The sequence below is a fragment of the Manacus vitellinus genome, unplaced genomic scaffold (genome assembly GCF_001715985.3).
Source record: "Manacus vitellinus isolate BGI_N305 unplaced genomic scaffold, ASM171598v3 scaffold_16_pilon, whole genome shotgun sequence".
In the NCBI taxonomy this organism is placed as follows: Eukaryota; Metazoa; Chordata; class Aves; order Passeriformes; family Pipridae; genus Manacus; species Manacus vitellinus.
The window spans coordinates 5781223-5925401 of NW_021939189.1; the positions used below are offsets into that span (position 1 = coordinate 5781223).

The 144179-nt window shown below is 40.3% G+C and overlaps 1 protein-coding gene across 2 annotated transcripts; it reads right to left on the reverse strand.

Annotated features, from left to right (window-relative positions):
- Positions 1-9243: 9243 nt before the first annotated feature.
- Positions 9244-110876, reverse strand: MCTP2 (multiple C2 and transmembrane domain containing 2). Of its 2 annotated transcripts, XM_018069540.1 has the most exons (22): positions 110388-110876; positions 105120-105182; positions 103906-104014; positions 92161-92303; positions 91292-91368; positions 90034-90145; positions 88141-88176; positions 79585-79749; positions 77661-77791; positions 70468-70654; positions 69647-69740; positions 65795-65897; positions 64018-64120; positions 54909-55010; positions 53879-53953; positions 52976-53095; positions 29834-29956; positions 26961-27002; positions 16643-16752; positions 14165-14274; positions 11658-11755; positions 9244-9424 (listed from the first exon to the last, which is right to left on the reverse strand). In XM_018069540.1, the coding sequence occupies exons 1-22, from the start codon at positions 110859-110861 to the stop codon at positions 9356-9358; spliced, it is 2646 nt and encodes an 881-aa protein (XP_017925029.1). In that variant the 5' UTR covers positions 110862-110876; the 3' UTR covers positions 9244-9355. The 2 variants fall into 2 exon arrangements, with proteins under 2 accessions (XP_017925029.1, XP_017925030.1); XM_018069541.1 differs by lacking the exons at positions 88141-88176; positions 90034-90145; positions 91292-91368; ... (2 more) ...; positions 105120-105182; positions 110388-110876 and having other exon boundaries at positions 77661-77726; positions 79585-79603.
- Between the last annotated feature and the right edge of the window lie 33303 nt (positions 110877-144179).

Consider the following 144179-nt stretch of genomic DNA (forward strand, 5'->3'; position numbering starts at 1 on the left):
TGTTTCTTAGTCATCGCTCAGTGCTCGAGCCTTGCTGCTGCCAGCTGCTCCATAAACAGAAATCAGTTTTGTGCAAGTGAAGGATGGGTCTGGGCAGCAGTGATTGCAGTGGGATGGGAGGAGGAGGAAGGGGAAGCGGAAAGGGAAGAGGAGATGGGCTGTTTGCAAGGACTCTGCTGAACAAAACTATTCAGGATGCAGGCAACCAGGCTGAACCCAAAATGCCTTCTGGAAGGGACAGCGCCAAGATTTATTTAAGCGTGCAGGGACACGGGCTCTGTTTGGGAAGATAGGTAAAATAATTGTGCACACATCTGCATATTCAGACGGGAAATCCTTCTGATGAATTAGCTGCTATGGGTCACGCTGCTGCCAGCCAGTTCTTAGACTTTCACTGTGAGATAGGGACTTCTCACAGTGATGAGTTATGCCATCGGACCTCTGACCCACCCATCACCTCCCTTTGACCATTCATCCATCTCCCAGAGCCTTATGCTAAGAGTTCAAACCCTTCCAAATGGCCAGGTATTTTTCTTTTTCACATCAGTTCAACAAAACTGTTCCGCCCTCCTCTACACTAGGATTTCCTTTCCGACCACCCCAAAATAAACTCGGCCGGAACACAGGACTGATAATGTCCAGCCACGTCCTGTAGCCCTGAACAAGGTTTTTGTAACACCCATGCACGAACTAGATAAATTTCTTTTGGGGAGTGGAGGGGTTATATCTACAGAAATATTTCTGATGCCTTCCCCATCGTTGTCATCTGGCAAATTCTGGCCTGGCTGGAGATCTCTAAACGCATGTGAAAGGGAGGCTGAGCCCATTCCTCAGATATCCCCGACATGCTGCACAGAAATCAAACCTCTACACTGGTTGCTGGGCACTGCTGACACTCCCCCCAAGCAGAATGTTGGATTCATGTACCCAGACCTTGCCAGTAAATTAGCACCATACCAAACACATTTGTACATATGGTTCATGGGTAATTTGCAGATTATCTATGAGAAGACCGTGCAACTGCCACAGAGGTCACCACCCAGCAAGGCTGTCCAGGGCTAATTTCAGAACAATGGGAGAGTTGCACTGACTTCAGCAGGACTGGGATGGTGCTCGCTGGATTTAGGACAGCTGCCCACTGAAAATCTCAGTATACTTCCCCCTTTGGTTAAGTAATCCAGTTTTCCATAACACTGAGCATTTTGATGTAGCATGGATGCCAACCATCCCCCAAAAATCTGCAGTCAACCAAAATTTATGGCAATGTTAAATTCATCTCATACATTTGAGCTCTAATAATACTACTTAAAAAATGGGAAGGCTGGTGGCAAGCAAACTGACCTTGTGAGCTGGCAATAGAAGAATTATTTCTTGTAAAAATTTCTGAGGCAAACATACCTTTCATAGGAGTCTCCTGCTCTGAATTACCTTAATCCAAGTCACACTGTGATGATGGAAATGACTGAACACACGAGAAAACAGAAAATAACTTTAGAAAGAGATTCCCTGTAAAGAAGCCTAACACTATGCATATGCAGTAGAAGAGTTGCCAAAAGCCCACTATGCAGACCCCTGCCTGTGGTGAGCAGCAGCCCTGCAGAGTTTCAGGGGAGAAACAAAATCCCCCAGAGCCCCTTCCCAGGAAGGAGTGAGCTGGTAAGTGGAAAAGAGGCAAGCTTGAATTCTCTGTTGCACAGGGTAAACCAGAAGCAAGTGCTGAAATCATCAGGGCTCTGCTGGCACAAGCAAGAATGATGGTGTCCTTTCCTCTATTAGTGCACAGTGCTGCAGTGGAGGACAGAACAAGCCACTGCTGCAGAATGTGGTCTGTGCAGGAGCTCCCTCCTGACTGCTCATTTGAGAAGAGGCTTGCTCAGAGGGTTTTCACCAAGCTTTTAAGCCTGCCAGCTCTTCTCCTGTGCTGCCCTATGCCAATCCTGGGCAGGTGGGTTCTGGCTGCCTGACAGGAGTTGCATCACATCATATTCTGGGCACAGGTACCTTCTGCTGGTTTGTGATCCAGTAAGTTCATGTGGCCTTGAATCCTGATGGAATCCTCTCTGCATTAAGTGCATCCCACTTATCAATGGCAAATTTGGCCACTGTTTATCCCTTCCATAGAAGTACCCAGACTGATCCAAAGCCTCTTTTGCTCCACACGCATTTGATTTCAGTGCACTTCAGGTGCAGCTCATGAAGAACAACACTTTTGTACAGTAATGCAAGTGCAAAACACTCAACTGTTCATTGCTTTTTCATGGAGAGAAGTGATTATTCTTCCCTACAGGAATCCTGACACTGTTTCTATTCCCTAAAAGGAATTTACTTTTTCCCTGTGCTTTCAAGAGGGCAAACGCTCTCTCACCAGTACAGCTGAAAAAGCCACTTCCATTTTTGATGATGCTGGATCAGAAGGATGAGGTACTCAGCTGTTTGGCTTAAGGGTAGTGAAAATCAAGACTTTCAACTTCCCTATGCCTCATCCATTCAGGGACATTCCCAGTCTGTTTTTAGAAACTCTCCAGAAACTTCTGCCCCACCATACAGTGTCTTACATAGACAGCCCACAGCTTCTATGGACCATGGCCCAGGGAGGATGATAAAATCACCTTGGCACACAAGCAGAAGAAAATGTAAAAACAATGCAAAGGGAAGTGGATAGCTGAGACTAGGAAAGTCTAAACCAAAGTAATCCAGGGTGCTACTTCTCTTTCTGCCACAGACTTGCTCTGTGACCTTGGGCAAATGCCTCCTCAGGAAATGGCTCAAGTTTCTCCACTTGCCCTCTGGTCTTCTGATCAAAATGCCAAAATCTTCAGCGTAGCACCTGAAGGTTAACCACTGTGTTTGGATCTCCAATCGTTTATAAACCAATTTAACTGTAATCTCAAGTGCAAAGCCTGAGATGCAAATATATCATTCAAAAACATATTTTGAAGCAACAGTCACACATGGCTATGGAAAGATGATGATAATAGTGACTGCTCACAGCAATTTGGTATTGCCCAAACTGATATCATATCATACTCAAAAGGTCTGAGCAAGCCCATCGAAAATGGATAAACAATTAAAAATGTATTGAAAGAAGAAAGAAAAAGAGAAATCATTCCTAATTAATTCTAGTGCCCTGTACAACCCCAGACTATTTGTAATCCTACAGGGAACATCTTTATTGATCTGGGGGACGCTGCAGCAGACTTCTGATGCTTATCTCAGCATAAAAATAGGCTCTTGTGATGAGCAGTGATTTAATTACATGACAATCACTGCTAACAATGCATGGCGAATACCAAAAATATGCAGAGCAAGAGTGGCAGTGATAAATGCAAGGGAATGGCATTGACTTTCAGTAAAGTCGTCTATTGCCAGAGCTGGAGGGAGACTTCACCCCCCTGCTGCCCCTTCTTCTGAGGTTGTAGCTGCTGTGTGGCTCTGGATACTCACTCTGTGGAATGAGCCGACCACAGGCAGACAGAAGATGGAGGGAGAAAGCAGACAGCCATGATGAAAGCAAAATTTAGCACACAAGACACTGCATCTAACAGTCTTTTTTTGTCTGTAGGAACATATGCTCTTTCCACTGTGCATCTCCACTTGAAAATGAAGATATTTTCTTTACTTTGGGAGGTGGCAGTACTGAGCAAGAGAAAAATAAATGGTTTAACTGCACATAGACTCAGGCCCTTAGAATCAGCTGCTCTAGGTGATAGTGAGAGATCAAAAACTAGTCAAAGCCCATATTCCACACACAGTAGGTAGAAGTAGCAGCAAGTGTTTGCTCAAGAAATAATGTGGTTTTTTTCTTTTCATGTGACCTCATTAAAAAAAAAAATCTATAGTAGGAATAAAAAGTAGTGTCGTTAAGATAATTCCCCCTTTTATTCACTTACCATTCTGAAGGTGAAGCTGAAGTACTGACCAGCATCTTTGAAGTCACTGGAACATCACCGGTGAACAGACTTTGCACTGCCCTGAAGGCATTTGGATCCAGAATCATTTTATCCCCACATCCCTTTGGGCCTCAAGGAGAATCTGGGCTAACCATACCTCTGGAAGTATCAGGCCTAAGCCTTTAGGATTTGTCATCTTCAGTTTGTAGATGACAGTTAAGCATTTAATAATAACTTACCAAAATGCAGAGATGAAGAGCAAAAAAATTATTCCTTCATCTGCCAGAAATCTACTCACAACAAATGGAGGAGAAATCCCTAATTAAACAGCCCCTAGGTCCCCTGAGGAAGCACTCCCTAGCACAGGTTCCATACCCATACCTACCCATCTACCCTCCCAATCTCTGAAGACCAGTGCCTTATTTTTCCTTTATGGACTGAAAGCCACTCTTTAAATGTGCTTGCTAAGCCATTCTAGCAGCCAGTAGTTAAGAGTCAGAGGTATAATCTGTTGACTATCTAAATTTGACCATGGTTGGTCCTGTAATGTCCAGAACTAGATATATGTGCCCAGACCATAAGCCTGTCCCACCTTCCTTCTGCAAGGAAGTCCTCAAGTGTTTAGAAGGCTGGTTGCACTACGACATCAGCACAAATGAAGTTTACACCAGTATGTCTTCCAGCTCTTACTTTCTTCCCTGCAAGAGGTACATCATCTTGTTCAGCCAAGAGGGAATTTGCAGGTGTTCAATCCAACACATGGGAACCGACTGGCAAATGTTCATTCACGTAAAATTTAACAAGAATCACCAGCCCTCAGGTGAAAGCCACGCTGAGAGTTTGAACTTGTGCCCACCCAGGTGCTGCTGCTGCAAATACTGAGACCTGAATGCCACCTCCTGCTTCTTTGTGCTCAGTTTCATGATTTATGTTAGAAGAGAACGTCTCTTATTCAAAACAAAATGACCTTCTAAATTCTCTTGAAATGCTGCATTGTTTTCAGTCAAAGTATCACAGAGAAAAGTAGATTAAAAATGCTATAATCTCAAGAGGCTGTTTTTTCATTCCAACACTATTTCTAAATGCTTGTGAATATTTACTTTAATCATAAACATATCCTTTGCTCACAAGTTCCTTGAACAATATAATTACTGTGGCTGCTGAGGGTCTTCCCTACTGTCAGGCAGATACTTTGTCCCAAAATTGTATTTCGCCTGTTTTAGTCAAATTTAGAATGATTATAACAGTCCAACAGATTAACCATCATTTGTAGTACCTCAGCTTCCTTCTGAGTTGGTAACTTTTAGGATGCTGAGGAGCACATATTCTTATCATGCCTCCATGTGATTTGAAGGGGGAGATGCACCAGGGCTGTTACTAATGTAGTTTTACAGATAAACTGCAAGTACAACATTAAGTAAGAACAGGATTCACTACTAACACATGCCATAGTCTCTAAAGCCAAAGTTAACATTTCCAAAACAGTCTATCAGCTTAGTAAAAGGATGGAAAATCTAAAGGTTAAGGTTTGGTTAGAATGTATTTTTTTAATTTTTTTCTTAAGGTTCAGAGACGCCAAATTTCCTTCTTGATGTGAACCTACTGGTCTGATGAGAAAATAACTCCAGTTCCCCTTGCGGTAACGCCTGCAGGATCAGGCCCTCCAAATTAAAAATATAAAATAAAACCCAGCCCCATGTAGAGTTCAGGAAATTAAATGGCAAGTCTCTGTGTTCAAGTGGGACAGCCCAATTCAGGGAGTTGTTAGCACTCTTACCCCAGGCAGGGAATTAGCAGCAGCCAGTCTAATTTCTATGGGAGCAGCAGTTTCCCCTTCCCACGCACACGGGTGTCAGTTCTGGTCTGCTGGGCAGGGCTCTCCACTGGGATCCCTGGGCTGCAGGGCAAAGCCTGGGCTCTCCACAGCTTTGTCAGGCCTCAGGAGGGGACTGTGGGGGGGAAGCAGAACCAGGGTTGAAGGTTAAAACTGGAGCTTTGCAAGCAGATGAAAAGGAAAGGTGTGTGACATTTCCACCAGCTGTGCTTTATTCAGTTGTTTGCTTGCCTCCCACAAGGTGCATTTCAGTGACTGAGTTTCACTGACAGTGCTCCATAGGGCAGCCGAGTCCTCAGTCCTATTCATGATTATTCAAGAAACCAACTTTCAGCAGAAGCTTTTGTTTGGGCAAACATGAGTACACACTGCATTTGGACATACATATCAAACCCAGGCATTTACACACTGTACAGTTAGTGGACATGCTTCATATTCCCATATCTCCATGATTCTAAAATCCAAAAGACACATAGTTAGATTTAAATTTCCAAATGGCTTCTGGTCTCAGAGACTTTAGACTGCAAATGCACTGAAACGTCTTTTTAATCCTTAAATTAAAAATATAAGTTTATAATTTCTATGCTGTACATTGAACAGATTAGCAATGTAAATGCTGATAATCTGCACAGGCAAATGGACACACAGAGATATCAACTAATATTCTTGTTTTAAGATCCAAATGAAAAATCTGAATATAGAGTTTGATGACTGTAGAGTGCAGTAAGTGCACATAACCCTCTTCTCCTTTAGGCAGGGCCTAGGAAATCCCACTGAAGAGTTTTATGTAGGTGGGGTAAGGCTTTACCTCATCTCCTGCTGCAGCACAGATATACTTATGCTCCTTACTCCACTTCAAGTAAATTCCAGTGTTAGTTGTTACACTGCTCTACCAAGGGATGTACTTGCTTACCTAGTCAGATAGTAAATATTATAGCACAGTATTTTGCAAAGAATGGGAAACATATGTCCTAAACCAGATAAATTAAAAGCATCAGCTTAACCTCAGATGTTTATTGCATTTCAAACAGCAGTTATCAAAAAAAGGGCTCATTACAACATATATAGGTACTGGACCATCCAAACCCCTTCATTTGGTATGTCCCCAGTGCAACAATTAACACAAATTATTCTGAAACCCAACATATCTACATCAAAAAAAAAAGAAAAATTAAAAATAAAATTAAAAAAAAAAAGTGACCCTGTCTCCTGAACAGAAATAAGCTCCACGTGGAAAAATCTTAGGAAAAAACTCAACAAATCTATTAAAGTATGAATCCCACTTTCTGAATAAATAAGCAATTTTTCCTGCAGTTGAATGTTTTCACTCAAATAAACCATCAGATCTCACATGCCTGCTTAAATATGTCTGACTTTGGTCCTTACAAAATGACAAGACTTCAGTTTGATAAACCAGATGATAGTTTTAAGCGAGACAATGAGGCATTGTTTACAGAGAAGATTGAGAAACTGGTTTAACAAAAGGGTTCCGTGGACATCTATTGTATGTACAAGAAGGAGATTTACTGGAGATTTTGTAATTTCTACAAGGCTCTTTCCAACCAGCTTCATTAAGTTGAAGTAAATCAAATCATGCAGAGATCTGGCTCAGCCAGAGAGACATGCCGGGAAAGATACAAAATGAAGAAGAACAGACGCAGATGATAAGCTTTAGAATCTTTGGCATTTTTCATAAACATTTTCAAGGTTTTTCAATCTGTATATTCACCCATTTTCCCACACACACTCTCCTATAAATACATTATACATGTACTCTTTATACACAACTCTGTATACACATGGGTACACAAGCACACGTGCAAACAAAGAGGCATTTTTGTGGCTTTTTAAACCAGGATAATCTTTCTTCTATCCTTCCATTTGCAGCTACACACACTTTGCATGAGCAAAATACATTCTTTATCCAATCAAGTATATGAAAATGTGCCTGTCCTTATTCAAAGGCACAGTGGGACTTTGAAAAATAAACTTACGAAAAATTACTGAATCTGGTAAATAATCCAGTGGAAGATACTCTGCTGTTAGTTTTCCTTCTTCAAATTCATGCAACAGGCCCACAGAAGCACACACAACTCCATTTGGATCACCCACCCATTTATTAGGTGACTTCCAAATTAATTTTTTGGTAAAAAGAAACCTGTCTCTAAGGTTTCTTTATTTCTTTGTTCTGTGAACTACCACAGGGGATGCTGGTGGTAGCCCCTGGCTAGGAATAAGAAGAAAACTCCAGCTCTTGTGCTAGCAGTGACTTCTTGCAGTGGCAAGTCACTCCCACAATGTCCTACAGCACCTAAAGGACCAAGGGCTACAATATCACCAAAATTAAGCAGGTTTACATATGATTCTGTGTTTTAGTTACCCCAGTCAAACAATCTGAATAATGCTGGTTATGTGAAATATATAAAGCAAAAGCACAATAGTTAAAAGACTGGTAAGCAAGCAAGAAATCACATTCTCCTCAGAACAGAATAAGGGGTCCTTTCTTCTGTCTTTGCTCAGTTTCCATATGACTTCACTTTCTGGTCCTCTCCTTGTGAACCACCAGGAAAGACTACAAGAAGACATCAGTGGTTGACCAAAGCCTGCAGACTATTGCACAACCACATCTTTGGGCACAGGGTTCTCTTTCTGCACAAGTACTTATTTCTTTAAGGCTATAAAGTGTTTTTTTCTCTTGGATCTGTAGTGTTGACCCCTCTGGATTTAGACAGGAAAACAACAGCAATGCTGAAATTATCTGATGAGATGGAATTATAAAAGGCAAGTCAACAGAGTCTTTTCAGGTCAGTGAGTTAGCCTTTTCCACAGTCTCTTAATCCTTTCACGGCATAAGGTTTTCATGCATCCATTGCCAGCAATGGATCTCTGATGATTCCAGTATCCAAACAGTTAACCACAGGGTGGGCTTTAAAAGAAAAAAAAAAAAAAAAAAGAGGGGAAAAAAAAAGGAAAATGAAAAACCCACAAGTGCTGGATGAAATATTGAGATACTGTTGGAGCTCCTAGCTCTTTCTGCTAATTATGATAAAAAACTTTCTAAAATGTACACTGCTTGAACAGAAGATGGGTATCAAAGACTCGTTAATTCAGAGCTTAAACCTTTCTAGGCACAGTGATTTAACTCAGAAAAGAATAGCTTTCATATCTTAATGTAAATCTGTTGGATATGTTAAAAACTGGTTCAGAGCATCTCCTCACATCAGCTCAGCTGATCTGCTACACTAAGCGGAATTATCTCTTCCTACATAAAACAGGGAGTGCTGCCACATCCAGCCTTGTCTCTGCAATCAAAGGGAAAAAGAAAAAAGAAAAATAAAAGGTGCAGTTGCACCATCCTCTCCCATTCTCCTCCTCCCCACCCCACAAGCTAATTTATACACTCCACCTTGCTCTTTTTCGGGTTATGACTCCATGCCAAAAAGACATCCCATAAAAGAAACCCAGCATAGGTGTTTATCAAAAAACACATCTTCAAAAAAAAAAAAAAAAAAAGCCTGTGGCAGTGATTCTAGTATTATTGTTCTGAAGCTAGAAGGAGGGGAGGGCTGCAGCTTGTGTGCACATGCGTGTGGATGGAGGGAGATGCTGCATTCCGAAATCCCGCTGCATCCTAGAGCGCACTCCGCTTCCTCCTAATGGGACTGGAGCTGCTGTATGGTTTCAATTCAGCATGCTGCACCTGTAAAAACAAATAGACATGACGTTTGCAGTTAGGTAACTCTAGCTCACTACAGTGTGTGTTAATGGCTCCCTGAGGACAAACCAAGGGAAACTAAGGAAGGTTCAAAAGTAATGAATCATTTTCTAAACACAGGAACATGGGGGATTAATTGCAGGAAGGATTTGAGAAGTCATGCATCATTTCTTGAAACAAAAATATTAAAAGCAGATTTTTCTAATGAGATACATGGGGTTCTACCTGATTTCAGCAACTTAGGGTAGATCTTTTGGGTTTGTTTTGGTTTGGGAGTTGTTTTTCTTATCTCTCTGGCATTAACCTATAAGTTTAATAAACTTCTCTCAGGAGTTTCAATTCAAGTGGATCCCAATAGACAGTAAGATGACAGTTTTCAAAACCATACACAGACCTTGGGAGGTTGATGTACTTAATCATTTCCAAAAAAGGAAAGTATTCTCCCAAATAGAACCTGGGCAAAGCTACCTCCACCTTCCAAAACAAATTCATATACAATATAATGGTTAAAACACATGTGATAAACTGCAAAGGATTGTGTAATCTCCAAATTGTCTGTTGTGGTAGAGAAAAGTATTCCCATTGAAATCATGGGGAAACTTTGGTTGAACATGCCATCTTTTTTACCCCTTTTCTGTCTTTTGTCCAACACATGTGGGTTGTAAATGGCAAATGTACAGACAGAAGTACTTTCTAACTCATTGCAGTACCCCAGTGAAATGCTGATGCATTGATAGCATGTAAAACAAAGCAGGGGCTTTGGAGCTTCCATGGATGACTTTTCACTAGAGTGTGGCTGTCACTTGGCCTCACTATTTTTAGCACTAGTAGAAAACTCCAAGGTTTGTCCTATCTGAGGAACTTTCATCATTCCTCCCATAGAAAGTGGTTATCATTTTCCTTGGAGAGCTCAAAGGATCCCAAAATGATAGAAACCACTCAAGGAAATGTTATAAATGTAAATGTTAAATAAAGCATAAATAGAAAAGTAGCTTATCTTTAAACATAAACACTTAAAGGGCATATGCAAACCATCACTGCAAATCCAGTGGCCTCTACAAGAGCAATGACAAAAAACAAAACTACACTGAAGCCTAATGTCTCCATGATTGTTCCTGTTTAGCATTTTTCCTCCCACCAACCTATGGTGAGATTTCTTTCCAGTTATTAGTGCTGCCACCAACCAATCTGGTGGCCTCTTGAGATAAATGTCACCAGAAGCTTTTCCCAACCTTGTTTCTACCAGATGCCTTGACACTGCATGTGAGCAATTATATTTCTGTCTCCAACAGCATAAAGTCACCATACATGAGATTATGATTCCCTTATTCCCACCGAGGAGCATCTCACAGGGAAAGTGCCACAATTCACAGAGAAAAGTACAATGTCAGTGGGATCCAGGGCATCAGGATCAGGGCCTGAGGACACAGACTCCAGTTGATTAAAACAAAAGAAAGAATCCTTTATATCGTGTGGCTTCATTACCCAGCAAGACTATTTTCCCTCCTCCAAGAGAAATAAACAGATCTTGACATTCTAAAGGACTTATTGTTCAAATAATTTCTAGGAAGACAGGCGAGATTACTGAAGACACTGTTGCTGTTTCAAAGAATAGGAGAAGAGACAAGACTTGACTGAAATTCAGGGAGGATAGATTCTGGTTAGATTAAAACTTATAATTCCATAATGGCAGAAGATTGATCTGATCAACTGCAGAGAATTTTATACACATTTCAAGGTTTTCTTTAAAGAAAAAGATGAGCAGGGCATTGTCCAAAGGAGGCTTGGAGCTCAAGCACAAAGTCACAGAAATAATTCCCCCCATTCTTCCCCCTACCTTGAGAAAAGGGAGAATTCAGCAAATCCTTTTGGATGGTTATCTCTATCAAAGAGACTATTTTTCTCCTCCCTCCATACCAATACCGGAGCAGAAAGGTGACGAAAACCATAGTTCAGTAACCACGCTGAGTGATTTTCCAGATCATTTTTTAAGTAGGTCTTTTCAGGATAATTTTTCTGCAATCATTTTATCCTTCTGACAAAGGATTTTGGCTCTCCTCTCTTCTAACGCCCTCTCTCCCCCCTCCCTTTGTGGATTTTCCCCCATTCCTTATCTCCCTTATTCAAAAGTGCATTGCCATTGTATTCCCAAGCGGAGCGCTCGGCCGCTCTCAGTGTCACTCGTGGCCTCCGTTGGCAGTGGCCATTCATTACTTACCTTTTGAACATCAGATGGTACCCTGGAGAGGAAATCTAGTAGCTCATTATTGTCGATGGCGTAGGGATTTCTAAGCTTCTTAGTAAATTTATTTATGCCTAGGAAGAAAAGGGAAAAAAAATACAGGCAAACAAAATAATGCAACCCCTCTGTACTCTCCCCCTCTAAGTTGTTCAGGCAAGGTGAAAAAGGGAAGAGGGATTCACAAGTAAAAATTAGTGTGAAAACAGTGCCTTAAAGTCACACAACATGTTCCCTGTCACATGGAATCATCTGCAAGTGCCTCCTGGAGGACGGAGAGGGCATTATTGATAAAGGTATTTCTCTGCTTTGGGCATCATCTGTTGCCAACAAGGTGGTGAAAAGAGATTGCAGCATGAATTCTTTCTGGGGGATATTCTGGGAGAGAATACACACGTTTACAAACAAGACTGCTGTTAAATCTGCTGTCCTAGATGACCAAATATATCGCCTCTCCTCTTGCCCAGGCAACTGGAGGACTCTGAAAATAACTAGGCAGGGAAAGGTCTTTTTTTCCTTCCATTTCTACTCAAAATGAAAGCTTCCTTTCCCCATCATGTCTCAGAGCTTATCCCCTCTTTGCAGAGCCACATTTGACAAGTTGGCCATATTATGATGCTGTGGGAAACTCTAAAAACTTTTCACAAGGTTTACTTTATTTTGATCATTGTGTGAATAATTTGGCTTGCTAACTGCAGCAACTGTGCTCCCCATCTCCATGGACTTAGTTAAGCTTCAGCTGTCGGAGGTGATCCCTAGTCTGGACAGTAGATCTATGGGAGTCTAATGTTCATATTATTGTGGAGTTCATGAGCTCTTCTCTTGCCTTGCATGAGGTCTTCTTCTAGGTGAAGAAAATCAGCTAATCCATTTTAAAGAATAGAAAAAAATTCAAATGTTGGTTGTCTCTGAGGATCATAATACAGCATGCAATTCCATCATGCCCCTGTCCAAAATCTCATAGTGGTTTCCCTGCAAGTGATTTTGAATGTGGAGGCTGCTCCAGCCTTCTCCTCTCCCTGAAATGTACCTGCTTCACATCCAAGATTCAGCTTTTAAGCCACATACTTGTAGCAAAATGACAACACAATTTTCTGTGTACCTGATTTTTAAAAAACAGAAAATACCATAAGGTCTTTTGAGGCCTTGCCACAGGGTAGTTGTTTAACATGTATCATATTTGAAGGCCCTGTCACTCTAGATGATGTTGAACGGATGTATAGTTTTCATGTACCCACCATGTCTTCCACACAAGAACAGCAATATTTTGTTACTGAACTTTTTACTCCCAGCAATTTCTCTCCTTTCCTTTTGCCCTTTCTTTTGTTTGATTTAATGCTTTATTTGTTTTTTGTTGGCTGCTGTTGCTGCCCAGGAGTGGCTTTTTTTACTGCCACCTTCTCATTCCCTCCCTTTTCTACATCCAGGAGAGCCAAGACAGTTGCAGATGGCTCAGCCCTGGAGGGGTGACAGGAGGTCCCTACAACCCAGAGCCACACTAGGGCCAAGCTTCCACAGGTCAGTGAGGGTTACCTGCACAATATTCTCAACCATTTTACCTCAAGGCTGAGATAAAAGTCACTACCCTAAATAAGACAGGAGGCCATTTGGAGATGTAGAAAGTCTTCAAGCAGCTGGAATCACAGAATGGTTTGGGTTGGAAGGGATCTTAAAGACCTACTCAATCCAACATCCCTGCCATGGGCACGGATACCTTCTACTAGACCGGGTTCATCCAAGCCCCATCCAACCTGGCCTTGAACACTTCCAGGGACTGTGCATCCACCCCTTATACTAGTGACTCATCACCATCATAGTTTTTTCCTAATATCTAATCTAAACCCACCCTCTTTCAGTTTAAAGCCATTCCCCCTTGTCCTGTGACTACATGCCCTTGAATGCCACCTCCTTTAGCAAAAGATGATCTTATACTTCTTCATAACACCATTGAGAAAGTTTTAATTTTTAAAAGCTCCTCTTTTACTTCATGGTGTATCTTCATACAAATGCTTTCTGACCCATGACAAAAGGAGATGCTCAGGGTCTCCCACTGGGTTCTGGGCACACTGCCTGTTCTGATTGCAGGGATATTCAGACCCAAAAGGCTCCTGGGGTCCAGGTCTACGTGGTCCAGCTCTGAAAACACTTCTTGTCCACTTCCTACCATTTCCCAGCTGGGGGGTTACAGCACCAGGAAGCTAATTACTTTCTTGCAGAAGAATAATAACACTGAAAGTAGCTTATCTAGGCTAATGCTCTTCTTGCAGTGCTGTTGGAAACTTATAAAGAACCCTAAGAAAAGCAAATTATCGGATAACCAAGGGGGGAGAAATGGTAATTTTAAGAAGTTCGTAACATCTTTATTCACCTCTAAGCAACAGCACTTGTTTGTCTGTGTAACAGGTTGTTTAAAGCTTGTTTGATTTCATCCTGTAGACATATATTGTATTTAATCTCATATAAATGCGACACAGTGGAGTACTTACCCCAGATTAAAATTATGTACCTCAGTGGTATAAAATACAAAATAACTGTTGCTGCTGCCAGGACCAAGCAGGCCAGGACAGAGAGGAAAGGCACCGTCCAGTTGAATGTGCTGTAAGGAAAAAAACAAACAATCCTTCTCAACATTTCTGTTCTTGGACACTGTTTGTACTCTGCTACCCAATAATAATTTAATGACCTCTTTGCAGTGGTTGGCACAGTCAGATATGCCATAAATTGCAGACACTTTGGAAGGTGGATAAGCAGATTCCTACATCTGGATGTTATAATGGATTAAGGGAGATATCTGAGAGGCAGATATCACGATAAGGAAAGAGAAAAGGAGCCCAGGGGAGCTCAGTGAAGTTGTTAGGCATGTAAGTGAGTTGTTTTTGTTTTTTCTCCTACGTGTCGCACTTGTTTCACATCTCTGCTCACCAGTCAGCTCTTCATTATTCATGGGTGGATTATCTGATCTGCAGACAGAGCCATCAGAGCTGGCTCCACCGGGCCACAGTGGAGATGACATGAGATGTGTGTCAGTGCACGACTCAAACGTGGCAGGTAGCCAGAGTCAACCCTGATGGTAACTTGGAATGGATTAATTAGGATGCTAAACTTTGAAAGAGCAGTTAGAGTAATTCCTCTGTATAGCATTAGGGAATAATGTTTTATATAAATCTCTCTTTGTATACATAAATTTGCTTCTATTTCTTTAAATTTTCAACAATTCCTTACTACACTGTATACAGGAGGCTGGTCTGAGTAAGCTGTAATATTCTAGCAGCAGTCCAAGCTTCTGCATTCCAACAATCTGCATCAGATTTCTCCCAAGGGAAGTACTCTTGAGCGGCTCAGTTACTAAAGTATTTCAGACTTTTACAACATTGTAGTGAAAAACAGGACTTTATTTCACTCTGACCTCTCATTTGTAAGTCAATGACGGACTTAAGGTGAGCAGCTACTGCTAACATACCTTTGAAGTTACTTTGTCCCTCCATGCCCTTATAAGACATAACCCTATGGCATACAACAAATATTGAGATACCTGGACTACAATAATGCCAGTTATTCCACAGTTACATGGATTTTAGTCCAGTTAGATGGATTTACAGATCTGGGCATCTCTGTTTCTCACAATCTGCCTGCTAACTTCATCATATCACAATGACGGGGAGTAGGAAGAAGAGAGAATGAACGTGGACCACTGATCAGGCTATAAAATAAGACAAACTTCCCTTGACAGATAAAATTAATAGGACGCTATAAGAATTACTTTTAAGCTTCAACAGACGTATTAAATATTAAGTAAAGATAGGTGGGAGAGGACCCATCATCATCAATCAAGTAGCTTAAGCAAAAAAAAAAAAATAGCAAAATAGCTCAATTCAGAGAAAACTCCCTATGATTGTGTAACTGGAGTGACAGACGGAAACTGCAGCACAATTCAGTCTGTCACTTACAAAAAAACTTTGATAGCAATTTTTTAATGGTACATCACTGTTGAGTTACAACAGAATTCTTCTGAAATTACATCGGGCCTCCACATTAATACCCAATGTGTTCTTTAAGACCATTGTTACCAAAATGAATACAAGAATTAATAGTGTTTAAGTGCTCTGAGCCTTCCTGCCATGCAGCTGGGCAGAACAGTGCCCTGTTCATAGACTGGAATACATCTTTGGGCCATTTCCACCCCAGCTGGGGTGTCAGGCATGGAACCACAGCACATGCGTTTGCTGTATTTTTAGCTTGAACCCAGCTCCTCATTAAAGTGTGGCTCGATCACAAACCATCACTTTGTGTTCAAAACAGAAAACAATGTGGGTCAATTAAGCTCCAGTAGATTGAGTTATAAAAGTTTGTGTGTGTTTGTGTGTGGGATTTTTTCTCTTTTTTTAGGCTCTTCGCCTCCCTCCGTTTTAAGGTCAGTAATACACTGTGTGCCTCCCCTTGCAACGAGACCCTGAAAACCCCCTTTGGGTTTCCCTGTGGCACCAGCAGGAAGCAGACAGCTCAAAATGGCAAAGAGAAAAGAACATCAACGCATTGGCCAGAGACATAAGTGACTGGTAACCCCTGCAGCCAGGTCTGGACACGGAGGGCGTGGGAAAAGCAACCATCAGTTCCTACCTACTTTCTGTGATGAGAGTGAAAAGAAATGCCTGATGCTTCTGTGCCCACATCTTCAAGAAGTATCTGTGTCATTCATGACTCCCTACTCCATCACAAACAAATAAGACCAGAAATTTAGGCAATTGTGGAAGGTATCAGTAAAGCACTTGGCTTCACCTCTTCTCTAGGCTTTGAAAAGGTTTTTGGAATAAATGACTGTAAGAGAAGCAGCAGTGGTGGGACTGGTGAGGATAACCTGCTGCACCTTGAAGTCATTTTTGGAGCAAGGCATTCGCTCCACCTTAGTCCTCCTGGTTCTGCTTCACTGCAAATCACAGTTAAGCAATAAAAAATTTATTACTTACTTTTTAATCCTCTCTCCAAACGATGCTATTTCTTCTAGGATGCTTTGAACAGCTATGATGATCTCTTGGACCATGTGGATTCTGTCAATTAGCCCCTTTTTCTCAGATTCCTAACACACAAAAAATAAAACAGAAAACCAAAACTTTTTTTTAATATATTCAGTATTTGCGCGGATGTTCAAAGATATGTGAACAAAGAAAGATTCCCAGAACTGCTGTTGTATCCATGAACTCAAGTATGTCACTGAAGGAAGGAAAGAACACACACTCAGGGTTTATCACATACAATTAACATTATTTTTTAATCGTATGTAATATAGATGGAAAATATAGATCCCTATTTTCTTCCTTTTCCTCAACACATGGGTAGAGGTTTCTTCACCTTCCAATGCAAATCAACTGCAGAATCTCAACCAGGACTTCCCTGAAGAACTTCAGTTTCACCCCAAAGCAGAAGAGGTGTTGAGCACTCCCAATGTGCAGTGCTGGCTGCTCAGTGCTCCTCAAGAACAAGAATATTCTTGTGCAGAACTTCTGAATATCACTTTTCTGGGCTTTCTGGGCTCCCCACAGCCATGCTGTTTTGTGTATATAAATTAGCAGCAAGATAGTGAATGCAATATTTTTTGAACATTCTGTATACAGAGACTTATTCTTTTACTGGAAAAAAAAAAAGAATCAAAGGAAGAAATGTCCTTTTCCCTTCACAGTGGCCATCTCACAACTTTGTTTCTTACTGCTTATTTTAGGCAACAACATTACAGGACATTACTACCCAACTGCAGAAATAAAAAGGAAGCACAGAATGAATTAAAAATCAAAATGACTTAAATCAGGCTTGAAAATCAGTATACAATTATCAGCATTCAGCATTTCTTTGCCAGCAATCTAACACACATACAGGCATGCAAATTGGTGTGGTTGCAGATATTCTAGTGAGAAATCAGCAAAACATTCACTTATTACAAAACGCAGAGTCCTGGACACTGATTTTACATCACTTTTAGACACTCAAAAATCAGGCCAATTTAGCAAAAATAAGACATTTTAAGCTGTGCTTTAACCAACTGGTTCCCAGAGAGGGGAGGTGATGGTAAAAAGCATTTTGTATCCATGTTCTCCATGGTCCTTACCAGTCAGGGTAGCGGAAAGGGTGGGTGGGGACGAGCGAGGGCCAGAGACGTGTGGATCAACACGGCTGCAATTCTGCCTCTGTGTTGTCATCCACATTATATCTCCATGCAGGAGAAGGTCAGAGGCTACTTAGAGTCACACAGCACCACAGAGGTGATGGCTCTTGCTCCAGCCTTTTGGCACTACCGTGATGGGAGAAGGTTTGTGTGTGCCTGACACAGAGCACCACACTCCAGCATGTGCTGGAATAACCTCTGACCCATCCTTGGATGCTGAGAAAGAGAGGCATGGGAGTATAGCTCTTATAACACTTGGAATTACTTACTGCCCATTTCTCTCCCCAGTAATTTCTGATTTTAAAAAGCCAGCCAAAACCACCATGGAGTTATCAAGCTCCAGACATTTGAATATTTGCCTTTAGGTTGCAAGTGAGTGCACAATGAATAGAAGCAGCTTTTTAAATAATCACACATTTGGGTGTGAAAATGAGTATTTTTACATTAATAAAACAACCAACAAAAATGAAACCCTTGGGGTGTGAAATAACCCCAGAACAAAATAAATAAATAAATAGTCAGTTTATGTGAAAATAGCACAAAAAAGTCATTTTCACACAGCTCCAGTTATAACCTCGTTAGGCTCAAATGTAAATGACACATTGGAATTATATTTAACTATTCACTCACTGGAGTGGTACAGTGGTCCCTCTGCCACAGTTGGTTTTTTTTTCCACCAAACTTGGAAGTAAAAGTTGGAGAACAGTTCATGGAAAACCAGACAGTGGGAATTTCATTCTGTCCAAATTCAGACAGAGGGGTAAAGAAACCACTTAAATAAAGTGATATTGCAGGGCAAGCCTACTCTTGCTACCCCGAGCTGCAAGGCAGATCATCTGTCAGCTCTATCTGCATCATGCTGACTTCATTTACACATCTTCGATTGAGCTTAGAGATGTGGTGATAACGCAGTTTAACCAACACAACACAACTTCTGCTGCAGCCATGAAGCAGAGTAGGAAAATAAAACATGAACTACCAGCTCCAAAGATTATAATGACAACTACATGCCTGTGCTTACCTGGCGTGCAAGTTAAAATCACCCCTAGACAGTGATGGTTTCAACTTCTAATATAAAATGTGACCAACCAATGTAAAGGCAGAGACAAACTGAGATTAGAAAGCCTTGTAAATAAAATCAGTTATTAAGAGTAAAATAGGCTGCAACTGTCCTTGCAGTATGTACTACAGTGTATGTGCATAATCATTTAAAAATCCTGGGAATTTGTCAATGTTTCTTTGTTATTATTGTTTTGTTCTAGAAACCTGCAGACTAAATACATCTACAGGATTATTAGGTCACTGATTAAGCAAGAGAGAGCAGACAAATGAAGTACAGCAAATGGGATTTTTCAAATTATTTAGATTTTGGAGTGTTGTTTATGCTTTCTGAAGGCAGCACCTCACAAAGCACTGTCGGAAGTAGTAGGAGTCCATCAGGATGACAGTCACTGGCCCCTATTTATTAGGAAATGGGCAACTGTCACAGAGAAAGCTATATTTGGACACTACCATATTTGTGGAAGATGAAAAAAGTAATCCTAAATACATCTTCCATTAAATGGACTTTCCCATCTGTGCAAGATCCCACCACTCAGATAATTTTTCTCCAGCCTCTTCAAGTATCATTCCTTTCTGCTTTCTTTTGAACTCAATATATTGTGCTGCTTGAAAACAGGATTTGGATATCCATGGTTCAAAATCACAGCTCAGAAGCTTATGTTTGAATTGAAAACAAAATATCCTTTCCGTTTCTGGCAATTTTTCCCTAAAACCAGTCGCAAAAATTCCATTCCTTCAAGGCCTTTTTCTTCTTTATTTCTTAGCTGATTACAGCACTGTGGGTGGACCAAAACTAGTCTTCGGCCTTTGGGAAAGAATTAACTCCATCAAAATGAATTTACAACTGAGAATTAATTATATAATCAGTGTGCTGCTTCAAATCTTCCTTGCATATCCTGATTTAAAAAACCTTCATTTCTACATTAATTGCCTGAACAAAACCACAAAAGGGGGTTTACAAAAGATTAAGCATGTCAGGGGAAGAAAAATAAAACAACACCAACCAAGACCCAGCAATTTCATAAATTAAGTCTTTTGTGTCCAGCTAATGCACATCAACTTAAACTCATAAATGAAGACACCAAACCTCTGCCATACTGGAAGTGGTTTCTAGATTTTCCTGTTTCTGAAATACGTAACACTTTAAGAGGGGCATGTAAACACACTCAAAGGGTAACCACAGCTCTGTGATCTTCCCTCCAGGGAAGTTCCATTCAGGGACAGTTGCAAAAGAAACCTTCATGCGACCTCAACACTGAGGTACTTCCAATGCTGAAGAGTTTTAAAGAGTGGGAATATGGGGCAGGCCAGGAGAGGACAACCCCAGCACAAGAGCAGCAGTTCACGATTGGGGAGCTACAATGGTCAGAGCTGGGCTTGCAAGGGAAAATCATACAACTTGTGGAGGAAGAGACTGAAGGAAAAATTCTTCAATCGTCTGCTCTGGAACAAAGACCAAATACTGCCCATTACTGCTTCTTCTGCAGCCAAGCATCCATTACAGAGTTGAAAGCTTCGATGGTGGAGATCCCCTAACTTCTTTTGATCATTTGTTTCAATGATTAATAGCTTTCATCTTTACAGAAAGCTGCTTCCTATTTTTTAAATCTATCCTGCAGATATTTTTCCTCTGGATACATCCAAACCAGTAAGCAGTGCTCCAAACACATAGACAATTTTTACTCTCTAAGGGTATTTCTGATGTATACTGCAAATATCATATGCACACAACTAAAAGTTAGGCTTGAAGCCACGAGTAAGTTCTAAATTCTTGCTCACTTGGATTTCATATAAAACACTCGTAGAAAAATCTTGCATGCAACTTTCAAACAAGTGGTATTCATCAGCAGATTTTTGGCGTGCCAAGGGAAACTCAATATATAAAGCTGAGGAACATTTGGGGGCAAAGATGAGGAAAAGGGGAGGAGAAAACATAAATAGGGATTAATGCAAAAGGAAGAAGAAAACAGGATACAGCCAACTGAGTCAGGAATGAAAATCATGAATATCTTCAGAGATTGAAAGAATTACTCTGCCAAGCCCTGGGCTGGCCTAACTTTTGGGATTAGCTTTCTTACAGTAGCTGTCTCATTATGCTACTGCTGCAAGCACATTACGGCAATGTTTTACCGGGATTTATCTGACATACCAGTTATTAATTCCTCATTGTATTAGCAACGAACAGGATTGATGGAAAGTGAAAAGAAAGGAAAACAGCTCAGACATGCATTGCTTTTTGCTCCACTATTATTCTGCTTTAAAAAAAAACAACAAAAAACCAAACCAAAACAAAAAACAACAAAACAAAACATGCTGTATTTATTTAGAGAAAAGCAGAGTTAGCCAAAGTTGGATTTAATTTGCAACTTGCTCTGTGCTAGACTACAAAACTCTGACCTTACCGGTGTCCAGAAAAACCTGTGCCAAACAACAGCTTAAGGCCAAAATACTCGTCCATGAAGAACTTCTGAAACCAGAAAGATTTTATTGGGTATAAACAGCAGACCACTGGCCTCTATTGTCTGCAGGGAACACTCCACTAACAGCTCCAGTCTAGCAGCAGAATGAAGCTCTTGTGGGAGGTGGTAGCCATGGAGTGACAGACAGTCTCTTGGTAGCTAAAATGAATTCCAGGCAGAGCTTTGAAAACAGTCACCACAGCAACCTTGAACTGGATCCTGCCTTCGGTGGGAGCCAAAGGCGGCTGAAATGAACCCAGCAATCTGCCTTGCTGAGTCACTGTCTTGCCCTGTGCTGCAATGTCTGCTGCGTGTCGAGGGGAGCTGCTCGGCACTTCCAGGAGGACGGGTACCCGGAGAGGATGGTTGCCAAACTCTGAGCAATTGCCTCGTGCAGTCCTGAAACTGTGCATCACAGGATCTTTTTGTTTATTAACACCATGCTGCAAATGTGCCTGCCTGTGGAAATTTAGCGAATCTGAGTGTACTTGAAATAATTACCAAATAGAGGAAATGCAACACATACAGGTCAATTTATGCTCTCAGTTAAAAAGGTGTGAAATCTGGAATAATTCCACCAGAGCCAATAGAATCACTTCAGACTGGTATGAAGGAAAGCAGCATTGGTCTTAAAAGGACACATTTTAAAAGCAATAGCACATGATCCTACAGCTAAGGCTGGGCAACACTGCCTGTAGGGCAGAAGATGACCACTTCATGTCTCGCTTAGCCATGCTTACACTTTCTTTGTTTACATTAGATGAATTTCATCTGTGCACAGGAGACCAGCAAAAAGTCTCCTAAGCCAAACCCAAGAAAAATGTTATGTGAAAAGCCTTAGATCATAACTCTGTTGCTTTCTCTTTGCACAGGCGTGAAATGCAGGGGCTTTAAGAAGCATTATCTGTACTTGCTCACGTTTTCAGAGACATGTAAAGTAACTCACAGTCCAGTGGCATTGCTACAAGTTTTAAAGCAATACTGGCATTCACAACAGAATAAAACACCATTCAGGTGAGGAACATGTGCGTGGGAAGCAAAGGGAATCAATCCTGAATGGAGATAAAAAGTCATCAGTCACCTTTGATTTAAAAAAGGGAAGGGGAAAGAAAACAAGTTCTGTCAAAATAAGTGCTTTCTCCTGGAAATACATGAGACTTAAGAACAATCACATGGTGATTTGACTTAAACTACTGGATCATCATCTATAATCTAGGTAATGACCTTTAGCAATTTGGGGTACAGGGGAAAGACAGATCTATTCATACATCTGGCCTATTCAAAATAAAATTTAAAATTTTAAATAGTTGGAATTTTTAAGGGACAAGGACTCCCTGAGGTTTATGTGCTCAGTCCAGTGACCTGTCTACTGCTAACTTAATATTTCTCCAGAGAGTCAGAGAAGTTACAATGTTGGCTCACCTACCTCTAGGTAGGTAATGCTCCCTAAGAGGGAGAATTTTAGACTGCCACAGGGCTGTTAAGGCTTCTTTCTGAGGAGAGACATACCACAGTGCCCAGGATGTCTAAAAGTCCTCTGCAAGCTCTTCCTTTCCACTCTGCTACCCCATCACCTGTGAGTGAGTGGGTCATGATGCTGATACAAGAACCGTGCCAATTTATGGGATGCCTGTGGATAAGAACAGTCCTAGACAATGATGCAGTGCAAATAAGGTATAACAAGAGACCATTTATCTTCCAGAGACCATTTATCTTCCAGTTTCTTGAACACAGGAGGCTCCCAAGGAAAGACAAAGCACAGTCCGAGCAACCCCTGCACTGGGTCTTTTTAGGACACGATCTTGCCCAAAATTTTGTGGAGAAGGTGGATGATCCTTGTCAGTCTGAACATACCCTGTGTATCACAGGGTATTTTCAAGTCCTTACAATCATTTCTCTTCAGCAATTTTAATGGGAGATGTTGAAATATTATATTGCGATTGTTGCATTGAAGAGAAAAAGAAAAACTAATGAAATTATTTATACTTCCAGGGAAGAAAACAATGAGATGATATTGTCTTGAATGACCTTTCCTAAGTATGGGGATATAGCATCTTACACAATAGAGTCTTGGTTCATGTTTCAATTACTGACCTTTACTGTGGAGAAAATTAATGCAATTTTCATCGTAATCCACCCGTACAAATAAGATCCATACGGAAGGTTTCCACATGCTGAATCTAACTCAAATGGAAAATGTCAGCTGTTTGCTACTGGATGAATTTGACTTTAATTTGTTCGGCTGGAGTCCTTTTGAATTCTGTTCATAAAACTTTGTATATCTTTGGTACCTATTTTTGACAGAGAATTTCCTACATTATAAAATTGGATTTTTATTCTTTGGTTATTTTACCCACTTCTGTTTGTTTCCAACACATAAGATACTAAACCTTCCTTGGAAGTTGCCAAATAACTTGGCTTAACGCCACGGTATCATTTGATCCTTCCCTGTTACACCCCACTAGCCAAGCAGGGCTACATTGGTTCACCACAGGATACAAACCCTCCAAAAAAAAAAAAGCCCACACAGGAACTGTGGTTGATTTAGTTTTGCCTCTGATTTTCTTTTGAATTAGTTACCAGACCTGGAAATAGTAGCAATTTAAGTTTTGTCTGTTGTGGAGGAGATGCAAACTTTTATTCACACTACTGAGAAGACTCCAAGACTTTTTCCAGTCAAGTGCTATGACACACTCATTCACAGCAGAACTGTCTGCTCTTGAAGCTCTACAGTCATTATCAAAACCAGAAAATAAAATAAAATAAATAGAAATGGTCAACAATTAGACGACTTACTGCATGTAAGCTGTATGTAATTTGTCTATACCTTCTTACTGGCAGGCAACAAATGTTTCAGTGATGTAATTTTAAAACAATCCTTACTCAGGCAGCCTGACAGAGCCCAGAGTCAACAGGACACAGCCTGAACTCTGTGTCCAAGATGGCACAAATCCGAGAAGGCATTTATCCACCGAAGAGCTGTGCCAAAGGGACAGAGCTCTCCTATCTTTTACAGTCCTCCATGCTGGTATGTGGGGAGGGCAAAGGGAGAAAGGACGGGGGAGTTGGCAATTAAGCCCTATCATTTAAGACAGATAGTTTAGGTACAGGGAGTTAATCTGCTCTTGGGTTTTTGAACTAAGTGTCTGTGTATTTTTAATTTGTAAACAGTTCATCTCTTAGAGGGTGTGTTACAATTCCCAGAAGCACGGTCTGTTATGTCTAACAGGCAGCAGAACCCAGAAGGGCTCTGTGTGTGCGTATTTTGATACAGCACGATGATAGGAAACAGAAACAGTGACCTCCTATACCACAACCCAACTAGCAGATTTCAACTCTGGGAGCTCTTGTATTAGGGAGGGAAAAAAAATATACAGACTTCTTTTTAAAGTATAGTTGTCTGTTTAAATGTTGACATTGCCATGAGATAATGTCATGAAATTACATTTTTCTTACACTCCCCAAAGAGCACTGGCCACCCTCAGACTTGGAAAAGTCACTTAGAATAACCTAATGTACTTAAAGATGCAAGTCATCAGAGTGCAAGCATGGTCCACCACTGCTGCACAGGGGATACACACAGGGCAGAATGAAAGCATGGGACATATGCAGTGGCTGGAAATTGTCTCTTCTGGCAACTCTGTGTCAGAATTCCATAGACCTGTAACACTAGTACAACAATTAATATGAATTATGAATTATGAATTATTATTACTGAAATGTTGGGATGTAAAGGGTTACCTTGATGAGAAAGCCTGCTGGCGTCTACTGTGAGTAGTTTAAGCCAGTGCTACCAGCTCAAGAGCCTCATGAAATGGAGACAGAGGCAACACTGATTACAAAATGGCAGGGCCAAATCATCAACAGCTCAGCACTGACTCTCAGGAGTTTCCCCAAACCTACCTACTTAGTTAGAAGAAACCAAGAAAGAGAATTACAGTGAAGTTGTTTGGGGGGAGGCAAAACTGTAAAGTCATTAAATCCATATTTAAGCAACCCAACTGTATATATAGAGAGAACCAAAGTCACGGGAGTTAAATCTAGGGTAAACATAACCTAGAATATTTTATCATTGCAGCAATGAATCTCTTGCACAGCACAGGAAACAGAGGATTATACACCTACTTAATACATTTTTACTTCTCTATTCCCACCTCAGCACTTCCAAGTGAAAAAGAGGAATATTAAAATAGAAGAAAGTAAATGGGATTGTTCCAGCGAATAAGTTACACCTTTAGGCATCACACAAATAATATGCAGAGGGTCAATATTTACAGGTGTCTAGCACTGTATAGAAATTACACCCACTAAATAGAAATTATTGACTTTTAGAGATACACACTATTCCTTTGAAAAAGAGGCAGCTTTCATTTAGCAACTTCTGATGAGTTCCAGATATTGGTCCATTCAGTTGACGAATTTTACGACGCAAAGAGTAAATTATAAATGAGAACATTTAGACAATTATTGTGTGTTGCAAGAAACCTGTAATTCAACTAGATTGCCTAAAGTTCACTTTATAACTTTGACGGATTTCTGGTTGCTCATTAAAATATAACCACCACAGAGGATCAAGTTAAATTTAAATAACTATTCCCATCAATTAGTCTGCTGAGCTTCAATTCTAGGGTCTGTGACTGAGAAGAGTTAAGGTGCACTTGCCTGCTGTGGTATTGATTTACTTCTCAATGATCAACAATTTCACTGTAACACTTTTAAAATACAGAATATTCAAGAAGAGTCTTATTAACTTTGTATGCAATTTTAAAGTTTCACATCGCCTTGTGAACATTTTCTTCCTAACAGCTAATGTTCCTTTGCATGCTGTTGCTCGTTAAATAATTCCTCACCTTTTAGCTTTAAAGTATTTATAGATTATCAGATCCTCCTTCACTTACTTACGTTTTTTCAAGCTGTATACATTAAGTTCTCTTAATCTTTCTTCATATGTCATGCCCTCTAATCCTTTTATCATTTGTCACTGTGGTTTGATAAACTTGGAAAAAAATCCAATGAATTTTTCACAGTGAGAAGAATGAGTAAGTACGTTCCAATAAAATAAAAAACAGGCCTTGCCAATTCCAATTCTTTCCACATTTCAGCCGATGAACTAAAACTGTTTTTTTCCCAGGCTCTGAAAGAAACGTTGAGAAAATTCTAACCAGTCCCCCACAAATCACACTAATTCTGGCCTACTGGAGTGGAAATGCCAAATCATTTTGGGAAAGCCACTAGCACAGAATGTCATCCAACACTCGGAGGCAATGGGGGATTTTACACACTCGTGTATGTCTTTGCACCTCGAGCACCCATACACACACCTCTTGGTGCACATACATGAACATGTGCCCATTACAAGGTCAAGTACAAACTGGAGCTGCTCAGATTCAATTAATGTTCAGAGGTCTCATGGAGGTAATACCACTATGGAAGGTTACACAAACCAGTCTTCTCCTACTTTCAAATTTGCCAAACAGCAAACTGCTGACAACTGTCTTCCCACTTAATACAGATAATAAATGAAGATCTCATGGAGACAAGATGGTGGGTTTGTGCTCTCCCACGTTCCTTCTGATACTACCCAACATAATCATGAGATATGCTTACCTTATCATCTTCATCCTCATCTTCATCCAAGCCCATAAGCTCCTGCAGAAGCAGATGTCCATATTACAAAACATTACATTTATTTTTCAGCAACAGGCAATGTTCAAAAAGCTTATGATACTCCCACAACATTTCATTATACAATTTTCTCCCACTTCTACTGAAAGTCATTTAAAAAACCCACCACTTTCACCTTTCAGAAATAATGTTTTGTATTCAAGGACCTTTTTTTTTGTGTGTGTGTGATATTGTGAACAAAGCATGCAATACCCTATACAAATTTTAAGCCTAAATAAAGCACTCGTGGCTGTGTCCAGTAATTCGAAGGCAACAGGCTTTCAAATTCATTGCCAACTTTTACTGTCTGTAAACAGCTTTGTACTTAAGTCTTGCAAATGAACCAGAAGGTATGTCAAGGCTGAGGACTCTATACTCAACTTGTTCCATCCTCTCTGCTACAATGACTGCTCCCTCCCTTTAAGGCCATTACTGAAACATTAGACTTTAGAAAACACATCAGTATGAACATAATCAATCTCACGAATCACAGTCAGATTTCTATGCAGCATCATTTCCTCCCTTTAACTTCTATGCTGACAGGTAGGGGAGAAAACAAAAGACTTGGCTAAGGCTTGGAATTAGGAGCACTTGGCTTTCAATTCAGGTATTTAATAAACTGAGTCTTTAACAGGATCCTCCAGGTTTTTCTTGGTTATTTAATAGCTACATTTGAATCTGTGTACTACAAGTTTAAATACAGCAAACATGCAAAGAATGTGAGGAATCACAATAAAAAAGATGTTTTGAATTTGGGTTTTCTTGGGGGGTTGGGTGTTTCTGTTTGGGTTTTTTTTTCTTTCTTTTTTTCCCCCTGAAAAGCAGTTTCATCTAGTATGTAGAAGTACTGGGAGCTGAGATACCCAGATGTACTCTTTGGCTCTCTGGAATACCCTGAGCAGCCGAATTAACACTGATCATGGTTTAAATTTCTATAGAAGCTCCCCATCTGTAAATCATAAATCATTTTTACCAATAATCACAAATTTAGTCTCTTGGCAACTGGATCAGGAGTACAAGGTTAATACTGTTATTCACATTTTATAGCACAGAAATCAGAGAGAATTTAAGGTTCACTTTTGCAAAGACTGTTGCTTGCATTCCTCTATATACACAAAAAGTGTGTGCTAGCACACAAAAACCAAGGGCAGTGAACATGCAGCCAAGGGCTTAAGAAGCAAAAGATAAATAAATGGCTATGTAAAAATCATTGGTATTTTGAAGAAAACCTTATCTCATCTGCACGACAGATGTGACCGGGGGTAGCACCTGATTGTCTATTTTTGACCTACAGATGGTTAGAATCATAGACACACATAAAAAAGAAATCAGGTAATATTAAAGGCACTTTGACTACTTGTTCCATATGATCTCAATCCTGCAAAGCACTTTGGCAGATGTGTGATTTTGCTTATGCAAAATGCACCCCTGAATTTCACAGCACTGCATTGCTTACAGAGTGTGTGACAGGAAGAGAGCCAAATTTCTGATGGACCTTCCTTGAGTACTATTAAAATTAGCTGTATTTTTAGAGATAACCTTTTTGTAGTATCCACCTAAATGATCCTCTGCTCAATTTTTCTATTTTCTGTGAGACTGACCTCACCTGAACATGCAACAAACTCACTACAGGATGAGTGAGGGGGCTGGAAGGCATTCTCTGTGTATTTTTTTCTGGGTAAGTTATTATTGTTATTTTTTTATTGGTTTTTGTATTAAAACCAAAACCAGCTGTTTGCCTGGGATTCTACCACATGGGAAGTTATTTTCTTGATGAAATCAAGTAGTCACTGAAGACACACAGTATCTTTTTGTGTTATTCTGGACGTGGCTGAAACTGGAGAAAAGAATTTCTTTTACCATGTTTTCAAATTAAACGTCTCCCGGTCTGGATAATGCAACTTCCCCTATTTTCTAAGAATCTTTCCACTAGGGAATGGATGAAAACTGAACTAGGAGCAACTTTTCTCACTAAAACTAATAGAGCAGCTACTGACTTTTTAAATTCTACAATATTATGTCTTTGTATAAAATCCACTTGACTTGTTCAGGTAAAGGTACCAATGTCAATCATCTTTTTATCAAAAGTTGGAAGCTACACTTTGGCCTCCATTTCATTACTGTATTTATTTCACTTTTAAAAACAGAACATTATGGACATTCATGAATTTAGGCTCATTCCTAGCTGTAATTACCATTGTTGTATGAGTAAAGACAATGGTCAACATCAAACAGCATTTCATACCCCAAGAGTAGCACTTTGTTACTTTGTGATTATTTTCTGCATTTAAATTCTTTTTTCTCCCAAGTTAAAAAAACGAAGGCTAAATTTCTGGGGGAAAAAAACCACTTGTCATTTAAGGGTGGGGGGGGTGGGAAGGAGGAACAAAGGTTTTTTAAAGCCTCAGATCACAGGACAACAAAATAACTGTAAAAATAACTATATTCTCTTCTGGCTTCTACTGACTTTGCTCTTCTGTGAATCATGAATCATTAGTGTGATGCAAAGTGTAATGGCAGGAGAGGCATGGCACTTGTCGCTTTGGAAGCCTTTCTTAATTCAACTTAAAAATGTTTGTAGTTACTTAGTAAGTGAAATCCTCCTCCTACACACTCTCGTTGTCTTCTCCTACTAGTCTGAATGGTTTATTGCTTTAATCAAATAATGAAAATCGAGAGGGTTGAGGTTTCTTTTCACTAACTTTGAAATAAAACTACTGTTTAGATACACAACCAGCTTAACACCATTAAAACATGTGACACTTCGCTCAAGGGCAAACTGGGGCTGCCAGAAATGTTACTGCCACTTTACTTGCCTGGGCATCTTGGGCATTATTGACCTTCCCTGTCGTGACGAGGGAGAAATTGTAGGCAAAGAGCACCAGCAAAGCCAGGGGCACCATGTACAGCTCCACGTTCCAGACGGTGACCACAAATACCTGGGAGAAATAAAGCAGCAGAAGGGAATACACACAAGTGTTTAAAGAGAAAGACATGTAAGAAAGCCTTTCAGTCATTATCACTCCGTACATTCATCCTTGAATGTCTGTTAACCTCAAACCTCATTCATATTATTATTTTGGCAAAGAAATCAGCTCGCAAAGCGTGTGCTTTCGCTCCATTCTGTTTGAGATCATTAGGTTGCTGTTTGTTAGGTCCTCCTCCCCTGTATCTGGGGAAGTATAAGGCCATGAACATAAGGTTACTCCAAAGGCTTTATTCACTCCTTCCTGGGACCCCCTCAAGCCTGAAAGCCTTTTGTCCTTAGTGCTAGTGCAGAACAGATGCACTTATAGAGGTAAACCTGCTCCACTACATCAAACCCTAATTGCCAGGGGGTCTTTCACAGGCTAGAGAGGGTTTTTTCCTCTTGTGCAACAGGAACCATAGAGATCCCTTGTCACTCCACAGCGGATAATCAGCACATACATCTTCACCATTAATCCACCTATATTCTTGGCACAACAGCACAGAGAAAGGACTGTTATCATCCAGGAGGCAAGGCTTCAGGTTGCACATGATGTATTATTTTGGAAAGGGATCCAGTCAGCCTAGTCTCCATTCTCATACTCTTGCCATTTTTCAGCACAGCATATTCTAATTTCACTGGTTGCTTGGACTCTCTTAACCCCAAACCAGTATGAGTCTGTGTATTTGGAGTGGTATCTGACAAAACTCACTAACAGCAAAACATGAAGCCAAATTTTGATGTTTTGTCCTGCAAATTGGAACAGCAAAACACACAACTAATGTGATGGGGATTTAAAAAGCACATAGGTTTTTTTTCAAAAAAAATGTACCAAGCCAAACTGCAATCGTATCTTAAAAGTACCAACAATACCTGAACAGACTGCAAACTTGGAGGGGTTGGCAATGCAAAGTTAATAAACTAAATCCAGAACTGCCATAAAATGCATGTTGTGATCCCATTTCCTTTTCTACTCATACATAGTGTTTCCAGAAGAACTGCCTAATGCTGGTAGCAACTTGAAGCTATTTTAAGCAATCTCCTTTAAAGACAAGGCACAAACACATTTTTCTCATTTTTCTTCCCCCAAAAGAACCTGGAATGATCAGAAACAACAATCACATCTTTAGAATAACACAGGTAAGTGAAAATGAGTCAGATCCAGTAAATATATCTCAAACCACAACAAAGGAAAACTCTATGTGTGATGAGAAATCTAAATCTCTACCTCCCCTCATCCTTGGCCCATCAGATATTACACATAAAGACAATGCTGGCAGTTGTAGAATGGGATATTTATGGCAATGTATTTTGTGTTATGGACTTGAAAGCATAACCACACTGTACCAGAGAAATACTTCCCATTGCATTCAGCAGTGTGAGAATTTATACTCCTACAGAACAGCAGCTGTTGTAACTTTTAAACAAAAAGACCTGTCTGACATCAGACAAATGATCAGTTAATATCTACCACGGGCCAAACCTAAACCGAGAAACAATGCCTGTATCCGTAACCTTGCCCAAACAGCATTGCATTTTCTAAAGTGAACCTGATTTTATGTTAGCTGTTGCTATGCAAGGAATTAGACTGTCATCCTGTTCTTGGCATTTGTAGGCCAGTAAAACAATCTTTGAGATATATTCATTTATAAAATGGGCTGACATCCAGGCAATATATCCCCATGCTATTGATTTGCAGCGCAGGAATGTAGAAGAGGATTTGGTTTCCCTTTTTTTTTTTTTTTTCCTTTTTGATCCTGCTTTTCAACATACTAAAAAATTAGAAGTGATAATGATTCACACAGCCACATTTCATATGTAAGCAAGGCAACAGAAACACATGAATCTGGGCCAAGAAGGCACAGTGCTTGATCTGTCTTACAGGAGTCTTGCATGACTATAGCTAATAAAGACTTCCAAAATTGTTATATTCCCAGCTGAAAAGTCTCCCATAAATGAAAAGTTCTAACCCGAACAAGTTCATCTGGAACTACTACAACTACAACTCCCTCGGATGAATCTCTGCTTGTTTTGGTAAAGTAAAGGTGATACCAGCTCCTGTCCTACCTCAAATGTCACTCCAAAGAACAAGGATCTCTTCTTGTACATCTCTACACAGATATCTTTCTCACGTACATATAGACAGATAAAAACAGACACACACATATAAATATACATCTGATCCTTATGTAAACCCTTTCACGGAAATTCGTGTTGCCAGGTTATTAATTCAAAACATTTGCTCCAGCCTATTGGAGGGGGTTGCATTTACACCATCTCCCTGGGGCACGAGCAAACTCAGTCTTCCCTTAATGCAGCAAAAAGGTTCCACCAGCACCCAGCCAGGCAAAGTCCTTCCTACAAGGAGTCAATGAAGCTCTTGAAGAACCTTTCTTCATTCACTCAATTGCAGGACTTGACCCAATTTTAGTGCATCTGTCACCATCCTGTGTGAACATCACTCTGCTCTGCTGCAAGTGCAACACAACCTTGCAATCACAGGTCATTTAGGCAGGCTACGAAATCAAGACCTTGGTGATTTTAGATCTTACAGTACATTTTGTGTATTATTAAGTTTCAGACCTTAAATAAAACTTCAAACTTCATTACAAAATCTCACTGTAGGCTCAGTGGATAGCTCAGGCATACTGTCTCTTCCTTTCTAATGCTGACTGGTTAATCAGCTGTTGAGTTGTAACTCAGACAGTGACGCTTTGATAGAGCCCCCACATCTCCTTAACAAGAGTTGCTTTACTGCTACTGCCACAGTACAGGGAACTTTCATTACTGTGACACAACACAGACACAAGACAAATTGATTTAGCTATTCAGAAATTATTTAGCCTCGGAGGTATGGGAAATGATTGCTGTGAACATACAGTACATAATAAAAGTTCAGAGCGTGTTTATAAAGCGAATAGAAATATTTCTGCAATTTAACAGCCTTTTGAGTAGTTCTGCAGCATCAGTTTTCAAAGCAGATCCCAAGCAGGCCCATGTCCTATTTTATCAGCTCTCAGGCAGCTCCCTGACACTGACCACAGCATCAGCAGCCCTGTGACACAGACACCCACTCCCCAAATGACAAGGTTCTCAATCATGCATGTTTTTACTTTCTCCTCAATCATACCTTATGCCTCGGAGAAGGTCCTGCATTATGCTCCCTAAATTATTTTCTTTTCAATATTTTTTTGCCAAAACTCAAGAATGCTTTGTCTGCTGATGTAAATGATGGCTAATGCAAGGAACAGTATCATCTTGATTTCTTGTCATCCCCAGTCTGCCTTTTGCCTAATACACAGACCAGTAAGGGAATCCATTAACAGGTTCAGGTCACTTTCTCAATACCCCAGAAGCCAGGGACACAAACCAAGGCCCTGTTTCAAATGATCCAGTTTCAACAAACCATTTCTTTTTTCGATGTTTCACATCATTGTTAGAACAAGTTGTGTCAGACACAATCCATTACATCATTGACACCTTTTCTTCTGGGCTTCACACTGTGCATGGGAGAAGTTAAAAGGACAACAGCCGATTTCTAAACTAAGAGTCAAAAAAGTGGAAGCGAGTTTTCTGCGTTACTTCCTTTAATGCCATTTGAGAGTATAAAAGCCTATTATAGGAGCGAACAATTTAATTCACAGCATTCTAAAACACTGATCCAAACAGAAACAGAAACGGGACAGACGTATCTAGAGGGAAAGAAAAAGAAAAAGAGCTCTTGAAACTAATATTTAGACTAGAGCTCTACGTAGAAGAGAACAGCAATATCACAGCCTTGGAGAAAGGACCACTTGATTTCAGCTGATTAATGTGTTGCTATTTCAAAGGGCCTAATAACTACAAGTTAAAGCTCTGGAGGTTTGGAAGCCGTTTCATCTGAAAATCATTGAAGAGGGGTCCAACTGTTCCTGTCAAGAAGCATGGAGTTTGAACAACCATGAGAGTGGCCCTTTTGACAGCAGTACAAAAGATGAGAGAAGGCAGCCTCAACTGAAAGTAAAAACAAACCCTTAGAAACACGTTTCAAATCTGGTTTTTCTGCCCCTCTGGTTCCAATTTAGGATCTGACTATTAAGACCAGATTTTAGACGGGTGTCTACTAAAATATGCCCATAAAACATTTGTCACCAGCAAACCCACAGTCAGAGGATAGAAGAGTTTTAAGAGGTTTAGAAACCTAGCATAAGATAGTATCCTCCATGTGATTTTTTTTTCTATGCAGCAATTATAATTTTTCTAACTGTAAAAAACAGGCTTTCTTTGACCTGGTAAGCTTTTGTGGAAAAGTGAAAGATGCTGTGTTATGTGACAGAGTAATTCTTGGAAAACAACAGTGATGGGAGGAGAGCGATACATTCCATCAGATGGAAGAAATAAAAGTGAAAGGAGATTAAATGCATGCGAGGAACCCATGGTAAAAAGTTCTTTTCTCAGCCAGTGTAGGCTCCAATGTTAATGAAATGCCTCATCAACAGAGCTGTGAAAAATATTATTTGGAACTCAAAGTCTCAAAACCCACAATTCAACTGAACTCCAAACAGCTTCATGCAATTTATAAACACGATCTGTGTAATTCATGAAGGCAGGGGAAAAACTTGAGCTGACACTGCTGTGAATGTCCAAGTCAAGTTTTGAACTAAGCCAAATCACTGATTCTGATTTGAGACACAAAGATTTGCACCCCTTTTATTTACAGGGGAGAGGGATTCTGTATTTCTTACTTATCTCAGAGTTATGTAGTTTCAAGTTGCCACGTATGCACAAATGAACTCTAGAAAAAAGGAAAAAATTCTGAAAATAAGTATGCAGGGACAAACTCTCTGGACTTTTGGGGTTTTTTTTAAGTTTTCAGTACAAAACAAAATAGAGGATATTAGCCAATAATGTAAGATACTGGCTCCCCAAAAGGGCACTCAAATCCCTTGGAGGCAATAAGCCTGTCGACAACAAATTATTTCTGACAGATACTTATTCCTGCCCTTAGAAAGGGAGAGTACAAGAGTAGAGGAGAGAATGAACACACTCACAAAGAGCAGTACATTTGTGTATATGTATATATATAGCTGTGTATACAGAGGCATCTCTCCCAGATAAGGACAATCTAGATGCAGGAACAGAGTAGTGCTGAGCCCACACTAACAAAAATCAGGGTACCCAGTGTAGGCTCAGCCTGATGTGGGTGCACTAATGAGGCTTGTGCTCTTGGGCTGGCTTGTTCATGGGACTAATGAGAATATTTAAAGAAGAAGCCATTAAAAATAACGGAAATTAGCCTAACACAGCCCCACCTCAGGGCATGGCAAAAAAGGCTGAGGCAACCACGTAGCATGTATTTCCCACTAAAGGTCCTCCTTCCAAGAATGCATTCCAGGATTGCTCATACCAACACTCTCATTCCCACATCCATATGATGCTCCCTCACTGCTGATGCCACTTCATGGCCACTAAACCAGAGCTCGAGGAGGGGTCAGTTATGAGTGGAGTCGCTCCCTTGTTGCAATGCAATAATGGAGAATGTGGCAGGAAGAGAAATTATACTTAAATAAACCAGCACTGGCAGGAGAAACCTATTTACTTTAGATTCAATTTGCTTTTTGTGTCCCCAGCAGAAGAACACAGAGCGTCTCAACGGCAGTGGGAAACGTGCGCTGTATTGAACAGCAATGACCAAAATCAAAAATGACCTGAAGGAATAGAGGTCTTTAAATATTAATGCCACATTACAAATTATCTCTGCATTGCTCCACACATCAGCCTACAACTTACTAATTTTTTAAGGGTGTACTACGAGCAAAAAGCTCTTTGATGCAAGTGCAAACACAAATGGAATCTAAAAACAAAGACAAGGCACAAAACATCCACTTAAACATTCCAAAGTCAAACCAAATTATGCCTCAAAAACTCTCAATCTGCATCACATATGTGACTGCACAGAACTGAGAAGTAGAAATAAAGGATATGTAACAGCTTTTTACCATGTAGATCTACCTAATTTGTTTTTTTTCCTCAGAAGATGCTTTGGGTAACAAACAACATGGCTACATTTGCCCACTTCAGTTGTCTGCAAAGACTAAATGACACAGAAGCAAAGCCATGTCCTGTTGCCAGAGCCGTATGTCCCATCTCTTCTTGTCCCAACTGCACCTTGTTGGCCCAGGATGAGCTTAAGGGGGAACCTGAGAAACCCAACTTGTGCTTAACAATTTACATCATATGTGAGGATACAATAAGGAAGAGGAGTGACAGAATAAAGCCTGTGAAGGATGAGAACTCTGGTCAGCATGATCACAATTTTACTGAACATTCAAAAAGAAAAGAAAAAATCCCAATGTATCTCACTCCCAACAAAAAAAGACATAAAGCAACCAACAAAAATAGTCCCAAAAACCATGCGAAAAAACTTACACTGTTTAAGTCAATATGTGTTAGGGCCTTTTTTGTCACTGCCTGATTTAGACTCTTCAGGGGGATCTCATTTTCTTTGCTGCTGGTAGGAAGTAGAGACTCATTTGTGTTTTAAATGAAAGCTGTGATTCATGTGCAATCACAGGACTCTTCAGAAATGGTGCTTTAAGAAGAAGCATGTTCTTCTGCAAAAGTCACAGCGAAATCAGAAGAGCTGACAATGTTACAATCTGTTCTCCACCATCCTCTTGGGACACTGCGGTGCAGAACTCCATCAGGGAGGGTTGGGATGCTACACTTAAGACTGCAAACACTTACAAAATGTCCCCACTCTGAGCCTGAATTACTCTTGCCATTAACACGTTCAACGGATTTGTTCTTTATTCATAACAATGCCTGGAATCAGAAAGTGATAAACAACACAAAATAAACCCACACTAATTAAAAATGACGGTCTTCTTTTATTCTGATTATTTTGGTTACATTAATGATGTTAGCCAGCCTAGAAAACTGGAAACAAGACCCTTAGTTAGATGTATTTGTTTAATGAGGAGGTCAGGGAAGAGGCAGTTGGTTCAAGTTTATTCCACTGAACTTATCACCTGTTAAGACTACATGTAAGTTAAGATTTCTATATTGCATTCCAGCTATTTGACAACTCTGGCAAATTGGTCAGGGTGGATGACAATTTCCAACACAAAAGGGTTTATGTCTGGGGGTGTCACCTTTGTCCTCTAGGACACATACATTTAAACCCCAAAGCCTTATGCCCACCACAAGTCTAGTGGGTGCCTCTATCCAATTTTGTTGTGGCTGCTACTTTATCCCTAATCTCAAAAGAGGTTAAAACAAAATCAACTACATCACAAGTTTTGGGTTCTATATTTATGTATGTACAACAGCTTTAGAGTAAAAGATTTCAAATCCTTTTAGGCAGCAGACACGAAGAAATAGCGGTTTGCCAACATGCTGACTGGTCTAATTTTTCCCTCATGCTTTTATCTAACGTATTTTACATTTCCTGTGCCAAGTAAAATACAGTTAAGACCCTCAAGCAGTAAAGCTTAAAATTGAAAAAAAAAAAAAAACAGAAGAAAAAAAATATTACAAGTTTTCTATCTTTTGGGGTAATCTGCTGGGAATGGGCCGGGGAATAAATCTGCATGTTATTTCTCAAAGGGGGAACTATCACAGACCAAGGCAATGGGGGAAGATCACAAAATAAAGATGGGGTGGCATGCAAGAGAAAAAAAAATCTGTTGTTTTATATCACAGATAAATTAAATTCTCATTTTTAACTCTAATGTTTTGGTTTATCAAAAGGGTGACAATTTTGGAATTATTCTCATACAGAAAGTTATAATCTATTTGCAGGGAAGACAGGCATTATGCCAGTTAAAAGCCTGGTCCCATAGTAAATAATTCTTCCAAAATGTGTCAGAAAAAAATATCTGTGCTATTTAAAAGGAGGCAAAAATGTAGGCTGATTTTATTTATCTGCATAAGGTGAACACCTTAAAAGGGTCATGAAAAAAACTATCATTAGCTGAGTTGATAAATGTCCACTTATTTGGAGACATATTTGTTAGCATTGTGAGAAACATTAGCAGACAGGGTCAGATAGTGACATAATTGTACAGGAATGGAAGGAGTGTTGGTGGAAGTGTTCTTAAATTTGGGCTCTTAATTGGGTTCCAATTGGTAGCAAATGGGAGTCTGAAATGATACATTTAAACTACTTTAATGACCTCCTCCTTCATGTTCATGGTGTATATTAGAGCTGAATGAGTAAAGAAAAAAGAGCTTTCTAATAAAGCAAACGTTAAATTTAGTCCAGTGGCAGGAGAATTGCACCCAAGGTTACTTCCCTGGCAGTCTCCAGTTATGGCATGGGGGAAAAAAAATAAAATCAAAACACAGATTACAGTAAACCCACTTAAATAAGAAATATATGATTGTACACACTATTGCTGCAAAACTGCCTGGTACCCTCTTTTCCAAAACCTCCAGTCCTAAAAAAAATGTTTTCAGATTGAAACAGAGCAGAAGGAACAAAAAACTAATTAAAAAAAAAAAAAAAAACAAACCAAAAACGAACCAGTAAACCCAGAGATCTATTTCCCGAAGTCAAGGGAAGAACTGCAGTTCATAACTGGAGCCCAGCCCTCCCCACACCTGACACACACCCAGGAACAGACCCAGAGTGATTACACTACACTTAACTATTTCAGCAGGTTCTTCATCTGCAGTGTGACAAAACTGCTGCATTACAGAACAAATGCATGAAGATGACTGGGAGACTCACTGTAATTATACCCTGGATATGTTACCATTGTAATCTAGCAGCAGTGACACACACACACACACACAAAAATCCAATATATTGACAGCATGACTATGTAATAGAGATTTTCCACTAGCAGACCTATAGCATTTTGCTTTCCAAAATCCAAAATAATCTTAAAAAAAAAAAAAAAGTTGCAAGACTCCCGCAATTTCAGGCAGCTGTTCAGGTAAAACTAAAGCCAGAAGATTGTTTATTTTAATAAAGCTATTATATGTGCAGCTCCAAATTAGGAATGGCAGCAGACTGGGGGATGCCTAAACCATCACCACCTGTTTGCCCTGAAAATCAATTAAAGTCACACTATCACAGCAATCCCTTCCTAGCTAATAAAAGTTATACAGCTTCAACATGCAGCTTTAGGTGCTTTGTGGGAATGTGCCTGAAATCTAAATCCTGAGTCTCACGTTACTTTGATACTAAACACAACTCTGAACCACTGTAAAACTTGCCTTTTTGGGGTTAGAGAAGGTGTTAAGAGAAAAGAGATCCTGAATCGCTGTTTTGATGCAGTGGATTGAACTGTTAATCAGTAAATTCTAACGATTCAGCCAAGAACATTATATGGAGTTTGAAGTAGGAGAAAACTGAAGTCCTTTATGACACATGCCTGTTCAACATATTCTGTGCTGCAGAACAGATCCAACTTTACAAGTTGAAAGCAAGGGCAGTAGAGACATCCCAAGTGTTTTAGTAATTAAACGAATATGCATAATGAACCATATGCCCAAAGGGCCTGTTCTTCATGTGGGCCAGATTTTTGTTTGAATTTTTAATTTTTATATACAGATGAAACATTTCATGTAATATAGCAACAGTGCAAAGGAACATGCTATGCAGGAAGGGAAGGAGGAACTACCCATGTGAGAACGATCAGAATACACTTGATGAATTCTGCTCCTCAATTTCCGATTCAGAGCCAAGAGGGCTTTGAAAAAAAAAAAAAAAAAGAAAAAAAAATCCCTTTCTCCTTTGAACAGCTGTATTAGTCATCTGCTCAGAGTCTAGAAAAGAGGCATTAAATATATGTATATTTATATAGGTCATATTTATACATTTATGTGTGAAATGGATTAGAAACACCAACACATTTAGATGCTGCAAGACTAGCAAAAACACAGACACTATCAAACTGAGAGGCTTCTGATGCACCAGAAGAAATAACTACAGGATGGCTCTCTGGTCTGCAGGACCCGTCATGTCGTGTGAGCTGCAGTGAAACAGGACACATCCACATCTGTCTGTGAAACAGGAATGGACATTTTTAAAAAGATGGGTCAAACTGCACTCTTGTTACAATAAATGTTACCCTACCGTGAACCTGAGGATAGCAGGGCCTTGTTGCATAAATATATTAAATTTCCCAAAATCTCCTGGGGTGGAGTTATGTTCCTCCTTTCTCACTAACATTCATCTTTTTTTGCATCCCTTGCTTTTAAAGTACTTTCCAAGTAAAAGCAGCATCCTTTGCAAATGTAAGCCATTTCAAATATCTAGGCTGCAAAATAACAAACTGGTTCTTTTATGTGGTTCTGATTCATTGGACAAATTTCTATTTTGCTTCACAAAATTAGTGACAGGGGTCAGGTACTTGTAGACACTCTGGTTCAGCAGCAGAAAAACTTTCCTGCATGAGCTTTACCAGATTTCTGAGCAAATTTTTTTATATGTGTTTCAGGCTTTATGAACCAAGAGAACTCAAATCCTTATCAGATTTAGTGAGGGAGAGGAAAATTTGGTATTAAATAGCAGAGTGCCTCACAGTAGCTCAGCTGTAGGACTGCACTTGGATAAACAAGCAGTGGCTGTGCCATGACTGACTTGGTACCACAGAGATGTGCTAAAGAAGCATCAGCCAAGCTCTAAGGGATGCAGACCATAATATGACTCACTCTCAGAATTAACAGGGTGACTTTTCATCAAACTAGGGAGTTAAAGTTTTCGTGGGACTTCGGGAGTTCCCGGCACCAAAAGTAAATGGCACAGCACGAAGGAGCAATCCTGGACACAGCCCTTCAAGTATTTAAAAACAGAAATAATGGATTTGTCTTGCAGCATCTAAATAGTGGCATTCATTGCTCTGAGTCCTAATTCAGGGTCTGTGCTTTTGCCACTGCTTGGTTTGCGTGATCTAGTGGTCTCCGTGGAAAGACAGATAAACTTCAACAGCTGTCAGAAGACAAAAATTGACAAGGAGCATCACCTTTCCTGACTGTTTAAATCCTTTAAGGAAGTGCTGGAGCAATTAGAGGGGGAGTCTAATCTTTGCAGAGTGCATTAACACTCTCCGACCTCCCAGACAATAGATCAGACCTCAGACACATAATGCTTCCCTAAGGCTTTTTAACCAGAGCATTTGATCTCATCGCCACTCTGTGTGTGTTACTATAGGTATCAGTGTGTAAGACAGGACTCACTGGGCACTGAAGGACCACTGTCTCTGCCAGTATTCACATAACTTTTAAAACAGCAAGCAGGAATTGCCTTCATTGCAATGCAGGCTGCTGCAGAAGTACTACTTCCCAGAAAAAGAAAAAAAAAAAACAAGATTAAAACAACCCAGAATAGCTCTGCAAAACGTCTTCATTTTTATTAATCTCATATTTCCTTTCTACTGCCACTGTTTATTTCCCGGCTTTGGAATATAAATCTATTTTTAAAAAAAGCTTAGATTAGTTTTTTATTCATAGAAACAGTTATCTGGTAATAATTTCAAAATACTTCATTTCTTAACCCCTGCGGAGGGACTTAAGGGAAAGGGAATTAGGAAGACAGGTCTAGTTTATTAAGGAAATTGAAATATATCATTGCAAATAATTTTCCCAAATGTGTACATGGAAGTATCTGGGGAAGTTTTCTTAACTGCAAGAACAAGTCATCATCTAATTCCTGATGGGCATGTTCGGTTAAAAAAAAAAGCTAATATCGCTGTATCAATTATGCATTTCCCATTTAATATTCTAAACATTTTAAGAAAATTTGCTTAGTGCAATTTTTTAATGAAATTAGACTTTCTTGCCATCGTGTTCTGACAGAGGCCACATCTCATATGGCCAGCACATAATGGGATGATAAAACCAGCTGACTGGATTCCCACCCACTGCTAAATATTGGGTGCTGCAATTTCACTGAGCACTGGGGGTTACCCCCATGCAATGTATTCGAAGTATTAGCTAAAAATGCTTTATGTGAATCTATTAATGCTTTTTATTAGCAGCAGGGTTTTGTTTTACTTTTCCTGACCTACAAAAAGTGCCTTTGCAAAGTACCTGTGTTACAAATAGGTTTGGCTGCTGTTTAAATGGGTATCTCAAATTTGCCAAGCCAAGTGCATCAGAAATGACAAAAAGGTCACATATACCCAGTATATTTAAAAACAAACAAGCCTTCAAAGTCAAAGTGTAATGCAGTTATTTCTAATCTGAACAAACAATAGACTACATCTAATGAAAGCTGACAATTGGCTTTGATACAGAGCTGTGCTGCTCTTCTCTTCCATTAAAAGATGAAAGCTGAAGGAAAGTATAGAAGACAGTGACTTCTCCCAAAAAGCAAGCAGAAAGTTCTGAACCTGAGCTAGCAGAGTAGATAAAGGCTGTTCTACTGAAGACTTTTGCTCACCTATGACACATCTCCCAGTAAACATGCTGACTTTACATGGGTTATGTTGAGGGTAAAATAAATCAGCATATTAGACTGGTACTAAACACTACATGATTTACATATTTATTAACACTTCTCAAAATCACATCATTACCTTAAGGGAACAAAAACAAAACTAAAGGAAACTAGCTAAGCTTGACTACAGCATGGATGCTAGAATTAAAAATAACAGATTTCATTTTCATGAAGTTGTCGGGGAAGTGACCAAAACTGTTGATATTTTTCAGAGTGTAACCTTTTACTGTGGTAGCAGTCAAATTTATTCACAATTAATAATAGAGGTTTTTTTAATCAGATTTCTGGGATTTTGCAGTCATCCTATTGCTCCAGCTTTATTTCCCACTGAATTAAAAAAAATAAATAAAAAAAATGAAAGGGACATATCCTGATTTAAGGTATTTTTATTATTACTGCTATCCTTAAACAACCCAAGAACTTTCTGGTTACTTCAGATCAACCTCTAAGTTCAAGCACATCTTAGTTTCTAATGAAGAAAAGTAAAACTAAATGAGAATAGGCTTTTTAAAAAATGTATTTGCTCTGTAGCTATACTAATCCCCTTTTATTTCAGAACTTGTAAAGTATCCAACTCTTTCTTATTTAAAAAAAGCAAAAAAAGCCCGACAAGCAGAATGCTTCAAGAGAAATCCCTCAAGGTGCATCTGTCTCCATCATAAAACCAAAATGTTGCATTACCTTCAAATAGGAAATTTCTTCCAGTTGTCACGATTTCTGCAACTAGTTTTAGATTAGTGCTGAGAGAAAGGGTGAATTAAATTAAAAATAAAATAGTTCAAGCAAAAGAAAGAAAACCTGCCAGAAAAATCTGACAAAAGCCTTAATGCCAGAACTGGCTCATTCCTGAGGGTCCATCGCCATCTACAGGCTTTTGCTCTTCTCAGAAAACCTGCTATTCCTATTCACACAGGATTTGCCCCAAAATGAGGATGGAGATTTTTAACTGATGTTAAATAACATAGGTTTGCTAAAGTTAATGGATTTACAGTGATTTAAACCACCTACAGACATGTCTTTACTTATTCCCTCATTTTGGAAGAATAAAAACTTCCTCTATGTTTCAAGGGAATGCAGTGTTGTTCTAAGCTTACATCTGTGTTAAAAATAAATGATCTGCCTTTTTAAAATTTAAAAGAAAATAAAAAGAAGAAAAACAAATACTGGTAGGGTTGCTTCACCAATGACATGGCAGATAACAGTCAATGTCTACAAATTCCCTGTAAAACTGAGTGCTTTAAAGTACTTTCTAAGAGGTGCCAGGTCAAAGTAATGTGAATAATGAGACAAACCCAGGCAGATGCTGACTGAAAGAAAATCAATACACCTGTGGCTCCGGGGGGGAAAAAGAGCACACTTAGTAAAAAAATTTTTAATTTTAATGACATTTTCACTTCCTAATATATACCTTTTCCATAATACATACTGTGGGGTTCCTGCCTTTTTTGTTTGTTTGTTTGGGCTGGGCTGCATGCCTTTTTCCATGTAGCTTGTGCAGTCAAAATCCACGCCAAACTTTGGGAATTTTACGAATAAGCTTCTCAAATTCTGGTATTTCCAATAGTGGTGGGTAAGTAGCTAAGTAGCTTCTGTCTCACACTCCTGTTTAATGAGTCTCACGCAGATGCAGCATTCATTCAACTTAGAATACTAATTTCATCTTCGTTTATGCAATTTCTAATCTGTGAATAAAGTGAACTTTCACATAAAGGCAACAGGTAAATTGGGAAAATAAAAATGACTGAATCCTGATATGTAATATCTTTTTAAGATCAGATAGGTTAGCAAATGGTTACAAAATAAATTTCCCAAGGTTTTCAACCTACCAAATCAGAATATTGTGATAAGAATCAAACATTCAAAAGATGCTCAAGAGTTTTAATTTTAAGTTCCTCTAAAGGATTTAGAACTGAGAAAAGAAATACAGCACAAGACAGAAACCAGCTATCAGGCAATGGGCACGTCAGTCTTGTCCACATTTTTTTCTGTGGCAAATTCCTAAAATTGTGATGGAGCTTTGCAAGACAACAGTAAGAATCATGAGTTAAATTCACTTTTGACATATGCAAGTTTTGCAATTCCTTCAGGAATAAAGGAAACAGAGCTGCCTTCGCGGACAGAGAATTTCACCTTTTATAAAACAGTTGAATAATAGTCAAAATTAAAAAAAAAAATGCTAATCTGTGATTACTCTTACAGTTAGGAGAACACAGCATATCTGCTAATGAGGGGTTAGTTACAGGAGCTCAGCAACGCTAAATATACAAATAAAACCAGCAACAGGCAAGGGTATTATTTTACTGTGCTGAACAAAGCAAAAATAAATACAGTGCATCCAAAAATAAACAGAAAATGTACAAAATAGCATAAGATCAACAATAACCTTTTACAAAACTTCAGAACTTCAAAAGGCACAAGACGTTATATATTAAGGAAAAATAAAACTTAAGAAAAAGGGCTTCATAAATCAAACGGCTAAAGTACAAAACAATATAGCAAACTCCAGCCAGACCACAAAGAGGGTTTGCTCTTCATAAACATCAGATCAGGCAGCTAAAATTATTACCAAAGCTCTCTTGTAACTGTCACCTGTGGTGGGTATAATTACAGGCTACTGCTGCAAGCACGCCCACGTCATATGGCAATAAAAGGACCTACAGCTTGCCAAGACCAGGCAGACAATGGAGAACACACACCACCTGACGAGAGCCCAAAAAGATCAGCCAGGGAGACTAATAAAAATGACAGCTTCGAAACAAATGACAAAGCTTCAACCACCAAAAAAAAAAAAAAAAATCCGATATCAAATTAGCTGGAAATGCACTGAGCAGAGTTCTCCAACAGGTCACAACTTGAGCACAAAGGCAGGCTGAAGGGTTTTTGGATGCAGTTAGTTGAGGTTTTAGCTAGAAAGAGCCCTTTTTCATTTGATTTTTTAAATTATTATTAGATAAAATGTTTCCACCTTTGATCTTGGCTTTGTGGACTGTCATTAAATAGCCAAAGAGATGAAAACTATATTTCCACTCCAGTTCTGGAGACTGACAGATAGCTAAATACAATACTTGTATCTTAACGCAGACACCTTCTAGGGATAAATCCATATATTGAAACAAAGCTGAATTTCTTTCTCACTGCCTTAATTCTCGACTGGATGCCTGCATACCATTCCTGCTGACCAGCTGTACAGAGGCTTATCCTCTGACAGGACTGTCCTTCTACCCAGATACTTGGACTACAGAGTTTAACACACACAGCGAAGGTATTAAGAGGCTTTATCATCAGTTAAAAACAACATAATGCAATTAAAGAGTGAGAGGCAGTGATTTAGACCTGTCTCTTTACCAGGGCTGAGGGAATCATCCCTATGTGATGCATTCAAGTTTTGAGTACACGGCACAGAAAACGTGACTATTCCTCTAAAATATCAGCGCAGCACAGACTTAATTTAAGAGGAAGATCCCTAGCCCCAAAATCAAGGGAATTGCTATACTGGGTAAATGCCTTGTTAAGCACACCCATAGGAAATGAGTATGACTCCTCAGATGCAAAACATAGTTTTGCTTTTATTTTTATTTTGGAGCATCTCACTGGTCAAAAGCAAATCCCCAAAACTCCTGAGATGGAAACATAAGGCCATCCACCTTTTTTCAAAGTTAAAGGGGATATTTGTACTGGTCTCTGCTCAGCTCCATCTCACCCTGACTCCAAAGCTTCAAACTTTGCTTTTTAAATCATGTTTATCCTGTTGTCAAGCTTCTAAGTGGTTATTTCCCTATTAACTTTGTCCTTGTTTGTTCTTGCATTTTTGAAAGAGCTGGAAATAACATGTGTTTACTTTGCTGTGTGTCTCTCAGCATCATCAATATCACTGTTGCTATTCCAGGAATTTTAACTGCTGCAGCAAAGCAAAGTCTGGGATCTCAAGCTTAAATTGTATTCCCCTCAACCACAGAAGAATAATACTGGAAATGTAGAAACTGCTGGGAAAAAAGGGTAAAACCATCTCCTTTAATTGTCTAGAGAAGCCTGTTTCTCATCTGAGCAGCCACTTGTGTCAGGTAACGTGCTCCTGACAGCTTTGCCAGCAGAGACGGTGCGTTTTCACAGGCACTGCCATGAGCCGTGCGGAGGAAGCAGGATGTAAACGTTTCCTCCGTCATTAGGAAAATGCTTTTACTGGGATATAATAGCTCGGAATAAAAACATACCTCCAATCCCGCCTTCTCACTGCAGCTCGAGACAATAATTTTAAAGATGTGCCTTTGCCAGGGATTTGAAGAGGGAAAGAGGGGAGGAAATGTTAGGGGCTCTGAAGGATTACTTACTAGGTCAGATTCCCGAAACCTGCCTTTTGCTGCTCCTCCAGCACCAGCTCTAGACTTAAAATGAGCAAATTTTTGTACCAGAGTGTTATTTTATAGCTCCCCTATTTAAATAGAAACTGCCTTAGTCCCTTTGCCGACTGCTTCTTTAAAACTGTAGCAAAACACAAGCTGCAAATGGGCTGAGAACAGCCCTCAGCAAAAGCTCTACAGTAAAGCGGATGTAAAGACCATCTCTTTTGCATTAATACTTTTTTCTTCTTTTTTTTTTTTTTCTAAAGTTTCTTGTTTTTCCAAGCTCCCTATTCAGTGTTTGAAGAATACTCATTCTTTTCTCTTTAGGATTACATCTATTCATTTTATTTAGCTTTTAAATGTGGAGACATTTTAATCTACCATTACTTTAATGCTGTTCCCGGATAGTTTGGGAACAATGTTTTATATTTCGTCTTTAGCTACGAGGATGAGGAAAAAAAAAAAGGAGAAAAAGACTATACTCTTCTCATCAGTTACACATGTAGTCATGGCAGAGTGGCTTGTGCTTTGTATCAGGCAACTGCTTCTTCAAAATTAGTGGACAATTCATGGGGAAAATAAGAAAAATTTTAGAGAAGCTCATGTGAGAGCACAACTTCCTTCCCCACCATATAGAAGAGTGAATTATTATCTTCTACTGGTAAATCAAAAGTCTCAGTTCAATTTAACCCCTATCCTCTGCTGAATTGGACAGAGGTCCAAGAGATGTTTGGTGACTCAGTTTCTATCCTAAGTTGTTTGGATTTCATGGCTGGTACTGGTCTCCCTTCTCCATAGATTTCTCATGTTCCCTGTGAAACATTCATCTCAAGAGTTTCCCCTTATTGATCTATAACTCCCCTCCCATCAAGGAAAAAAATAAAATAAATCATTGTGTTTCAAAACAATGCAGGAGTTAAATTGGATGTTTTACCCATATATTGTTGTCATGTCCGGGGTTGAATTATGCTCAGTACAAACAGGGCTGGAACATTTTGTGCTTTGCTTGGGAAAATCAAACCATAACAAGTAGGAGACACTTGTCCAGATGCAGAATGAGAGATTTACCCCAAGTAAACTCCAGAAGGCTTAGATTTTGAACAAACATCTTTCCTGAGGGAAAAAGAACATTTCCCTTACTGATAGGCAATTAGCAATTTTAGAGGACACTGTCAACAAACTAATGGCCTTTTGTCCATAGTTCATCACTATAAATATAGCCCAGCTCGACAGGGATCAAAAACTGTTCATACCTAATAAGATGATTGGTGTCTTCTCTATGAGATGAGTTTAGGTGGGCTCAGATCCAGCTCCCACATCACGAGCTGAAGTGGCAGCGTGTTCAATGGCACACTCAGCAGAGATGCCCAGAAGTTCATGGGCTGCAGAGCCTGACCTATCTCTCTGCTACTACCCCAGATTAGGCCTGAAGCAAACTGGCACAGCACTGCACATACCTGCAGCCTCACCCAGCCCTGTGACTCCTCAGACTTCCAAGTTCCCACAGCCCAAGGGGTCAGTGCAAAAAAAAAAAAAAAAGAAAAAACAGGGCATCCTTGAGCTCTCTCTAGATTTAAAAAGTTTTGGAGATCTCAACAGAGAATGGTACCAAAATCTCAAAATCTCACCTCTGCAGCAAGGAGCACAAAAGCTTACATTTGGGTTTGCTGCTGCATTCACAACCCCCAGCAGCTCTGCTGGGCATCCCAAACCCCCAGAGCCTCCCTACTCTCGCATCAGCTGGCTTTTTGGGCAGCCCAGAGTGCTCCAAAATGATTCCAGCTGCCCACCATTACATAACTGCAGTGAGTTTGACCAAAAACTCCACATTTATAACATGTCATGCTGCATCACCACATATTCCTTCCCTTCCTCCCTGTACTAAGCCATCATAAAATAATTAGCAGACACACTGCAATGTCACTGCTAAATAAACAAATACTGCCTGTGCCTGATGCAGTCCTTGTCTGGCTGGCCCAGGCTGCCAGCGAGGGCTGAGCTGGAAAAACAGCTCCCACCTGTACCCACCCTGGCAGCAGCCTTGATTAGAGAGAAGCCTAAACCTGATATAGTGGGAAATGCTGCCAGTAAAAATGAAGTATTCTGGCATGGGTGAGTGTGCAGGGACCCTGAAGGAATTCAGCAGCAAGCACTGCCAGTCACACCAGAGGTGCTTTGGTGCCTGGTTTCCCATCGTTTGCCTGATCCTGTCAATGTCTCTTCCAACTATCATGCAAGGTTTAAAAAAAATATACATTATAGTAAAAATTCCAGTCAATATATCCTTTTAATTCACACCAGATTATATTTTTTAATGCAATTACTGTAATTTCATTAAATGGCATAATTACCATTAATGCAGAGAAAACTGTCAATAGAAGGTGTAATTATGTTGTATAAAATCACAAGCACAATGTGCAATGATGCATAATTCCTCATGAAAATCATTCTGTGACTAAAATTAACTTTTAAAATATTTTTAAGATAATACATTGAGTACAGTAAGAATGATTTGGTTAATATAGACTTCACTTCCATGACCAGAGGAGATGGGGGAGCAGAGCAGGCAGAGAGTGTTTTTATGTAGAAGGAAGGTTCAAAAATTTGGTTTAAGTGTGCATCAGAAGGGTAAGAACACGAGTTTTCATATGTGTAAGTGGGGAAAACAAAGAGTTTATAATCACACAGACATATAAAATGATTTGTGAGCAGACATTCCCACAGGCACATTTGACCATGCAGCTCCAGCTTTTTGGACACCAGTAACCCTGCATGGAAGTGATGTCCCAATGGAGAAAAGTGTGATGAGGAAGGAGTGATGAGGACCAGGCTAAAACTACAACATTCACATTGGAAACTGGTAGAAAATTGTCCAAGGTAGGATATGAAATATGTCAGGCACACAAGAAGGGCCATGCAGGGATTTTCTGGACTATGTATCTGGGTCTCTTCAAAGAAAGACCTTTTTGAGAGGTGTTTTTCAATCAAAACACAACATATTGGGTTGAATACAGAGATCACTATATCATAATTAAACAGAATAGAATGTTTGAAGGTGTCTTTGGTTTTAAAAATCTACAAATTCTCCCCCAATCCTGAATTAATGAAGAAGAGTACACAGAAAATGTATTTAAAGGTATTCCTTAGTATATGAACACTGTTAACTCTATAGGAAGCACTTTTCACATGTGGGAATATTCCTGATATTCCCAGCCACTTGTGTCCAATTTTTTTACACCAGACCAACAATAAGAGGTACACTTCGAAGAACACAGAAAACCTGTGTGTGACTCTTTTCTCTGACCAAGGATGCTTTTTCTAGAATTTGTGTAACACAATTTGCACCAAACCCTTTGTGCACAGAGCAAACATGACTGAAAAGGAAATTCTGTTTTTCACCTCACCTCCCTTTCAACTCTCTTTCCAAAATCTCTAAATCTGAAAAAATTCTGATTTTACATGTCCCTGAGCAGAGCCCATCAGTGCCCTCTGTGCCTATACAATTAACTCAGATGAAAAATCATTGGATTAAAAGCAGAACATGCTAATGAATAATATGATTTCATTTTTATAGCACAAAAAAATTAATCTACTCACATGTTCTTGGATTGTCTCCTCTCACCATTACAAACTAATAAGAAATTTAGCTTGGGATGATGGATCTTATAAATGAGAAAATATAGTGATAGCATTTTTCTATTCACTCATGTCCTGCCTGTGCTGTCCTCTGTTTCTTCCCTCTTTACCCATCTCTTTTTCTCTTGCACACCCAGAAGTAGCAGCTGATGTCCTTGTCACACACATGAGCTGTCACACTAATGGGGAGGGAGGGGCAGTGTAATGAAGACTAAACCAGGAAGGTGTAAGATACTGTGTCCTTGCCTATTGCCGTCCTCTGATGAGCTCACAAATATTTTCGTCTGTCTGGCAGTGTTTTTTTGTCTGATTGCCTTAAAAACAGGGCTCCCATGATTACACTGTCTGCTTGTCTTCCTCCTCCTCCCTCCCTTTATTCCCCCTTGGAGGAATGGGTGTGGACTACCTGTAGAGGGAAAGAGAGAGCAATACAAGAGGAGAGGGGGGTTTTAAGGACCACCCAGTATCTGGGATTATCTCTGAGAAGATATATGGAAATGCAGAACATGATCAAAACAGTTATTGCCAGTGGCCCAAGGGACAACATCTGTAAGGAAAAGCACTTTTCTAAAAAGACATTTTATGGTTTGAGGGCCTGACTGGCACTGAAGCTACCAGTGAGGGTTTTATGAACCCAGTTGAAAAATGGGTAGAGAAGCTTTGTGCATCTTCCTCACCTCATCTTTTAACCAACATGTTAAGAGTGGATTTTCCATAGAGACTGAGGCAGGGAGGGATGCTGCACCTACCACGCTGTGTGCGTATTTTCAATACTATGAACACTCACGCTGGAAATAGTGAGAGAGAGAGAGATATATAATTAGCATTTCATTTTAAGTGCCAGAGCTGAATTATTTCCATGTGAGAAAAATCAGATAGACTTAAATTTTGGGTTGTAGAAGAAGCCTGTGGTAATTATTCTTAGAGTTGAGTATTTTTATTCCTTTCCCATTACCCACTTTCTTTCAGGAAACCGGGAGTATTATGGTATCCAGTAAAGATGTTAATAGTCTGTAATTTGTAACCTGCTCATCCTCCTTTCCACTAGGAATAAATTCCTTTTTCTGCAGACCCACTTTCTCACCTTCTTATTTTTCTGCCTCTTCACCCCCTCCAAATTTTTCCTAGGTCTGGAAAACCAAACTTCACAGCTGTAACTTCACAAGTAGTTTGGTGTAAAATCTCTTAAGAGCAAACCTTTTAAATATGTGCTTAGATTCTTGCTGTATACTGATGGTAGGACAGTGACTCTGGGATTTTACACAGGATACTCCTTTTCCAGTCCCAGTGTGTATGACCTTGATTCCCTTGGGCACAATCACAGAACTCCCTTGCACAGCCACACAGACTTCGGTGAGATACCAACTACTCTGCTCTCCACCAGCTCTCAAGCTGTTAACCATATATAGTATATATATAATATATATATTATGTAATAAATATAATATGATCTAAATTAACTACAAGCAACAGAAAGACAAAAACTTACAGAGAAAAGACCCTCTCATTCTACCTACTCCTATGTGTCAGCCATCTCTCTGACCTAAGGATGAAGACAGCTCCTCTATCTTCACTCTGGAGCTTTAATCAGGAATGGTCTACTTTACTCATCTCTGGTAAATACACTGAAGTGTTTTCTTTAAAAAAGCCTTTAAGCATCTTACAATTCACAGACAGTAAAAGCGGGAGAAAGTCTTGGAGATGTGACTGTTATATTGCTTAATAAAGACTCAACTCAAAAACTTTCTTTCTGCATGCTGGACCACCACAAAATGATTCTGCAACCTTTAATGGCATGCCAAACATTTCAAGCATGAAGAAAATGTCACACCGCAGAATAAAGAGCAGGTAAAACCTTTTTGTGCTTGAGTGGATTATGAGAAAACTGCAAATGGGGTGTTTACTACCAAGAGGAAAAAGGAGAGAGATGAAAAGCAGGACAGGCAGGTAGAGAACTTGTTTTTTTGTTTGCAGTGTGTAGCAGAATTCACTGACCAGCCTTTTCCTTTTCCCTTTTTTTTTTTTTCTTTTAAACAATGTATTATTACAGTCAAGAGAATAAATCTGCAACAGGCAATGTCAACACAGGCATAGCAGGAATTGATAACCTGCAGTGAAGTGCAATGGAAGACGGAATGAACAAGACCCATCAGCTCACTGTTTCACTCAGACCAAAGGTATCTCCCTACAACACCCTCTTGGTCGCCACTTCCTTTCTTTCCTACCACCAAGTGGCCATGTCTTAAATTAAAAACAATTAAAAATTCCAGAGTCACCAGACAGTTACAGCCATTACATGGTGGCATCACCCACCACGGACATGGGCATCCCCAGTGCTCAGTGCAGGTGGTGAATACCTCTGCTCCAAGCGAAGAAAGGCTACTCCTGAAGGTCTAATTTCCGTCCCCATCAGGCCCAGTGTGGCCCAAGCTGCCTTGAAACCCACAGCCCTGCAGCCACAGAGCTATAAAACACCAATAACAGCAAACGATAAAGGGCTTTACGCTGGTGGAGAGGAAGGCACGGTAACACTCGAGATCTTATATCACTTAGCCTCATGCAATAAAAGAAGAAATCCACTTACCACAAATGCTATCAAGCTCTTTACCGTGGACTCCCAGAGAAAGCAGCTCCAAAGGAATTGTATTGTATTCCATATTGCCATGGTGATTTTTTTCACACGATCAACATTTCTTGATAAGATCTGATAAATATTGAGTGGGAGGAAGGGAGGAGAAGAGGAGTTTAATCAAACACACTAATATTCTACTATTGCTTCAGAAACAGGGATAATTTAAGCTACAAATGCACGCCAGGGCACATATTACAAATAAAGCCTCTATTTCAGATACATTCTCCAGCTCCTGTCTGCTTTCTGATTACATCCAAACCTTCCAGATTTTCCTCAGCCCTTAAAAAGAAAAAAAAGAAAAAAGGCCTGTCTTGATGCCAAAACTAAATAAAACAGTTACACAAACCTACCTTTATCCTCATTTGATTCTCAAAATATATGAATGCCTCAGGAAAAGGGCCAGAGCGAATGTAGTCTGAACCTCTTTTCTACATGTTTTGGACTAGTCCATAGAAACAAATAGGGACTTATTACAGGACACCTTCATTTTAAAAAGAATAATGGCCATTGTTCTAAAATCCTAAGGGCTTTTTACATAAGGAATTTAGCCCTGGCTTCTTCCTTCCCAAAGGAGGGAATAAGGCTTTCGTTGAGCTTTAAGCGCTGCGAACTGTGCAAAATTCACAGCTATCATTTTTACCACTCAGAAGCACAAAGCAGAACTACTGATGCAAGCTAGATCAGAAAGCAATTTCATGTTAACACAAACAAACCTTTTAATATATACAGAAATACACTCAATTTACATGTGTTCAGCATTTTATGCATAAGTAGGTTTTGTTCTTGCCACTGTGCTACAGCAATTCAAATCTTTCCAAAACAGATGCAAAAGCTCAGCCCAGACACAATATTCACCTTTTTAGAAAATTTGCGGTTTTCCTGAGTGAAGCGCTTTTCTCGGGGCTTGAATGTTCTAATACTTGCTTTTATCTAAAAAAAAAAAAAAAAAAAAAAAGAAATAGAAAAGAAAATTATAAAAATAAAATCATGCAGTTTTCAATGTGTTATTTTAGTTTCATATCATTAGTGCTGTTCAGGAAGATTAGGAATTTCAATATCACTCTTTTCAGCCTCTGTGTGGTTTAAGAGTTGCTTTTTAGACATCTTTTCTACAATGAGGATGGTGAGGCACTGACACAGGTGGCCCAGAGAGGTGGTGGATGCCCCATCTCTGGAAATATTCAATGGACAGGGCTCAGAGCAACCTGGTCTAGTGGAAGGTATCCCTGACTAGGGCAGGGTGGTTGGAATCAGATGACCTTTAAGGTCCCTTCAAACCCAAACCATTCTGTGCCAAGAAAAATGCAGCTGAGTTAAACTGGGCAAGGTTGGACTCATTTCAGCAAAAGTAAAGCTGTGGCACAGCCCATGATGGCCTTAATAAATAGGAGTTAAACTCGGTAAAAGGCTGTAGGGTGTAAACGATTGAGACTGACTCAGCCACCTAAAAACTAAGCACACTGCATCCATGCCTCATTAATTTTCCTGTCAACACCCTGGGAAGAGAATATCCTGGGTCAGCTTTTTGGGGAAGAAGTAGGTGTTAAAATTAATGTATAATAAGATGAACATTAAGCGCCTTTTTGGCTATTGCAATTGAAGCCCTGGCCACAGCAATCGGCACCTCCTTCCCAAGGCACTTGTGGTTATTTGTCAAACCAAAACTGCACCTGCTTTGTCCCATCCACCTGGAGGGGCCACAGCTCTGACAGTCCAATATTTCCTCACCCACAACATCAAACATCGCTCTACCACCAGATGCAATCAGGTCAGGACTTTTCCTGCTTGGATCCTGGTTTGTAAAGCATCACCCCCCACCCTCGTCCTTGTAGGTTCGCACTTTTCTTACACCAGAGATAAGCAGAGAGAAAATACTTCAACTTACAGGATTAAATAGGACATCCAGCTCCAAGTAAATTACTCCTTTTGAAGCACGTTCCAAGTCTTTATTCTTCAGTGTGTAACAACTTTGTTTACCGTTTCTAATCTATAGTTTGGGGTGGAGGGGAGAAGAAAAAGCATCAATATTTTCCTGGCTGTAATTCACAATATAATTTAAAGACACTGCAAACAAATAAATAAATATAACTCAAGCACACGCACAAAAAAAAAAAAAAACAACCTTCCCCAAACCCTGATAATATACTTGGAGCCTGAAATACAAAACGACTGTTGGATTAGAGACCTATAAAATTGCAGATTAAATCTCTTATGGTCCAACTTTAATTTACAGACCTTGTACTTTATAGTAGAGCAGTGCACGCAATAACCAGTCTGAAAATTCTGCCCTGGAAGCCAGTCAGTTGATGGGAAGTAATCAGCCTCCGTTATTACAGGTTTAAAATGGGATTTTTTTTCCCAAAGTTCAGGAAAAGAGCCACAAACAACAACTTTACCTACCTATTGCACACTCCAGTACACGAAACCACTTCTTAATGCTTAGTTTATTGCAACGTTGTCAAATTATTACCCAGCAAACAAACGCAATCCAAAGAAATGAATCAGCTGAAGTAGAGCAAATGCTAATGTAACAAATGTTCAAAATTAACTAATTAGTGTAAGAGACTTCTCCCCCACCCCACCTTGAATTTCAATACCATTTCTATGCTCTAATCCACCGGTTGGCCCTATCTCATTAAACATCTATTAAAAAAAAAAACAACCAACGGAAAAAACCTCCCTCACCATTTTGTAAACTATTTGGCTCAAATCAAAAGCATTCTCTCTTCAAAAAGTGATGGCAGAAATGTATTTATTATACACAGTAGGATATGTATTGATTAAACATTTGGCTTTTTAGGAAGCAGACCAGTTAATTCTAAACAGCAGTAACATAAAAAACTGCAGCTTACCAAAAAGCAACATTGAGGGACTGTAATGATCAAAGATTAAAGATAACAGAGGAAATTTGGGGGCATGAAATTGCAACCATATTTAAAACGGCTATTGCTGCTCTGGCATTTAGAAGAGGCACTCATATAAACCATGGCAGAAACAAGCAAGGTAAAAAAAAAAAAAGAAGGTATAATAGGAACCAAGTGATTTCACAAGACAAGGGAAAGGGCACTTTCTTTCCCAACGTTGCTCCACCCTTTCTATACTAAACAGTTCAAAGGGTAGATGGGTTTTCTGGCTAAGGACTGAAAGGGAAGAGGGTTCTCACAAGGACCAACTTTGCATCCTCCGCACTCTATGACCAGGAATTCCAGCCTTTTTCTATTTTATCATCCGAAGCTTTACCAGTTACGGAGACCTACGTGGAATTTATTTCACCACAAGAGCACAAGGTTAGACCTGGTATCAAAGGATGATGCAGCTCCCAGGAAAGGGGCAGGTAAAAAAACTATTCTGCAGATCTGCAGCTCCAAAATAGAAATGCTGCTTAAAGACTAGCCCCTCTTCTAGGGGCAAATAGACTGGCACCAGAAGGTCCTTGGGGCAACTGCCACATACACCATTGTTAACCCATCATAAAGGTTTCTGCTATTTCACCAGGGTTTTTTTCTCTCCCTTCGAACAAGGGCAAAAAATTAATTTGAAAAGTTACTGTAAGAAAACAATTTCTTTTTTGAAATTGAATATTCTGTTCAATTTCCCAAATTAAGCAAAAAATGGATTTACTGATGGTAAGGGCACTAAGCCAGAAGGATTTGGTTTGAGGTTGTTGGTCTAAGAGGATGCCCCAGCAGCAGGTTTAGCCTGAGCTTTGATTCAGGGACTCTCCTGAAACAAGAGAAAACTGTGTTCCCAGATTGTCTGCAGAGATGTAGATGCCCAATATGTATCACAGTATCCTAATTCTGGATTCTCCATAGTTAATAATTGGGAGCTGAATTCCCTGTATTTCAGTTACACATATGTTCATCACATTTTATCCTGCTAAACTAGGAGCAACAACTAGCGGGAAGTTCATTTCATATTCCTTGGGATATATTTCTTACATCTTCAAGAGCAAAACCACAAGGAAAAAGAAGTCATATGCCACTAAATTGATAGAAAAATGAAAATAAATGTATCTGAGTATCTGAGTCTGATACTGTGGTATTCTGCACTCAAAAAATGTTTCTGACTTTTGGGAAGACTATTTCAAGAGCTGGAGCTGAATCAAACATTTTGGTTGTGTCTGCAGGTGTGTCTGCAGATTTAAAACAGTAAGTTTTAAATCGGAAGCAAATAACTTCCATCTTGGTCTGTATCTGGAAAAAGTGGTTCCTTGTTTCTTGGGAAACTTTTTTAATGGTGCCATTATTTTTGTTGCTACTATTCTAAAACTGAACAGGGCAGAAAGTAATGCAGTGCAAATACAGTTTTACAATCAGCTTCATTTGGCATATTTAATTCTAAGTGTTTGAATTGCCTGGAAAAAGATGTGCAATTATAACTCAGCCTAAGACTAAACAATCATACAGATATCCTAGCTTTTGACCTTCTTCAGAGAGAAAAAAGCACAAGAGAAAAGAATGACAGGCTCTGAAATGGTCTGCCTCCATTGCATTTTCATTTGGATAAAAAGAAAAAAACACTGAAAAAGAAATCAAACAAAAGACTCTCTCATATTTTTGGCAATGTGCTAAAGGAGTGCGGTTCAACAAAAGGTACAGGGTAATTCTAACACCCATGACTGCATGGAGATTAGATCGGTGGCATGTCTCAACTGTGCCCAGAAGAAATCATGCAAAATAGCTTTAAATACTCCACATTTTCATTGCATGCTGTTCTTGGGCCAGAGTTCAGATTTTATTCAGCTTCTCCCTCAACCTCGAGAGAAAGACAAGTCATATTAATTTCACTCTGGATCTATTTCCTTCTCCTCTCTAGGTACTTTTTCCCCAATCTCTGCTATTCACAAAGACCACTTAAACACTCTCTCCAGCAGTGGAAAAGTGAGCAGCCAGGGCTGGGGTCCTAGGATGAACCTCAAATGTCAGAAAGATCAGATTTCTTCTATCACCCGAACATCTTTTGCTACATACCTGATGATCTCGCACAGATTTGACTCAATGAATATTTCTGATAGCTGTGTCTAAAACAGGTTATCCTTCCTAAGAATGTTAACACCTACTTAGGGGAAAGGGAAGGAAAGGACTGTTCAAATTAAATGTGAAAATATCGGCAGGTAAGCACCTTAAAGAGACATAATCGATATTATTCCTTTATTGATGATGCTTTATATCCTCACTGAATACTAATGCCTGCATCCTCTGGAAGCTTCTTAATATCATACAGCATACTGAGGCTCAACCACAAACCAAGACCGCCCTAACCCTGGGATTAACCTCAGGACAGTAGTGCCTACCCTACCAACATACTACATTTTGTAAGGTCACCTTTAGAAAAAATAGTCTGGATTTTCATCCCATGGGAATTTCTCATACTTGGGACATTTTCCTCTTCTGGGTCAACACCGAAAGACAAAGCAATGTCCATATTTTCACAGAACAAATTGTATATTCTATATCACATCCCTTCTCCATACAGGACCATGCAAAGGAAATTACCAGTTGGAAGAACATCTAAAATTGTTTTTGCAATAAATATTTCGGTCTACAGAAGCACTTCAGGCAAAACACTGCCAGAAGTTGCCTCTAACTGAAGGAAATGTTCAGGTACCCAAGACCACCACACAGTCAAGGTCCAAAGTGCAGCGGGTTCCTTTCAAATGAATGAATATATTTGCTAAACTCTTCACACAGATGTCCCCAGTAAAACAAATGTGACTAAACACAGTATTGATGTAGCCAGCCAATGCTAAATCTATTAAGCAACAACCTTCTGACCGCTTGGGAATTTTAATGAAATAGCAAAAGCCAAGATTGATATGACACAAAACACGGAGCAGACAGGACCCTTACGCAGCAAAGCGTGTTTTTTCATTGCTCTTGTCTCAAAGAAATATGGTTTAGTGGTTTTTTTTTTTTACATTGATTTTAAGAAAACTTCACTCTGTATCCAGCTTTGATGCAGATTCAATGTCATATATTGATGACCTGACAGAAGAACGCTGGGTTAAACCTCTGTACATCAACACCCGTGACGTGTGGAAAGGGTAATGGCTACTCTCCAAGGGTAATTCATCTAAAGCATTTGGGACCTCTGATATTCCTGCTTGAGCTCATTGCTGATGCACAATGTCATCCCATTTGCCCTGCATAACATAAAGCTGTCTTGTAACAGGCACACACCTACCCTTATCAAAGGACATATTTCCCCAGGAAAAGAGGAAAGCAAGCCACATATGTGATCCACCTGTACATGAAAAAACAATGTTTTGTTTCTCTCCAGGTTTGCCATATACGTTGCACCAATTCTGTACAAAATGCCTGCTCATTCACCCCAGAACTCTTTGCCCCAAATGTGTCAGTTTTAACAACCTTCCATGGGATCCAAAGTGGAATGGAGATTTGGGTTCTTGGCAAAGGATTGTTATCCAAAGACCAAACAGATATGGACTGAAAGCAGGCAGCCACACGAGGGCTTCCAGCCAGTCTGGGGAGGAGCTGAAAACCCTGGGAGCATAAGGATCCTAGGTGGTCCTTGAGAAAACATTCCTGTGGATACCATATCAGTGAGTAGTGCATGGTCAGAGGAGAATCTAATTTCAGAAACAAGGTGCTGTTTTTTTTCTGGAAGAGATGTGGGGGGATTTTCTCCATTCCAAAAATCCTGGTCCTTGATCAGGATAAAAGTCAGAACATACAACACACTTCACAGCTGCCTCTATTGCATAAACACAGCAATTTCACTTTCTCAAACTCTAAGACTTTCTCCTAGAAAATACTGTGTACTTCTGGTCAAGTGCTCAGTAACTGCAGTCATCGGGTGTCTGCTCTCTGAATCCAGGCCATGTTTTAGACAATTAAGCTTCCAAAAGGCACACTATTTGTTTTCAGTGTATCATTGGCTACTGACCCTGACTGGCACTTGAAAATATTTCATAGACCTCTTCCTGTTTGCTGAAAAAAGGGTGCAGCTGAGGACTACACTGATCTGATAATCCAGCAGATAAAAAACATTCCATTCTGCGCTACAACTCTTTACTCAAAGGTCTTTCTACATGAGGATATTTTATATACTCTGCTTTCAAATTCATTGAAGCACACTATATGCTCCCATGTCTCTAATAACTTGCAGCCTTCTAGGAGATGGGAGTCTCTTGAAGCAAAAGAAAAAAGACAGACCCTCACAAAGAGACGCACGGTTGCTTTTACTAAGATCTAGGACACAAAGGAACACAGAGATAGAAAGGACTTCTTTGATAATTAGTTCAAGTCCCCCAGAACCTACAAAACTTCTAAACCTATCAAACTTCTTTCTTGAAGTAATAAAGTTTTTGCCCTACTTCTCTGTTCCCCAGGTTCTTCTTCAGTTTCTAGCACAAAAGCCTGCTCTGTTCAGTGATGTACATGGTCTTCTCTTTCACTCCCCAGGCTCCAAGATGGCAATCTCCCTCTCAGCCCAAAGGTTAGGCAAGACAGAGTCTACAGGTCACCTCTGACAAGACAGTGATCCATTTTGCTGAATACTCTGGCAACACTAATCTGTGTCTTTTCCAGTTTAAATTCTGCTTCTGTGAATGTGGCTGACCAGAGCTGTGTTTGAGATAGGTTGATCGACATGGAAAAGCTAAAGCTAAAATGCAAATAACTTCTCTCTCTCTATCCCCAAATTCAGTGTATTGCTACCAAAATGTGTATTTATCCAATGCTACTTCATCATGTCTATCAGAAGAAAGTGAAGCTTGCAGCTTTATTCATCGTTTGGTACCTTGAAACTCTTCTCACGCTGCCCAGCTTTCTATTTTTCTTATTTGGTGCCTGCATAAGCCTTGATCACAGCCAAAGCATAAATAATTTCATAATCCCTAAAGTTTTGTACAATAAGATTATTTGGGCGTTAATGCGATGATGAAGGTGTACTTGTGTTTGTAAAATGTCAGTGTGGGACTACTGAACACATTTAGCCCAAAATTCGTTGTCAAATTAATTAAACATTTCATATCCCTCCAACATATACTTTATTCAAGGCAATTTTTCATTAAGAAAAAAAATCTAGTCATCCATGAACAATTCCTGAAGTAAACTTACTTCACGTGCTGACAGCTCACAAGTCTAACTTTTGCAATTTTAACAAGAAAAAAAATGGCAAATGCACATCTATTTTCAAAAGACAATTTAATGTCAGGCAAATGTCAGGCCTGATTACCTAGAGAAATTAAACCTACATGATTGTGAGGCTTCCTGGCATCTTTAACTTTTGTTCTCTTTTAGTATATTTATCTAAATGGTTCAAAGGATACATTCAAACTTATAGTCAAAATGACAACATACATTGAAATTCCCATTTCAAGAAAAATAGCTTAGAAAATTACAGTTTTCTGTCTGAGCAGACCAAGTTAATAGGTGCAAAATGTTTTTAATCAGAAGCAGAGATGAGTATATTTATACTAGATTTGACTGAAATAGGAGGCAGAGAAGTTTGGATGGGAAGGAAGAAGATCGGTTGGCAAGGGAAAGCATAAACAATTTTTATTTTATTTTTTTTGTCTCAAACCTTGGACAAAAAAACTCTACACCAAATAGTTTGGACATTACCACACACATGCACTCCCCTCCTCTGCCTTGTTACATGCTTCCTAAGGGATACTTGACAAATGCCTATAAAATCAACAGAAAATCCAAATCTAACATCTTCTCACTGTGAGCCCACACAGCCTGCTGCCGATCATGCAGACCATTTGGCAAGCACTGGATCTGCAGGAGAGCAGCTGCTCCAGCCACTCTCTTCCAGTAACATCAGAGATACGAGGACTTGGGGAAAAATTAACAAAGCGATCAAAAATGGAATAAAAGATGTTAAGAGGTTTTTTCCTCCCTGTAAACATCAAATCATCCTCCATGCCCAACTGACTCTAATATTGTTCTAAAATAGGAGATATTGACAACTCAAGCCACTAAAACAGACGAACAAGCTAAAATATCCCCAAAAAGAACTTGCAATCTGAGTAACGGAGGGAAGAGCATTGCAAAGAACACAACAGCCTGTGGGGCATCAACAGCTCAGTATTTACAGCCTAGTTCCTATAGCTTAGGCTCTTTATATCCCCAAATTGCAGGGGTTCCCATTTCAAACTCCAGTGTGAACTCTAAAGGGCACAGGGTGGATGGAGACAAACGTACTTTCTTGAAGAGATTCAGAAGTTACATTGCTTTTAATCCACATACACAAGAAATACACTTATTTAGACAAAATCAAAACAAAGCTGGAGCACATTGGCCTATTCCTTTACCACTATAAAGCATTCCTTAGGTTGGGATCATATCCTCTAAGTCAGTTCAAGAGTTTTCTGGGCAGTTCATTATTTATTTGGAAACATCAAATATTTGCAGTTCCCCCCTCTGATCTTGACAGGTCCTTCACCCAAACTATGCTGGCGCTGTCGGGTTTATATGGCCTGCCTTGATCAGATGGGACCTTTGCTTTCCCTCTAGAAATCTCCCATTTCTCCAGTCTCTGCTAGGATAGAGCTCCACTAACCTGCCATTGCCTTTCCTACAGCAGCCCACCTCTAAAACTCAAAGACAAATTCTTGCCTTAACCCTGAAAAGATGTGTGCCAGCCTTTCTGCAGGGGTGAATATGCTTTCACGGGGATGTTTCAAAACAATTTTGTACTCTGTATCACTCAGGATCCACCATCTGCCTATTTGAGAGTGCTATTATTACCCACAGCATCACACTGTGCATTACCGAAAGCATCTCACCACTGCCTGTGTCACTGGAATCATGGTACACACATATTGCAAGCATAAATGTCATCACAGAATATCCTGAGTTGAAAGGGACCCGTAAGGATCACTGAGTCCAACTGCTGGCCCTGCACAGGACAACCCCAAGAACCACACCATGATGTTTGTACAACAAATCACCACCACAAATGTTTGTACAGGGTTCAACGCAGTACTCACTGTGCAAATACCTGTCACATCCTCTCCTCTGTAAAGGGAACCTACTGCAAAGCATCTCTGCCTCAAAACTCGTGGAAACCCCCGTGCCTACAGTTAAATGCGTTTACACGACTTGACTAATATGACACAAGAGTCCCATGATGTTTCAAGCCTCGTCTACTAATTGATTTAATAAGTAACAGCATAGAAAGTTCTTCCTAAATGTTACTGTAAAAACTACCAGAATCTTCTGTGACACTGCACATACACATGGAGCTGTTTACATCCTCTTGATCTGGTTTACTTATTATTATTACCAGCCTTGTTTCAAAATTAAATCAGTCTTACCAAACACAAAGCTGCTTTCGCCCCGTTTCTCTATTAAAGTCTTTTAATGACCCTTTCATGTTCCACTCTCTTTAGCCTGGCCTTTTTTGGCTGTTTCTGAAAAAAGCTTCAACTCTCCTTAATCTCCAGAGTAACCACTTTCCCATGAGCTCTCTTTGTTTCCAGTTTTGATTTTATACTCCCATGGTAGCGCTCACTCCTCACATATTTGTTTACAGAACAAAAGCCACCAGTCTTTAAAAGCACTATGGAGTGGAAAACACCCCTTTTAGGTAATTTTATTCAGCTGTGCCAATAACAACAGCTATCTCTAGTCAATCCTACTGTGATGTGCAATTACTTCCATGGAGTAAAAAGAAGCAAGACGGAACAAAGACATGCTTAAAATGTTACCTTCAGAGGATGATGTGGAAACATACAGAACAACTCAATTATGTTTTCAGACCTACATGGCTTACAGTGCTGATGAAGTACAGACATTTCTGCAATTTTCTTCCCAATCAAACAAATTCGTACTAAAATGGGCTGACAATGCTCGTTACACTAAGGAGAACTATAAACACTGCCAACTAAGGCATGCACAGATCACAAAACCTGTTTATCTCTAAAACTGTGTTGCTTTGTGCCACGGGAAAAAGACATGCAACTTGTCCCCAGCAAATCCATCAATGTTTGAATGACACATGTGGTAAAGGTAACTTACAGACAGCAAAGGGATGGCAACTTTTCCAAGAAAATCAGGGGGTTTATCTCCATCTTCATCAAACACTGTCACTTCCAGAACATCATGAATATCTTTAATAGGGCTGCAACAAAAAAGTACAGACACACAAAAAAATAATGTACATGCACACAGTTTCCTCCACAAAGATCTGAGAATTCTGTTTTACTAATTAAGTTTGTATTACCTTGGAGTATAAAACTAGAATTTAATTAAATTCCCCCCAAAATGAATCAAATTATGGGTATTTCCCAAGCTTTCCCCTCATGTTTCAGTCCCATAACTAAGTGGAATCACTACCAGACAGTGACATTTTCTGTGTTTATTGGCAATGCTATCAATGTAAAACTCAGCTCTCTAACAGAGAAAGCTGGTGAGTGGGAGAGGTCAAGGGATGAATTCAAAACCTGGTTTCACTGCATTAAAACTGCACAGTGACACACACAGATAAGTGTGTTGCAGAAAGTCTAAATATGATGGGAAAGGCTTTCTGGTGGCTTTGAATGCTCCAGGTGAAATGGACTCACCACACAAAACAATTCACACTGCTCCAAAATAAATCTAAAATATCAATAGCTTTTAAGGTGTTTAATTCATTTTTTTTTAAATGGACAAAAATCTAAGGAGAGATGGGAGTGACTCACTAGCTCTGCAGTTCTGGTGCTTGGATTATCCATGCAACATTAGTAAGAAAGTTAGAGATAGTCTGTACATGACATTCCTGAGACCCACAGGAAGTATAGACACAAACCTTCCTTTTTAATAAAATAAATTTGGAATCTTATTGGATTTATTTTGCTGGCTGAACATCCAACAAGACTCATCTGCTGGCACAATCTCAGAAAAAACACTGATGAGAGGAAGCTTCTTGAAAACAAAGTTAGAGAACTGACTCCAAGAGACAATCTCTCAGCTGCACCCAGGAATTAAACAGAAACACAGAAGGTATTTCTATGAAACAAATCAGATACTTTTTACTGTGTTCTCATCCAGCCTAATATTTATGAATGTTGCTTTTGCAAGAAGTTCATCATTCTCAAACTGTTCTTCCAGTGGACAGATGCAAATGTCAAAAATGCTCCATCGCCAGCCCTTGTGGTTGCTTTCCTTCCACAAACTGCAACAGTCTTGGAAATGTATATCTCATTCACTTATTCACAAAAATCTTTGTCAGCAGAAAGTAAGATTAAAAAATTGTGCTGATTTAAAGCAATACCTGAATTATAACTTTTGTTATTAATAAAGTCACCAAAAGAAAAAAGAATACTTCGATTTCCATAAAAAATTATGCTTCTAATCTGAAGTGTGTTTGATCAGTTTAAATTCAGAAGATTAACCAAAACCAACATGAGCTCTAATTTTCTGCTTACTTCAAATTCAACAAGGATTCTACCAAGGTTCAATGAAACATATTTTATTTTAATATACAGAAAATGTAGGCGTGAGTATCTGGTCTCAACTTTCTGCTACATTATCTCTTGGATCCAGCTATGACTCCATTATGTCTACTCATGATTCTTCCTATAAATATCACAGTAATTTTTCTTTTAATGACTTCTATTAATAAACTCCATGCAAGAACTAGTAAAAGGCAAAAGGCTTTAATTAAGTTATATTTGAGATTTCTCCAACATCCTCTCTGACTGCGAAAAAAATGACATATCTTAAACTTGACCTTTGTATTTTCCCAAAGTCAATAGCTTTTCTAGTTAAGCTGCTAACTGCAGTTGCAGCCTGGTTTCAAAAGCAATCCACTTACAATGTGAAAACTTTGTTCCACTCTGGATTGAGGTTCTTGTAAACAGTGTGTGTTTGAAGCATGTCGTTTCCCAGCTCTAATACACAGAAAGGATCACTTTTGCCTAGGAGAAGATCAGATAGGTAAAAAAAAAAAAAAAAAAAAAAAAAGAGAGAGAGAGAAGAAAAATTATGTGGAACTGTTCTGGTATTTAGCATTCAGAGTCTTTCTTTGCAGTAGGGTTGAGGAAGTGATTGGTCAAATAAAATTAGAGCCATTAAGACAACTGCAAAGTGCCTCCTTCTGCTGGAAAGACTTGCTAAATAAACAGTATCTCTGATTCACCCTCAGTTCCAGAAACTCTAACACTTACCTTGTAACTCATTCAGGGGGCTTCATTCTAACACCTGAAATCTGAGACTTAAACTGAATCATCTCTAAGTCTTTACAGCAAGAAAAATCTGTTCATGCTGACAATTACTCAGATGACATTATGAAAGCAGTACCATCATTCTGAGCCAGGGAATCATCAGCGCTGCAGTTACACTCTGTTTTATCCTCTCCTTAGGGCTTGTGGTCTCCTTCAGCTGATTACAAGATTAAGTATCCACACCATGAGAAAAAAAGCAAGACACCGACTGAATCAGCAGCATTTCTTCAATTAGTTCCATGTGAACAAGTCCTTGAAGCTATGAAGACTCCACACCGTGCCACAGTTTAAACAGAACCCAACATCAAGTGGAGAATCCATGCATGAACCAGGTATCACACTTACAGCAAACAAACAGAGCAAACCCCCCCAAAACAACAAAAAAACCCAACCTCCTCTCAAAAGAAGGATCTCAACATGGAACCTATTATGGTAAGGACACGTTTGCTAATGTATTTTTTGATAGCTCACATTACATGAATCTGTAGCTTTCCCAACTTATTGCAGCTCAGCAGTTTCCATGATGAACACAGTGCCCCTTATCAGCATGTCTGGCTCAGTATCTGACTTAATCTCATCTCCAGTGCTCATGTACAACTCAGCCACAGACATCCCAGCCTAACTTCTATGTAGGCAACTAAATATGTCAGCAATGCAGGGATTTAGACAGCAGACAAACAAGATATTTAAGCAAAAGCTGCCTTTTCCTTAATCCTTATTTTTAGTATTATTAATGCAGAGTTCTTAAGGGTCTTACTCTGAGAAGTTTAAAAACTAAACAGGAATCTTTTCATTATGTAAACAGTGAGTATTAACTAGTCAATACTGGTAAAGTTTAAAGACCATGTGTATCACTGGAATCTATTTGTCTTCTCCTTTTCAGCTTATGTGCCCATTCCCTGATAAGTGTGGAAAATGCATGTAGCCTTTCAAACTGCTTGAAATGCAAACTGGTATATGCCAAAAACAATCCCACTGTATAATTTGGTATTCTGAATGCTATTTTTTGGTCAGTGAGCAAATTCAGTGTTTGAGAAGAACTCTCATGCGTACACAGAAAACATCCAACAAAGCAGAAAAAGTCATTTCCACGTCAACAAAACTATTATCCAAGAACATAAAAGTATGGAAGGCTCAAATTGGGCTAGCTGTGGCTGAAGAGCTTCTGCATGTATGATACAGCTGTGTGGAAAGTAGCCTGACATTTATGAGCAGTGAAATATGGATTTTCAAAACACTGCTCAAAACCAAAGCAGATACTCTGTGTTTTCTAATTGCTATTATTATAGCAGGCTGAAAACTTGCAATTAAAATCTATAATGCTGACATACAAGCAACTGACAACAGAAATCCCAATCACACCAAAATCCAATCTTTACCATGGGAATAAGGTACAAGGTGGCATTACACCCATCATCACATGACTGGTCTGCAGAAGTTCATGGACATAAGATTATGGGACAGGACAGGGAGGGAACACTGCTCACACTGCTCCTCCATTAACCCTTGGAAATCTTTGTACCTCTGACTGTCTCTGCCATTTTCCCTTTATCAGATTTTTAGCTGGACTTTGAATTTACTTTTATCAATAACAATAAATCTGAGCAGTCTCCTTGGCAGTGCGGGAAATATGGCACTGCTCTAGGAGGGCTCTATTATGGAAGCCCATAATTGCTGCACTAATCATTTATGAATGGCTCAGAACAGATAATTAATCTTTATGTCTCTCATTTCACGATCAGAAATTATGCTATTTTTACCTAAAATGGCTGCATCCTTTTGCAATTTGGTGGGTCTATTACAGCATAATACTAGGATATTTTCAGCACTGCCATTGAAAAACAATTTGTCATTTGCTTCATGAATCAGGCTCAAAGCCTGGGTTATTTTGAATATAATGACAGACTGAGTAACCTTTTACTTAAGCAGAATTTCATTCTGTGCTATGCACAAGGAATGTGTGTCACATACTCCGTATGAAAAGTCTTTGAATTGCAGAATCAAGAACCTGCGTGTCTCTTCCAATGTTCATTATCCACCCACATGCTCCTGTTTAAGTACTGAGGGAAAGGGGGCCAAATCCATCACTGATGAAACTGCTTTAGCATCAGCAAAGTTTTCCAAAGGGTAAATAACCTTCCGGGCTCAGCTCTTTCCATGAACACTGGCTATATTAAAATCTCATATATTTGTAGATAGCCTCAGCCTTGCCATGTGCCAAAGGTTCTGCTTTGCTGTGCTACACTTATTAAATTAGTCAGTAAGGTGCAGTTACACTACTAATATATGGACATACACATTATGTCAATTTAGAAATGGGTTTCTTTGCAAGTTTCCTTTCATTATTGGCAGGTTTTCTGTTTGTTTTCAAATTAAGTTCTTCAGTTCCTCAAAGTACTGCTCTCTACACTAACCTTCTTTTTCCACTTCAGGATTAAGTAGTGAATTGAAAATAGCACTGACATAGTACCATGATTAATTGCAAGCTTTATGCTTTGCTCCTTATTTTAGGAGCAACGTTCTCTTATGTAACAATTCCTTCACAAATACGAGGGAATGGGACAAAAGTGTTTTTTCTCTAGCATCTTTTCTGCCTTTATCAACAAGTTATCTTAAAAAAATGACTATGTCAGCAAATACACAACACACAATGCTGTGTCTGTGAATTATGAGCTGCTGCGAGACACAGAGGGGAATTAAAAGGTCTCCAGAATCCTGGAGAAGTTGCTAATAAAAATAATAGTATCCAGGCAGTCACTACAGAGAAGTATCAATCCCCCAGACCTTCCCTGGAGGGACAATATAAAGTTGTGGTTTTAAAAGGTGTTAGTGTCCATTGCTGTCAGGACCAGTCACAAGTTGAGGTACAGCTCAGTGGAAAATCCATCCTTTTTGTGGAGTAAGAGCACCACGAGGGTCATTCCAAATTGATGCCTCATATAAGCTGTGAGAGAAACCATCACACTCACACCCCCATTGCTGACAAGCTTTCTTTTTCAGGTGACAGCCTGCAGCATCACCCAAACCCACACATCCAGCACCATATCAGACACTCCCAAAATCTTTCAGTTTTGCTCCAAACTCACAAGACACCTGATAAAAGATGGAGAGGCTTTGCTTTGCAGGTGCTTTGCAGGCACCATCACTTTATATTAACACTTATTTTACATATTCCTGCTGGAAAAAACACTTAGCATGATGTGCTGTTGTAAAGGTATCTGTCATATTGCTCAGGGAAATTAAGACCTCCATCCACTGGACCTTCCCACATACTTTTGGCATTCAAAACCAATCAGTATCTCAGTTCCCCAAGGCAGATTTCACAGCTGGAGAAATGATGGGAAGATTTAGTTTTCCTTGATCCACCGACAGTACTGCACAAAATCTAACAATCACTTGCAGTATATTATAACATCATATGATGCAAAACAGAAACAAAATACCTGAAAAATCTGCTGCCAACAGGTCCACTGCCTTTAAAACTTTGACTTGTAAGAAGCCAATGTCCTTTATGTCCCGAAAGGAATTCTTTATACACTGCTAGGAGGAAAGTATAAAGATATATTTTGTTTGTAATTCAGTAAGAAACAGAAACTATTGAACTACTAAATAACTTATCACAGAATCAATTAGGTTGGAAATAAGCTCTGAGATCATTGAGTCCAACCATTAACACAGCACTGCCAAGCCCACCACTAAACCACATCTACACATCTTCTAAATACCTCCAGCACTGATGACTAAACCACTTCCCTGGGCAGCCTGTTCCAATGCCTGACAACCATTTTGGTGAAGAAATGTTTCCTAATATCCAATCTGAACCTCTCCTGGCACACTGAGATACACTTATTCCTTCTTGGCCAGCTTTTGAGGACGTGGAAGCCATCATATAGCTTTATCTTCCAACAGTTGAAAGTCCAGAAAATAACCTCCCCAAAGGAGGAAATGAAGCTAAGTATATTATGACCTCTTAATGATATTCAGTGTCTCATTCTGCATGATAATCTCTTAATACAATTAAAATTTGCAAAGAACAGCATTAGTTTAAAACTCAACAAATACAAACAGCCAAATTGCTTGGGTCTATCTGCTCTGCCCATCTCCTTGTTTTTCTAAATGTAATAACTCTACCACATAATAGTTTTATTTGGTAGGAGACGTGTTATTATGACTGGAGAATTTATTCTTTTCCTGCGATTTTGGCTACTTTCAAAACTAAAGGAGAGAAAAAAAAAAAACAAACAAAAAATAAACACAAACTCACGTAACGCTGAGAAATCTGTTGCCGTTCGCTGGGGTCTCCCAAAGGACAGACACACAGATCAGAGATAGATACTCCTGTACATGGGGCAACAGCAATCAGCATTAGCAGGGACCCTGGACGTTTTTCCAGAGGCAGCTCTAGGCGATTGGTCTGCTTCATGGGCAGGGCAGTAATGTCAACCTGGCACCTGGAACAACATTGCCAAGGGTTAACAAGAAAAAGGAGATGGGGGAAAAAAATTATGAAGCAACATTTATACTGATTTTAGTAGCAAGCAGGCATCAAAACTTATGGTTTGTTCAGGATGAAAAGAATGCAAAAAAAATCCCAAAATTAAAATTAGGAAACAAATTAGCCAATTTCTGTCTCACTTACTGTCAAGTTTTGCTTTCTGGTCTGTCTACTGGTAAGGAAAGGCAAGAGGTATGGGCTGCAAGTACAGGAGGAAAACTTAACTCTGGCCTGCCTCACTTCCCCTCTAAAATCCCCCAGTGTTTTGTGATGGATTTGAAACACAATTTTACTTCACCTGGGGGAAAAGAAAAGGGGCAAACACAAAATTTAAAACATTAGCCTAAAATAGATTAGTTTCTTTAAAGTCACATTCTCCATTTTATGCTACATTATACTGTATGCCCCAATCTCTTTTACAAGCCTTACTAGAGCTACATTTCCAGTGTACTATTTCCCAAAGGGAAGGATTGCCTTAAAAGTCCTCCCCCACCCACTCCCTGCACATAATATGTATCATTAACCTGATACTTCCCCCAAAAATAAAAATAAGGACGATAAAGGAAAAACATTCATAAAGAGACAATAATAGAAGATGAGTATGGGCTAAAGCAGAGAGATCACCAGGCAGCCAGTTATACACGAAGGGAGCGGTTAAACGCAACAAAAAGCCTAATCACTTGGCTCGGCTAAATGCCTTCTATTTAGAAGTCCAGTAAATGGAGTGGAACTTTTTTGAACCTCTGTGGGGCCTGGCTTTTAAGGACAGGCTGAACAAAAGTTACAGATGAAAAAGGAAAAAAAAAAAAAAGAAAAAATTAGGAAAGAGGGAGTTGGTTGCCACACTGCAAGAGGAGTCACGTTTCTCAAAGCGACGGCGAGTGGATGATGGAGAGCGAGAGCTTTTGCTCCGCTTAATGCCTGCCGACAAGTTTTTATTTAAACTAAACTTGTTAAGGTGTTGTCTTAATAGGCTAAAATTCCACAGGGCTCCCCCAGGTGGGTTTCTTCTGGGTAAATGGTGCATGTAGTGTTCCTGATTGATCCCATTCCAGTAGTAGAGCTGGAGCAGTTTATACCCATCTGCTATAAATTGCATGCTTTCCGCTTCTTAACAGCCTATTTTCTGTGAATGCTAAAGGGGGTGAAAAAAAAAAAATCTCAAAACATTTCAGCCTGAAAACCCAAGAAACAGTGTTATGAAGTAAAAGCCATTGCTCTGATGAGTTTGAAAGTCATCCAGTAGCACCGTGTATTAAAACATGACTCTTTAAGCTTCCTCTGACCACAATCAACAGGAATGACTTTGCCTTAAGTGTGCTCTTTGCTGTACACTGCATTGGATGTACAACAGGTTTCAAGTTTACTCTTATTAACTGCTTTCAAGTGCTCTGAAAGAGAAAGAAAATAAACCAGGCAGAGTACCAAGACGGCTCGGCGCGTAGGCTGCCTCTCAACACCATTTCCAAGTGTGAGAGGTTGCGTTTTAAGCTCATTGCTACGCCTAGACTCCTCAGAAAGATATGACAGGAAAAGTTACAGCAGAAAGGAAAACAAAACAACAACAAAGAGAGAGAAAAAGACCTTATTTTTATTTGAGAAAAAGACCTTATCACTTCCCCACTGGAGGTCAACACCACCTTGGCTGCACTAACACCGTTGCACCTCAGATCACAGCAGTTTCACTGATACTTTGGGTATCAGTACAAAAAGGGGAATGTATCATTAGCTTGGAGTTTAGTTTTATTTTTTTTTCAGATGAAGAAACTGAAGGAAGGAGAGGGGAAATCTCAAGGTCTCCCAGCTGGTCTGTGGTTCAGCTGGCAACAGAGGCCATGTCTCCCACGTCAGCATTTCATACACCACCCACTCAACACAGTCCACAACTGGGAAAAGCTGCAATTATTTTTTATGTTAAAAACTTTCCATGGGGTAAGAGAGAAAAGATAACTTGTTCAGAAAATGGTGCATCTCCTACCAATAGATAACCTCAGAAATCTCTCATATCTCGAAGGCAAAGTTAAATATAATTCTAGCTTGTTTTGGCATATTGGAATTGTTTCTCTTAGTAAAAGAATTTGAATAGCCAAAGTTCAAAGAAAAGATGGAGTATAAGGATGTGGGGGTAGGAAGGATGCACATGTGGAGGGGAGAACAGCAGGAGATGGTGTATAAGCATTTCTTCCTCAAATCATTCAGATTTCTGTGCAAACCAACTTCCTTAAAACATCTGTGTTCACTCAAGGTGAGAGAAAGCAAAATTCACTCTGTATTTTCTTGTGAGGAACTGAAAAGAAAATCCACATTTGCACTTGCAAATGGCAAAAGGCTTAAGAAAAAAAAAGAAACTGTTTCATTTAGGTTATACAACATAATTGATCAGACTGAAAAGAATGCAGCTTGGTAAAACAATTAGACACTCAATTTACTCTATAAATTCAGCAGTTTCCACACAAATGCCTCTACACTATTAAAACGAGTCTAATGATTTCCAAACTACTTCCCTCATCCTCCCGAAACAGAAACTATTCCTTTCCTTCTTTCTCAGCTTTCTATCTGCAAGACCTTATTACAGATAATTATTTCAGAGGAAAGTGGTAAGAGACTATCACGATGGGCACAGAATAAAACTAATGGAGGTAATCTACTTTTTGCTTAAAGGTTGTCTGATCTGAATGCAAAGGGCAAAACTCTCAGATTATTTGTATTTTACGTGATGCAAATGATCTCCCAAGTTAAATTCTCAACACAGTACTCCTATTTCAGAACAGAATAGCTCTGCTTGTGGTCATCTTTTGCTACATTACATATTAAATTCAGGTATAATTTTTCACACACGTGGTTGTATGTAAGATCTGTAGGGGATGCAATTATGTAAGTTGAGTGCATTGTGCACACAAATGTAGCACCTTTTTTTTTTTTTAACCACGATTAATTAAATGCTTTCCTTCCTCCTCTTGATCAATATTGAGGTCTGCACCTCTACATTAACCCCTAGTCCTGTAGAGGATTACACCACAGCTTTAGTTTTCATTTAAAGCTATTCTTTTGACTTACAGCCCTCATCTGTAGCTACTTTCCCCCCCTTTTTTATTCATTTTGCAGAGAAATATTATTTGAGAACACTACACAGTACATTTGGGAATCAAATGTTAAAATTTCACTAAAAGGTGCTGAGCTTAGCCTCTTACTAGCCCCTGCACAATTCTTGAAAATCCTTCACAAAAGAGGTCAGAATCATTACCACAGGGTCCAGCAAGATGCATCTATGATTAATATTTGAAGAGGAATTTCAAATGCCACAGGTGTCAGGGAGACAATTAATAAGGTCTTATTCTGACTCATTCTACAGATAAATTTTTGTTGTCTGATTCATCCTATAACCTGGTGAAATTTAAATTAAAGGTTTGGATACAGTCATAGTAGATTTCACTGCTCCATCCCAACATCAAGGCCTTTAAATAAGGCTTGTTTCTTGTTGCAAAGACAGTTTCCTGGAGGCATTCATCAAAAAGATATTGGATGCACTCCAGTTTCAGAGCTCATGGTCTTAAGTCTAGCACTTTTTGTAAAATCTCTTCTTGAGGTAAATATGTGAAGGAAAACCCTTCAACATTCCGCAGCATCTCTTTTTTTAAAACATATCCCTTACTGCAGAAACACTCTCTAAAACCCTGGCATAAACAATTTAACTCTGCCCGGACAAATTCTGCACACGTTAACACCTTTGTTTATTAATATACATTAACATCGTCTCCTGTTTATAGCATGCCTCTTATCCCAAAGGACACAAAAAGCACTTAATAAACGTTACTAACAGTCCTGTGCAGACTAAATAAAGGGATTATTTCATCCAGCACCAAAATGCAGCCACTCCTCAGTGTCAGACCCTGCAGATGAACCACTCAAGGCTGCAGGATTTTAAGCAAGGAAGAGCAATTGGACCCAGCTGAAAATCTAAGGAGACTGCAGGTAGGTCGAATGTAATAATTTAGCTTGTGATGTGCACTGACAGTGAGGGTTTGTTTTGTGATAGAAGAGTGGCATGAAATGTTTCCTCACTAATTCAGCAGCAGACAAACATCCCAGGTGTTAGTGTTTAGCACCAGAGGTGCAAGGCATTCCTTATTCTACATGTTCCATAGTCTCCACAGACACTTCAGGTCCTATTTCAGGAATAATATTTTTACCTTGAAACCAAATTATGCCTGGGAAAAGAGACCTGTTCCAGGGTTGTAAGGCATCCATCCTATATGAAATCCTGGGTTTAAAGGAATTCATAGGAGTCTTTAAGCCACAAAAGTTCTGCAGCCTGGATTAACAGATTTGACTCCACTTTGAGCATCTCCAACTTCATTTGAATAATAAAAACATACATATATTTAAAGGTCTAACCAACACAGTTCTGGGCTGAACAGGCTGGAGGGGAGTATAACGAATTCTAACTCTATTCACAAATTGACCACAAAATTATTAATTCAGATCCAGAAAATTTTGCCTTTTACTTAAAACCATGCAAATTTTTTGAGGGTAGTTGGCTGTACTGGCATGTGCTATGACTGAATATAACCCACAAATATTTTACTAAAGAATCTTTCTTACAATGATGTTGTGAAATCCAGAAATCTCAAAACTCAACTTGGAAATCATGGAGACAATAAACATGGCACCTCATAATGCTGCTTTTCCAATAGAATCCTTTTCCAGATTAGATGGTATTTGAACCCTTCATAAAATATTATTTATTGGGTGACAAAAGTTTCTACACAGTCAAAAAAAGACTTGTTATTATGCATTTGGTGTTTACCTATTCTTGCAATTGCTTTTAAAAAACTAGTATATTTTCTTTCCTGTTTTGATGCTACAGCAAATTTACTATGCTCTAGACAAGAAAAGCAAAATTTTTCTCTTCACACAGACATCAAAAATAACTTTCAACATAGAATCATAGAATTGTTTGGGTTGGAAAGGATCTTAAAGATCATCTTGTTCCAACCCCCTGCCACAGGCTGGGGCACCTTCTTCTAGACCAGATTGCTCAGGGCCCCATCCAACCTGGTCTTGAACACTTCCAGGGATTTACCCTGGAAGATTTACCTTTACTTTAAGGTAAATCTGCCACACAGACTTCACCAATACCGAACAGAATAAGCATTTTGCTGACAGTTTTTGCCACACTAAACATCACCTGCCAGAAACCAGTAGAAAAAAAATAAAAAAGAGGGGAAAAACATAAAGAAGAATTTCTCTGGCATAAGGGAGACTGACCTGAGGCAAGCTGCAACCACTGCTTTATTTCTTAACTCTAAACAGAATATCAGAAGTAATGGAAGTAACTGTGAGAATGGAAGGAACAGATTCATCTTCAGCCACTTCTCCATGTGATGAGCAACAGCAGTCAGCCAGAAAGCATTTCCTGCTCTGCAAAACCACAAACATTTGTAGAGCCAAAGGGCATTGTTCTTCTCAGTGAATAGTTTCAAACTATTTGCATGCTTAAAGTAAGAGAATGTTCTTATGAGTTATTGTTACTGTTATTTAGTCAGCAAGTTGTGAAACCCTGGCCAGGTGAGAACAGCAAAGAACTGCAGGCAGGATCCCAGCCCCCAAGAAATTTAGAGGTTGTGGCAATGATCCTGCAAGCAGATAAGCATGGGCAGACCCAAGAGGGGCTCCAGAAGCTAAATGGTTCTTGATGTTGCTGCATGGAGTGCAGATGGAGTTTGGGGAACATGACAATGCTGCAAGCCAAAAGAAGGAAGAAGGTAGAGTTACTAGTAGGAAAACAGCACTGTGTAAACTGAGATAGAGTGGAATGGGATTATAGAATCTAGAAGATCTCAAGTTGGAAGTGACTCATAAGAATCATCAAGTTCTGATGTAAGAGTAGAAAATGTATTCTATTCCTTTTACAAAATTAAAGGTTGACTGCTATCTCACAAAAAGTTTCATCTGCCAATGTGGCATAAGACCAGTATTTGAGAATTTGAAGATATCACAGAATCACAGAATGGTCTGGGTTGGAAGGAGCCTTAAAGATCATCCCATTCCAACACAGTACCATGGGCAGGGACACCTTCCCAGGTTGATCCAAGCCCTGTCCAACCTGGCCTTGGACACTTCCAGGGATGGGGCACCCACAGCTTCCCTGAGCAACCTGTTCCAGTGCCTTACAACTGTCACAGAGAAAAATTTGTTCCTAATATCTAATCTAAACCTACTCTCTGTCAATTTGAACCCACTCCTCCTTTTCCTGTCACTACATGTTCCCATAAATAGTCTCTCCATCTTTCTCATAGGCTCCCTACAAGTACTGGAATAATGCAGTGGGACAAGATCTGGTAGCAGTCAGGGGATGGATAAATCACCATTGAGGCTGCCCCCCAAAAACGATGCTTTAAACCAAATAAGCTCGTGCAGGAGTGTGGAGCCCCAAACCCACAGAGATCAGTCCTCTGTGGTAATGGGGGGGAGATTACCCAAATAAAGCAAACCCAGGTAGCAAGACCCATATGTAAACATTAGTTTATAAGAACTACAAGAACACAACATCAAAGTGCAAACAGAAAAAAGGGATACCAGTGTCTCAAAAGGAGCACAAAGATCCTTGGGCTGTCACCATCAGGATCTGGAGTAATATCACCATACAAATACAGACAAATCCTGCCTCCTTGATGCCACTGGCTCTCCAGAAACAGCTGCCACTGAGCTCCCACAGTATTTTGAGTTTTAGAGGCAGCTTCAGTGTCTCTGCATTCAGGCTGTGGCTAATCAACTACCCATTAACAGATTTTAATAAACATAATGTAAACACAATCTGGACATGACCGCAAAAAGGAGAAAAAAATACATTATGATGCTGGGAATAAAAATAAATTGACCAGTTAAAAAAAAAAAAATCACATTATTTTTCATACTTACCCCACCCCACCCGAAAAAAATCTAAGCCAAACCCAACTTACGTTCCCAAAAGCTCCTCGTGCTTTTTGTTATCCTTTCTCCAGACCTCAATGTCCAACATATCCTTCCTGTCAGAGAAGTAGTGAAAATCAAACTGTTCCCTCCACTGAGGATTTGCACTCTTACACAGTGTCTAGAAAACATGCAGTTATAATATTTACTTTTCTTAAACAGTACTTATTTCCACAGTAAAGCACATAGCAATTCTTCTACAGAACAAGGCTGGATGTTAGAACATCAGTTACTAAGGTCTTTCCAACCAAAGGTCCCCAGCCCATCACAGAGAGTCTCATCTTCCTAAATACTTTCTTTCCTCTCTCTCAATAAGAAATATGCAATTGTGATGTGAATGAATGGCTGGAGAAATTCTGAAATGCAGGATGGACCCACCAGCTCCACTTCCCATGGACTGTGGACATCATCCAGCATCACACACCAGAAGAAATCAAGAATAACCCTTTTGAGGAAAATCACCTGGAAACAGGTTTGAATGAATTAAGGAACCTAACCCAGTATTTTTTATCCTTTTGTGTAAGATACAGGCAAAGAAGGAGTAGATTTGGAATTTTTAATATCCAGTTAATTTGATATCTGTAAATTGTGCCTCTGAGTTCAGCGAGACTGCTCATGTGTTCAGGTTACTCCAAGTATTAACTGGATTGGGACTTAAATCACTTGCAGCTCGTGTCACACTACACTGCCCACTGTCAACATCAGTATGGTCACCAGGAGATAGGATTAGTTGGACGATGACTGAGATTTCTCCCACCTTGTCTGCTTTTCTGAACCACGAGAGATCGTACTTTTTAATTTAAATAAACTCCAGGAAAGAACATGAAGCACTGCAAATTTGAAGTCTTAGGCTGTAAAGGAACCGGCCCCCAACTTTTGCTGGACCTCAGACGGAAATTTTAAGTAATTAACTCACTACAGGCAACACTGTACTTAACTCCCCATTTTCAATATCTTAATTTTCTGTGACTGCAAACAGCCCATCCTTGCAGATTCACAACATGGGCTATGGCCCATTACAGAGTAACACAAAAAGGGATCGTAACAGGAATAACATGCATTTATTCTAAACTAACTAATTCATTTGTTATTTTTCAAAACTACTTTTCCAAATAAAAAACATTGACCTTGGTCTGAGGTCTGATGTGGGGGACAGAGTGCAGGTTTCAGATGCGCCTACATCCGAACATTATGTTCTGTGAACTTGCTCTGTACGTTTTGTACAGGAGGAGGTTTGTTTCCTCCTCCTCTGCACTTCCAGTTCATGACATGCAGAGCTCTTGCTTTCTCAACAGAATATTATTTTAATTACAGCCTCTCTCATTATTAGACACTGGAGGTGAAATGTATATCTTTGAGAACCTCATTCATTTTTTAGATTCCCATTAAACAGCACTGGATACAAGCTCACACAGCCTAGAATAATAAAAATTAAAACCAAGACCATGGAGTATTCTGTCTGTTTGGGGTGAGGGGCTCCCACTATATGTAACACATTTTTCAAGAAGGGTGCTTTAAAAAAAGAAAAAAAAATAATTCCCCTGCGCTGGGAACCATTTCATGTCTGCTTTTCCAGCAGATCTAACATTGTAAACCCAACTTCTGTACTGGCAAAGAACAAAACACATGTGTGGTGTGTGTAGCTTCATTTCATATTGAGGTCAAACATCCATCACCATGATGAGTATGTTAAAAGCACAAAACATAGATACACACAATATTCCTAACTTCCTCTTTCTCTATCAGCATGTAAAGCATATTAGTAAAACACTAATGTTTCTGATCTGTTCTCCTGGTTTTGATCTCACTTATATAAAAGGGTATCAAGAATAGTTCCATCTGAGGTAGCAACACCACTAAAACACCAAGTGCCTTACTGGCTTCAGCAAACTTAAGAAAATCCTTAATACTTACCTTGCTCTTGTATCTTTGATCTCCCAGTTTGAGGAGAATAAAAATCTCTGCCAAGCCCCCTCCAGGCATGTTCTTCCCCTCCAAGAGTGTGATGGTGACCAGCCCGTTCCACAACTGGTTCTTGCGCAAAGACTCGGAGAGTCGCATGCTCCGCATGAAACTCGACTGAAAAGCAAGTCAGCAACAGAAAATGTTTACAGACCCAAACATATTTTTATGCTCAAGTTAAATGTGATATAAAATCACCAGGAGTAAGAGAGGTACCATGCTTCCCTAAGAGTAAGTAGACAGGGCAGTAGGATGCTACGGATTTTCTGACTGTACTCCGGCTGGCCTTGCAAAGGGATAGGGCTCAGCACCACAGTAAAATCAGCAGGGTTACCTTAAACCACCACGGAAGTCGACTTCAGCTAACCTGGCTGAGCTCTGGCAAGAGCAGACCTTGAGCGTTGAGAGCAATCTGTTACCTTGGCTCAGGGAAAGACACAGGAGAGTGATGGGGAGATGGAACAGGGGAGAAACTAAAGTAAACTCTAAAAATGTCTCTAGCTACATCCATAAAACGCAGGTCTGTCCTTTCAGGGGAGACAACCCATGATCATAAAGCCTATGGCCAGGTGAAAGGCTGAACACGCATCTTCCACCTCCTCCATCACTCAACCGCCCGCCGTCTGCGTTAGCTCTTTGCCTGCTGCCTTTGCTGCTCCTGCTTCCAGAAACTGAGCCCACGAATCAAAAATACTGATGCCTGCTGAAAAAACACTGACACCACCAGGCTCTTTATCTGGAGTTATGGTTACCTGGTAGCCACATTTGTTACCTTCGCAGCTTCATCTTACAGAGCACGGCTGCACTAACAGTTTGCTAACTGGCAATATTTTATTGGACAGAGGATGATTAAATAGGCCTTTATTTGGGGGGAGTGAGCTGGAAACATTAAAACTCAAGGCTATACTTTTCTTCTCGCAGTAAAAATCCTGCCATATTTTATTCTCGTGAAGCAACTTTTAACTCGCCACACTTTGGAGCTTCAGTCATGTCAGATACAGGTGGGAGCAAGACGGAGGAGAAGATTTCACAAGTCACTTTAAAACAGGACGTGTTAGCTTTAAAAGCAAGTAAGAAATGTTGTTGCTAAATAAAACTATTGCAAAAGCACCTGATGTCTGAAGATTACTTTTTATGGATCAATTACCCGGCAACAAAATTCTTAAATCATAGGTGGTGAACTCACAAATTTTTTACTCACTTTTTACTGGTTAAAATACCAAACTCTGAATCCCACAAGCATATTAATATACTTCTATTTAAACACCCCGTTTGGCTTTCCTGGCGCAATGGGTAAAAATTCCTACCTTTAAAAAGAAAACGAGATTTTGATTCATAAATCCAGCTGCAATGTAATTTCTTTTCTCTCTTTTTTTTTTTTAAAGTTCATCTTTTGGGCCAAAGAGCTAAAGCATGACTGTTCCCATGGACATACTTCAAAGTCCCAGCAGATATATTCCTCCCTAAACACTGCAACTATTTCAAAATCCTTTTTATAAAAAAGGGAGTAACGTCCACAAGGGATCAAAGGGCACTCTACAGTCTGGCAATCGCCTTAGAAAAATGGCAGTGCTTCCATGAAATATGCCCTAAAATAATTTTGCAGCTTGGTATGTCCTAATTTCGAATTGGATGTTTATCTTGGAAAGGCTTCTATCTAACTTGTCCATAAAACAGCTCCACTTAGCTCTATGAGCCCTGTGAAAATGGAATCCAAAGCTGGCTATTAAGGGGGCCTGGAGATTGCTTCCATATGGCGTAACAGCATGGGAGTGGAGGGCTAAGGCCTACAGCAGGCGCTGCTTGGCTTGAGCTCCCCATCTATCCATGGACACTCATTGCATTACACCATAACATCTGGATTATTGCTTGTAATGTCCCTGGGAAATATCCACTTCCCATCAAAGCCTTTATCTATCTCGCTTGTACTTTGAACATTTTAGTATTTAACATAGTCATGTTTGATGTGATGTACTTGCTGCTTTAGGAGCAAGGATTTTCCCTCCCTGCCGCTCCTTCCTCAGAGGAGGAAGAGATATTTGATGTTAGTTCACAAAAAAAAAAAAAAAGACAAAGTTTATTATCCACATTACAATTTCTTTTAAAAACAAAGCATCCATCTCTCTTCAAAGCATCCAGGCTGAACACAAAAGATAGTTGTTATCACTCAGTTTTCAAATCAAACTTGGATTCCTTTCTTTTTTCTTATCCAGGCCAGTATTTTAGGGAGTCACTCAGCACTGGGGATCTTCCTACCCCAGTTCTGCAACACACATAACCCCAGCCTTGTAGCCAGTGGCTTGACAGTTCAAAGGACTGTTGGGAGGTACTCAAACCACCCTGGATTCCACACGGTCACAGGAAAAATCAGCACCTGCACTCAGTATTACTGGAACACATTACAGTGCACCAACCTTGACCTTCCAAAACAGGTGGCCCCAAGCAAACATCCTTGTGCACTCCTTTCTCAGATGGCTGTGCAGCTGTAAAGCTCTCTGTGCTCAGAACAGGGGTGTGTTGGTCTCCTGCTAACAGGGCCTGGAGGAGATCTAGCATCACTTGAGAGCATTCCAATGGATAGTGAAGCCAAGATGTTTGCAACTGGTTTAGGGCACAGTGCTGACCTGCAGCACCTCAACACAGGCTCCAGGACTGCAGTCTGCTTCCCACCTCCCCCCACGCCAGCCCTGCCACTGGCACAAATTTCTCTCCAAAGAGAGAACAGCATAGCACCTGGGGGCTGCTTGCCTTACACCCTTGCGAGACACATCACATTAGGAATGCTCTGGATTTCCTGGACATGCCCAGGTTGCTCCCACAGAGTCTGCTCAGCAGGTCTGGCACATTTCCTGTGCCTCGTAGCACCTACACATGCACCAAAGAGCCCCTCTGTGCAGGCTCTGTGGCCACCTCTCCAGCCTCCCCAGGTACTTGGCAGGCTGTTCCTCTGACCACCCTGATGGAAATCCCAGTGAAACAGGCAGTGTCTCAGATTCCACTCACAGTTTCTGGAAGGAAGCAGGTCTGGGGAAACTCAGATGTGTGGTAGACCCACAGACCTGGGTCATCAATGAGTCAACTTTAGTGCTGCCTAGGGAAGTCTGCACTATGGAAAATTTCTCCCAGGTGACAAGAAAATGATATTACATTATTTATTTTAGAAGTCTTACCTCCTCTCTGATACCCCACACCTACTCATTTCAAACTGATTTACACAGAGTTAATTGATTATACTTCATAGCCTCCCTCTGAGCTGGCAAAACTATTGCAGAGCAGAGCACAGAGGAGTGCAGTGATTAGTCCAACAAAGTTACTCAGGTGCAAAACAAGCACTGAAAAAAACACCCCAAACACTCTCCCTCCCTCCCTCCCTCCCTCCAGCCCCCACTACCCTAACCTGCCTTCACAATGAGACCAGAAAAGTCAAAGCCCCTGTCTATACTGGCCAGAAAATAAGGACATAACTGCTTAATCAGAAGCAATTTTGAACTGTTTTATCTATTCAGCTCTTCCCTTTCCCTGTTACCTCCCAGGCTACGGACGCCTCCGCACTTGGGTGCTTCAGTTCCTCCTGCTGCTGATCCCAAGCCCTTTCCAGCTGTGCTCCCAGACTGGGTGCCAGGTCCTTCAGGCCTCTCCTGCTCTTTTTTCCTGTAAGCTCTCTGCACTCAGCCTGCTCACACTCTGGCTACATCCCAGACCAAAGTAAAGGTGCATTACAGAGGTGCAGAAAAGTTGGCTGAAGCTAGGATCAGTCTATAGGGCTTGAAATCAGTAAACACATGCTTTATGATGGAAGTTGGCACATATCCCAAGCACAAAACATTGGACAAGCTTGCTTATTCCTTCCCCTCATCACTTCTAAAATCAAGGTAGCCTTGAGACCAGAATTTGAGGGGTTGTCTCTAGATAGTGCTCTGATTTGGGCTGGCCTCTATGTGCAAATAACCACTAATACCATAAAGGTCACCTTTATGAGCAGTTCACTGCTGTAAAATGAATAACAACTGGAACTAAAAGCATCCCTCAAAAAAGCCAGCCAGAAAACAAACAAACAACCAAAAAAACCCCAGTAAGAACAAAAATATCCAGAGATCTTTATTCTTAAAAACAAACTAGATCTTTTGAAGTCTAAGAGCCCACGTTTGTTGCAGATTTAGGGACTGTGCAACATCAGGTAAGTAATGAATAATCTTCTCTGAGGCAAAAGTATGGCCTGGTCATAAAGCAGGACCCTGCCACATGAGGACCAGAAGATTGCTCTTCTCCCTACTGCTTAGAAAGAGCATTTTCCCAGAAAACATCCCACATCTCTGAATAGAAAAATTAAAAATCAGTGCTCACATTACCATCTTAAATGGAATTTAAGAGTTTCTCACATCAACTTTCCATTTTTTATTACTTTCTGGTTTAAAAAAGAAAGCTGGACAAGAATGAGCAGATGGGCCATATTCTGCCTTCACAGAGCCAAATACAGGAGATGAACAAGAATGACAGAGCTTTGGAGGGGAAAGAACTGGCTCATTGACCCAGCTTCACAAAATCCTTTAGGAGTTCCAATCTCCCTGATAACTCCATTTGTATATAATCTCCCTCCACAGGCACCCAGCAAATCCCCTCTGGTACATCAGGGCTGCTTTCAAATCTGTCTCTTTTCCTGACACACACATACATGCCCCAAGTTCAAACTTGTTTTTGAAGCAATAAAGAGATGCAGAAAAATTGTACATTTAAATGACACGGCGAGGTGGCCAAGTGTGAAGTGAGCCCATCTCTCCCATCTTTCATTTAAAAGGATGAGACAGGACAACAGAAAGCCTGCTGCAATCCCTGTGAAGAGGTCAACGTCAAAACTGGGCCACGTAATTTGCCATTTGAGAAAACAACAACACACAAATAGGAGGACTCTTTGGACCTCTCCTCATTAGGCAGAGAAACCATTTTGCAGAGGCAATCTCCCCTTGGGAAAGAGGAGAGGGCAGCGAGAAAGGCAAGTGAACCAACACGAGATTGCCGCCACGACGCGTGACCCTGTGGCAACCGAGTCCCTCCGCTCCACGAAGCGCTTGGAGGGCTTGGCTGCCCACAGGGTATTGTGGGAGAAAGCCAAACACAATGAGGCAGACAAAAATGAAACCTAACAGCCCACACCAAAAAAAAAAAAAAAAAAAAAGAGGAGAGCGAGGGATTTTCCCCTGCGATGAGATGCTCAGGAGCACTTGGGTCCGGTCAGCCTTTCAGCCAATTTATTCAATCAGCTTAGGCTATCAAGGTGGCAATTCTGTCGCTTTTGTTTCAGGACTGGACTGTTGCAGGTCAATCCACCCCAAGCAAACCTGCTTATTTGCTTCACGGATGTTCAACACTTTAAGGTTATTCAGCTGTACAAATGCTGGAAATAGCGTGCTGGGCACTCAGGGTGAGACTCAAGCCACCCGGGACAAACAAGGCTACTGAGCATCAGCATGTTGGGCTCCAGCAGAGAGATCAACTAACTCCCTCTGAGCCCCAGAAAGGAAAACAGAAAAGAGGGGAGAGCTTGCCAATACATAGATATGAGTGAATATATGAATACTGCCTAATAGTATCCTCTTTCCTTTTCAATGCCACCCTTCATGAGGAAAAGAAGAAAGTTGCGCTCTTGGGATAAGCTCCCACAGAAGACAGTGCTGTTCTTGGCTCCCATGAAAAATGAAGGATCTGGATGTCATGCCCATGTCTTGGGAGTCCTCCCAAATATGCAATGATTCCCTTCTAGCAGAAGTGAAAAATATACACTGTGTAATCAACAGATAGTTAAATCATCCAGTTCAACAGTTCTTGCTCCAAAGTGATTTAAAAGACAATATTCAGTTGCCAAAATCTTTCCTGCATATTACATATGCAGACCGTGAGGCTACTGGAGCTGGACTGGACATCTTGTACTGCCATCTTGTACTACTTGTACAACTGTTTTTGTTGTTGTCTGAAATGCAGCTTTTTCTTAAAACAGCAAGGGAGCTCAGAGGACACACAGATGAAGAGTACACAATATCCACAAGAGCCCACATGAACCTCTTTGCCAGTCTGACATGGAGTTGCAACAGGTATTGATGCCATCAACATTTGGGGTGAATTTGGGAAGTCAGCAAGAATCCTGTGATTAATGTGAAAAGACTCATTTAGGACACTGATGTGCTAAATCTGCACTAAAATAACATAAAATAGACAAATTAGAGGATAATCAGATTTCTTTCATATAGGCAATACAGATTAAAAAACAGCTGTGAAAGTTATATTCATTTGTCCATCCCTAAAATAAGTCATTTTCCCTGTATTTATAGAAGGAGAAAATCTAAATATTACAATTCAGGTCAGCTGTAGTTCAGCACACAAAAAAAAAAACCAAATCCCATGAAAACTATTTCAAACAGAAAACTTTCATTTGCCTAAACTTGCAGAGATAAAATTTAGATCTGTCTCAGTTCAGCTGCTCAAATGGAAAGTATACTGTGTTTTTCTCCTGCAACACCCAACCAGAGTCAGCTCAGGAGCCAAAAAAGAGACAAGTTTGTGTATCCATTACAGAGCTCTCTCCATTTCCCCGGCCTCCCTTATTCCTGTATCTTTATCTCGTCCAGCAACATTGTTTTCTACCCCATCATACTCTCTGGCTATTCTTCCATAACCTCTTGTGCTTTCCCTAGACACCTATATTCCCCATGCACACAATTTTTCTTCCTAGCCTTTATGTTCTGCCACAAACTGCTAGTACTGCTTCCACAGACCAGAGTTTCCTAACTAAAGATGGTTATTGATGTACAGTACTAGTGTTTTAGTGCAGTAGCAGAATCAATAAACTAGGAAATACTGCTTTGTCAGATTTTTCCTGTGCATGCTGGGAAATATTTTTTACTGCCTTTGGATGGTCACAGAGGTTTTCTTAAGAGATCACACTGGAGCATGAACTGTGTCTTCCCTGGGAAGAGCTGAAGCTCTCCTACCCTCTAGTGACTGGAACAGAACAGAGCACAGAGTTGAAGCTTTTTTCCTTTTAAACAGTACTTTCATGTCTCCCAAATCAGAACCACGCCTCAGCATTCCTTAATTTTATTTTCAAAGATGTTAAGGGACAAGCCAGAGTCTTGAGAGCTGAAGACTGACAGCTAAAGATTCAAAAACACGTATGTAAAAAAAAAAATTATTCAAAATGCAATGAGATATTGCGTATGACCAAGGAAGAAAAAAACTTCGAGTGACAGCAATCAAGACAGAATTTGGCTATTCTGGAGAAAAAAGACCAGAGTTTAAAAACCTGACTCCCTTCCCCAGGTCCCAAAGCCAACCAGCGTCCAAAGACAGCTGTGTGAGAAACAGGGAGACCAAGTGACACTGACTGAATGAGGGCACAGTAATTTCCAGAGTTCCAGTTAAAAACTAAGTGCTGAGTTCTTCAATTATTCCATCACTTTCTATCACATGGCATTCAGGGAGCTCTGGCAACTCTCTGCTCCAAGCACTGCAATATCCCTGGAATCAGGGCTCCAAGGGCTGTACTTTGCACTACTTCTATTGACAAAAATATTCTTGCTGGCACAATACCTGAAATGGTTGGCTTCTCTACACAGCACACCACAGTTGTAATGAATAAAACAAGAGGAGGTTAATTATTCAATTTATTTAGGCACAAACCGATAGTTATACAGGAAAAATATCAAGATGCATGTGTTCTCATAAGAGCCAAATTCTGCTTTTCAGGAAGTGAGACTGTACAGCTCTCAAGCTGGATACTGAGGCTTGCAGTTTCTATATCATTATTTACTCAATAGCAAATTAAAGCTTTACAGAACAAACAAAAAGCCACAGTCTGTTTCCTGAACAAGTCAAAATCTAATGTAAAAATGATAAAGGAATATAAAAGTAATGGAAGCCTGCAGAGATACTACAGGAGACCGAGGGAAGCAAGTTATGTAGATACGTGGGAAACCTTGGAAATCCTGTTACAATGGAGGTAATGAAAACTCCCTGCTCCGTCTCCATCCCAAGAACAAAAGGAATTTCAAAACCCACAGAGGCAACTAGAAGAAATACTGCCTAACAAAATTCCTCCTGTGACGAGAGGCAACCCAAAAGATAAACTGGGATCCGGGAGACCCACACTCAAATCCAGTACCAACCACCGGCCACGTTTTGGGTGTCCTTAACTACTCAAATCCTCCACAGCTCATTGTTTTTGGTTGAATTTACACCCATTTCCTTAGTACAGACAGATTTTTTTCTCTTTCTACAGCTCTTTGCTGAATGGGATCTTATTCTCTAAACATTACCATAGCACCAACAATTAGAAAACAGATGCAATTTGTCATCAAAATGAAAAGAAAATCAAAAAAGCAAAAGGGTATCACAGCCCTCACATTATGACAGGTTGCACCTATACTTCAGTTTTCCTTTGTTTACCCTCTTTGTTTCAGAGGAGGGCACAGATTTTGAGAGGGGACTTTTATTTTAAGTGAAAAAAATATGGATTACCTTGGATGAAGTTCGCTTCTTCCGACTTGACCATCTCTGTTCATGAGTCCCCATTATTGTATCAAAGAGAATCCAGGGAAAGGAAACAGAGAAGGAGTAAAATGGGGAAAGTGTTTAGTAAAATAATTAAAACAGCAGCTTGTCAAATGAGTTAGAAAAGCTTATTACAAAACAGGGGACTGGATCTACAACTGCATTTCCATCTACCTTCCCTCCCTCATGGAACATAACAATCAACAAACACACAATACCTGCACTGCACCAAAATAAAGAGGAAATTAAAAAAAAAGTAATTGAGAATAAAAAGTGGAGGGACCCAGAGCCATTAGTAAGAAACATGGCTTATACTTTTGGTGCCATCTGGTTCTACAGTAAGTTAATTTAAAAAGGAAAAAAAGTCATCTTCTTGTTAAGTGCTAATATGGATAGAGCCATTTGACTTTTCTGATTCCACTGGAAATGGCTGAGAAATCTGCATTTGAAATACGAGGGCTTAAAACATTGTCCTTAAAAAAAAATTACAATGTGCATCAGCTCATCTATCGTCTGCACTCTGAATGTTAACGAAGCACCCAAGAGTACCAAAAGCTGCTGTTTAAACCAATATATTTTTTGTTTCTATGGTTAAGTCCAATTTAGCCCAGGTATTCCTAAAAATCACAGAGGAATTCCTTAGGTTCTTCTGGCTACATTTTTTTTTTTTGCTATAGTAACTTTATGTCTTTGCTTCACCCCTTCCTGCAACCCAGTGCCATGTGCCAGCAATGCTCTCTTGTAGAAGTTAGAGGGCAATTCACATTCCAGATCAAAGCCACCTCATAATACAGATATATAAATACAACAGTGTTTAAAATATTGTCATTAAGCCTTTAAATTATCACACAGTGATGTTTAAATAACTCTATTATTATCTTATTATTAATTAAGAATTTACAATTCTCAAGAAAGCAACTATTTGAAAAATAAATAATGAATAAATAAATAAATAATGAATAGCAGATATCCCACACTAGCTTTTTCTGATTTTGCTTTCAAACCCATTGAAACATTTACATCTCTATAAATAATCCCATTCAGGCTGGAGTTCCATATCTATAATTCAATAATGTGCTGTAAACAGTAACTTTCATATTAGACTATGCAGCAAACTTGTAGGAGTATTTTCTCTTAACATATGTATTACATATATATTTAAAATCAGCTCTGTTTTTTAAGACAGTTCAGGTAAATGCCTGATCTTGGCTTTTCCCCACCCCTTGCTCGCCAGGAGCAGGATTAGTTCACAAACATCTGTATGCTTCACACTCTGTATAAAACACTAGCAGGAGTCTTAAAAGATAAAACAAAAGCAAAAAAACCCAAACATGTAGGATCTCAAATTTAAAACCTATCAGCTTCAGTTATGGGTTTCTTGCATCACCAAATGCACCATGTTTTAGCATAAGGAGCCAAGTTCAACTGAACTCAGGGTTTTTACAAGCAGTGTCCTCCTCTGCAGGACTGGGGCAGTTTAAGTCTCAACATCAAAGCTCAGCTTTTAGGTTTCATGTGGATAAATTTTTTCACTGTTGTTAAAAAAAAAAAAAAAAAGAAATATAGTAACTTTTCTTCAACCTGCCCATTGCAGTGGTGGACACACTGCAGCACACGGAGAGCACTGTCACAGTGCATGTCACAGCACTGAGACAGAAGCATCCAGCTACAAATGTCTACACAACTTTAACCCAGATAAATATGGGGCTTTTTTTAAAGTTATGATCTACCTCGATTTCAATATTGAGTCTCAGAGGATGAAAATAAAGGTGGCATTTCCCAGTAAATCAGATTATGCCAGGTCTTCTTTTCTCTCCCCTACAAATTCCAGCTATAAATTTGATTTCCTAAGCCACTTACATTTCTCTTGAAGTCTCCTTGCTTGACTGCTAGACTCAAGTCTAATACAATCACTCCCATGTCATCTTCTAAACTGTTGGGATCTTCCAGTTTTAAAATCTGTTCAGTAGTTCTATAAGCAAAAAAAGAAAAAGAAAAAAAAAGCGTGCATTTATTGACTGCAGTTAACTCGAGTTGATTATTAAAGGTCAGGTTGAGCTGTGCAAATTTCAGCTTCTTGTCTGAAATTCCCAATATTGAGTTTAAATGTTAAAATGGGAAATCTGGAGGGTTCCTTCTGAGTTCTTACAAAATACACCCCTCTTTTAATAACACAGCGCAGTGTTTCTATAGCACTGCTTACTACTCATAACTCTCCATATGTAGATACACACCAAATTAAGCTACTACTACCTTCACTTTACAGAAAGAGTATCAGGGAAACTCATCCAAGTGAATTTTCTAATATTAGTGGTTGGTTTTGACTCCAGAGATATTTATTCTGCCTGCATTTAATCTCCCTCCCTGACTCTGTTCCCTTGCTAAAAACAGGAATGCTGGTATTTACCTGGTGGCACTATCTCATGGATAAACTCATTAATGTTTCTAGAAATTCGGATACAACAGCCATAGGACCTACAACACACCCGTGCAGGGAGAACTCATCTTCTCCAAAAAAGTCGTCGCACAGCAAGGGAGTATAAAAGAGAGAACTACAACTTGAATTCCTGGCTTCCAGCTCCACATTGAGACCAAGCAGCAGCAGCAGCAGACAAAAGGCACAGGGCTTGCCTCGGCACTAAATCAGGGCCAGATGCAGCTGCCGCAGGGATGGATGGCTGCGGGGGGAGGCTGGAAACGGGGCGCTGGCAGCGGCCAGGAAAACCGCTCCCCAGCCCAGTGGTGTGCAGGGAAAGGCACCCTGTGCTACGTGGGGATAAGAACAGGTCTCAACCTTCTCCCCCTCTTTCTTCTTCCACCTCCATAAATTATTCTAGTGTAGCTCTCCCTAAACAATGCCACATACAGAAATTGTTAGCCCTAGAACTGGGCGCCATCCAGGTTGGATTTGAATCTGGTACGTAACGCCGGATGAAAACACGTGTGTAAAAGATTTATCTCAAGTGATTTCCCTTAAAATGTGCTCCCCATACTTCTAGCTGAAAAAAAAAGTTTGCATGAATAGACAAATTCCAAGGCAGAACAAAAGCATTTCATTATTTCCCTCTGTTAATCAATTAAGCTGCATTAATAACCTTTAATTAAATAAACACATTACCTATTGAGTTCAAGTTCAGTGAGCGCTACAAATGCCGAACCCATGAAGTCTGAAGAGGTTAAATCTCGATCGTACACCTGGTAGCAAAATAAGACAAATATTTCCAATTTTCACATCATAAGCCAGTTTTATCCCAGGCGATGAAAGAACAGATATTTTAAGCCCTTTCAGTTCAATTTTGTATTTGAAAGATCAAAGCTTAGATATAATTCAGGGATCATTTTCCATCTCCCTGCTTTAATTTGTATTTTTAACTAAATATTTAACTAGCATTTTGAAAGTATCTTCTTAATATTATGTAAACAGAGACATGTGTGCTGCTATGGATCGTGCCTGTTCCTTTATGCTCCGTGCGACAGCCTAATGAAACACTGCACAGAAATCAGGTACTTCTGGTTACAGACGTTTTAGCAATTAGTGCTCACAACTGGTAGCTTGCGGTTCTGGTAACTATAACGTTACTCATAATGAGAAAAGGCTTTGCTACTTGTCACGGCTGCATCCCAGGTAATAATTCTGTGCAACCCAGCCAAATTACACTCTTAAAACGTGCTCCTGAAACCACTCTTGGTTTTCCTGAGTTTGCACAAGCACGGGAAGAGGGAGAAGAATTCAGCTCCACAGCTTTAAAGAGATCCAGTCAAGGAGTTTTGTTTCAACTTAGGTTTTTGCAGACGAAAAGCAAAACATGCAAGTAAAATCTGGAAAAGACATATGTGCGTTTTAATTTGAAATTGCTGAAACTCTTAAACTGGATTGTGTTTTATGTTATGCTGCTACAGCGAATAAAAATCAATGTTTCTGAAGTTGAAAATGATTGCTTAAAAAAATATTGACCCATCTTTTAAAAATCTAAAACCAATACTTACCTCGATCCACAGTTTTTGATCAAGAGTCTGTACAGGCAGCACAACAGTTTCATCCCAAACTGGGTTGAGGTTCTTGTAGACAACCTTACTTTTGTAGAGAGTTTTCCCATTCAGTTTAAACTTCACATACGGGTCACTTGTACCTGTGATAATAAAAAAATAGGTTAGCAAACCTCCATGTAACCCCACAATATTAAATTATATTTTCATAAAATAGTAAATAATAATAAATGGTCATTATTTATTTTATATATACATGCATATACTTAATTACCTATATAAAAATTGTTCATTCATACAGGAAATCTATAGATGAACCAGAAAGTTGTGTGAAAGCAGGCAACAAAAAAATCTTCATAGTTTGCCTAATCTCTGCTGTTTTATTCGTAAAGAACATTAATTATTCTTTAGTAACTTAGTTAACATTTTAATTTGGGAAAAGAGCAAACAGCAGCAGTGATGAAGGACTATTTACAGGCCAACTAACGGCACAGTGGAAGAGAGAAAATGTGATCCTGTGACTATGAATATATAAAAGGACCAAAACTCAAAAGCATCGTAACTGGGATAGGAGCTCCAAGGAAACCAGTAACAATAGCTAAAATACCCGTCAGGATTTCATCACTGGGTGTCACTTGCCAATTTACTTAAAAACAAATTTGAAGTCTCAGTGAAAAAACACCGACATTATTCATCAGCTCAGGATAAAAACCACACACAGAACAGACTCTGTGAAACCAGGCAGTGTTCAGGTAACACATTTTTTAATCCAAGTGGCACAATTTGCCACGGTAATAATGTCCCGTATTTTTATGGAGCAGATGTCCATGGACAGAGCGTGAGGCTCGTGCCACTCGACAGCAATAGAAGGACTTGCAGCTGTCAAAGGAAAACAGAAGAGGGAATCAACTTTTTATTATTGTTATTAAACTGGCAGCATCTGCACTAACACCAAGCACCGTGCAGGACATGGGACAAAAGGGGGAACAAGGTACAGGGAGGATTTAACTAGATGGTTGACTTAGTTATTCATACAGACTTAGCAAAAATATATCACAAGTGGCAAATAAGGGGAAAAAATAAAATTGAGATGTAGCAGCACATACAATTAACTGAACCTAGGTGCCACTCATCTGTCATATCCAATATTTTTTCTGTGATACTTTGTATTTTGAATATGATATTAAACTTCCCTCTTAACAGTTCAGTTTCATTGGAAGAATAAGGTGATGGTCCTGGCTGCCCCCCAGCCTGCAGCAAGGGCTCCTGGTAGGAAAGACTGATTCCTACACCAGACTTCACAGCCAGAAATAATCTCAACCTGTCCTCCCAGGTTCCCACTGAGATGCTGACTGACAAACACATGGCAGTCCAGGATAACCCAGTCTAAGAGAAATACTCAGTCTTGTCAGTAATTTGGTGATAAACAGTGAGAATTTGAAAAGTCCATATTTAAATATATAAAGCTCTGATAAGTGTTATGTGAAGACAGACTTCAACTCAAGAAAAAATAATTATATATAAGCATCTATTTGGAATTACATGGCACTGAAAAGAACTGTGCTCGTGGGACGTACAAACTTATTTTTAAGAATTGTAAACAGTTTTGATTCTGCTTTAATTTCAAAAGAGAGGAGTTGTAGAACCCTGCCCATTCTGCACCTAAAGGGTGTTTCATTCACAGAAGAAAAATACCAGTTGGTTTTCAAATACTATCTGCAGCTGATCCTTTTCCTAAATAAGAATTGTTGAAATAAACCCCTTTTTTGTGAAAAAGTGCTGCAAACTTAAAGAGAATTTTCTTTTTCTTCTCCTTGAAGACAGAATAATAATAAGGGCCTGGTCCAAAGCCAGGGAAGTCAGAGGGCAGCTTCTCATTGTTTCCAATGGGTTAGGGCTAGACCTTTCCCTAAAAACTTCTCAGAACTATGATTATACTCTTACATAAAGCATACATCTTAAAAACAGCACAATTTCCACAAGGAATGGGAAAATACAGATAAATTGTAGCCCCACAATGTGGGTAGTAGCCCTCAGGGGATGCAGAATCAAGAAATAACGTCGTTGAGCTCTTTGGTGTTAGCTTCTTGCACCTCCTTCAGAAACATTTAAAAATTTAAAAAAAAAAAAAGGGCAAAAAATCCCCTGACTTTTATTTACAGAGTAAGCAGGAGAAAGCTGCATTATTAAAAATAAGAGTTATAATAATGTCTCCACAACCCATTCTGTGCACAAAATAGCAACCGGCCAAGACAGAGAAAGCAACTGATGAAATGAAAGCACTAAGAGGGTGATGGAAGCAGGTGGTCTATGGTCATAACTCATCTGCTTTTGGCAGAGAAAACCAATGAACAAGGGTAAAACCTGAAAAGAGAGAGAAAAATAGGAGATACAGAGAAAGTAAACAGTCAGTCCAATACCCACAAGTAGAAAACTCCAAGCCCCTTCTTCGAGGCTGAGAAGCAGGAAAGCTATAACTAAGTAAGCATCCCAATTGCATTATTGCTCTGAAAGCTTTCCAGGTTGTTATACAGTAAAGGAAAATAAAAGGGGGAGAAGGGCTGCCCAGCATTGCTCATGTGAGCCAGGCTTTAGCAATCATTCTCATATTTTTTTTAATAAATTCTACCCTCATATTTACATCTATTTATACACAGAAACATATATGTGCATATGAAAGGAATATATATTTGTATAAATCTATATTTATATTAAAAATATATATATTGTATATTAAAAAAAAAAAAAAACAGTGAGAGATGGGCGGAAAGCTATAATAAAAAGAGGCCTTTAATTAAATAAGATTGCCACTCTGGGATCAGGCCTTCATGCTTGTCAGCTTACTCTCAAAATAAACATCTCAAAGCAGGGCCTCAGTGGTGTCACTTACTCCAGCAAGGCAGGCTGGGTAATCCCTCGCTATCTTGACAGCCACATAATGTTCAAACTGTTTCACGGGTGAGCGGCAGCACTCGGGCGAGAGAAAATATTAATGCCGGGAATTAATAGAGAAAGGGATGATGGTTTACAAAAGCCAAACAAGGAAAAGGTGTCAAGTTAGTACCGGTGTTAATTGTGAGGGAAAATAATTGTGGAGGGGCGGGGGCTCGGCGGCGCTCGCCTGTCTGGCTGTCAGAGGGGTAACATCTCAACTAGGCAGGCGGGGAACGGGGTCGGCACGGGAGCGCGGCTCCTGGATCATACAAATGACGGGATGACACCTCCGTGCCAGCAAACAGCTGGACTGTCACCTCCACAGCAGGAGCTGGAGCACAGAGGGCTTGGTGGGGTGAACCTGGATGGCCTGGAGAGAGATGCTGGGAGTGGATACGGCACCACGACCCCTTTGGGGGCTCCCAGAGCTTCCCCCAAGCCACTCCCAAGATGCTGACGAAGCTCCCTGCATCGTTCTGGCTGTTTCTGGTTTTCTTTAAGACATCCCATTGCATCCAGGTGAACAGAACAGGTTAAAAAGCAGACAGGGAATGAGAAACAACCCAGGTGGACGAGTCTCTCCTGATGGGATGAACAGCACAGACTGCAAAATACTGACTGCATTTGAATTCAAGGCCTGAAGCCTTCTGGATTCAAGCTCAGAAAGATGTCTGGATCTATTAAAAGCTATTTATTAGAGACAATCTACAATCTAAGCAGAAAAACATAACTTCTTTTGAAAAGCGCCTAGTGATTTTAGAGATGAACCAGTCTAAAAAAAGGATTTTTGTTTATAATCTTCTTTGAAGTGTGACAGAAATGGATAATTTTCTGAAGAAGCCACATCAATTAAAAAAAAAAAAAAAGGCTTTTTAGCAGCCATTTCCTAGTGAAGGCAACTGAATCAACAACTTTTCAGCACGTGCACCCAGGCTTTTCTGAACATAAGGTCTGAACCTGCTCATCTCTCATCTCAATCACACCAACTGTAGCAATGTCAATGGGGGAACAGATCATCCTTGAAGTCAGTTGAGAATTTTACCCCCAAAAAATACTTCTCTCGTTGGAAAGGCAAGGTGTGATGCTTTGAGGCTAATTCGAATATTACGCAATGACAAAAAGGTTCAGGCACAACAAAACATATATAAAAACTCAGGATAATTTACTTCTCAGCCTAAAGCAAACCCGATAGGAGTAGAAAAAAAAAAAAGGATGATCTCTAAAAAAAAAAAAAGAAATCATTCCATCAGCTAGGCCTGTTTCCCCATTAGAGAAACAACATTCATTTCGACAGTGATGCTCCCTGGAATTCCTTTGCATAATATCTATTTCACTTCTATTTTCTCCCACTAACACTAAAAAGCAATGAGTGCAGGCAGATCAGACATCACCTAAATCATGAGAAAGCTTCAGTGAGTAAAATGATGCTGGGACACAGCAGTAGGAGAGGGTTCAGTAGCCCAAGAAACTGTTAATGGTGTTTTTAAATGGATACTGCTGCCCTCTAGCAGCTACCGAGAGATGGATCACATTGACCGTCTCATACTGCTACACATTTGCTTTGTAATTAGGAAATAGTAACCCAACAAACCCAGAAGACCCAATATAATTTCAAGCCACACACTGTTTTATAGGAGCAAACTTACTGGAAATATAGCATATGAAACAAGTCTTGTTCCATAAATAAATAAATAAAAATTACCAGCAAGCTGCCTTAAAAGTCTGAAAAATCAAAGAACAGTGTGAAATATAACCTAGACCATCTTAAGTTTTGGTTAAAAAACTAAATTTTACTCTGAAGAAGGAAATTAAAGATTTATTTTATATGCATGTAAAGAATAAATATCTGAAAATCTTCCTAGAAATAGAATTACTGGAGTTATTTATGACAAAGAGTAAAGACGTTTTAAAATGGAACACACATTTTTCATTTTAAGTGGAAAACCACTATATTTCTCGTAGTGGAATAGCGCAGATCAAGGCTTAAAGGGGAAATAGAAAAAAGTATTCTGCTGGCAGGAAATTCAGGTAATTTTGGAAAGTTTTGTGCCCAGCTAGTTTTACACGGCCAGATGGAAATGAAACATTGCTTGGAAACAAGCAGCGCCAATAGATTCCAAGGGAAAACAAACCAACAAGTGGAAAAAAAAAAGACCATAAACCAAACAAAATACACAAACCAAAAAAAAAACCTCCACCACAATAAAACACAATAAATCAAAAAGACCAGAGAAGTGTGAAGGAAGTGTGTAAACCCACAGTTGATGGGGGAATAAAGGAGGGGGGGAAATGCCTGAATTGAACATTAACAGAGTGAAAAATGCAGATACAGGAGTTCCTATTCAAGACACTTCAGAAACATCATTTAAAAAAAAAAAAAAAAAAAGGTAAAGGAACTGAGCAAAACCAACTGAAAACCCTACCAAAATGCCATGTGGGATCCGTTAGAGACACGTGACATAAAGAACAGAACTGTCTGTGGTGAAAATCGGTCCAATGGAACATTGAATTCCCAGTCAGGACTCAGGTATGAACTCAAAAGAGGTCACAAGGACAGGGCAGAAGGTACATTTACATCACCAGGCAGCACTGAGAAACTTCTGTGGTATCTTATCACAGAATGGTTTGGGTTGGAAGGGATATTAAAGATCATCTCATTCCAACCCCCTGCCACGGGAAGGGACACTTTCCACTAGACCAGGTTGCTCCAAGCCCCATCCAACCTGGCCTCGGACACTTCCAGGGATGAGGCACGCACTGCTTCTCTGGGCAACCTGTGCCATGGCCTCACCACCCTCACAGTAAAGAATTTAATCTTAATATCTAATCTAACCCTAATCTCTAAGTTTAAAGCCATTCACCCTTGTCCTGTCACAACATGTCCTTGTAAAAAAATGCTTCTTCAGCTCCCTTTTAGCCCTTTTAAGCACTGGAAGGGGCTCTAAGGTCTCTCTGGAAACATCTCTTCTCCAGGCTGAGCTATCCAATTCAGATTTTCTTGTTTTCTCAGTCTTTGACCTAATAAATCTCCTTACAGATTACCTGAAAGATGCCGTGTGAGCTGTTAATGCAGACAGGTGCCCCCGAAGAGCAAGCTCTGACGACTGATGGAGCTATTACAGTTTAAGAAACCCGTTATCTAAATTACAATTCCCACAAAAGAAGAGTCACAGGGTATTCTCTGGGCCCTACATATTCTCTTTCTATGCTGCCATTCCTACATTTCCTAATTTAACATTAATTTACCAAGGGCAGATATGCACATAAATTGCTTTTTTTGATCTCCTCTTATTTTCCCGAGGCTCCTATCTCTGTGCATTCCTTTGCCACAGTCAATCCAGGAAGGATGCTCACAGGGAGCACTGCATATAAGCAGAAAGTTTCAGCCACACATGTTGCACTTCCAGAAACTGCCTTTGGCACAGATAAACACTTGCAGCACCAGCTCTTGTACGCAGACCTACCCAGCATACAGAAAATATCAAAATAAGTCCTCGGCACCATTCAAATTCTCAGCAGTTGTAAATTAGGCATGATTACGCCTTTCAAAAAGAAGTGTGAAAAGTTGCCTAATACATCTCAATAATTAATAAATCTGAAAGCCTAATGATCTAATTGCAGATACCCTGAAAACAGAGAAAGTCTAAATTAATCAGCGTGTTTGCAGAGAGCAATTCAGCCTAATTGCTCTGAGCATTTGCTTTCCAAACAATTACTTGCTCTAAGCTGACAAATACCCAGCACAGCACACACACATCCCTTCCTCTGGCACCCTGGTATCAGCACAGACCTAGACAGTGAATCACAGAATATCCTGAGCTGGAAGGGACCCACAAGGATCATAGAAGTCCAGTTCCTGGACAGCCCAGAGTTGTGAGTGCTGGGCTACTGCAGATTCGTTACTGCTGGAAGTTAAAAGTGTGTTATCCTAAGCCCTTTCTTTCATTTTATTTTGTCCTTGGGAGGCTGAGCTCTAGCACAGCTCTCAGTGATTCCAGAGCTGCCCATGCAGCACAGCCTCCCTGCCAGCTCCAGGAGCCCACTGGGACCCTCTGGCAGTGGGGGCTGTTAGACATGAGAGCACATGATGACATGCTCTGGATATGGAAAGCCGGGTGCACCTATCTAGACAATGGCATCCTCTGTACTACTGCATCCCATCTTGCTCCCTTCACATGTTCAGCTGCCTTGGGAAAGAAATGAGAAGAAAATCAAAGTGCAGGAACAGGAAACAAATGAAACTTTAAAGAAAGAAATAGAAACGGGGCACAAAGGTCTTGTGAAAAAACCTACAAAACACAAAACCATGTGGAAAAGAGACACACACAAAGTTCAGGCTGGAACAAGGCGCTTAAAGGAGGGGAAAAAAGAAAAAAGACACCAACCACAGCCACTCACCAGCTGACATCACATCCAAGAAGTGTACTTCATGTAACCACACTGTTTAACAGATGAAAAATATACTCAGACTTTGAAAGTACAGGATTTGGAAATGAGAGGGGCTTCTCACCTGCACAGGCACTCAAAACCCAGTTTCTGTTTACTCTTAACAGCGGCAAAGGGTGTAAGGGAAGGCAACATTTCCTTACAGCTGTGGCATCACGTTGCTGCTCCCTGTCACAGCATCACTGTTGGGCAAAGGTGACTGGTACAGGCAGCAAATGTGCACAGTCAGAGAACCTCAGAGCCAAAAGGGAGCAGGACCTTTCAGATTTCATTAGACTGACTCAAATGATCATGAGGCATCACCCTGCCCTGTGAAAGTGAACCAGCAGGTAGAAATGGGCTCCAGCCTCTCCTAGTTCAAAGCAGGAAGTTGGGAGCTTCACAAAAACAGGGTCAACAAGGTCATAAAACCACTAAGGGTGTAACAAGACAGCAACACTGACAGCACCAGTGATTTTTTTTTTTTTTAAGCCAAATGAGATAGTTACCTCTCTGTTCTGCAGAACTGCTGCTGTGCTCAACAGATTTTTAATCAATAAAATACATTCCTCTTTTCTTATTACTTACAGTATTAAAACTACATAGACACAAACTCCTCACTATCACTGAAATGCATCATGTCATCTAGTAACAATAATACTATAAAAAGTGCATAAAAATCAAGTTTTTCGTGCTGTGTATATACACACTGAGAACTGTGACCTTCAGTGTTTGGGTCATCAATTACAAGAATTTTAAATACAGGACCCATGTGCTGTCTAATGTAAGGTACCAAAGGTACACACAGGTAAGATGCCAAGCACATCTTACCATCTGCTTAGGCAGTTTCTAATGTATGACTGGGTTAGACTGTAAGCAAGTAAATCAGACTCCAAGCAAGCTGAAGATCAGCAGGTAACACCTCTCTCATCCTGCATCCTGCCCCCCCACTGCAATTTTGAGCTAAAGAGGGATTTTTCAGAGCTTCTCCACTTTCCACCAGAACCAAGATCCTGCTCTAACAGCACTTGGCTTCCTTTGCTGGGGTACATATTGGGTGTTGCTGTATGGAAGTTTTTTCTTTCATTTACACTTCAAAAAATAGATAAAATAGGGGAAGAAAACACTGAAAATATTTTTTTTTCCTGCATTGCTTATGTATTTTAGAGGAAGCACCAGGGAACATATGCAGCTGAGCCAGGCTCCTGGGCTGACAGATCCTCTCTATAAAGAGCGGGTACAAGGAGAGGAGCTGCAGAAAGTCAGGGACCAGAAAGAACAGACAGACAAAAAGCAACTCAAGAGGCAAAAGGTGAAGAGAAAAACAGGACAGAGCAGTGTTAACAGGATTAACACTATGAAGGGAGGGGTAAAAGCAATAAAAATCTGGTAAAAGGAAGGAGGAATTTAAATCACACCAAAGGGAACATATCCTGGAAAGAGCAGAACGCAGCAAGTCAAAAAGTCAGGAAAATACCTGGAAAGTTGGAAAAAAGTGAAGCCACATGTTGGTCTTACAGCCTGCAGTTATCAGCAGAACTCCTGATCCCCTTCACTGAGCCAAACTTAATTCCTAATTAATAACTGTTAAGCATATAATGAGTAAATTCAGGGAGAATCCTGTACATTTGCTGAGGAGAGACAGGATTTTTCAGCAGCAGCTGTTTCCAAGGGCAGAAATATTTCTCCTTGGTCGCACACACCTTAGATTTATTTTTATATACACATTCAGACAAATACCTCTGGCATTGGGATAAAACAGGCAAAAATAGTCACCAGTGCAAGAGACTTTACTCATCTGCCAGGAGAGGGCATCACCCACCCGTGCTGTGGGGCTGCTTCCCTTCAGAGCTATTTAAACTGTTGCAAGATAAAATTAAGGGGAAAAGTGCAAACATGAGAAGAACGCAGGACAACACACTTAAATGCCATTTTTTTATCTGTCAGTAAAGAACTTCTAAAAAGGGCTTGATGACTGCTCTGAGACTTTTTCCCCCAGAGAAACTGCTGATAACATAATAACTGAATATTAAAATTCAGGAAAATTACAAGACTTACATTAAATCTGATTTAGGCTAGAGATGCTGGCATAAACTCTTCGCTCAGTTTGTGGTTTACACGTGAATATTTTGTTATTTAATGTATAGAATACTCCACATAGTATTTGGAGTTGGTTGGCAAAGTATGAACAATTTATTTGAAAAATCCAGGACATTTCTACTCCTGCCTAGAAACTCCAACTCTCTGCCACCACTCCCACCTAACCAAAGCATTTTTGAAGTTGCACACACAAAGGTGACCAGAGGAGGGTTTAAAACATAGTACCAGCAACTCAGCTTTCACAGAATCATAGAACATCCTGAGTCAGAAGAAATGCACAAGGATCATCAAAGCTTTACCCACTGGAGAGCCCTGGCACCTCTTTGCATAAGGAAAACTGTGGGGAAGAGGGTCTGAGCCCGCTCCCAGCTGTGTCAGGCAGCATTGCTGGGTTTGGTGTTCCCAAAATGTGGAAGAGGATGATTTGGCCTTCAGCCCAAGCCACAATCTGATTCACAGGACATGGTGGCTATGGACAACATGTTCCTATATTCAGATTATTCAGAGTACACTGATACCCCAGCTCGGTGGCTGTATCCAGCATCAGGGTGGGGACAGGAGAGGGAAGTCACACCCTTTCAGCCCACAAGGCCTGAGGATTTCTCACTTTGGAGAGATAAGCAAAGTTGACAACTTCCCACATTTAAAAGCATATTGAAAAAGCACAGTGGTTGTAAATCAAGCCTGAGTGTCATGCAAAGATGCCACATTACCAGTACAAAAGCAGAGACCTATAAAGACATGCATCACCATATCAGCAGTGTTGAGGAGCCAGCACTGCAGCACAGTGGTGACTGAAGAATAATCAAGTCACTATTTTCTCCCCTTCCACTACCTGTATAATAAAAAGCAGGAGTTTTATTGAATTATGTATCACCTCACCCACTCTGTTTACTAAATGAGCGGTCATTTGCCACAAAACAGACTCATCAAAATGGTTTTTTTCCCCTTATGCTGTTTCACTGTGTTGTCCAGTGCTGCACTGAGACAAGTATTAGCTTTCTTACACAACGAAACACAGCCTAGAGCAAAGTATGCTCTGTCTTCTCTAGAAATATTACTCAGCTGGAATTGCTCATTTCTAGCATCTTTTTCATATGAGCAGTTGGATGTGTCCTGGCTTGTGCAGCTTGCTAGTAAATCTGATGAACTGCTACACTGTTAGGGAATTCTGTATAACCAGGAAAGATCTTAATCTAAGTACTCACTCACTCCTTCCAAAAAATGGGAGGAAAAACAAGGCAAAAAACTTGGCCAAAAGTTACAGTTTTGTGAAGACATGAAAAACCATCATGGAAAAAGTTAACTGACATAGAGGACAATAAAAATCCCAACAAGCAGCCCATGTGAGTTTCTAAATCAGACAGGTCCCTTCAGGTGCAAACCTTCACAGGACTTGAGACTGTGCAAGCTTATTTTCTTTAAAACTGCAAGAATAAACCCTATGGCTTCATCTCAAAAGAAACTGCTCAGACATTTTGCAACACAGAAGTATCAGAACTGTTTCCACACGCAGAAAAAAAAAAAAAACTTAAATAAAGACTGAACATATGAAAGAGCTCTCTGACAGGTTTAGAGAGCCCCTGCAGAACCTCTGCCAGGACAGTTCTTCCCTCCACAGCAAGCAGAGAAACTACCAACTGGCTGCTTAAAAGCACTTTCACTCCCTGTTGCAACAGCCTGAAGAAGAGCCAGGCTAACAGCAGGCACTTTCACATAATTTTTCCAGGAATTCCCCAAATCTTTTTTAATTTATTTGATACGTCATTTGGGGCTCGATTTTGGGTTTGGGGTTTTTAGAATGTCATCATCATTCAGTCACATCCTAGATTAGAGAGAGGATTGTTGGCTTGCAGCCCTGCTCCTATGGTTTCCCTTTTATTAACATCTTTGCAGATAACTCCAAAAGCACTCCTAGAGCAGTTCTATCATTTAATAAATCTCTAAATATTCTCTGGGGTTTTTTGTTTTGTTTTGGTTTTTTTTTTTTTTAAGCTCAAATAGACTTTCTTTCAGTGAATAGGTAAAAGTGCCTGGAGTAGCCAAGAAGGTGCTTTAAAGCTGCACCATCAGGCAGGAGGAGCAGCAAGGAGAGGGCAGCTCCCTCCCCTGTGTATCTACAGTGGATAAACCCAATCTCTTACTGCTCTGACCAGGACAAGACATACAAGTCAATGATTTGTTGCACTGGAGATAAGAAAAGAAGCCAATGTGCTGCCAATCTGAAATCAGTGAAAGGAGAGCTGTGTGAATATCAAAGGAAAACAGCTGAAAGGTGGGGCTCACCACAGCGATCTCTGATAACCAGGTTCCGGCCTTCCTTCAGGTGGATGGTCAGCAGGTAGGCAAAGGGGCTGGGCAGGTCACTCAAGCAGTCGTTTGCTTCCTCCAGAGCCTAAGGAGAACAAAGACATCAGTCACCCACACGCAGCTCCTAAAGCAGACCATGAAAGAGGCAGGTGTTTTCCTCAGGGCAATCTTACAGAAAAGAGAAAAAAAAAAAAAAAGGAAAAAGATAAAAGATTTCTCTCCCAGGCTTTATTTCACTACGCAAGTAGCTAAGTATCAGCACAGGGTATGCTCAACAAAACAAGGGGTAACACAAGGAGGGTTATAGCCGAAAACGCATGGCGATATTAACAACCACAGATGCCTGCACAGTTTTTCCAAATCTTATCAGCTCACTGCATGTTTTTTTCCTAGTTGTTTCTTGTGCATTCGTAGAATATCTCAAGTTGGAAGAGGTTCATCGAGTCATTTGTGCTCATCTGATAAACTCACAAGGAAGTGCATATCTCACACAGCCACTGAGATGAGAGAACAGCACCTCCACACAGTTCTAAAAGAGAGATTCCCAGCAGCAGGCAATACTAGTTGTGAGGTTTTGCAGAAGCAAACTCAAGAGGATTCTTGTTCATCTGAGATGCTGCCAGGGTTGCACACCTCAGCATCATCCAGCAGGTACCTTCAGTGAAAACAGCTTCTGGACAGCACTTGAGAGGTTATCAAGAGGCCAAAGGCAGAGAAGTTCATCCAGAATAGGCAAACGTACTTTATACAAGAATAACATTTCAAAACTGCCAAGGCCTTTTCACACTGCCCTAAAACTGGTTTTGTTGTCTGTCAAACCCTACAGCTGTGTTTGCTGTGTTTACTCTAATCCAATTTGTTCCTAGGCTGTTAGATGAGTCTTTATGCTGATGCTTTCATCAGTTACCAGTACAATGTAGATATTATATAATCCAGAATGTTTGGGTCAATTTTAAAACATCAGCAACTGCTGTGAAGGACTCAAAAACCAAACAACAACAAAAAACAAAACTACCACTAAACAAACAAAACCCTCACAAACCAACAAAAAAAAAAACCACATTGGACAAATCTACAGATGGCTTCTTCACTTGCTGGGTTTTTAAATATATAAGAAGCAGAAAATCTGAAGCTAAAATAAATTGTGCTTCTGATCAAGTTTCCAAATGCTTTAAAACAACACGACTTACCACTTGATCATCAAAATTTTGAGATGATAGGGAAGAGTCAAAATCCATTTCTCCACATGGGTACTATAAAACAAAAGATACAATGAATTAGACAACAGTAATACAGGAAAATAAAATACTGCTAGTGGGAGTCAAGAAATTACTCATACATGTAATGCGTGAAATTCTTTTATTTCTGCTTATAGAACCTTCTCTCAACAATTTAAACATACATTTCTTTTTCCTGTTTTGCAGTAACAGCACTTAGTCTCTTGAGTTTAATCCAAGACAATAAGTACCTCCTTCCAGCTATTGGAATAACTTCTCCTCCCCAGTAGCAAGTGCTGAAGGTCCTCACCACAAACTCTCCTGATGCCTGAAGGTTATTGCATCTGGTGATAGGCTACTCTCACTTAACTACAATTTCTCCTTCATCATCCCAAAGGTAAGTTCCATGAAAAGGATTTTTTTGCTTGGTTGGGTGGGGTGTTTTGTTTTGGTTTTGTGTGTGTGTGGTTTTGTTTGGGGTTTTTTTGTGTGTCCGTGTGTTTGGTTTTGTTTGTTTCGGTTTTTTTGAAATAAAAAATGTTCAGGGGAAAAGTTAAAAAGAAATGGTCAAAGGGAAAGGTGTCCTGGTTTTGGCTGGAATAGTTAATTTTCCTCCTAGTAGTTCGTACACTATTGTGTTTTAGATTTAGAATGAGAACAGTGTTGATAACATGCAGATGTTTTAGTTGTTGCTGGACAGGGACCACTGCTCAGGAACTGGCTGGGGATCAGTCAGCAGGTGATAAGCAACTACACTGTTTTGAATATTTTAATTGTTGTGTCATTCTTTTAAATTATTCTCTCTTCCTTTCCTGTCTTTATCTCAACCCACCAATTTAATCTTCATTTTCCCTGATTCTCTCCCCAGTACACTCTGGGATGGAGGATTATGTCTCACACTGAGGGGGGAGTAAGCAAGAAGTTATGTCATATTTAGCTGCCTGTAGTGTTAAACCATGACAAAAGAGAAAAAAAAATACATTGGACATGTACTTCCCCCTGCTTTCTGCAGTAAGTGGAAGATCCAAAGGTTTTTTATCCAGTGCCCAGCACAGGAGAGAAAGTCAAACATTTCTTCCTAAATACTGACTCATCAAAAAACTTGAGGCTACACTGGCACGACATCTAGACTGGATACACAGAAGGGATTCATCAGTCAAGACACCTCTGATGCTATTTTGAATGCTAGAACAGCCTATGATCATTTAAGTTTAAGAGTTGCCCATGCCTGGGCAACTCTTTTGGTCTAATGCAGGGCACTCACAGCCCACTCAAATACAAAGATTTATGCAATGAATAACCTCAGTCTACAAAAATGCACACAAGGTGGAATTCGATCCTCATGTGAAAATGTTATTATGTGCAGTGTGGTAACATCCAAACCTCTCAGATGAGAGAGGCATTGTGTGGAGCACTATAGAGACATTAAAAAAAGAACCAGTTCCTGCACCAAAGTACATAAATCTTAGATATATTGACACGCTGAAATAAATATAAATATCCTTTGTGTAATTCCTCACCTCCTCCTCCCCCCAAATACATATATTACATATCAGGAAGTAGAGTAATTCAGCATTGCAAGTAAAATTTCCCTTGCATGACAGACAAAATTTAACATTATGGTTCCCACAGTAATCGTAACTTGGCCACCTTGCAAAAACACATTAAAACTGGAAAAAATTATCATCATAAAGAGCAGCAGAAGAATTTTCTCACACAACAGAGCTGAGTTACAGCTGCTAGGGGAACCCTAACTTTGAATTTTCTGACTAGTATGCATAAAATCTCACTTGTGTGCATTAAACTTAGTGTTTCTTGGAGTCTCTGGCTTCACAAGAATCTCCTTCAGGCACCATCATTGGCACTCATAATGGTTTCTCTTTACAGCTTGCTTTACATGGCACAAACACAGGATCAAAGAAGTGCATGGAAATTATAATAATTTAAAAAGTACTGTCTTGGGTAGCTTGATATAATTTATAATAAAAAAATTACTCTCAAAGTTACGATTTTGTCTTTTTTCAACTTTTTGTTTACTGGCATTACACCTACAGATCTTGAACAGCAATTATAATCTTAAGTAAAAAAGCTTAGTTTTTTCATTTTAGCTCCTCATAACATAAATTACTATTATACTAGGTAGCTAATTGCAACGAGATCACTGAATACAGATAAACGTCTTGGTGAAAATCTGGTCCTGAAATCCTGATTTTTATCAAACTACAGTGACATTTCTCAACTTTAAACAAAAGTCGACACATCCAAGGGGGCCATAGTCCCAAACATATCTGCGTGAAAACAAAGCAAGCAAGAGTGTGTGTATGAACACATATATATTTAAATAAATCAAAAGTTCCTCTTGGCAAGAGGAACCTCTGTCTCCTCGTTTTCTGCAGAATGATTAATAATACAAGGGCACTGAGTGCATCAGCAACAGGACAAGGCTGGGGGTTGCCAGTGACTCACTGCAAAGCGCTAGCAAGAAGACCAAGTGGTGTCAGAACACCCCAGCAATGACACATGGGCACGGACAAAAAAAAAGTGTTATTACTGGAACCCTTTACAACCTGAACCAGGCAGGGAGGGGAGATTCAATGCAAATTCACTTGCCTCTTCACCCCTCAGATTCGCCTGGTTGGGCTGCAATGGAGAACAGAAAGTAAATCTCTCGACAAATGTCAAAGACGGTTCCTGTGGCAAGAGCCTTTGCTGAGGATGGCACGTGCTGAGCGCCAGCAGCTCTGCACGGAGGGTTCAGAGCGATGGGAAAACCACAAGCCCACACTGACGATCATGCAGGAGGCTCCGAAAGCATCTCACGACATCGGGTGGCCAAAGACAACCAGGAAATGAGTAGGCGGCATGCGACAAGCGATTCAGGGGGAAGAAAGCTCAACCTACATTTTTGCTTTTTTTAGTTTGTTTTGTTCCAGGGATCTGCCTTCCTTCTGATTTACCTCCCCGAACAGTGAGTGATGCTCGCAAAAGAACAATGCTTGTTCTCTGAACTCACGTGTTGCTCCTCACAGCAACCCCACCCAGTATTCAGAGACTAACAACCTCTGTAACAAACTGTTCCCATCCAAGACACACAGAGCACAAATCCTGTAGCTGTTCATTCACGTACAAGAGAAGCTGAATATTGAGGTTTTCATAGAATCATAGAATTCTTTGGGTTGGAAGGGACCTTAAAGACTACCTAGTTCCAACCTCCCTGCCATGGGCAGCGACACCTTCTGCTACTGAATCAGATTCAATATAATTAAATTTGTTCAATATTCCTTATCCATTTCTACTTTCCTTTGCTTCATTCTCTCCTATGTATTTTTGAGGAAAAAGATATTTCTGCCTTTAAAAATTGTACTGGAGGCAGATTATAGGAAGGATGGATATTCCCATAGTGAGATGATTTGCCATAAAAGTAAATACTAAATGATTTACACACACTAGTACATACATTTAGGGAAAGATATGAATGCTGCAGAAAATAAGCCAGACTCAGATTGTACATCTGGAGGAAACTTGACTTGAAGTTATTCCATCACTACACAGGTACTTCATTCTCCTTAAACACTTCATTTGCCCAAAATCAAATCAGGATATAGTATTAACTTTGGTGTGCTGTGGTTAATTCTAGATTAGGATTTCTGGTCTACAACAGCAGGAAAAAACTGCTGCTGCCATTAAAACAACATGGAAGAACTCCCACAATAATGAGAGTCCATATATTTGCCATATACTGATTGAGGTGCTACAAGTTTAGAGTAAAGTTTGAGCACAGAAACAAGGCAATATACTATTCCAATCATTTTTTTTATGGAGCCCTCTGAATAATGGTACACTCCACTAAGATGAAGCCAATGTGTGAACAATTTAGCAACACTAAACTGCAAGTGATGGTCAGTAACTACCGGCCTGACACTTTGCATCACAACAGACTAGGAGTCAACACTGATTTGGTAGGAATACACAGGCCTTCGAGGTGCAGAACAAGCAGTTTGTATCAGAAAGGACCATTTTCCCCACAGCAGCACTAACCATCATTTTGAAACGGTGCAGTTAAAAAATAATTAACCTGTTAAAAATAATTAACCTGTGAAATCACCATTCCCAGGAGGAGTTTAAAACAAAATGCCTGGTTGCCATTTTTGAATATCGAATGACTAAGGAAACCAGCCATAACTGCAACAATTAGATAATGGGGAAAAGGCTGCAAAAAGTTCAAAATCTAACCTTCCCAGTGAGAACTCAACAGCAGGACACATACTTCCACAAAATACAAATAAAGTAGATTTTTTCTGAAGTGTTTCATGCAGCCCAATCTTCACCTGCTGTCTCTTATGACACCATCGTGCAACTCCACAGGATTCTCAATTTGCTCAGGCCAAGCAGGAATTAGTTTCATGTCAGTTTTGGAGCACATTGGTCTCTGATCCTCCCGTGCATGGGAAATTATGTCCAGCCACATAAATACTGACCACAGAAATGGGAGGGAAGGATAAGGGGAACAAGATGGGAAACGTAGAGGGAGCATTCTGGTTTTGCACCTCCTCTAAATCATCACGATGAAAACCCAAAGGACAGTCTTGAGTATGGTGCTACATGTTCTGTTCTCCATCACATGCTTGTTTTGGTTAATTCCAGAGACAGGCAGAGTTCACTTTGCTCACTCATCTTTCACCCACTACCTTCATCTGGATCTTGAGTGGGTGAATGGTAAGTTGATTTCGCTCTACAGCAATCCTGGTAAACTCTAGTAACTAAAAAGCAAATGCACTGCATTTCAGAGCTCAAAGGGCTGCAACAACTTTTGATTTAAGCAAGCAACTCCAATAAATCTGAAAAATCTAAAGTGCCATTAAAAAATAATAAAATAAAAAAATAATAATAGAAAAATTAAAAAATGGAGCAGGGTTATTTTGCAGCTCCAGACTGACAGAAAGAATAGCTGAATTAGTCTTGAATAATGTGTATATCATGTAAAGTTTATGCTTATTTGTATTCCCCATTCATTCCTTGAATAGAGCCCCCTCCTCACAGAATCACAGAAAGAACCTTAAAGGTCATATCGTTCCAATTCCCTGCCATGGGCAGGGATACCTTCCACTAGACCAGGTCGCTCAGAGCCCTGTCCAACCTGGCCTTGGTTGGATCTTCCACCCCTTTATAACCCAGAAAATTAAGGAGGAGCACAACGAGCCCGAGGTGGCCACTGAGCCTGGGTGATGCTCAAGCACCTACCTCTGCCCCCTCGTCCGTCAGAGCAGCGCTCAGGCGGGAGCTCTGCAGCAGCTCAAAGAGGTCGTCGCTGGCTTTCCTCTTGCCCTCGGACACGGGGCTGCCTGCAGCCTGCGAGTCTGGGGGGGTGACAATCACCTCTGTCCGTGTCACCTGCTGCGACAGCCACGGCCAGTCCTCTCCCACTGCCCTCGCTGAAGCGCTTCTGCTTTTCAGGGACATCACAGACCTGGAAAAGCTCTTGGGGGAGCTGCTCGACAGCACCTGAGTACTTGAATAAGTCGTTTCTTCCTCCGTAAGAGTCTCCACCTCCAGCATGTCAGGCACCGACACACTCAGACATCGGTCCAAGGAGTGCACTGTCCTCTTCATCATTTTGCTAGACCTCTTCTTCGTCTTCCTCACGCTCAGGTTTTGCAGGAATGGTCTAGTTTTCTGTTTCAGGGATCCCCACACGGATGGTTTATCCAAGTCCATTGCTGCGAGGGGAATCTCAGCAATGCCTCCTGCACAGAACAGCTTCAGCGATTCCCAGGGTGACTAAAAGGAACGTAGGAAGAAAGCAAGTCAATCACAGAAGTGAACAGCCGCTGGAGACTATGATTCATGTTGTCTCATCTTAAAACTTTCAGTCATTTTTCTAAACAGTTAAAACGGAGCATGTCACATTAGTAAGTGCTTTCAAATACAATCTGGTGGGTAGGTTTGATTATTTAGGAGGAAAACAGCCAGAACAAGTATTTATTCCTACACAAAAATGCAATGTCTGCCCACTACTTCATGATTGCAAAGAAGACACGTTATATTTCTTCTTCTGCCAAGTCCTGATTTGTGAAAACTTGAGATTTATCCAATTTAAAACTGTTTCTGTACAAAACTTACTGATGGGAGTTAAATCGTGACATAGCGAGCACACGAAACCTGCTGGCAAAGCTGGCACTGACATTTCTGCTGACACTTTTCTAGGCTATGTAGGGTTTTGTTGGCTATTTCCAAGGCTACGTGGATTCTTACAGGACATGTTAATGGACAAGCACACAAGAAAAACAGCTTCACAAAGTAGGTGGCTGAGGCTGAAGAGGCACACCGGATACAAGGAATCCCAGCTGGGACCCCAAAACACGCCCTTACATTAACCCAGTCAGTGAAAGCTGATGCTATAGAATAGTTTTCCTCATAAAGAAGGCAATTGAATGAAAACGAGGACAAAAATGGATAGCTGGATCAGCTACAGATTTTGAAAACCTATTGGTGGACTCAACTTTGAGTTAACTCATCCTTAGCATTTAGTCAGCTGGGAAGAAAAGGGGTACAACAAAATCACTTACTGTATCTGCATTGTAAGAGAGCAGTCAAACTGACACCTCTGTGCACAGGAATATCCTCACAGGAAGACTGTTCCGTGGTTAACAGCTGAGCAACCATCCTTATTCTGTGAAGCAGAGGTAGTCAAATCATCATCAAAACTCAGTAAGAAAAAAGGTGATGAAACCTATAGATTTACTCCTTTATAGTCACACACTCAAAGGTTACAGCATATACCCGTGTCCTTAGAAATATATAACCATTAACTACATGATGGCTGCTCCCAAAACTCACAGCATATTTACCTCCTAACTGTTGCACAGCTGACAAAAAAATATTTATCCCACTGTTTTCCTGATCACTAGGAAAAAGGCGAGAACAGGCAACAGAAATACAACTGTTGGATGAATCCAGACAAAGAAATCAGTCTGCTTCCAAAGAAATCTACTCTTACACCATTAATTTTGATGAGGTTGCAGAGCCAGTTACTTAATAACTTATTTAAATAACTTTATGACTAACCTTACCACACTTGCAGTGTTCAGGTTCTACAAAAAAATGCTCTAACTGTATTACTGTGTAACTAAAGCTGCACAATCCTCTCCTCCTCCCTTTATACTAATAACAAATATCAGTAATTCCATGCATTCAGGAGGCAATAATAAGTTTTGCCCAAATAGCAAGGTGTGCCAGTATAGATATACCAGCTTAACGTAGCATTTTCACCTCTATCTCCAGAAGTCAGCCACAGTAATAAAGTGTTCATGAACAAACTGAAATTATTTTCTCCCTCGCAGCATCACTGAGAAGTAAAAACAATTTTCTGAACCTCACAGAGGAAGATCTGAGGTACACAAAGGCATGGTGGGTCTGTCTTTCTCACTGAACTCGGGTTGAAGCATAAGATGAACAGATTTACAGAGGGACAAGAAAAGAAATAAATACCAACCCTATCTGACCAGAGGTGGAGGGATGCCTGTGCTGGAGCAGCACCTGATGCCTTGCACAAGCTCACTGAGATGTGTCTGAATTTGCTCTCATCAGCTGAGAGCTTTCACTTTAGCTCTTCCCTCTTTGCATAAAATCTTGACGAGGCCTCCCTGGTAGCACCACGTCCATCACATGCCAGCAACAGAAGTTATTAGGCACAATGTGTGCACATTTGTGCACACATTTGCACAAAACATTATGAAACGCACTGTTGGGACTCATTTAAAGAACTCATCTGCTGCCAGTGCTCTCTGCTTTGCTCGCCTACATGCACAGAAACCTGCTGAAGCAAAGATATTGCAAATAAAGGCAGAGCCCAGCTCAACATCCACTTCCCAAGGCTCCTACTGCTTCCTATTCCCTTCCTGTTGTTCTCCACCCCTCTCATTTTGATGACCCACCACTGTTGTTTTTATTTTGTTTGCTTTGAGATTTTGTTCCCTAGCAGCAGACTTGTTCCTGTAGGTTTTTCCAGTTACTTTCCCCAAGTCAAATGATTTTTTTCATAATTACATTGCCTCAGTTGCTGAACAGAAATGCCCATTCAGGAAGGATGGTGCAGGGACCATACTGTATCTCTGAGACATACTTGCATTTAACCCAGAGTGAGAAGAGTCCTCCTCAAGCCAGGTAGGAAAACGGTGGAACTAAAAAAAAAATTAAAAAAAAATAAAAAAAGGGGAAAAAAAGTTGGATGAAAAGATTCTGGGGTTTGTTCGAGGCAGCAGGGGTGGCTCCAGTAACCTGCCACCTTGCAGCTCCCACACTGGGGCAATACATTTGCTGCACAGAGAGCACCAAGTTACCTAACTGAGGCCACAGAAAAAGTAAGCCCATCCCTGGTCATTGGATTGCTTAGAAGTTTGGCCATACTCTGCCTCTGAACCTTTATATTCCTGCTGCAGCTACAACTTCTCCTACATAAATACTGTATTTACAAATAAATTAACCAAAGTGATGGCTACGATACACCATTAACAAAAAATGGACTATCTGTTCTAATCTGAGAAAAGGGTAAATACAGTCTGAATGGCAAATGCACCCTCACAGTCTGAATGGCAAATGCACCCTCACAGATGCCATCTGCAGACTGCCCCTTTCTTCACTTCCCCAGTTCAAGCAGAAGACACACACATCACCACCACGACCAGAAATCTGTTCCCTAGAGATCACCAGAAGATGGGGGATTGGGACCACACCAGCACCGTGCTGGAGCCAGGGGTGCCAGGATCACTGGGATACCCCCTACCATGCCCTATTGAGCAACATCAACAGAAACAATTTCAGAGAGAGAAATTCGCCCTTGCTTCTAAAACGTTTTTTCTCAGCACCAACATGTTGTTCACATAGTCCTTATCCTCCACGGGCCAGAAGTTTTCCTTCTTCCTTCCCCAGCCTCAGAAGTTCATTGCCAACCACATTGCCAAATATTCCCTAAGCAACCACAAGGAAAAAAGACATACTTTGCCAAATTCCTGGTCTAAGCTTGGCCTCTTTATTCTCTACCTTTCAATGGCACATTGTATCAAAAATCTGCAAACAGTAATCATTCAAACAGAAACATTTCCTGTTATCAATTTTAACTCTGTTGGTTTTAATTGAATGGCTCCTTGCTTTTATGCAGTGAGAAAAAAAATATCTTTTTAGCCCATCTTCTTCAGCCCTCTCTTTAATATGCTGCTAAATCTCAAATGCTCAGAAGAATCCACATAGTTTAGTGTTTTCCTATGGAGAGACCACTTTGATTGCACATGTCATTTTTACTGTATCCTTTTCTTTTGCTGTCTCCTCGTTTAGGGGCAATAGGGGCAAGAAGGAAAGGATTAGTGATAAAAGAGTTGTTTACAGCTCACTATGACTGGACAAATATTTCCAGCATTTTATCCTCCCTTAAGTATCTTGTCATTACGGTCCTTGGGATTTTTTTTTTTATTTTTTTTAATGTGCTTTGTTTTCCTTCACTGTAACACTCCGTATGTACTCTCTTAAATTGTTATAATATTTAGACTTAAATTATTTTTTAGATGTTCTAACAGGTGGCTCTGCTAGATATTTCAAATGCAATTGAAAGCCTAGAGAAATCATTCTGCAATTCTACTTCACTTACTGTCTTGTCAGGAAGCCAGCAAAGCCACAAGTGAGAAATACTGCAAGAGAGTCTGAAAACATTATAAAAGTGCCCAATGTAACTAAACAAATAAACTGAACAAACCCAAATTCATTTACACATTGGAAATTATGAAACAGATTGTCTTTCTTCGCTTTGTAACCATTCCCTGCACACCCAGAAGTGCACGATGCTCACTGAGGCACCATGAGACACTTCTTCCTAATACTTTTAAGCATCATCTCCCAAACCAGCAAGATGATAGAAACACTGCTGAGCACCACACCACTACTATTACAGCTTCCATAAATCTATTAAGCCTTGTACTCAATTTGTTTATCCAATTAAGGTGAAAACTCTGGGTCAGTGTGCATGCACCACCCACCTCTAAGGTCTGATTCAGCCAGTATGTTTTCAGCTACAACTAAATGGTAATCCATCACAGCTGAAAACACCAACATGCATCAGAGACTGTTAGGAAGATGCTCCTCGCTTGGATGCATATTAAAATAGGTTCAAATTAGAAGGAACTAATGAAACTCCCTCTCTAAAACCTCTATTGATTTTGGCTGTTCTGGCATAGGATATTCAGCCCAATCTCTGCCTGCCTGGCACACTCACTGACCTAAAACCTAACACACGAGACATTGTAAAAATTACAAGCAAAGCTAATTACACTTCTGCTCTGCAAAATAGTATTTGGCTATGGAAAGTTCTAATATGAGTATAACCTCTTTAGGTTTATAATTTCTGAATTTAGTGTGCTGAGAAACAAGGCTGACATCCAGAAGGAGATAAGGGAGAAGGGGAGTAAGGGACTTAGGTCTTTTTTTTCATACCCTTCTTTTATCTTTTTGCTATAAATTCCACTCTCTGGCCCTAGAAGCCATAAATTAAACCACTGCTCCCTGAGAGAGAAAAGAAAATATCAGGAAAATAGCTCTCAGCTGGCAGAACAACCACTGTGTGTGCTGGCTGGTTATTTCTATAACAGATCATACCAAGCACTCCAGGTTTTTAATTATGATTGGATCTCAAACACAGTCAAATATAAATCATTACTGAGAGGAATGACTTTTTCTAAAGAAACCAAAACTTCCTTCTTTGCAGTGGCTTATTTCAGTGCCTTATCTGGAAATACAGTAACTTTATGCTAAGCACCAACAGACACAGAAATAAGAGAATATCATCCAAATAAAGTAACTCCAGTTTGTACTGGAGCATTCCAAACCCAGCACTAGTTACACTCATATATAATATTGAAAAGAAAAGGGAATACCTTACCAGGGGCAGGATGTCCCTTGGATTATCAACACCTTCAAGCCAGCGCTGCACTTCCTTTGCAGAAAAAAAAACAAGTCCAAAACGAAAGGCTGACCTAGGTAGGTGGGCCCGAGGACATTTCTCCCTGGGTATGATCCCAGAAGGTAACGCAGGATACTGAATTAGACACATACATCTTAATATAGAGCAACTGAGACAGCCTTTTCTTCCTGCAGCATATGGTAAATACCTGAAGTTAAATTTGATAAGGCACTAGAAAAAGTCTAATCTCAATCTGATTCTGCACAGGCTAATTACCCTAGGGAAATCAGTGTTGGAATTATTTTTAGCACTAACAAGCATCAAAGGGAGCACACTGCTGTGGTGTAGCTAACATCTTCATCGCACAGGTGATTTGCTGCTAAAGCAGGGTCAAGGCTTGGCCAGCTTCCAAATCTTCCCATTGCATTTGTGCTTAAGCTTCCCTGTAGGGCTTCAAATGATGCCAGTCTGTGGATGCAGATCCTGCTCTTCTATTGCTCTGCTGTAACAGACTCATTTGCAAAGCATAGCAGGACACTAAACTAAAGTAAAATAGAAACTTGACCTGTTGCTGTCAGCCAAATTAGTACCAGTGCTTCATAAGAGACAATTTTATAGGCTTCAATAGAAATAAGATAACCAAAAGAAATCAGCCCTATTTTCTTGATGTGAGGTGAAAGAAATCTACAGTCCTTGCAGTAGATGACAAATAGAACTCAAGGTAAATACAAAGCTTAAGAAAATCTTGTTTATTACATGCAGATAATACAGACATCTGAATTAATATTTTCTAATTTAGGTTTGAGTTTTGTTGGGTTGGGTTGGGCTTTTTTACAGATCCCTAGATTTTAGGCTCTGGGCTTTTAGATCCCATGTTTGGCTGTCTGATTTTTAATTGGCTCAAATGTGATGAGCTTCATCTTTCACAAACACATGAAACAAGCACACATCTTCCTCCACTTATCACACAAGAGAGGAACAAGGGCACTTTAACTCATTAGAGGCTCTTTTGCACAATCTGGAGAGCTTTTTTCTCAACATTTATGAGCAGACAGGAGCTATGAGAAGTAACAGAACGACCAGCTGCTACAAGCATCTTAAAATAGCATCTGATAGTGAAAGTTACTGAGAAAAAAACCTACACCTGCCTCCAGCTTATGAAAGTATTGCTTTCATTTTGCTTCTGTCTATTCTAAAATACAAGAAAAATGATGAGTATGTGTGGAGGAAATGAAGGAGGAAGTGTTTGGGTGTATTTTTACAAAAATGTTTCACAAGTTCCTTCCACTTTTTCAGCTTCCTTCAAAATATTGTGGCTTGTAATTGTACCTGTATAAGCCAGAAGGCCCTTTCAATCTTCTCAGTCTAATTCATGGGATTGTACCAAGCTGGTACAATCAAATCTGATCTTTACAGTGCAAACACACCTGCTGAGCATCAGACCTCTCCAGGGACACCTATGCATGAAGATCTGATTCCTGCAGCCCTGTGCCACAGGGGATGATGTGCACCTCAAACCAGACTCCAGGAAAGAACCTGGACTGACAGATCCTGATCTCAGAATGCACCATGCCATGTGCTGAGATCACACCAAAAATTGGGATAGCTCTTCACCATTGACTGTATCTGTTTTGTAATTTGCCTCATTGTTCCCAACCACATCGAGTGATCCCTGGGAATGGTGATACCTGGAGCAGGGGAAGAGGGAAAGCTGATGAGCAGCAAGAGGAAGGAGAGATGTAGGTACAAGCAGAGCAATAGAGAGATAAGAAGAGCTCCAAAAAGAAATGAGGTTTATCAGGGCTCACATGAGGAACAACACAAGAGGCAGATACACAAACACTGAAGGAGCTGGTACCCGTTGGACCAGCTCCAGTGGGAATCCAGCCCTGCACCTCCTCCCTCCTCACTCTCTCCTTCAACCCCCTGTTCCCCTCTCTCATAACAAAAGGTTTATTTTTATAACAAGAGGTGCACAGAAATAGATTCTCCCTTTCCATAACTCTCAGGGAAAACAAACCTAGGAAGGAAATTGGAGACTCATTTCCACTGCAGGCCAAATCAACCAGTGCCTCTTATTATCACTTAAATAATATATTTAAATAAAAGAAGTTTGTGGCCATATGCAAATTACTTCTGCGTGCACCAGCATTGCTCCCTAAATAACTACTATTACTGTCACACTTCTTATCAAAACTCAGTGACTACAGAGGAAAGATCTATTAAAAGCTCTGCATGACCCTTTATTTAACAACAATTTGCCAAACAGAACACTTCCGATTCATAAAAATGGCCTGATGATAACTTGAGCAGGATAAAAATCTACACTAAACTGTTGGTTTGCCCTCTTTTTTCCTTACCAGGGCATATTCCAACAGCAAAATGGCACAAGCCAGGCCCAGAGCTCACGGTGAGAGTTGGACACACAGGAGAGTTGAGATTTACTTTGAATCTGTATTGACCTGCGTGATTAAATGTCCTTTCACATTTAACATCTCCACACGGTTTGGGCGTATCTCCAGATAAAATGACCCAGTGTTTTTGCAGGTTTTTAATTACCACAGGCAGGAGGCTGAAGGCAACTGTCCCTAAAGGGAGGTTGGTGTGTTGTAGCAGAGCCCCGAAGGAGGGAATTGCACCAGTAATAGTCCTCATTTTCTGCAAGATCCTCGAGCCTCCTTACAGAAAATCACTGCACTTACAGATCTGGGGTTGTGCATTGCCACTGAGAAAGCTGGAAGGGAGACTGGAAAACCCACATACAAAGAAAGCCCTTAGGAAGCTCTTGGTGAAGGCAAGTGTTTGCAGGTCTCATCCTGGACAGTAATCTAGCACTTTAAATATTAAGCCAATGCATACAACTCAAGTCAGTCACACTGCTCCCCTGAAGTCATGACAGCAAAATGTTCAGCATGCAAATGGGAGCATAAACCTAAAGACTCATTTAACTCCTTTAAACTTTTTTATTTCCAACTGTAGAGACTAAACATATGCCAGCACACATCTCTAAATGCCAGTCATTTCTCACAGAAACAAATCAGCCTTGAGGTTTATCTTTCCTTATACCATCTGAGCTTTCAGCCTCCTGGCACTAGAAATAGGCACCTTGTCTCCAGGTTCTGTTACAGCATTATTTTCCCGCTGAGATCAGATAAAGTTGGTAAATTTAACTTATGTGCATTGGCATTTACACTTTGGCACTTCCAAAGTCTTAACACTGAGGTTTCAGTTTGCTAAAGCTGAAGTCCCTAAACACTGGCATCATTATAAAGAAAACCACAACTACAACTCCAGTAACTATTTTAAGCTGGAATAAAGGGGTCCAAAATAAAAATATAAGAATATCATGCTGGGATGAATAAGTGGACTGTTCAGTATTTTACCTGCAAAAGTTCAGAGAACCTCAAGTATAGCAAAGCCCGGTTTTGTTAACTCTGGCTCCTGGAAGTGATCTAATCAGAAAAGCTCCCCAAAAGAGAAATACTGGCATTGTTGAGCCAGAATGACACCTGATGAAGCAATTTAAAACTCACTTTCAGTTTTTCTATGATTCTATGTGACAAACCTGCTCTGTGAAAACCTGCAGACACATTATACAGTGGTTAAGAAACGACTTGGTTCTGATTCATCTGGGGTAAATACGCCATAGGCAGGGTGGGGTTAAGTTTGCTAAACTTTAAATGCCTTCCCATAAGCATATCTACAGCTTCTTTCTCATGCTGCCCAACCACACTGGCTGCTCCTTTGTACACTGCTACCACAGTGGGTTTTTTTGTTTTTAGTTCTCCTTTCATGCATACATAGCCTCAGGCAGGATAGTTTAAAACAGATCAAGCTGACCACCACACTTGTCATTACCGTGCCCCATTCATATATTCTCAAAGTAAATGTTAAGTGAACAAATTATGACCACTTAGCCCTTAATTAACTGACAAAACACAGAGTTTATTAATCACGGATGTATAGTTCTGGTGAATACTGACTAAAAGGTATTTTAATTCAGCTGTCATAATTATGCAATCTCCTGTTTTGGCTCGAAACCAAAATTTTTCAACAGGCGTCAATAAAAACCTTTAAAGATGTAGTAATGTTTTTTAATGGATTTAAGAACTATTCTCATTCCAGTTCCCTGTGTCCAGCAGATATGGACAGGAGTCAGCAATTTGGCAAGTGCCTTGAAACACAAACTGCTCACAGTCAGATATACAGATTTGGAAGTTTTCTGATTCAAACAACTTTTACACCCAAGTAGATGAATGCATGATCTTCTCCAGCTTTCATTTGCTTGGTACCAAAGACCAGACAGATTTTTTGCTAAATGCTACTATAAAGCATGCAAGGTTGCTTGGTTGATGTGAGAGACCAGAAATCTTTGTGAACTGAACACAAATGTCTTCCTTTAGCTTGTACAGAGATTTGTATCTTAAATTATAGTTTTAAAGAGATGAACAAAATTCAGCCACTTACACATTAAAAATAAAATAAAATCACATCCCAACCACAAAAGCACTATTCCCACTATCTGAATTTGGGTAGGGAGTATATATTCTAAAATAATTACAAACAACCTCAAATAGCAGGATTTCTACAAAATCCATTAGAATATATAACTGGAATTAGATGTTCGCATTTAAAAAGAGAAACAAGACAAAACAAAACTCTACAGTTAATTGTTTCCAAGTACAAGAAACTGGGAACAAAGCCTGCTATTGAATGAGCATTAATGACTTGCCATTTGGTTCTGCAGATGTTTCCCATGAGGGAAGACAGCAAAAAAACATTCCTCTTGAAACCCAGGGAAGCAGCAACAAGGAGGTGAGTTATGCTCATTCATCTGGATATTTTTATTTGAAATTGTCAAAAACATTAGGTTCAATAGGATTTTACTTCAAGGGGAACCTGTGTCCAATAAAATTTCAAAGAACTGAGCTCTGTAATCCCTCCTCACTTAAACACAAATGAGTCAGGCTTAAAAAAAAAAACAAAACATAGCCACGACAAAATGAGCTAAAAGAGAGATTGCCCCATCCTCGCTGACAGCTCCAGATCATCGCCACCTCCACATCAATGGCAACAACGACAAATGCCTGCTCAAATAAATTAGCATGGCCATCTCGTTTCCATTCATCTCCATTAAAAGATTTTCAAACGACATAGACTATATACCCTGTGCTGGCTAGAAACTTACTTCTAGAGCAGGGCTTATCTATATGGGAGGGAAGAATGAAAGCACACTCATGAATCCTGAAAAGAGCTGCTTCTATGTCTTAATTTACAGCGTTACACAAAGTTAGAAATCTCTTATTTCTAAATTAGCTCTTTTCTCAGATCTTAAGGCAACAAAGCTATACAATTCCAAGAATTTCCAAAACAATGAAATTCCCCCAGACCTAAAATTTCCAGCAAAACAAAATTTACTTCACAGACTACAACTGTAATTCTTAGGAGTGGGCAACAGGAAGAATTGTCAAGGGTACAAGTACTTCCCAGAAAGGAAGGATATGAATAAGATCTCCCCTTTTTTTTTTTTTTTTGCCCCATCCCAAAAGGCCAACAAAACAAAACAAAAGATCTCAAAACCTACGTTAGTATTTAGCTCGCATTTTAGCAAGTTGTTTTTTGTGGGAAAGTGAAAACAAGCTAGGGAAGGAGCACCTGTGTAAATACATATGAAACAGGCACCCACCACGGCAGGCAGAAAAGTCACCCCCTGGGTCCCTCTGCTCTGACTCCTAACCAACAAACCAGGAGCAAGAAAGCAAAATAACTGGGTTTAACTAAGGACCACCAGACAGTGTTACCAAGAGGCTCCCCTGCAAGACCAACCTACCCACACAAGGGTCCTCTCTGGTGCCAGGGGAGGTCAGACACCTACACGACTGCACTGGAAATGTTCCAGCTCCAATTCCACAAGCAGCCTGGAAGACTCCCAGCTCAAGGATCTGTTTTCCTTAGACAAGCACCAGCCAAGGGGAAAGGACAGAGGAAACACACAATTTGTCCCCATCAGCCCTGACGTAGGTTTTAACAGGAGGCAGTGAAAGTATCAAAAGAAAGGGTTAAAAAAAATGCCTAAAGGTCAGCAGGCTGCTTATATAAAGATGATAAAAAAGGCTCCTTGGAAAAGCAGTAGACATTTAAGAAAATAGAAATCAAAACTGAAATCATAACATCCTCCAGATTTTCACACAATAATCCAATCATTTCACAAGTGATAAAACAATTGAGCTTGGCAGCAGTAGTGTAGCCTTGCAAAAGGTCAGCTCAATCTGTGTTCTTAACAGATTATAGTTATGAATAGCCAGTTAATCAAAATTTAAAGAAACACAACATTGAGCACACTATTTACCTCAGGTTTTTCCCGCGAGTGTGAAAACTGAAGTTACATCTAACCTTCACCTGCTTGGAACCATTCCAGACAAAGTAGCAGTGATCTCAGGAAAACCCATCCACATTTCCATCACATATAGCATGCAAGGGGACTACATCACTCCAAATATCAATTTAGCCCAATAAGCTGCCTCTAACTCTGACTGAAAACAGATGCTCAGGGAAAGAATATAAGGTCAGGAAATTATACCGTGATTCTGCCTGCAAAATAATCTCCTGGCTTCCAGGAATCTGTGATTTAGAAGTTGCTTCAGCTCAAAATTGTATCTGCATATTTGTGATTAACAGTCCCAGCATACTTTTTCTCTATTAATTTGCCAAACAACTTCTAAAATTCATTTGTATCTTAACAGGAAGATATTGCAGTAATGGGTTCCATACACAAATTATGCTTGTGTGAAACAGAAACATAATTTAGCTATGGAAGCATTTCACTTTTATTGAAAAGTACCATAGGAAAGAAAAATCACTGAATCTTGCTCATTTATTCTCACCTCTTTAAAACTTTGAGTTATGTGAAATTAGGAGTAATTGTTCTCTGCTTACTCCACATCACTCAGATTGCACCCACTTCTGCATTCTCCTCTCTAATGAGCTCTCTTAATTGAAAAGCACAGTTCATTCAAGGAGCCTGGTTAATGTTACCCCATCCAAACTTAACTGGTACACACCATAGACTTTTTTTTTCCTGAGATAATTGATTTGCCTGAAAATGTACTGTAGTACAAAACAACCTAAGTTCAAAACCATCTAAGAACATTTCAAGAGAAGTTAATTAGCATCTTATTTTCTACAGTCTTAACAAATATTTTACCAAATAATTTCTCAGATGAAAGAATAGTTTAAACAGTTTGAAGATTACCTCTGGTTGTGTAGCTTTTCAAAGGACTGAATTTTTTGATTAAGAAAAACTAGCAATTCCTAAATATCTTAAAAAAATGATAGCAAGATCCTCCTTTATATCACTCCAGAGTAGATATATGAAGAGTTAGCGTAAACACAATTATACTCATGCAAGTATTTACCCTGCCCTGGCACAGCAAGGCATGTGGCCACAGGCATGTGCCAAAAGTCAAGTTTGCCTTAGGAGGTGCCATCATCAGAGCAGGATAGACAGACTGCATATCCCTAGTGCCTTATACTCACATGAGCCAGGGAAGATGGGGGACATCTAACAGAAGTGAAGTTTCCATTGACAAAGCTTCCTTACTACTGATCCCTAAATTGGACCAAAACCATCTGCCCACGCAGCAATCCGCCCACGCCATGGCTATGCTGGTAAACCTGTAGTTACACCCAAGCTGATTTCTTCAAGGCAGAAATTGCCAGGCAGATAATAAGATGATCAATCACTTGATCAAACATGGGAGACATGGCCCAGTTTCTTTTACGGTTCCTCATTAGGACCCTCACACAGTAGACAATGGGGTGTTAAATTCTCACATATTGTACAGAAAACCTTATGTGGATTGCAGTGGAATACAGAAAGAAAGACTTGCCATTGAAATACAAGTATTACCTAAATATGAATATTCCATCTGGTTCTATGATTTGATTTTTTTAGAAAATAAAGGTGCACTCAGGTACAGCTGTTACTCGGATATACAAATCAGAGTTTAGGGCACTCCTGCTTCCAACATCCTCACAATCCTGCAAACACCAGTTTAGTCCTAAGAAACAGATCCCTTGAACCCAGGGAACATTTAAGTGCTTAACTTCATTAGGGATAGATCGATGAAAAAATCATCTTTTTCTTATAAAAAGCATCTATACAAGCGTGTTATCTAATAAGTACAAATGGAAGTAAAATGGGAATGTGGGAAGGGTGCCAATGTAAATCTTTCAAATCTGAGGAAATCGGGAGCAATTTTCCACTCTAAAATGGAAACAACACAGAGGAAATGCAGAGCATATTTGGCATGCTTTGCTCTCCTCCACTAAGGTAAAACTTCCCTCTCCCCAATGCCCAGGCAGAGGGACCCCAGCCAACATGGAAGTGATGAGACCCCAACTCTCTGCACCTTGGACACTGGAATTAAAAGCCCCAGTTCATGATAGAGGTGTTGGTGAACAAAGCACATAAACCCCAAAATTCTCATAACAAAGGGACAGTACAAGCTGTTGCACATCTTGCATGTATTTGATGGCCACTGGTGGAGGCCTCATGGCAACCTTCAGCTATCAGTAAGAAACTAGTAAGATGAGATGGCCAAATCTGCACAGTAGAGACTAAAGGAGCAGAAGCTTCTTAGTATCAAAAACTCAGTATTGCCTGGAAATCTCAGTGGGAGAAACAAAGAAGCTTCTGGGATGAGGTTTATCCCCTGTTCCCAGCCCACTTCAGCCACACACAAAGCCTGACCCCAGCTTCATCACATTCCAGCAAACTTAAACAAAGCACAACCACTGTTCTCCTTAGGATCACTTGTTGTCTGAGTAGGTACATTTTTTATTAATCACCTGTTCAAGAAAGAGATATTTCATCAGTGCAGGTAATCCAAAAACAGTTGCTTATATAACCAAATATAAAAAAAAAACCTTGCAGTGAAATTGAGACAATTATGGTACTAATTACCTCGAATGACATGATAAGCAACAATTCTAGCACTGTTATAGTCTCATGCACCAGCCCAAGAGGGGATGATTACAAGAATCCATTTGCTATTTAGATACCCACTTTCCTGACAAGGACAGCAGTGCCCCTCCTCATGCCCTTGTTTATAACTGACACCTTAAATACACACATCTACAAACTATGCTATACCTTCTTTAACATAATCATAGTTAAACTTTTCTTAACACAAAATCTTTTCTCAGCACAAAATCTAACATCCCTAAGAAAAAAAATGCTAAAATTTTTGAGAAATAAAATGAAAATTTCCTCTCTGCACAGTTTTCTTCAAATTATTCTTCCCACTGCTACTGGAAAGTGAAACTACAAATACTGAATCCATCTTCTACAGCATATGAAAACTTATTTGCTTTACGATAAGCTGTTTTATGATGGTATTGCACAGCAGCTAGAAATCAAACAAGTAAAATTATTACTCAAATACACCCATTCATCCTGACAGCCAAATCGACCCACTCAACAGTATCATCTCCTGAGAACAAATCAAAATCACTGCAAAATACATGACAAATTCTACAGCTTAATCACAGGAAATTAATACTACAATATCCAGGTGAGAACTTCTATTTTCTTTATGCCACGCAATTTCAGTGTGCTTTGAACAACTGACTGTCATAAAACTAAGGGCAACAACTGGTTTCTTGCCAGTGGGAGGCAAACACCAATGAAAAATCACATTGTTTTTCATTTGCAATCATTTGTACAGATCTTTTTTAAAGAACTGTATCTTACGCCTTACATTTCCCTCAAAGGTGCTCTTAAAGCAATTTCCCTCCACTGATGCACTTCTGTGAATGTTTTTCTTTGTTGTTTGTTTGTTTTCAGTTTAGGGATTGTTTTATTATTACTACTAAGTGGTTTATTTATTTAGTCAAAGTCAATAACCAGCCAACTCAGTTTCAGTCAGCAAACGCACATCGGGATGAATCAGTTCAGTGCGAGCTGGCTGGGTAAGGAGAGGATTTCCCCAGCATCGTTTTCCCACACGAGCAGAAACAAAGATTTATCCACACAAGGTGCGAGCAGCACCTGGTGCAGCATCACTAAAGCGATACAGACGGGAAAGCAAAGCGCGCAGCAACCCCGAGCCTCCCACCGCAAAGTTAGTTCTGTCGGGTGACCGGGGGAAGCACGGACAGCGAGAGAGCGACTCGGCTGGCGAAAAAACGGGCGAAACCCCTCAAATATCCAGAAGAACAAGCAAACAAAAAAGACAAAACAAACAAGCAACCTACATAACCGCCCCCCAACCCGGTTCCTCGGGTTCCCTCTGTCACAGCGGAGCCCCGCGGCGGAGGGCGGGGGGAAGGAGCGCTCCCGAGCGGAGCGGGTCCCCGCCCGGGGTCCCCGTCTGACGGGTCACCTGTCTGCCGGAGTTACCTGTTCTCCGGCCGGGTCCGCACAGCGCCCGCAGCCGCCCATCGCCGCCGGGGACTCGCTCGGCGGACGCGGTCCCGGGGCGGGCACGTGTCGCTGTCGCTGCTGTCACCGCCGCCCGTCCCCTCCCGCCTCCGGGCGGTGCCGCCCGCCCGCACCTCCCTGCCGGACCTCCCTGCAGCTCCGCTCCGCTCCCCGCCCGCCCCCGAACGCCGGGCTTTCTGCAACCCGCCCCCGCCAGCATCCCCTCCGCACCGCCTCCCCAGGGCATCCCCCTGGGGCGTCCTCTTGGAACATCCCTCCGAGGGTCGTTTGCCTCGGAGCATCGCCGTCCCCTCTCGGACCTTTATCCTTCCCGCCCACTCCCCACCAAGACCAAAGCACTCCCCCCACCCAAACCTAAAACCCCAGAGTTTTGTCCCCAAAACCCAGGGACGTCGGGGAAGGCGGTGGCAGAGGGCAGGGGACTGGCAGCACTTCCCTCCTGGGAGAGTCCTGGGTGAGGGTGGAGCCAGAAAGGAAACTACAGGAATGACGAAGGGCCAAGGGAAATAAAATCAACAGCGGCACTGCTGCCACGTAACACTTGTTCTTGGCTGCATCTCCCAACATGTTTTATTGGCAGCATCTCCAGGTGCCTGACAAGGGAGCCAAGGACGGTAGCTGTGTTCCAGGCAAGGAAACTGAGGCAGGATTGGGTGAGCTGACATGCTTACCTGCAGCTGAAACATGGCACCACACGTGTTTCTTCATGAGTTCGCCACAGCATGGAAAGGCAAACACCTCCCAACAGCACCTCCAGCACCAGGGTGTTTCTGGAGCACCCTGGGTCACACACTCCACCACACACCTTCCCAGAGAGCTCACACACATCACCACTCCCACCTGTGGTGTTTAACATCCATTGAGGGTGGTATCACTACATGAGGTGCAGAGCAATGGGATGGGGAAAGAAAAGCTTGGTGATGGAGTATATTTACATTCCAGACATATGATTCCAATCAGAAATTACATGTTGTCTAAAGGCATAGCTGACGTAGTGACACTCACCTCACACCATCGACTGAAACTTGGTGATGCAACCACGTTATGCCATTGCTACACAGAAGTTGTCGTGGACGTGTGGTAAGGGTTTGTCACAGTGCAAAAAATTGTTCACTAATCACTGAATAAAAATGTGGGGAAAATATAAAAGCCATTACTCCGATTTTTTCAACCAGATCTGGAGAGCGGGAATTCGGACATAGTCCTACACAGATCCACAAAATCAGGATCAAGGAGCCAGCAGTTCAGGATTAAGGAGCTACACATCAGTAAGATTATTGTTTGGACACATGAGCAATTTTAGAGGAACAGGGCATTAAAAAAAAAAAAAAATTGACAATTTTCTTCCTGTCTTAAAGGTCATGTTTAAATGGCCAGATCCTGCTGTTCCAGCACAACCTCAACAATAACATGGGTTACTGCAATCAGTATTACAACAATAAGCATACAGCAAGTCGTAAAGTGCCTAGAACTTTCCAAAGTTTTGCTAAATGCTAAACAGGCCAGTTTTACTCAGCTCATGCAATCAAAAATTCAAGGGGAAGTTGGCTGAGAACAGAAAACTAATCAGCAACCTCAACTGAAAACAGATAAGAAAGCTTATGCCACTAATGTTTTTGTCTTCCTTTCATCTAAACCAAGAAAGGTATCAGATTCAAATAATTAGATAAGTTTAGAACTAAAATAACACAGTCTTCAAAATACTTTTCTGTTGGGTCTGTGATCCCACAAAATGTGTATCAAATATAGTTCTGTGCATGTTCTGTCAAAGGCTACAGCCAAGAGAGAAAAAACTGTAAACATGCCCAAAGGCAATCTAATAAAGGTGGCAGCTGATTTCTGGAGTAGGAAAAGAAAGTAGCTTGTGTATGTCTGCCAAAATGAAATGTAACAGTGCTCCTTGGATGCAACGGGAGAAAGAAATACAGAAATTAAATTCTCATACCCAATATCCACCCAAATGAGGAATGCTTGCCACAAGTTGGTGGCAATAAAAAGATAAATGAATTAACTATTACAAGACTACCCAAATATTGGCTCTGCAGAATATTAGGTTGAGAAATTTTCTTCTCCTGGACATCGTGTAACTGTATTAAGTATGCTGATGAGGCCACAGCATGCTGAGTATCAAGGCTCTTTGCTACTTCGCTGATAACCAAGAAAAGAAAGAGAGGATAATACTGCACAGATCCTTGGGAGAGGAACTTTCCATCACTGGCAGGCTGAGGGAAAGAGAGAAGAAAACATGACAGTTTGGAAGTGTCACGAAAACATCAATGTGAGGGTATTTTGTGAATGCATCCAGTGTAATCTGAAGTCATGGAGAGCCAAGATATGCATTATTATAACAGTACTCTGTTAAGTATAGGACTTAAAGATGAGCACTAATTAAATCCCACTGTAAAACACATCATAAAAAAAAGAGCACAGCTAAAAACACAGCAAACAAAAATATTCCAGTAGGAGAAATTTAAGCGTGCATAAGATTTCTTCTTGTTATTGCTTATTATATATTATTATTGTTATTAGCTTTCCAGAAATACTCACAAGGAGCCACTGTACACCTTCTCTTCATGTACACAAAGGTTTTTCTTCTGGATTTTATTAAGGCTGGCATTATTAATTCCTTTGAGGGAACAAAAAAACACATAATTGAGAACTACAGTTGGAGTTATCAAGTCCTACTCATTTTTTGTGCGAATATGTCATTTTCTCATGAGGAAAAGAAAAGCAGTCTTCTTAACAGAGGGAAAAAATGCAACTCTCTCATTTCCCCTCCCTGTATTCTAACTCCTGAAACAAAAAACCTGACCTCATCAACCTTTACCAAAACCTGGCCGATGTGGATCAGTTTGAGGCTGCTGAAGATAATAGTTTTAGCCCCTTTCCTAATCACAGGCTCATCTTCAACCTTTCAAAGAGGCAGCAAGTGAAGCATTGGTATCCAGCCCACCCGTCTGCACAGCCTGTTCACAGCAGCACATCTTCAGGTTTATGAGGAAGACACAGGAGGGTGCAGCAGCAAAGGGAGATCCAATCACAGAAGAAAACAGTCACAGAATGGTTTGGGTTAGAAAGGACCTTAAAGCTCATCTAGTTCCAGCCTCCCTGCCATGGGCAGGGACACCTTCTACTACACCAGGTTGCTCACTGCCCCATCCAACCTGGCCTTGAACACTTCCAGGGATGGGGCAGCCACAGCTTCTCTGGGCAACGTATTCCAGTGCCTCACCACCTGCACTGTAAAGAATTTCTTCCATATGTCTAACCTAAATTTCCCTCCCATGTAGGTTGAAACACCCTTTCTCCTGACCTTATAGGTAGTATGTCTGGTAACAAGTCTTGGACTTTGGATTCCTTCTTTTATCTCATAGGTAGAAGGTGTTCACTGGAAACACCACCAGAAGTTTTGAAGATCCCTTTATCATGATTTTGTGCTATTCTGTTTGCACTCATCACCTGTTCACCACCAACTTTACTGAATTGTTTACAGAACTTTGCTTAAAAGATTGCTTTGGACATTTGTTAGCCCTGGGCACAATCTCTCAGGTATGGGACTTCAAAAGGCTTTTTAAAAACCCAAAGTGAAATCTCCTGCAAGAGCTAAGTGTTGTGTTTTATTTCTTTTGGACAAGTGGGTCCTAGGAGTCCTGATGACCCCAACACAAAGAATTACAAATCCCTAAGTAGCAGCTCATTTTCCTTGCAGCTGAGCACCTGGTTTACAGGCAGAATTTGGAGCAGGACCAAGAGTGCTCCTCAGGTCTGCAAGCATTAAGCCATTCCCAGAATGCAAACTAAGCTAACTGCAAGATTTAAGCCATTCTGTGCAACTGCACAAATAAATGCACTCAAGACCATCGGAGATTTAAGCATGTCAATAGTTTGAGATTAATGCATGAATAACGATAATTAGTTATGGCTTGACTACTCACTTTCAGCTCCAACAGATTACCTTGAAAAACCACATATTTTTATCCCATTTAACGTCAGCATGATTCACCTTATCAGCTAAATGTGTGATACTCTCTTTAGGGCTGGGTTCTCTGCTCTGAAATGTCACTGGCCATTTTTTGTCTGAACAGCGGAAATACCGCATGTGGAAACCTGAGCTTGAACTTCAAAGAAATGAAACCATCACAGCCTCAAGCTTCCTCTTCTCTCTCTTTCAATCCCATGCCCTGTTTCTGTGCAGCTTCACCATTTGAACAGCTCTGACTACCTTTTGATCAGCTGTACCTGGTGAGAAAGAACAAAGATGTGAGACAATTGCTTCAGCCACTCAGGATTAACAGCTTTTAAATGCTATTTAAGCAGGCTGTATTTTGTGACAGAACTTATAATTAAGTATTTATATCAGTCATTTTTCTGACAATCTATTGAGCAGCAGTGCAGGGGACTGTTTCTTGTGCAAACAATGAACTTTTAGAACATTTGAAAATTCAGCTTCTGATTCATCCCAAGAGTAGTGCAGAGCTGAGCAGTGAATCTGTGGGCTCATGAGAGCAGCAGAAAACCTCTAGAGCAAAAGGGTACTTAGGGATTTGAGTAAGGAATTGTATCCAGGAATCTCCAAGGAACTTACCAGCATTAATCATACATCTCAGAAGTACTGTCATAAGGAAAACTGACATGAGCAAAGTTTTAGTTTGATGGTTGGCTCAGATGGGAAACCAGTGACAGTCAGGAATAAAATATGAAAATTTGATCCTTCCAGTAATATTGAAGTGTTTGTTAGGGAAGGAGATGGTGAGTGACTTATTTTGGTTTGGGTTTTCTGCTTGTACTTTTTGAAAGGGGAAAACTGGATCCGTGGAGTTTTCACCTCCCAGCCACTTCCTGCAGGGAGGCATTTGGCCCTTGGAATAGGTGATGCTGGCACCTCACAAGCTATGGAGAGTCTGAACAACACAAATAAGTTGTGAACATGGGGTTAAGAAAATGAAAAAAAAACCCCAGTCTTTCTTTTTTTTTTTTGTAAAATTTCCTCTGGATATCCTCTCCCTTTCAAGTACAGTTATTGAGAGCAGATTATTGTTGTACCATTACTCCTGCTTTCTCACAAAGTGATCCTCATGGGAAGAACATGCAAACACAAATTAGAGGTTAATGGTGTACTCCAGACCTAGTCCTAGATCTAGAGAATAGGGACATGAATGTAAGAGTTTTACTCTTTTCCAGACTCTATTAAGTAAGGTATTTTTTCCTTTATATCTGTTTTTAGGAAAATGCATGTTTAAGAGAGTATTTTCCTACCCTGAACCACGTCTCTTGGAATTGGTATTTGCTCATAAATTGCAATCTGGGATAGCTGAAGGAAGAAAGTTATACACACAGGTTTTAACACAGTGTTTACTAATAATTGATAGCTAAGAAACAAGATTTGCCTTCCTCACAACTGACTTGAATCAGGAAAAATAGTTTCTTGTTTTTATTTCTGTTACCGTTAAATTTTTTATCACTTCATTATGGTACAAAAATCTCACTAAGCTGAAAATCCAAAGTCTAAAACTTGAGCACAGTAGACCCCATCCCTCTTGGTAATACATATTTCCAGTACATTGTTTAATCAGACCAACTAGAAATGCTGACTCTGAGGGATATTAGTCTTGCACATAAATCTAGATGTTGAATGAATTATTCAATATGAAGGCTCCTGGAACGGAACAAGTGTTTACATATAGGCATGGCCACAAACCTACTTAGAGCCTCACCTGGTGTTGCTCTCCCAGTGTGTTATCCCATAAGCAAATAGAAAGACTCCATTCTAAAAAGCACTGACCTATGGACTCTAGCCTTTTAATTGGAATTACTTTTTAATATTAAAGACCCAGAAATTACCAAAGGTGAGCTGAGAATTACCGTAACTAAGCTTAACATGGTTTGAGAATGACAAGTTAAAGGTGACCAGCCTGCAAAGCCAGGCCAAATGTCATGTATATTCTTAGAGCCACCAGCAGATAGATCCCTAAGGGGCTCGATGGAATTGTTAAAGGCTATCACACTTCCTATGCCAAGGACAGCTGCACTTGCCAAGGAGGTTATCAATTCCATCTGCACACTACCACCCCAAGCCAGACATTATCACACACAGACCTGTCAGCAGAGCTGCAGCTGTGAGATCTCATTAATCCTCTTCTGTCAAAATAAACTGCACTAGCAGAACCCTATTAATTAAACTCGTTCACCTTCCTCCCTTGGCTGCTGCAGTCATGTCCTAACTAGCTCATATAGGAGCATCTCTAGTACCCCCATCCCTTCTCCTGTTCTCAGCTGCTCCAAGAAGGCTGGAGATGACTAAATCTGTAGGAGGGATAATAAAACTCATCAAGCAGAGCACAGTTTCTGTGCTTTAGTGCGATAGGATCAGAAATGTTAAAAACCAGCAATGCCCACAAGCAGGCCCCAGTTGGACACTTGCCAGGCGTGATCAAAGGCCATTAACACAGCACAGCTCCTCACCCCACTCTCAGCCATTGTTCTCCAAGACAGCAATTCCTAATAGGAGAGGTGCTCTGCAGAGGGCTTTGACAGGCTTCAAAGGAGGTCTGTCATCCAGGCAATCTTCAGAACAGCCTAAGAGGAGGGCAGGAAATTGTCTCAGAACAAGGAAATGATAAGAATAACTGCCTATTTTTGTAACTATGGATTTGTTGGTAATGGATCGTTCCACTGATCCATCAGTTTCCCTGCTCTGCCTCCGTCAGGGACCAGTATTTGTCAGAGCTGAGAAAAGTGGAAACTCCAGAGAAGGGATATGGGCAATTGCACAATGCTGGAAGTTCAGGGAAATTGTCCTCAGCAGCTTCAGGAATGGTTGAGTTTGCAAATGAAAGCACAATACCCAGGAGCAATTATTCTAGCTGTGTTTTTCCTAGTTCGTCAGCCTGTGCACTCCAGAATATAAACAGGAATGATGAATTACAGTAACTGGTGACTGTCTGTTTCCCAGCAAAGCCAGTGGGCTCAGTTTCTCATTCCCTTTCCTTATTGTGAACCAGATGTGATGATTTCCCAGCCTACCTAGGAAAACCTACCAGTGATGGAAAGCAAAGAGTTCTCTCTGCGAAAAAGTGAAGATCTGAGGTTACTGTAGAAAGTGTTGGTGGAAGAGACACAGGGTGGAGTGTGAAGTGCTGGGGTAAGGCCTCAGCTGCTATGATTTAAAACAGCCCCTGAGGCTGCTCTAATTTACTTTGGAGCCTTTCCTAGAACAAGGTTGAACATTTTGCAGACAGGACATGAAACACAAAAGCCTTTTGCATAGGCAAAAGCAAATGAAACAATCCCTGAGCACAAGTCTCTAATCCCTCCTGTTTAAAAGTCCAGGTGTTTAGACTGGGAGTTTAAACCCTTGCACAAGTGAGGCCAGGTGGAAACCCCTCCTCTGTGTACACAGCTATGTTCCCTTTCCTCTGGGCTTGACAGAATTCAGCTTGAGTGCAGATAATTAGAGGGGAAAAAAAGCACAGAGCAGCCTCTGATATAACATAAAAATAAAAAATGGATGAATTTGAGGTGTAGAAGCAAGAGCTAGCATTTAGCTTTGAGAACACTCATTAAATTCATCTTACACATGTCCAAGTTGTTTATGGAGGATCAGCACAGCCATTCAGTCCCAATAAACTACAGGAGCCAGTCTAGAGATTTATGGCACTGCAGCCTGAAAAAAACCACCTAATTCTTGTCTCAGCAGCTTAAGGTTGATATAAAATAAATATGTATACAGAAAAGTATTTTGAGCTTGCTTTCCCCTGCCTGCCTCCCTGATAAACCCAAGAGGTTACTGGTGAGGTTTTTAATATAAACCTAAGGACTAGCTGGGTGAAAGAGCACTAAAAGTTGAGTAATGTTTCCAGGTAACAGCCAGAGCTGACAGTCAGGTGCTTTACACATCCGGCTTCAGCACAGCTGATAAGAGATATACAGGCATCGATAAGTTGGGAATAAAAGCATGTTCTGCTTTGCATAGGGATATGAATAAAGGTTATGGCTCAGAACGACCAAAACAGATTGTGTCTGTACATTTACCATCCTCAATATCTAGAGCTAAGATACAGCACAAGAAAACAGAGGAGAAAAACAACCTGTTGAGTGTGGGTGTTTTGAAGGGCTTTCTAATGCTTAGCATAATACATACATTTTTGTGGCATTTCTATAAATCACATGGCAGGATGTTTCAACATTATGTATACTTTAAGCATCTTGTTGTTCTTTTCCTTTATGAGTCTCCAACTAATGCAAATAATTTAGTATTGAGAAAGACTAAGCAGCCAAGTTAGAAAATATTTGGTTCTTCAAAAAGAGGATTTTTACCACTATTGCAGTGCACACCAAAATGTCTTACTTTTCCTAAATCTTGGAGACAACTGAAGGCAACTGCATTGTTTGTCAAGTTCAGAAGGAACCAGGGCTCCAAATATGCAGTGGTTCTGGGGAAATTATTCCTGCATGTTAACTTTTTCTTTCAACACAGACAGCATTTCCATGTTGCAAACTATGATCTAGCAGCTGGTGAAGGAAGTTGTGACATGACACCTCTTACACCAGGAGGATAAGACTAAATCATTTTACTTTCCTTTTATTCCTCACATATGGTTTCTGAAGCCACTGTTTGGGTGCCAGGTGATGAGGAGGAGGAGGAAAGAGGGAGAGTTGTCCAGCAGTAATGCAAGAGCTTAGGGGCTGACAGCAGGCAAGCAAATCACACCACATCTCCTCCTTGCTAGAACCACACAGCAATCAAGGCCTTCCTGGCAGCCAGCTGCTGCTACAGGCTGTCTCCACCTCTGTTTTATGACATGAGGACCAAAGAAAGCAATTCTGTGGGATCAAGAAAGACAGGAACCAACCTAGACCATTTGCTGGTGAGAAGGAATCAAGTATCTAGAGCAAACAAGGAAAGTTCATGACAGTTTAAGCATCTTTTTCACATGGCAAGACAGAAACTACACTAGTGTATGTCTGTCTGAGTGTAGTGCTAGAAAGTGTCAAACGATGCCAGTCAAACATCCACGTAAATGCCAATCAGCATGTACTATACTCGATATCCTTGAACTTCAAACAGTATAATTCACCAGGCACCAGCTGGTAAGTGCTTTTATTTGTTTTCCTATGCATATTCCTTTCCAAGAGATGAGACACTCCATTCTGCTGAAGGCCAAGTGTGAAATTATAATTGCAATGGTTCCCAAGTGGAGCAAACTGGGAACCCCTCCAGACTCTAACCTTGAAAACATGCAAGTTACCTGGAGAGTTAGATAGGGGACCATGGGGAGAAAAGGGATGTGTACTGGGTAAAAGAGACAGATATTTGTTTTCATGTAAAGTGTAAGTTCTTCTCCCCAACACCAGTAAACACCTCAAAATTTCAGAAAGAAGGTAGATCATCATTACTCAGCTTTGCAGTCAAAAGCAACCCTACTACAGTTGATCAGTCCAGAGGGATACCCACAACTCTTACTTGCTATTCCAGATGCCACAAAACACCTTATGCCTTGGTGCCTTAGGACCAATCTAGATCTATTTCACAGGAGATCACAAGCTGTAGAAAACAGGGTTTCTCACAAAAATCAGAAAAAACCATCAAGAATATTTTCTCTTCTTTTAGATTCCTTTAGCAGGAAGATATTTTAAACACGAAGAGAGTAACTTTGTAAAAATAGCAGATAGCCCCTGAAAGCAGAACGTTGTACCACATTAGAATAAATAAAGAGACTCTAAAGGTCCATGACAGTATAGGTACTAAAGCCTCCAAAAAAGAGCAATACTCTCTAGTCAATATCTGAATTATTTTCCATGCCCAGACTGACTCACACCATTTCTCTGCCTGTGGCCAATACTCTCAGAATGTTCCATAACTAGATGGGGAGGAAAAAATTCAAGACTGATATAATCCTGATGGAAAAGCAAAGATACTCTAAGCAAAAAAGCTGAAATGAGCAGGGTCTTCAGCATCCAAACACTTACCTGTTCCACCTGGAAGAGGAGAGAGGCCACAGCTGCTGCAATTCAAGGCATGGGGCCATAGGGACACACAGGAACAGACACCTCCACTGCTCACTGGGCTGGAATAGCACAAGGGCAGTTATTGCACTAAATTACAGTGCCTTTTCATACTGATGCAGCTCAACTTAATTACTTAGAAGATGCCTTCAAGGTTGCCCTCCCACTCCCTCTAATCCTGTAGTCAAGCACCCAACATGAATCTTCCTGCCCCTTTCACTGCCTTTGGCAGCAATTCTGCTAAACAATTACATTCTGAGGAGGCACAAAAACTATTTTAGAGCCATTGCTTGTCCCTGAGGTCTCACAAAACTCTTCCCAAACAGCCTGGCCTTTGAGTTCTGCTCTTCATTCAGCTCTGGAAACCCAGAGTTTCAGTGAGGCTGTGCCACTTTGCCTAGTTTTGCATCACTTGGAAAAACCTGAACTGGTTGCATAAATTTGAGTGGTTGTTTGGCTTACACAAGCTGACAATCAGGTTTGCCTGAACCCTTCTCCTCTGTAGCTACAAAAGAGAAGTTGGGCTTCAACAGCCTTTTAAACACTGGTGTCTGCCTCCTGCCCCTCCAGATCCTCCTGCAACTTGCTACTCACCCAACTCAGTCCACCTGGGGACCAGATCACTCTGCCAGAGCCTCCCATGAGGTAACAACTTCCAGCAGTGAGATGGGACACGGATCACCTGGGAAATAGTAATATTTTCCAGCATCTTAGCTATAAGGACTCTGATCACACCATAGGGTTCATTATGGTTTCTTCAAATCACACCTTCTCAACAGAATTATTGGTCTTGTCCTGGTTCTCAAAGACAGAGCAGATTAACTAGCTCCGATGTGGATTCTTACAAAGCAATTAGCTTCCCTCCTGAAGTGAATTTCCTTTCTAAAGATTTTTTATTAATATTTGGATTGAATTTGTCTATCTAAAAATGGTGCAAGATGAAAACATTTCCCCCTTTTGTTTCTCAGTGCATGGGAAATAAACCCACATGAGTGGAGTGTGGATTATTGCTTCATTTGCCTTTATGAAAATTTCACACAGCTGTATTTTACATAGCTTTAAACCTTAGTGAGAAGGAATGAGAGTGCTGAGAAAGTCTGATACAGCATAAACATCCTTAATGCTTGCAGACTTGCTCTAATTTCTGGCCTATCCAAAGAGCAAGTGTTGCACCACCACCTTTTGTACTTTTAGAAGAAAAAGTGAAAACTTACATAGGTATCAAATTAAGTTCTACAGTTTTTACAGAGAAATGAAATCTAGGACTATTTTTTTTAAAAAAGATCAAAATGTCACATTTCCAGAAGGAAATAAACTGCCTTTAAGAGTCTGGAACCTCAAAAACCTAAAAAAATCCATGAGCAAGGAATAAAGTCTGATCTAAAAGTGAAGATTACTATGCTGATTTTCACATTTGCTAAACTAAGTATGAAGGAAAATGCTGCTTCTTTACAAGTCTATCCTTCCTAACAACTGATATAGCAATGATGTACAGAGAATCTTGTTTCTAACACTAGCAGTTAAATAGAAAATATCTTTAGGAATTTGCCAAACTTCATTACATACACTCAAAATGATCTTTATGAGGACTCAATTTAATCAAAACTGGGAAAGTTATTTTTATACCACTAGAAGAATTACAAACATCCTGTACAGACTCCAACATTCATTTCCTCCAATAGCTTTAGTAATTCAGAGACTCCAAGGATAAACCTTAAGAGCAGGGAAAACAGTTTCAGGAATAGTGCGTGCACAGAGTTTAACTGTGCTTTCAGTAAGACAGATCGACTTTTGAGTCATTCTTTTCCTCCATGCTATTCTTTATTCAGAATCTGGCATTCCCATATGATTTAGTAAAGTTATAAAAAAACATGAAATATTTCTCTCCACTATTGGCAATACAAGACAGACTTGATGGAAGTCTCTCCTTCTCCTCCCCCTGAAATGACTGTTTTCCCTCTCTTCCTTTGCCTCTCACTGACAGGGAAAAACAACATCATAGTCTTGTTATAACATAATTCCTTCTGGTTATATAAGGCCATGGGTTCTGTTGCATGTGTAAGTGGATGTGTCAAATACACATTTGCACTATTAACTAACTTTCCATTTTAAATGGTCAGAGCATCTCAACTCTACAGAAAAAAATAGCTGCTGTTGTTGAAAAGAAAACTCAGATTCTCCACTTGTTTGTCTTGCATAGGAATTGCTTTACACCTGGATTAAATAATATTAAAAAGGTTTGTTAGCCTATTAACATCACCTGATTTCTTCTACATTCTTTACCACTAAACTTCATGCCATAGTACTCAGAACAGCACCACTCTTACACGAGGAAGCTGAATAGTAACCCATCTGGAGCATCTTCCAGCATGAGGCTCCAAAGCCATCGGCACAGGCTGTTTTCTGGCTACATTTTTGGCAGATTTGTGTCTGTTTGCTGTTCATATTGGAAGAAGGCCACTTCTGCAGCGTGCAACAAGCAAATGGGCTTAGGTTGTTCTCATCTCAGCATCAAGCAAACACTCCTCCCTTGTGGTTGAACTGCAGTTTTTAGCCCCAGATGAGCTGGAAGGTCCAAAAACCAGAGAGAGCAGGTCTGATGACAGAAGAGACAAAAGGTACAGTGGGTGAGGGAAGTGCAGTTGTGCAGCTGTGGTACTAAACAGCCATTAAGCATGAGCAATAGAAATGGCAAGCACGGGAGGGAAAAGCAAAGAAATACTGTCTTCTGAGTTGCCTGAGACATTAAAGATGCTCAGTTGACACTCAATAGATAGATGACTTGAAAGGAAGAACTGTAGTCTGAAAGAAATCCACACAAAATCTGAAAATCAGAGAAAGACTGTGCTAACAAATGGATATATAGAAATACCAAAATCTTGAGCTCAAAGTGCAGTTGAGGCATTATTAGTATTCAGATTCCATAAATGATCCCACATCCCAGAAACGTGGCTTTCAAGACACTGTTAGTTTACAGTTGCATGATGAGAAGGTGGATAACATACAGACACTTTTGAGAGGAACTGAAATAGGCAATGTGGTACCAGACAGCTTCTCTCAGATCATCAGGATCGTGGGGGGAATCTTCTATTTGCATAAGCAGGCCGATAGTTGGGAGGGGGGACAGGACAGAAATTAAATCAAGTCACAGGCTGACTTTAAGTGAGACAAATAGTTACACCCCTGGGAGACCCTGCAGAGCATGTGGAGAACGAGCCTATAGCTCTGAATGCCAACTCACCCCCATCCAAGATTCCCGCTAATAAACAGATCCCAGGGCCATGTGCCAGCCAGGAAATACACTCCTGGTTATGCAAACAGCCAGCAAAAGTTCAGAGAACATGTGCAAGCAGGAATGACACCAAATAACAGGATCTGGACGCATTCAGGGAAAAAGCCCAACCACAAACTCCCTGAGCTGACGGAACTGGACCCTGGAGAAACCCAAACCCTTCCTGCTCCAAGGCTGGCATTGCACGGAGGGAGATGAAAGTCTGACCACCAAATGAGGGAGGGAAATAAAAGATTTATCATGGGGGTTAAGAATAAACATATAAGAGGAAGAAAAACAGTGATACATGAAAATGTATCAGGTAAGGTCCAGGGCATTTGTGCATATCTACTTTATTTGTGTGTATATACTTTACAAGCATTTGTACCCTCCCAGGAACAGCAAGAGGCTCGTCAGAGGCTGGCTTATGAATGGGGTTGTAAGTTTTATGTCTAATTCCTTTCTCCAGAAGGAAAACTTACCTAACCTTCCAGGTTTATCTTCATGGTCAGATTAGCTCTCCTAGAGCTATTTGCAATTAAATAACTGCAAATTTCATGCTAGAACATGTCATTTGTAAAATATAGTGGGAAATCATAAGGAGTTTGCAGAGGCTATGCCAGTGTTCAGGTCTCATGTTCAACCTTGAACACAGATAAGCATTAATTTTGATCTATAGTACCTTAAAGAAATTCCTGTCCTTCTAGACAAGGAGAGAAACTATGAAGATTTATGGACCAGGACGTAAAGATCCATTTTGGGTTGAACTGCTTTTCTGTATTATAAACAGTTAGTGAGAGAAAGAAAAGTTTAAAATTGCAATAGGCTCTTTATTGCCTCCAACTGCTGTAAGCTGCAAGATAAATACATCTCAACTGTAGTATCATAGAATTGTTAAGGCTGGAAAAGACCTATAAGATCATCAAGTCCAATCATTAATCCAGCACTGCCAAATCCACCACTAACCCTGTCCCTAAGTGCCACATCTACATGTCTTTTAAATACCTCCTGGGACAGTGACTCACCCCCTTCCCTGGGCAGCCTGTTCCAATACTTGACAGCTCTTTTGGTAAACAAATTTTTCTTTTATCCAATGTAATCCCCACACACACAGAGCACAACTTGAGGCCATTTACTTTTCTCTGATCACTTGTCACTCGGGAGAATAGAATGATGCCCCCCCCCACCTCTCTGCAACCTCCTTTCAGGTAGTTGTAGAGATCAAAATTTCTGCCCAACTTGGTGTCTTCTGTGAACCGACTGAGGGAGCACTTGATCCCCTTATCCAGAAATGGATATTTAACAGGACTGGTCCTGGTACTGAGCCCACCAGCTGGATTTACCTCCACTCACCACCATTCTCTGGGCTCAGCAACCCAGCCAGTTTTTAAAAAGACGAACAGCAGAATCATACACCTGCCCCAGCCATGAGCAGCCAGTTTCTCCAGGACAATGCTGTGGGAAATGGTGTCAAAGGCCAAGTATAGGTAGACAACGTTCCTTTCCATCATCCACTGAGCAGGTCACCTTGTCATAGAAGGAGATCAGGCTGGTCAAGCAGGACCTAACTTTCCCACACCTGTGCTGGCTGGTCCCGATCCCCTGGTTGTCCCGTATGTGCCACATGATCACACTTGAGATGATCTGCTCCATAAAATTCCCTGGCACTGACATCAGTCTGACAGGTCTGTAATGCTTAATTTTTGATGAACTTGAAAAGACAAGAGAACAAAAGTATTAAACAGGCCCATGATCAAATGCAAGAGGTACAGCCCAAAGCAATGGTCTTTACTGTAGGGGTACAGAACATCTATGTGACTGTAGCTTTCAGATACCCCTTCCTACAGGACAGGCGTAAACCAGTTGCCTGAATCCATCTTACTTTACTTGATGAGTCACTTAATAAATTGTACTATATTATTTCCTATTTAAACTAGTAAATTACTCCATATAGAGGAAATGGTGTTAATTAAGGAAGATATTCAGGTTGTCTCTAATCCACTCATAAGGCAGGGAAAAAAAAAATTGCTTCAGAGTTCGCACACCTGGTGGTGTTTTGCCCTGTTTTCCTGTATGGCCACATTCCTTCGAGCAAGTGCTCTGCCCATGCTGCTCCTCACTGCTCCCAGACACTCATATCTCACTTGGTGACTACTTAGCAAACATCTCCTCCTTTAACTAGTGTCCTATACTAATTGTGGCTGCAAATAATGAGCAAGCATTTCCCTTCTGCTGAGCTAGGCACGCTACAGACACAGCCAACATCTTTTTTCTGGTTCCAAAGAAATTCCTATCCGTCTAGACAAGAAGAGAAACTGTGAAGATTTATGGATCAGGAGGTAAAAATCCATTTTGAGTTGCACTATTTTTCTTTTATAATACATGATTACTTGCCTTTCAACCTTGTCTTTTTTTGTTGGTTATGGCTCAGGCCATGGGGCAGCAAGGGGGTTTGGGACCACAGATGTTATGGTGCTAGAGGGCTGTGATAAGACTGCTTTCCAGTCTCCTACCTGGGCTATTTCCAGTGTAGTTTAAGCAAGAAGCATTCAAACACTTGAAGACTTCATCCCAAGGGAATTTGGCTCTTTAAAAAGAGATTCAGCTCCTTAGTTGTCTCTAGACAAAACCTTAGCCACAAAAAGGAAGTATTCCTTTGCCTCCATGCTTTGGTAACTTATCTGTGATGGAAGTGTCCTTTCTTTATTGCTTTTTATTTAGGCTTCAGGGATTACTTAAGGAATGGTTTTATGATGTGTTTGTAGAGTACACAGCCTAACAGGACCATGAAGCTGTAAATGACAGTATGACAAGACTGAAGTAAAGCAATATGCTCCAAAACCAGACTTATTTCCATTATGCCTTAGAGAGATACTAAAAAAAAATAAATTATTAATTTCCTTGAAAAACCATTAAACTGAACCAAAACTTATTAGAATTGTCTAGAAAAGTTTGTGTCACTCCCAGCCAGTCCAATTCCTCCAGGAGCAAAGCACAAAAGGAATCAAGCACTGCTAGAAATGAATCCCATCAGTCTTTCCCAGCAGCAGGATTCATCTCACTCAAGTATTACCCTTGGCAGCATGGGCTCAAGCTCTCATGGGCTCATTCCTACTTTTGATACACTGATTTAGAATGCGGAAACCTGTTTGGATTTTGCTGCCACAGTGTGGCCATTGGGAGCAAAGATCTCAAGGCAAGACGCTGTAATTCAGACAACTCCACGGCTACAATCACAGACTCCAGCCCTTGTATTTTCTTATACAGATGGCTTATGTTGCTTATTTTCATACAAAATGCGGTACTATAAAAGAAATATACATTTTAACTGATGGGAAAGCTGAGAAATTAGAGCCCGAGCACAAGTATCCTGGTGAGAATAAAGCAAATTGAATGGGAGCTCTTGGCATCCCCAAGGAACAGTTTTCTGCAGCCCTCAGCTCCACAGGTGAAAGTGGTCCATGAGGGACCTTAAAAATCACCACACACAAAAAAAAAATCAGTCTTCCCTCTACCATACTCTACCATATAGCTGCTAAATAAGAGTCCTCATTGTTTTCCTGTAGCACTTCCTATTTTTTATCCCCTAAATAGTTCACTATTTTTATAATTCAAATACAGGTAAACCCTCTCCCACCATCAAGTGTAACAATCTCTGAGGTAAACCACATGGAAATTTTGATCAAGCCCCAAAACCAAGTCAGCTGAGTGCAAAACAGTGCAGAGGCAAAATGAAAACACAAAGTATAAAGACTCTCATGTCTCCTCCCAGCATATATTAACACTGATGCATGGAAACACATAAAGCCTTCTTCCAGATCCCATTTTGGCTATGGCATAGAGACTTATTCCCCATGAACTTGGAGGCTTAGTGTAAGCAAACCTCCATAAAGCATCAGAGCAGCAGTCACTGTTATTCACAGATAACTGCTGACTGCAGGGAGACAGCCCAAAGCAAGGGCAGCATCTCAAAGCCATCCAGTTCCCAGGTCCTGGGAGCCTACATGAGGTGAACAGAAATGTAAAAAATTTCAGGCAATAGGAGCAGACAACATGAGAGTTTCCAAGGGCAGCTGCTTCCATTTGACTCCTGAACTTTTGTTTCTATTTTAATAGCAAATCAAACCTGTATTTTATCCAGCTGGAGGCAGCCAGAGCATCCTCCTGCTTTGTCCAGCTCCCCCAAAGATGTAGTGCAACAGAATGGCAAAGATGCCATTTCAAATCCCCCAAATTTAGGACCAACATAAATTAAACAGTATCTGAAGATTATGCCCAGTGCAAGGTCTGACCACTTAAATATTTCTTCTTTTTTTTTTTTTTTTTATTTATTGCATGTCCTAGAAGATTTAACAACATATTACTGAT

Excerpts from the sequence above, each read along its gene's own strand:
- MCTP2 (XM_018069540.1), bottom strand. The coding sequence starts at position 110,861 with ATGGACTTGGATAAACCATCCGTGTGGGGATCCCTGAAACAGAAAACT. Across the intron at positions 91,369-92,160 it reads ATCAAAAACTGTGGATCGAG|GTGTACGATCGAGATTTAAC; the intron begins GTAAGTATTGGT and ends TTTTGCTACCAG. Across the intron at positions 90,146-91,291 it reads ACTGAACTTGAACTCAATAG|AACTACTGAACAGATTTTAA; the intron begins GTAATGTGTTTA and ends TTTTGCTTATAG.